The sequence below is a fragment of the Achroia grisella genome, unplaced genomic scaffold (genome assembly GCF_030625045.1).
Source record: "Achroia grisella isolate CSIRO2021 unplaced genomic scaffold, CSIRO_AGI_Agris_v1 utg640, whole genome shotgun sequence".
In the NCBI taxonomy this organism is placed as follows: domain Eukaryota; kingdom Metazoa; phylum Arthropoda; class Insecta; order Lepidoptera; family Pyralidae; genus Achroia; species Achroia grisella.
Window position 1 is genome coordinate 4,958,272 of NW_026712977.1, and position 144,179 is coordinate 5,102,450.

The 144,179-nt window shown below is 31.6% G+C and overlaps 5 protein-coding genes across 8 annotated transcripts; 3 read left to right on the plus strand and 2 right to left on the minus strand.

The window, feature by feature from the left end:
* Window positions 1–3,501: 3,501 nt before the first annotated feature.
* LOC131849336 (tyrosine-protein phosphatase non-receptor type 61F-like) lies at window positions 3,502–28,071 on the minus strand. 2 transcript variants are annotated; one of them, XM_059199379.1, is made up of 9 exons: window positions 27,986–28,071; window positions 26,252–26,413; window positions 18,964–19,226; window positions 17,424–17,649; window positions 16,850–16,999; window positions 15,651–15,801; window positions 13,403–13,550; window positions 11,530–11,646; window positions 3,502–4,033 (listed from the first exon to the last, which is right to left on the minus strand). In XM_059199379.1, the coding sequence occupies exons 1-9, from the start codon at window positions 28,055–28,057 to the stop codon at window positions 3,988–3,990; spliced, it is 1,335 nt and encodes a 444-aa protein (XP_059055362.1). In that variant the 5' UTR covers window positions 28,058–28,071; the 3' UTR covers window positions 3,502–3,987. The 2 variants fall into 2 exon arrangements, with proteins under 2 accessions (XP_059055362.1, XP_059055361.1); XM_059199378.1 differs by lacking the exon at window positions 3,502–4,033 and having other exon boundaries at window positions 11,381–11,646.
* Window positions 28,072–28,244: 173 nt separating this feature from the next.
* On the plus strand, window positions 28,245–51,647 carry LOC131849335 (ubiquitin-protein ligase E3A-like). Of its 3 annotated transcripts, XM_059199375.1 has the most exons (17): window positions 28,245–28,327; window positions 29,774–29,833; window positions 30,700–30,856; window positions 35,132–35,253; window positions 35,454–35,581; window positions 41,448–41,594; window positions 42,201–42,319; window positions 42,857–42,953; window positions 43,219–43,379; window positions 43,852–44,014; window positions 44,392–44,655; window positions 45,695–45,885; window positions 46,725–46,900; window positions 47,533–47,695; window positions 48,087–48,254; window positions 49,911–50,066; window positions 50,649–51,647. In XM_059199375.1, exons 3-17 carry the CDS (start codon window positions 30,731–30,733, stop codon window positions 51,009–51,011), a joined length of 2,544 nt encoding a protein of 847 aa, XP_059055358.1. In that variant the 5' UTR covers window positions 28,245–28,327; window positions 29,774–29,833; window positions 30,700–30,730; the 3' UTR covers window positions 51,012–51,647. The 3 variants fall into 3 exon arrangements, with proteins under 3 accessions (XP_059055358.1, XP_059055360.1, XP_059055359.1); XM_059199377.1 differs by lacking the exons at window positions 28,245–28,327; window positions 29,774–29,833 and adding an exon at window positions 30,016–30,105; XM_059199376.1 differs by lacking the exons at window positions 28,245–28,327; window positions 29,774–29,833 and adding an exon at window positions 30,103–30,182.
* Window positions 51,648–52,838: 1,191 nt separating this feature from the next.
* On the plus strand, window positions 52,839–69,737 carry LOC131849254 (ADP-ribosylation factor GTPase-activating protein 1). Its single transcript, XM_059199287.1, has 9 exons — window positions 52,839–53,025; window positions 53,101–53,268; window positions 61,659–61,772; window positions 62,572–62,726; window positions 63,202–63,328; window positions 63,726–63,848; window positions 65,911–66,041; window positions 67,327–67,492; window positions 68,858–69,737. Exons 1-8 carry the CDS (start codon window positions 52,966–52,968, stop codon window positions 67,487–67,489), a joined length of 1,041 nt encoding a protein of 346 aa, XP_059055270.1. The 5' UTR covers window positions 52,839–52,965; the 3' UTR covers window positions 67,490–67,492; window positions 68,858–69,737.
* A 3,673-nt stretch (window positions 69,738–73,410) lies between these two features.
* Window positions 73,411–77,565, minus strand: LOC131849105 (peroxisomal membrane protein PEX16). The gene has a single exon (XM_059199096.1). It carries the CDS (start codon window positions 77,303–77,305, stop codon window positions 76,316–76,318), a length of 990 nt encoding a protein of 329 aa, XP_059055079.1. The 5' UTR covers window positions 77,306–77,565; the 3' UTR covers window positions 73,411–76,315.
* Window positions 77,566–79,321: 1,756 nt separating this feature from the next.
* LOC131849104 (mitogen-activated protein kinase kinase kinase 12-like) lies at window positions 79,322–101,513 on the plus strand. The gene is made up of 9 exons (XM_059199095.1): window positions 79,322–79,493; window positions 80,990–81,178; window positions 89,823–90,008; window positions 90,157–90,358; window positions 91,270–91,465; window positions 96,509–96,651; window positions 98,097–98,228; window positions 99,171–99,332; window positions 99,920–101,513. Exons 2-9 carry the CDS (start codon window positions 81,025–81,027, stop codon window positions 100,170–100,172), a joined length of 1,428 nt encoding a protein of 475 aa, XP_059055078.1. The 5' UTR covers window positions 79,322–79,493; window positions 80,990–81,024; the 3' UTR covers window positions 100,173–101,513.
* The last annotated feature ends 42,666 nt before the right edge of the window (window positions 101,514–144,179 follow it).

Consider the following 144,179-nt stretch of genomic DNA (forward strand, 5'->3'; position numbering starts at 1 on the left):
TGCTGGTGTACATAATTCTAATTATAATATACATATAATTTAAAAACATATGGTACCAAACAAAAGAAATCTAACGACACAGCCAACACTGGCCCATACTTATTTATAACATACAGATAAAACAGATATTGCTATGCTAGTTATACATTTCCTAAACATTATTTCTATTACTCAATAAAAAAAATAACATACTAAGTTATAAAGCTATATCGGAATTCTAATTTCTTATTACTGATTTTATACATGTGTATGTCGCCATCTATTGAGTTGTAACAAAATTAATCTCGACACCTAGAGTAATTCATATTCACAATAATTATTGTAGTGTAGCAAAAGTTACCAAAATATGAGTGAGTAATTACTCCGATCGGTGCCCTCAGACTAAAATCGCATCCGTCAGGCGGGAGTTGCCCTTCAACCGCTCCATAAGTCATTCGATGGCTATGAAGTGCCATCTGCACTCTGAAGCGGCGCTGCTCTCAAGCTGTGAAGGCCAGCTGCGGTCTTTACAGCTTCAACAGCATTATAGTAGTCCGAAAAAAAAGAGTAATTACTGCAATTATATGACAGGTATTATAAATGAAGTTGATACTTCGATAACGGAAAGAGGACGCCGTTGTCTATACACATGAACAGTGGCATGGACATATAAAATACGCTGAAACTTCCACGTTTGTTTCAGTAATCGCCCTGGCCTGTGTTATTACCATGTAACAACGAGCGTTCACAACTTAGACGAATAAGACAGGTGGAAGGTGTGTTATAAATACCTACTGTTGAATACTTTCATTACCATATTTTCAAATTTTCGTTTAATTTTACCAGCGCATTGCAACACAGGCGATATCAAAATTGTATTATCAATTACAATCAATCTTGGGAGCATCTCACAAACTCATATTCATATGAGTGGAAATGAAATTACAGCATTCTTTAAAGCAAACAAAGAGTTTTTACTAGAAACTCAGACATAGGACCTCCGTAACTTTTGCTTGTAATAACAACTCTCAAAATATACATATGTTACCAAAAACTAATCATAAGCCTTCGTATACTCAACTATTATAGTATTTATTACATAAAAAGGTTTCCCCAATAAAGGTATTGATAGAAAAATATTAGCAATCCAATTAACTAAATTTAAACACTAACGTATATACTAAGACTTACCTCATACACGCTTAGTACACATTTATTTACAAGTAAATAATATCTAATAGGTAAACATGGAATACAAATCGTGTCATATTGCGCCTACAAGGAACTACTACTAGAGGTGTACTTCGGGACCAACCCATTTTGATCTATAACCATTAGGTATTGATTTGCCGTAAAGAGAAATGTTATACTTGTGAAACATACGTCAAGAGATGGCTTATTTTAACACCTTCAATTACCAAATACTTATTAAAACCGTTACTTTCTTTAATTCGGATCAATTTTTAAGTATAAAATTTGGAGGATGATATATATATTAATTAAAAGTAGTAGTGGGAAGGTTTATAACGTCATATAGAACAACATTGTATAAAATGCAATATATATGCAAAATTGGTATATATCACCTAGCGCCATCTATTGACGTATCTCAGAAACACATCTGCTACAAAACCTACAGGTAGCTACTTAATTAGTTATTGAATAACAATAAAGTGAATTCTACCATATTATACCAAAGATTATCAACAGTTGATAATATATACTTAAGAAACGCTACATTTTTCGACATACATATGCCGAGTATAAATACAATGGCAAATGGGGACGATGAGCCGTTTATAACATAAAAGTTAATCCAGATAAGCAAGTAAATAAACCAACATATAAAATTTAAATATACTACATATTAAATAGTAACAATATGACACATTATAATCCATTTAAAATAAGAATAAAAAAAACTATAATCGGTGTTCTTCGTTTTATGACAATCAGAACTAAAGATTAAATAAAAAATACTAGACGGTCAAGAAAAAAAGGATTAGGCTGTAAACATGCAGGTGCCATCAGACCTACATATATTATTCGGATATAATATATAGTTGTATAACTAATTTTTGCTTTCCATTAAGAAAGCAAACAAAACAAATAGTAAATGAAAACACATGACGATAACATTCAGTATTATCATAGAGAATCAAATGGTAATACGGTAAATTAACGGACTTGCCGTAATGATTTAATGTTAATAATAAAGTTCATAAGTGCGAACACGAAAGTACATAATTAAATACGCGGCTCACTAACAATATTCACTAAATACTAGGGGTTGTATGCTGTTTACCAATATCTGCGTCCATGAGTCTAGAATTCATCTGATTTTGTTAATTATAGAGAGAGAGCGCTGTTAAGTACACTCATATTCATGAGACAGCGCGCTGTTTCCTTTTTTCCTCACTCTGTTCATTTCCGTGTTTACGTTTGCTACTGTCATAATACGGCGCAGCTCCAACCGGCCTATCGTTGGACAAAGCGGAATAACTACGGCATATTTTCGTGCAAAATCATTACATTTAAATCTTATTAGGATTCTATATCACGGTGTCGGAGGTTCATACGATGTCTATAAATTCATATCAAAGTCTATACTGTACAAGGAACTTTTAGCATCTTTATATTTATACTACATTTTAGCCTTTTTAAAAATAATAAACAAGTAAATTATTTGCGATATTTATAACCACCTAAACATTACCAACCAACAGTTATGTCCTAAGCATCGGCGAGAATGAAAAGCTGATTGAATATTATTTATGGCTGCCGTTCACAAGCAGTTCATTGTTTCAGAATCGTAAAAAAACAAGTGTAAAGATCATCGAAAAATTTGACACAGCGCCTGCAATAGGACGGAAGCTAGACGTCGGACTATCGAGGGTTGGCGGGGTACGGCGGTAGGGACTACTAGCCAAATTACTATACGCTGACGAAATCCTGTCAGTTGGTCCGAGTGTCGACTGTCACCGTAACGTTTATCTCTGATCAGAATTACACGCAATAAAATGTTATTTATGGGACTTCGTTATCATTTATTTGGATTATACAAATTAGAAAAAAAAATTAATAATAGCCGCCAATGTATATATGTAACCAATTAAATTAAAGCAAAAAATAAATTAATGAAAGTGAATCTAATGGTATTAGCGTTAAAATTTACTTCTTATTTGATTGCGCAGGCATTCATTTTTATCAAGAATTAAACGATCGCCCATTAATTACGTGATGCTTTTAGCATCCTTTTTTAAAAACTCATTTATTCATTGTGTGGTACTAAACTAAACTAAACCACCTCTCCTACCAAAATCAAGTATTTTTGGTAAAACCATAAAACTGATATGTAAGCAAAGTCACTAGCAAATGTATATAAATTACACGTGTACTAAAAACAATACACGTGATATTGCACTAAACTTCCCTTTTTGTGATTTTTACAAACCCTCTTTCCCACCTTAAAAGCCTCGCGTCATTAATGGGCGACCTCTCTAGTACTGACAGTCCCAAAAGATTATCTGCAGTAATATTAGGGCTGGCACGCACTGTGTACAGCATTTCAGTTAATTTCAAATATTTACTTTTAATTTTTTGTACATTTAATTATTAATTGCATACTACAAATAATTACGTACTTATACTTCTAAATATTAGAAAATTTAGAGGCAGTATAGTTTGTCTAAGATTTTATAACTACGTCAGAATTAGGTTCTGTTTGGAAGAAGTTTTTAGTTCACAAAAGTGTTTTACATTTTAGTTTTTACACCATTAAAAGTGGGCATTTATAAAACTTTACCCCTCACAAAGAGAGTAGTACGTTTGTGAAATAATAGTTTATTAAGTGTAACTCCAAACCAGGCAAATGCTACGGGGCATCTACCAAGGAAAACCGCCATGAACCCACGCCGACTGCACGCTCCTCAGAACTAATCACCTCTAACAAAGATATGTCCCATTGTTTCATAATACAATAATTGTTCTAAGTTTTACCTAATCTTCTCAGTCTTCACGTGGTTCGGTAGGAGGGTTTCCCTCCGATTTTAACCTGAAATTAATAAACTGACGTTGAATTTTTTTTATCGCAACCCGATTTATTATCTAATCTAATGTCTGTTAAGACTATAATCGTGTTGTGGTCAACGCGGTTAGCACCTTTTGCTTCTAACGAAGTTATGCAATGTATTACCCTTAGAACGAATGTCTTATAAATATTAAAGATAGAAGTTAATGATTAAAACAAATCGTTGTTCTACGGATGAAAAACAACCAACAACGAAAATATATCGTTTACAAACGAGTTAAAGCCCGTACAAGTGTTTTACCGTCAAACGTTAGAATGAATTTCATAATTTCGATCACAACTCCGATGTTAAGATATTACTATACTATACTCCAGCTACAGTCAACTTACACAAACATCTGTATGAACTATGTACTGAACATCCAATACGCCGTAATGCATACACACTGGTTAACCGAATATAATATACTGAATAAAATATGACGAAAAGCGTCAACTATTGGAGACGATTGTTATATTTTTAATAGTTACTATTTGGTCGCTAGCGGCCATTTTAAAAAGTAGCTTATAATTTCAATTGCTTTTATTTTCTATTTAAAATAATTGATAATACAAAATTCCTTAAAGTTACAGAAAATGAGTAAATATTCATTAATTACTTACGATTTACAAAGGAACGAAATGTAATTGATTTATTACTTTAAAAAAAAGTAATGCTTTCGATTTAATGAAGTAATATATGATATATTTCATGAGAAACCAGGCTAGACAATAATTATTACAATACTGATGTTTCGAACACAGGCAGCGGGACTGCCATTCGCCGATTTAAATCGAGTAAACTGATTCAACCTCTAAGTATATTTTTGACCTAATAATACGGCTACATCGGTAATTTTTGCAGAAATACAATCCATATCATCAGCCACTTGTCTACATTTAAAATGGCTTTAGGTTTTAGCATGTGTAAAATAATTGACATCATTATTAAAAATGTAATACTTCTAAATACAGTTCAAAACGCATAATAAAGTTAATTGATAAATGATTATGAATTCTTTGTTATATAATACATAAAGTATAGGGTACTTAATGTGGGAGTGCTTCTTACATACTCTGTTTTTTTTAAAGTTTACTTAATTCAATTCAATGGATGCATAAGTGGTAATTACGTACTTATCACGAGTTACATACTAAATTTTATCTAAACACAATGAGTTTAAGCTCATAATATAAAATGGTTATGATTAAAATATGATATTGATTGATCTCTGTCGATAAATCGTATTATTACGGTGAGCTAAATAACAATAACTAATTGTAATAAGTACGCCATTTTACAATAATAAACCTCTACAACGAAATGATTCGATTGTAACTAAAGCTAATATTATTGTAAAATAAACGTGACTATAAATTTAAATTTTGAAATCGTAGTTTCTTTTCTATGCAATATTTAACATTTTCGGATGTACGATGCAAATGTAAATATTAAGTGTCATATAATATAAAATATTGCCCCCTGAGGGTACTCAGAGTTGTCTCGTGATTCAAATGCAAGTTTTGGCAATGGCGTTAGAAAGTACAGCGCCACACATGAGACTTTGACAAAACTCAAAAGGTGTTTACGTTATTAATATATTACCAAAACTGCTACATATTATTCAATACTGAACAACTGACTACGTACTCACGTAAATAATTATTTTAACTGAAAGCAGTCGAGTTTAAGAAAAAAATATAATTCTGTTCCACTATATTCCCAAAAAATAAATTATTAATAAAGTTCGCTTTTGGAATTTACCGCGCTTTCTTTCCAGTTTTATTTCTAAGTTCAAAATTAATCATGAAATACCTTATATAGGTCAAATGAAGATGTATGTTTGTGAATAATACGGCTATACATTTGATTACATATACAATATTGTGTATATAGTTTATACATTATAACGGTGGTTACAAATATTAATATATAAAGAAAAAATAAAATACAAAATAGTAAATACTGCGATTTCTTTTTCTAACATTTACTCGGCTACACTACTTTGTGAATGAAACAAATTTTAAAATAAGAGTTGCCGCTAACTATATCACTTTTTCAATTGAATCACTATTGTTTGATAACCAGCATGAAAATTGCGACCTTCTACAATCTCTACTTCATCTGTTGCAATATAGATTTAAAGAAAGTTGTGACTTCCTTAATTTTGTTGTATATTTAGTGACATCTTGCCAATTCTTACTACTTTTAAGGTACCTATAGGACCTATAGGATCAACATATTGATCCAACATTAGTTTAAAATAAATCGTAATTTTAGTGGATACAATTTTTAAAATACTTATAACGACCTTCATACAAGTTATTTATTCGGCACCTCTTGTTGGTTGTTGTTGATTGCAACAGTGTTTTCTTTCTCAATTACACCATTGATATTCACTGACTTATGCCACATGATAATGAGTATAAGAGAAAGTAGTCGAACTCTCATGATGCCCGCAACGATTTTGTATTAATTACATCTATTTCGATGTAATTGACCGTCTAACACTACCTACGGTTGAGTGACTGATAATTGCAGTCAGGTTATGGATTCTAACGGTTGTCACAAGATCTATGAAGAACCTCGAAAAATTGTTTTAAAATACTTGTCAGATATAACTATTTAAATGTATATATTATACTGCAAGACTATCATACTAATGTGTATATTGAATTAACAGTTATTTGATTACCAAGCTGAAATCCAGCTACACTAATACTAACTGATTATAGGAAAAATAATAAATATGTAATGTTTCACACAAAAACAACTACACGACCACGTACTTTGTAATGACAAGAAACAGATAAAACAAGGGACAAGACTAAACACTAACTAGTTGCAAATTGATGTTACTTTCTATAATTTACTTATTTTCAATCGACACCTTTTACATTTTATTCAGAGTGGTAAATAAATGTATACAGCCGTTTCATTTACACAAAAATAAAAATTTTCAATAATTATAATGTGGTTTATGTTGTTTAAGTGAATTCAACATAATTAAACACAATTGTTTATTTTTACATTTTCATTTACTTCAGGTAATTTTAGACTTTGATACTCGTAAACTATTATGGGTTAAAACATGAGTATAGTGTTCAGCCTGGTAACTTGTACCCTGACAAGAGTGTATCACTAGGAATCAGTTTGGTATATATATAAATATATTACGTATATGTTATGACTAACTTTATATTAGGGCCAATAAACTATGTTACGAATAATTATTTAAAAAAGTAAAGCAAATTTTTCATAGACAAATTATTGAACTCTCCCCTCTGCGTTTGTCTGGACTAACTTAACAAATGTATAAATTATGGTAATACACTTAGTTAAGTCTGATCTCTGTTTATAACCATATCACAATACAAGAATTAATTTTAAAAGTCTATGAACATAAACATTTTTGAGAAGGACACAATTGGACAATAGAAGTCGATTCGCCCATAAAGTAAACATGCATATATTGCATATCAATATACATAGATAAATCATATAAAAGTTAGTATCAAAATGTTGTACTCTGAAGTATTGCTCATAATATTATCGCTACATAAAACAACGAACATATCGAAAAACTGTCACATTCATCATACGTCAGCACGAGATCAGGAAGCAACAAAAGTTGGGTTCAATGAGTTAAAAAGTGCTAAGAGTTATATTCTCTTAAATGAAAAATAAACCGTGTGCCTATCACCCAAGTTTGTTTTTACCTCGATCTAACGAGCGGGTATGTATGAAGTCTAGACCTGCTGTGTTAAATAGAGTAGATTTTCTTTCCTCTATTATGCCACAGTTGCGTTTAGGAAGGCTTGCCAATTTGTTTTTTGTTTATCGCAGTTGTTTAGAAAATTACTAAAAAATTATTACTTGTCATAATTTCTAAATTACATGATATTAATCTGTATCTGTGTGTATTACAGATGATTAACAATCTATATAGGGCGATAAATTATATTATAACAAAAAGAGCAAGACAATCCTGAAGAGGTAGGGCGTAGTATTAATTGAATTATTTAAAAAAAAAAGACTAGTAAAATGAAAATTGTTTCTGATACATCTCTATACATAGTATATAATGGTTTTTAATTATTGTATTTAAAATACTAAACGTGACAGAGAGTAATAACATGTTATTTGGTGAATTTTCTTTCACTATTATATAATATCCAACCCACACTCTAATTAACGAAGTTACGTTTTAAAATGCAAAAATAAACTCCATTTCGTTCATAACTGCTTTGGCCTAACAATCAATCGTGTAGATGTGGAAGATTTGCCCACTTATCACGGCCTCTAGCACTATGTGTTACTATATTTTTTGTCTTTTCCATCGCCAATCTATATACCTAATTATCTAATATTTCATATCATCATAAGTTCTATCAGTCAGGTGATCGAGCGGTCGATTCACATACGCCGAAAAAAACTTGCTTAGGTTTAACGTATTACTAAGCTAATTTTCAATGTAAGTGTAGTCTATAAGTGCGTAAATATCGACTCCACAAAGAGAGTCAAGTGTAGAATCACATTTTATTTATTTATAACTGGAATGGCGGGCGACCGAGACTATGAAAAGTGGTTTGTTTCTAGGATCTTCTATAATCGTGAATATCTCTACATACGTAAAATATATTGTGCTTGCTATGGTTCTATGGTGGTATTTGTGGGTGGTATTTCACTAACACACTATTTCTACCAGACTACATTTTGTGAACCAGCATTTTTGCGGCAAAAATAGGTGCATTATATGTACAGTATAAACGGAATTAATATTTAAAAATGTAAGCAAAGACACGGCATTGTCCAAGAGACATCTCAGGGGTGATCAACATTGATATAGAAAGTGTAATTAACATCATAATCTGCTTTTGCTTATCTCATTTATTTGGGGTTGTGTATAGTTTTCTACTACATTCATTCCTGTTCGCAGTCATCTCGTTATTCACTCTATACTTTCATACAGTCCACCCATCTCTTATACGGCCTTCCTCTACCCGTTTAATTATAAACATGATATTCAATTTCTTAACAATGCTCAACTAGGTTTTAAAATATTTAACTATATACTGTCATATTAATAATATTAGTAGGATTATGATTGCTCAATGTAATTATAAAGTGATTAGTTAGAATAATTTGCTTATAGAATCCTATACAGTCTTATTGTTGTAGTATTATTTGCGTAGTACAGTCTTTTCGGTTCTATAGTTTCTATTATATTCATATGATGGACATCCATCACAGTTTGAATGAACAAAATGGATATTCTCAGGTAATTTAATGAAAAAAATTGTTTAAATTGCCTTATTGCCAGTATCAGGAAATATAATATTTCACTGTGTTTATATTTTAGTCTAATCAGATTTTCGCTTTATATAAATCTGTATAAAGTCTCTCCTTGCCAAAATACTAAGTTTAATATATATATGATTATCGGTTTGATTTGATTGCAAGGCGTTTTACCAATACGGGATATTTTTAAGTAGAAGATAAGTAACTAGATTGTTTATACATTTCTTTGAAAATGAATATGTTTATAGAAATAATAGTACATACGTAATAAATAAATATAATAAAAAGGTCATATGATTGTCTATTATTGTAAAAAAAATTCTTCGGTTTCGTTTTTATTCAGTTTGGCCACAATGACATTAACGCTGTTAACTAAATATGGCAGTTCTACAGGAGGTAGTGTTTTTTAAATGTAATTATATGATGTATTTTCATTCATCATTATTACATAGTATAAAACAAAGTCGCTGTCGCTGTCTGTCCGTCCCTATGTATGCTTATTTCTTTAATACTACGCAACGAATTTTTATGCGGTTTTTTTAATAGAGTGATTCTAGAGGAAGGTTTATATATATAACACATGTACACCCGTGCGAAGCCAGGGCGAGTAGCGAGTCATTTATAAATATTTTTAATACTTTTTACCGGACGAGCCGCCATTTATATGCCATTCCAATTATTTTATTATTATAATTAAATTTCCATAAATTGAGAATTCCTTCTTCTTGAAGTCGCTAAAATAATACCTTCATCATAACTGGATGATTTAATTAACAACTCTTTCTCATATGAACAGACTGTGAATTTATTTGTATGTAAATGCAGTCATTGCTATGATTATTAACACAAAAAGATTTTTATACTACAAACATAACCAAAAACCGCTTTGAAATGAACTAGTATAAAACAAAAAAAATCATTTGTTTAAATAATTTGTATAGTGTATTATACACAGAAAATCTATCCAATTGAAACGCAGATTAGTGAATTTATAATACATATTTTGTTTTTTTTCATTTTCTTATTTTTTTTTATGTAAATAGAGTACAATACTGTTAGATTTAAATTATTAGTTATATAGTAGTTACCACCATTTAAATATGTATTTTTAAATAAAGTGTAACTACAATTATAAAACGCATATTATTATCATATTACCTTAGCTATTGGATAATATAACAAAAATTTACCATTATACCTGTTATCATAAGAATTTTTATTATAATGAATTAGAAGGCATGCATATATATATATATATAACTGATCATTATCGTCGATCACACAATCACGATCAAGAACTTGTATTTGATCGTGAACTTCCTCTTCTGAAAATCGAACTAATTACCTTCAATACTTATAGGTACTAGGGAATAAAGTACAATTAATGATGTATATAACTACATACTGATAACGTTCGTCTAATGACCTTTTATAAAAAAAAACTGTTGACTGCATTTATTGGTTAATTGAAATAAGTTTATAATAAATTCCAGATGATTTTGTAGTTATTAGTTAGTTACAACAAAAAATCAGTTTGTAGTATGTATATCAGGTCACAATTGACAAGAAAAAAAAATCAACTAAATTAAAAACCATTCATTCAAATGCCATAATCTTCACATATTGTGTAAAGATATGATTTAACCTTATAGAATTATATCATTATATTTATAGAAATACATCATTATGTTTATAGAAATATACCAGATGTCGTGTAAAGTGACAACATTAATGATAGTGTATCACAAATGTTTCAATATGTAGTGATATATTATTAAATTTTCAATCAAGTATAAAAACGCTAGATCACTATTAAAAATTCGATATAAAAGCTGCCGATAAGTATTTTGTAAGAATCGACAGTGGCTACAGTTGAATCAAATGCAATAATAGTTCCCTCTGTTTATAGCATTATCATCATTTATGGTGACATTGGAGTATATCGATCTTGCAAAAAGAATTGCAACAGTACAAATACAGGTGAAAGAAAACCTTAAAAACGAACTGGATTGCAACCAATGGTGGTCGGTGTTGTTAAAATGATAGGTATAAAAATGTTGGCGTCGCGCGCCGTCGATAGATATAGATACTGTATACTGGCTAGTGTTTAACGTAGGAGTATATAAAAATGCTGGCCAGTAAAACACCAAAAGTGATTGTGAGTGGTTTATAGAGTGACCTCTTGAGCGCGTGCCACTTCTCGGCATCGCGGCCGCGGCGCTTCATCGCCGACACACGTTCAGCTAGCTCGCGGTTACGGCGTTTGCGCAACGATTCTCGGGACTCGCTGTCTCCGCTGTGGATTGAAAACGATAACTATTATAACTACGGTCTAACAAACATTAATAAAATCAAATTACTCTTGTATGTCTATTACACTCTCAATATATGCCAAATCTATCATCGTTTCAGAGCGCTCTCAAGTTCAGAATTGATAAGAAACTCAGTTCTTAGTCTTTTCTAATGAGTTCATACATGATTACATAAATATTATTATTTTTAAATTAAATCAGGGAGAATGTGCAAGCAATTACTTTTTGTCAAAATGATACAGTTTGTAAGAAACATCAATAATAATATTTTACCAATGTAAACTTTGTACAAAGTGGTTTGTGTCTCACCAAAGTTTACCGCCTAGCAGTTTAAGCTGTCTTTCGATTTGAAGGGTAAATGAGTACCATACGGCAATGAAATTACAAAGTACACAGTCATGACACCTTAGTTCGTCAGGAATAGCTACACATGAACCGGTACTAGTAGTCACATGACGGCATGCGTTCATTGATGTTTATATTTGTGTATATACTTCACGGTCGACACCTTCCGGTCACTTACGGAGCCGCATTGATTGCCATTCTATTTATAATACATAGTTAATAATTCATATTATATATTGAGAGAACAAATATAACATTATAAACCATTAGAAATAAAGCAACGAAAAATTTTCCACAAAGTGGAAAATCGAAAATAATTTTTAAAACACACCAGTATTAACCATCAAAATAGAACAAAAATATCTAAATTTATTTTTAGATTTCCACTTTGTTCAGTTCCATGTATGCCTGTCTTTGAGAACATTAATATTGTCATACAAAAATAAGGTCAAGCGTATTATAATTTTACACAAACAAATTATAATTCATTCAATATACTATACAATTTTAATTTTTTTTATCATATATTCTACAAGAACAATAGTAAAGGTTAGACCAAACTGGCAAACATAATATATGAGTAAATAATTAATGTTCACATGTCCATAAATTTATATACATAACCACAGATACCACTTGTTCGGTAGTAACAGTAGGTCAACCAATATGAGTAGGTATTAGTAGAGGTCGTGAGCGCTGTCTTCACAATAGAGGTGTAAAAAATTGTTGGACTGTGATCTTACATTGATGAAGACAGGACTTTACAGATGTATTAGTGATATGAGTGCCCAAAATAAAATTTATAGTTATCAATATTGTATAATAATCAAATATGCACCATAACAGTATCTCCATTGTTAGCTAAACCTACTGTTCCTGTACTGGACCCTTATTATTATATTGTATATACTAAAGAGTAAAGTAATAGTAAAAACAATAATGGGATGTAATTCTCGAAAAAACATACGTCAATTATTGAAGCTAACAAAAGGTAGTTTTGGGAGTTGTATTGTTTTGATTTTTAGAATCAGACCACTCTTTAATAAGAAATAATTAAATCTTGTCTCCTTCATTTTTAACTTAATAAAAATATTTATATATGCATATTCAGTCAGCTTCCATCTCTTTCTATGTGCATATTTTAAAAAATCTGTAAAAGTAATTCTTATTATCTCATTAATCTATGTCTTTAATTTACCCTTTTTATATACTTTTAATATTTAATATATTTTTCGTTTAGGGTCCGCTTTTGTTTCTAACAATATGGTACGAATGAAGGCCAATTATGAAATAAATAAGGATAAAAAAATTTTTTTTTTAATATATGGATAGGCATTGAAATTAAAATTCATATTATATTGAACTGCCTGAAATTCATATTATATTAAATTTTACCTGTCAACAGGTGCTGGGGGCGGTTCATCGTCCTCGTCATCAGCACTGGAAGCTTGAGAGGAGGATGCTGAAGAGGACTCCCGGGCGGGAGGCGTCGGTGGGCATTCATCCGAGCTGGACGACTCCTGAGCAGTGTAGTTCAGGTTACCTGAAAACATTACGGCAAACTCATTATATATACGGCAATATTTATATATTCCTTTCATCTGGTCCATTATTAAATAATGTTTATAAGGGACTGCAATAATTTCTATCTCTCAATAATTTCTGTGCAATAACACAATGAAAAGAAATGGATCGTATTTTACTGTGCACTGTTATTGTAAACGCCCCTCTATATACACAGCGAATATGAATTGGCATCAATTTTATTGACGACAGAAAATCAAAACCGCCTCTCGTCCTTTACAAGTGGTAGTTTATTACTTATCCACATCCTCTACTCACTCAGTCATTGGCTTAGATTGGTTCAATTCCTTTAATACATTCGATTGATTCATTTTATGCAGTGTGGGAAGACATTATGCTTAAAATAGAATCGTAACTACTAGCTGCCCACTCAGTCTTCGCAAGGGTGTACTAGTGAAGGAACTGATGACAAATGTTTCTTTACATTATGACTACGACTTGATATGGATATGACTTTTATATGGACATTTAATATCTCAAATTTTTTACTTATCTCTTATTCATACAAACCTTGCCGTGACAATTATTAACACAAGCATAAAGAATGAGCGAAATGCGCATAGCCGTTCTGAAGTACTGATGATATTCGGCTATTGATTTTTATTTATATAATACATTTTCATGATTCTACATAAGCTACTATAAAATATCTTCTGTAAAATATTGAACATTCCTTCGATTAGATTTTATAAACATATATACTAATGTTATAAATCAGAAGTTTTTTGTTGATTTGGTTGAATAGGCATATCATAGGAATTAATTGTTCGAATTGAAATATTTTTTCACTGTTATAATCATACTTACTACCTTACTTACATGTTGATCTAAAAATTACAATTCCTTGAAGATACAATATCCTATAACATTCTATAACTAATAGAAGAGGAGAGAAAATGAAAAACGCAGACAACTTTGCACGTGTCAGGTTCGTGTTTAATATACATTATTTATTAGGCATGGTCACCTCGTGACCACGGCTAGTACATCCTAGTCGAAACGTCGAGAGAGGTAAATACCTTTATTTGCCATAACATTATTCATAAATACTACATATTAAAAATATACTAAGAATTTATTTCGATTTGATATTTATCACTATTGGCCACAACACGCTGTTACGTAGTAAAACATGACATGCCATTAAGGAATATTTGTCAGCGGCGTTGATGCGCTTTCCCCCCATAACTGTGACCGTCACTATCGTGACATACCGATAATGATCATAATACAACGAAAGAAATTACCGACGGACGTGTCACGTCCATTAGTCGACGGGTATTTCAAATTTGTAGCGGATTTCTACATATGAATAATATCGAAACTAAAATCGTATGGAACACATACAATAATATTCGTTACAAATTATGAATGAATTGAGTGTGGATACACACAAAATACGTTATAAATTAACTTAAAATTAATTTACATTAAACAGATAAGGAACTTCGTAGCTCTCCTCAAAATGTAATTGGAAATCCAGAAGAATACTGTTAAAAGATATAGTTTAGTGATGAGAGACATAAAAAATGACTATTAACAATTCTGAAAGCCACGAGAAAAATCAACGAATTGACGCGTGTTTAACCTCCCATCAAAACCTTTAGTGTCTTTTTTATACACATTGATAAAAAATACCATATCTTCCAAATTGGAACAAATTAGATCAGACATTTAGCTAAATAAATTAATAACCCTGGACAATTAACACAGCGCCATCTAGTACCACGGTAAGTAGAGTTTAGTTATAATTACTAGACAATGGATATAAATACATAGATTAATTATATGTATATTTTATCTACATAATATACGTAGAATACACCTAGGCCGATACAAATATTCATACTCATGAAGACAAATATTTACAGTCTGTGCGAGGAATCGAACCCGCGAACATCGGAAGTAAAGCGGTGGTCTATACCGCAAGCTCAATTACATTAAAAGCGGTTTAATCATCTTGTGAACAACCATTTAACACATGCTTTTTATATGCTGAATGAACATTATAGGGAAAAATATTTTTTAAATTAATTACAACTGACTGAGCAGTACTGACCGAGTGATGTGCTAGTGGGAATGGCTGGCAAAGGTCGCGCTGGTGCTCGGGTGAGGCTCTCAGCCCGGGGCGGCGGTGGTGGGGGAGCTTCTTCCTCGTTTTCTTCTGCTACCGAAGAATATATACTCTCCTCCATCTTTTGTTCTTCTTTCTGTTTATGTTACAAAGTAGTAATGTCATATTTGCAGTATATATTTAGTATAATATAATTGTGTGAGTAATTGGTTATAAATTAGATGGTCCATTGCTTATAATGTACTATTTTAGGCCGATCATCATATGGTGCTCCAAAGACACATTGTGGTAAATTTCATCTTACCACACTAGTGCAATGCCTTGAGATTGCACCATTCCAAAACAATGTATAAAAAATGAATTGTGTATATATACGAAAAATTAAGAAACTACGTATGTATTGTCATTATTAGATAGTATAAAACAAAGTCGCTGTCGTTGTCTGTCCGTCCCTATGTATGCTTAAATCATTAAAACTACACAAGGGAGTTTTTTTTTAGGAAGGAAGGTTTTTTTCAAGGAAGTGTTTTTTTAATAGATAGAGTGATTCAAGAGTAAAGTTTAAGAGGATGGAAGCCGGGGCGAGTAGCCATTATATTATAAAATGAAAATCTGTAGTAATTGATAATACTGCAGATGATAACAGGCAAAACGGGAAAATTTCATATTCTTTTTAACTTAATTTATTTACATAGGAAAATTATCCTATGTAAATAAATTAAGTTAAAAAAGAATAGGAAATTAGCATATTAAAACATTAACAATACAGACAAACAACAATTTAGTACAAATCTGTATGTGTACTAAATTGTTGTTTGTCTGTATTGCATACTACTACTGTTAGTAGTATAGGTTTTGCAGTTACAGATTACGAGAACGAGATAAGAACAATGAATCTGGTGTGCCATTTTGTGTAAATTAAAAGTATTTAAACAATTATATACATTGTAGTATTGATATTAGAGTGTAAATTTTTAATACTTTTAAATAGAGCCATGTGCGTCTAATAGCAATAGGGGCCATTCAAGTATTACGTAAGCAGATTCATTACAAATATTTACCCCCCCATTCCCCTTGTCAGCAAAAGTAAACAAAGCTCTCACCCCCTCCATCCATGTAATCCAAAATAAGCAAAGAAATAGTGCTTACGTAATAATTGAACGGCTCAATATGTGTATACTCACCCAATTAGGATCGAGCCTCTTGGCGCCTTCGATAATAGCCTGATAGGAGAACCGCAGCTGATCAGGTGTTTGGATCAGGCCCATTCTATCTTTACGCATCTCCAACAGTATCTGCTGAATATTGACGCTATCGAGACCCTCCTTTTCAATCTAAACAGATAGAAATGACGTAGTAATTATCATCATTGGCTTGCCTTTATCTCATTATTTGGGGTCGGCACAGTATGTCATTCTCTCCCACTACCACATCTCTCCCACTCTCCCACTACCACAGCATACTACTCTTTAATTCAAATCATAGTTCACACAATTCATCCATATCTTTTTAGAGTGTCCTCTCCCTTTCCATCCATCCACTTTCCTTAAAACACGATCCTCATTCCTCCGTGTAACACGTCATATGTTATTCATATTTTTATTAGACATTCATTGGTTCATTATTATTAATATTTTATATAATTACAGATAAATCTAAGTTTCCTCAAGCATATAGCACTTCGATAACTGCTTTTTACTTTCAAGATAACTATATATATTAAATCAAACCCATATTTTATTTCCAGTTTATACTTACAATCACCAGGCAAGAGTCAACCAAACAGAAAGTTCCAGAACGGCCTATGCCGGCACTGCAGTGGACAACAGCAGGTCCAACATCTTCACTCAGAGCACCCGATGAACGAACTTTGTTGAGAAACTCGAGGAACGCCAGCGGTGATGTGGGCACTCCGAAATCTGGCCACGTAGTGTAGTGGAACTGGATTACTTCCCGGCTCTCTGAACTTTCCATGTCGAAGATTCTAGATAGAATTCACATATTCTAAATTATTACAAAAAATATATTTACATCAGATAATGTACAAAATAACTAATCTAGAAATGGAAACAAAGACTTAGATTTTTGTTTTGGTTGTCATGTTTATGCGCGCTCCTCTGAGACACAACTTTACTGATTTAAGTGCGGTTTAGACAAATGTATTGCGGTAGGCCATACTTAAAAGTTCGTATTTGTTTTATTCCATTCAGTTTACAGATAAAAAAATTATAGGTAAATAACTTATTATTCTGAATAACAGGTGTATGAACTCACGGGCTCAACTGGGTTAGTATTGGATGGAAGGGGATTATTAGTAATGTGGACTAATGACCCCATTGCTGGCAATGTACCAGTTTGACGTCTACGAGCTTCCCCCAGGAAACCATCAGAATACATTCCTGGTGAATTCGTCACGATGAGGCTAACTGACCTGATTTCATGTGGATCTCTACTGGTGACCCGCCAGCGTAAAAAGTTAGCGCAGGCGGGTGCACCATTCCAATATCATACATTAAAAACTAGGTTACTTGCTTTGCACGTATCATGAGCAAAGCAGGTATATAAACTGAATGATGGATATATGATTCTGTTGTAGCTGGATAAACGGCTAATACACCAACCTATTGTGAGTCAGTTCGCCAATTACATGCAATTTCAGAGATCACACTCGGTTGTTGCCCACCCTTTTGTTATGATGCGCTACGCACGTTGTAATAACGTTGAAATATTACTACGTATCAAATCGTCTCGATTTGAATGTAGTCCACAGACAGATTATAAAAAATCAACACTTATTAAGACGGAACTTTTTGTTTTCGTCATAAATACAGCTATAAGCCATATTTTGGAGTTAAACTATAACTGCAACCAAACCCCTTTTCTAAAATACATATATACTACATTAAATAGATCCATTTATAATGTAAATTTCTAAAAATAACTCATATTTTATATTTCATTATTATAATTCTTATTTTTAATAGAACAATTTATTTCAGATTTTGTTTCTTTAGGCAAATTGATATCGTCGTACACTATTTAATGTGTAAATGTATAATGTATTGCCTTCATTAGGTTTTAGTTTCGGTCTGTCATTAAAAACACTATTTTCAGGCCACAAAAAAATATATAATGGATAACTCGAAAATTACTAGTTCGAACTTGATCAAATTGGACACGACAGAAGCGGTTCATGTAGTTATGAGGTTAGGTACTGATAAAAAATACAGATGTATTGAGAAACTGCCCCTTTTATGAAGTCGGCAGTAATGAAGATCATTAACCATTAGTGACTCACTTGAACACCCTCGTGGAGTAGTAATTGCAGTCCTCCTCACTTATTTGTTCCACTGTTAACTTCACATCGTTCAACACCATCTTCTGCTTCTCGCCGACACCATGCGGCCAATACCAGTGGCATTTTATCTCGTTCTTCTCGATGATCTTGTTCAGCATCAATACGGCGCGACTGTTCTGCTCCCATACCATTAACCAGAAGTGGCTCACGGTGAATGCCAAAGGCCCTTGCGTAAGTATATACTTACGATTGGCCTTCTCCATCTAATGAGATATGTAATATTAGTCGGTTGGTATATAAATTACATAGAGTTATTTCACACCTTACTGAGTTCTTTATTATTGTGGATGATAATGAAATGGTGCACCTGCCTGCGTTAACTGTTTACGCTGGCGGGGCACCAGTGAAGTATGGTAAGATGAATATGAGGTCAGGTCAGTTACCCCATCGTGACAAATTCACTAGGAATTTATCACGATGGTTTCCAGGAGGAACAGCGTGAAGGTCGACCTAACATGGTACATTGCTAGCAATGGAGATTACTAGTTCCAATTACTAAGAAGCCCCTTCCCCTCACCTTACTGCATAATCATGCAAATTAATGTAATGTAATGTTGAAAGAAAAGTATCAGTTATATAATAATAATAATATATCGTCATGATTGTTACCTCAGATAGGGTAGTCAGCAGTAGTGTTAATGACGATGTCCTTATGAGGACAGCACTTTAATATTTCGCTGAGTACATTTAATTTTAACTTTGCATATATGAAACTACCACCGTCTTAAAATATAACGTTTTATCTTAATTATACGTACAAATTAAATTAATTAATTTTCTAGCATATAAACTAATAATCTAATAATTCAAAACAACAAGTGACATAACAATTGTTTTGTAATGTAAACACGAAGTTAGAATAGCAACAGCTTCATATTACCGGCAATAATAATTTTAACAATATCTTTATCTGAAAAGTGACATGTATTGCCGTAATTAAAGTACGAATAAGTGTCGCAAGCACATAGTGGCAGCTTTCTAATAGCATACAAAGAATAGAAATTGTATTTCTCAAACGATTTGGCACCTGGGTGAGATCTGAAGTTCACTCCCTATACACCAACTTGGCATCCAACCCAACCACTAACTTTAACTTGTATTGCAATATTGTATGTTGATTACTCGTATAGAAATTTCCAGCAAAAGCATAATTAAAAAAAAATGAAATTTAGACATTTTTACGAATACAGGCATGACCATACTTCATAAAAAAATAGTCTGCATAGTATTGCAGACTACTTTGTATGAAACAATGTATTGTACGGTCATGGTCACAGGTACCCTAAGATAGGTGTCTTACCTATATATGTCGCGAAGCAGATTGATTATAGGCCGTTTTTGGTTTGAAGGATGAATTACGGTAGTGAAATGAGTTGTTTTCATGAGTATGATTGTTTATATAGAATTTGGTGTTTCCTACAACTATTATGTTTATATTTATAGCAAAAGTACATCTATGTATTCGTATGAGCTGCCTAGAACTAGATGGGGCTGCGAACTGTCCTAAGTTATCATATTATGTTATATTCGCGATTATGTTCCCGTATATAGGCGTCGGTTGCCACTTCTAATCAATATATTTGTCATTCTAATTACTAATAAAACTTATTTTTATTAATTTTGTATATCTCAAATAACGCGCGCTTGTGTCATTTCTTCTCCTAAGACTGATACAAACTATACATATGTAGGTAGATGCATTATATCGCGAACAGGATGTAATAATAAACTGTGACTATGTTTGGCAGAACGAATCAGGATAATCAATAGCTAACTGCAAAATTTTGATTACATTGTATTTTATTAAAAATCTCGCGTCTCTTATAAAATACTCGTGTACTGCATATATACACAGCTATTTAAAAATATAACATATAATGTTATCATAACAAAACATTAGAATAATCTTTCTAAATTTATAGAATTGTTTATTGTAAAGGACTTTAACGCACAGCCAAAACAAAAGTAAGTGGAAATAATAGTTTAAACATGAAATTTGGAACATAGATATTTTTTATGACATAAGCATCCGCTAAGGATACATTATTACTTTAACGACTCCTCGCGTGCAAAACCGCCGGCAACAGTTAGTATTAGATAAACGGTTTACTCGCGACAAAAAATTATTAATCTATGTAAAATATTTTTTCATTACATTAAGAAAATCTTCGCTTAAGCATTTGTTTTAACAAGAAATGTGCCGCTGAATCATAATTATCTTCTCATTGTGAAAGTCAATATGGTTTTAATTCAATCTACGCCAATACTAGAAAGTGCTACTTTTTCTATTTCATTAATCGTAAAATGTGTTTTTAATCTGTTAGGTAGATGATACCTACATACATTTCAGAATAATAAACAGCAAATATGAAATATATTTCATTTTATCGTTATTTGATATTAAATTCTCATATACAGACGCTTATAAATAGACAAATCTGCCAATTAAGTTAACGAAGTACTTCAATTTCAATTTCAGGAAAAAGATATAAGAATGTTGTTAAAATTGAGAAATTTCGTATAGCAACGGAGCGTTAACAGTATCACTCATCATATTTATTATTTATGTCGCTAAGGCGATTTATATGATATGAGTCCATAAATTTCCATAGCAAAATAGAACAGATATGTTAAATTAATTGTTTAAAAATACTATATTGTTATAAAACTACAAATCCTTTTTAATTGAATATTTATCGCTTTTTATTTATGCTATTACTGGTTTAAAAACCCAACGTAGACCGCAAAAGTTATAAGTTCAAATTTAGCGCGACATAATTTTTTTATAACTCATCTTCTATGATGGAAACATCGATAATAAAATACCTACCTACATTAATTCCAATATGCCCAATGTTAGTTCCCCAGCTGGGATAACAGTTTTGTATATTATTATTTTAAAATACAGAACTTATTAGGATAACATATATGACTGTGTTAAGTACCTTACTTATTGTAAAAAGAAATATAGTTTCTAAATATTTCTCGTTACTAATAGGAACGTTGTTATGGCTCTTATGTTAGAGATCGTATTCGATATGCATTGTCTTTTATATAGAAACAAATTGTCTTTTATAAAGGACGTATTGCTGCTTCATGTCAGACAGTTAATACCTCAATCAAGAGGGAGCGTGATCAATAAAGAAATTGTTAAAAAAAAATCCCTACCGCTCAGCAACACTGATAATAGCAAAAAAGATCATTAACATTCGATTAGTTTTGTGAAAAAAATACACAATAAATATGCTAACAAGAAATTCAATGTTTATAAAGTCGGTTAAAAGTATTGATAACATAATTTCGCCGACGCGTGTAAAGCTCTCAGACGTGTGTTCCGAGAACTGCCTACGCACTTTTTCGAGCACTAAGCATAAATGGATATTAATGATACTTAGTCCGCTTTTCTCGGAAAGGGAATGATATTTAATTATCTGTAAAACAAACAAAGCAATATCGAATTATATTGTTTGAGCGTCTATTATTTATAGCTATATAAATAATAGGAGCTCAAACAGCCATAGCAATAGCACGGCTATTATTAACAGAGTAAAGAAATAGGAATTCACTTCACTATATAATGATGTCCACCGATTCTCTGCAATTTTGATGGTTTATTACTAATTGCACAGGTATATTATATAATAGTATATGCCGGTAAATAAACTCTTTATTTTAAACTTCAATATGTATGTTTGTAATCAAGTTCAACATCATTACAGTTGAGTTTCTTGTTAGTCATTGAAATAATAAAAATAATTGACATGAAAAATTTACACACCGCCATTTAGTCTCAAGCTAAACAGAGCTTGTGTTATATTTGAGTGCTAGACAATTGATATAATTATTACTTAAATACATTTTCATACGTAATCCAATAGTAACAATCATACTCATGGTACATGTCTCTATTGTGTGAATAATAGCACCTGCGAACACTGGAATGTAAAGCGGTGTGTTAAACCGATATAATAGACTACCAAGACAATCTTCTAAGATCAAAGTATACCGTCAGTTCAAAATATAATGTCACGTTAAAACTAAATTCTAAACTCATTAAATTGAATTATCATAATTGCTTGTATTACTGCTACGTGAATAAAGTTAATTTTATTGATTTATGACATAAAATGTTAAATTAATAAATAAATTTCCAATGATACAATTTATACTATGAGCTTATTCAGCTTCGAGCGACGAAAATAGATGATATTAGCTTCTCGCGCACAAATCAATATTGTGTAGGTACATTATCTAAATGTACTACACAATTTGATTTGATTGTTGTTACCATGCAGAGTTATCAATAATATCTTTGCAATATATATTCATACTTTACATTAAATGCTGGGTTACTATTTTAAATGTAACATTGTGTTAGTGAAGTAATATTTTGTACTTATTTTATTTTTACCACTATCCCAATTCGTTTTAGTCTGTCTGTAGTTAATTTGTCCATTTGGAAAATACTGCCAAGAAACTTAACTGGCACTTGTTTCTTATTTACTCGTACTATATTTAGTATTAGAGTTATAAAAACTTTATTGCTAGAGCATATCGCACAGATGACGTTTTCATAAATAGTATGTCTACAGTAAATTAAAAGTTAAAGATTATGGTAAGAATGAGGATTCAGTCTCTAGGTCTAACTGTAGTGTTTATCTAGCCGGAGTTCTGAGTCCTAAACGAGCTCACTTTGAACTCTACTTGAACTTTGATACAAAAACACGTAAAATTATTTACTTTATTTCATTGACTGTTAAATCGATAGTACTACTGCTATTAGTAGGTATTATTATACTACTATTAGTAGGTATTAGAAAAAGCAGTATTGTTTACATATTTCTATTATGTAGTAATCTCAGTGAAGGATTTAAGGTCGAAATGGGATCACACAGTGAGGCTAACAGTTTACAGAGTCACAAATTTAAAGAGTATAAAATTTTATTTCTAAGGAAATGTTCTGCATTACTAATAATTCCTTCGCACAACCTAAGTGTTTGATTGTCTGTTCACAGCGGATATTGCTGCCCGTCACCCGGTTATTACGTTCCATTACCCGACTCTTACTTGCACTGACAATAGAGGAGGATCCCTTTCATGACGAGTACATACGAAAAGAAAGTTGTTCCTAGGGACGACACACACATGTGTTAGTGAATGAAATTACACGTTTAACTTAGGCATAACGGCTACGACTTCAGAGTGCATCGTCAAGGATTCGAAACTCGGCCATTGTGACTTGGATCGCCGTTTGATCGAGATAAGGGGTCGATCAGAAAGGAAATAAATAAGATTATCCATATATACTATCTACCACGACCTACGTATAGAGAATCTAGTTATAATTATATATCGTTAACTGCGAAAAAGATAATGGTAAGAGTATTAAACCTAAACAACCGCGGTTCCATAGGTACTAAACAAAACGTATTTCGGGGTAGATAGTGAATGTCGACAATAAATTTTAATACAATACACACATATACATATATATAAGTATATTTAATATATAAGTCTTATTACTGTTTGGTGCCAAGTCATAGTAGGTATATCATCGCGATGACACAGGATTGATTTGACGTCATCATCACCACACATACATATATTTGTGTGCATAATATTTGGATATTTCTACTTAGTTATATATGTATGAGTTTATTTTAATTTCTCTAAGTATGTAGTATCCAAAATTGTTTTCGACTGTCGTCTACTACCTACTTTTATAGACAATCAATAATAATAGCCTATTGGTTATTTAGCTTTTATAATTAACTTGCATTTCGATAAATCTACATAATTAATTCAATATTGTAACTGAAAAGTATCTCTTATATTTTACGGCAGCAAAATATACTTTGATTTTACACATTAAATTAATGCTCCCTATATTAAAGTAAGGAGGTATGTTAATCTATACAGATTATAAGCATTATTTTTTAAATAATTGTAATGACTTAAAAGCGATCCACCTAAGAGGAAATAGTAATTTAAGGGTACTTAATTTTATATCAATATCAGGGAAAATAATATGATAGGAAAAGGAAGTAAAAAGTTTTATTTTTATTCATAAACTTTTTAAGGCGCATTTATCTGCGCATTGTTTCCAGTAATTAGTAAACATTTTGATTTCAGCGCAATACGGAGCTAATTAATTCGTATGTACATAATATGCATGGTTTTAGAAATCATCAGTTAATAACAGTAATTATAACATATAAATAGGATAGCCGAATTACTGTTTTATCGTGAGACAAAACAATAATTGACAAATGCATGTCTTTTTGTAGTCCGATAGTATAATAAAGGGCACAATCTTATCCATCGATAATAATATTCTAAATGTAAAAGCGTCTACTAAACGGCTAAACTGTTGATCAATTCTAATGAAATTTGATATGGTATCACAGACATAGTCTATTTTTTTTTAACAAAGTCATTCATAAATAATCTAAAAGAGGAGAAATAAGGGATGTATGGTTTATATTATATGAAAGCATGTCTGGGCTATCTGTTAATTTAATTTTCACAATTAAATTGCTGGAGATCCTAGTGAAATTTGACATATCGCACGCAGTATACGCAATATACGGATAAACTCAATTATCCGGCTTTCAGTATACACAATCAAATTAAAATGTACATCAATAAAATAATATAATTTGTTCAAAGTAAATAAGTAACCTTTGTAAAAATCAGCTATGTAATCTTTGAATCTTACCCATTTCACTCTCAAAGCAAGTTTGCTGTGTAAGGTGCATTAGTTGAAGCATAAGATAAGACAGTGAAATTGTAGGATATAGAGGCACAAAAACAAGTCCTCCTGAATCGCCAGCAATCAATCACGGGCGTCACATGATAACGTGATGTTCGTGGCGCTCTTCATGTATATCATTCATCAGGTGGCTCACTTACTATCAGATATGTAGTTTGCCATTTTTGTTACAAAGAAATGTTTTGTTGTCTTTATAACGACCACTTCTCCTAATCCCAAAAAAATATAACAATCTATCAATAAAATACTTTATATGCGAAAGGTAGATTATCTTTAGTAGATTACATTTATTAATATCTATGAAAGTGCTTTCTTCATAGATGAAATTATCCCACACTCCATTAACAGAGAGCATGCTGATCTTCATAAATAAAATTATTAAGATTCTCAATTATCTGAATGCTTGATTTACAGTTTTTGGTGTACTAAAATATTATTCTTAGAAGTGAAGCTTACCTTAACTAAATTAGCATTGATGTAGTCCCGCTCACAGCGTTTAAGGATGATACGGCTGTGATCATAAGGACTAACATCACGGTAGCGGTTGAGAGGTTTATTCTGCGGCTTCTTGGCTTCGGTACATGTAAATGGATAAGTTTGACATTCCCGGCCAATTTTCTGTAAAGAATAATCTTTTATAAATGGCTATACTAAACAGATATATGTTTAAAAAATATGACTTTCAGTCAAATGATAATTATTTATAATTATAATTTGTCATAAACATCATAAATGGTACCATTATCTTTTTTTTTTAAATAATAATATTGGAAAGGTGTTGCACCCTCTGCCCTACAGTATATGGTGGATACAGTAAATGATGATAGATTGCGCATGAGGATGATCATAAGATAAGATAAACTGACCAGACAGTTAGTCATTGAAACATATTTACCAGGCATTAACCACAATTGTTTCGATATGAATTATATGGAGGTAGACCAGATATTCCTAGAACTAATCCCCATTACTAATAATGCCCTCCACACCTCTTAGCTATCATATCTTTGAAGATTAAAGGGTCCACTAAGGGTTATTGACAAAAGTTTATGAACTGATTTACATTGTAACATAACATACATTTTGCTATGCTAACCGAGAAATAGATATACTTGTAAAACTGAACTAATGACAAACTTGTTTTTACCATTAGTATTTGTCCCTTTCTTCCAAATTAAGTTAGTAAAATAAAAACTATTAAGTTCAATATGTTCTTCTTAATAAGACATTTGGCATTCTTATGAATAAGCAAGTTATAATGTAACAATGCACTACTATGTAAACAAGTTAGCACTTTGTCACAGTCACATTATTGACATACTACAATGTTACTTCAATGGGGTATTCTTGTGACATAGTATTAGTGTTTACATGCTAGTCCAGGAGACTGTAAATCTGTAATTTGAATATCTTGAACATTAAATTGCACAATACAATTTTGAGGTTCATAAGATTATCATTTATAATTGGTATACTATATTATAGTGAACCACTAGAGAAACTTTAAATTCAATGTGTTCAATTAGCTACAAATGATATAGGATATGAAAACAAGTAATAATAAACAAAAATCCATAAACATAAATTAAATAAAGTAAAATAATACACAGAATCATTATGTTATGGTACTTTTATAACATAATATTCAACATAAGATACCTGTACAAATTTTTTGTATACAAGGCAAACCTATTTATAAATTGTTCACTTTATTTATCTTACTACTATATATATCATTATATATAATTTTATATGTGATAGATGATACATTGTTACAACAAATAGTATGTACAGTATATAAAGATATTACTAGGAATTAGCAGTTATTACAGATTTAAACAGTATGTCTGTAAAGTCTGGTAATACTATAACTTATAAAAATTTGCATCACTAGTAAGTAATGCATCATCACAATAAAAGAAAAAATGTTAATAATAATTTTATGCTCTGGGATAATAATTTTATAGATAACAATGTAACATAAAGAACAAGCATGTTTGTTTATGTATAATTGTAAATCTGGCTATCAGATACAAATTTCAATGCATGCAAAATAATACAGAGTAGGTGACGATAAAGTAAATCTAGACTAGTATGATCACTTTCTAGACATACTTTTTCATAACATACAACGGATTACAGTGCGTGGCATGAGATATTGTCTGATAGTCACACCTACGCAAAACCAACCTGATAGATAATAGGCCATGCGTTCTTGTTGGCGATATCCATATATTCCGCTTCTACGCTGTTTGAACTCATTTTGTGGTCATTCAATGCAAAACTATATCATTTCATAATAAAGCGTCTACGCTAACTGTCGGCAGGCAGCCGGATGCCGCTGTAGATTCGGTTGCGCGGTAACCGCTGACTTCGCAAGTTTGTTTGCAATCACGACTGTTGATGCACGAATGACGATCTGAACAGATTTGATTACTTTTAGGCAATAGACGTCCGCTATGCGGCGAGCGAAAACGACATTTGATTCACCAACTTGCATATAAAATCAAGTAATCGGTTCTAATGTACAATGTATGTAGCTACTAGTTGTCTTGTACGTATTTGTATGTATGTGTAGAGTAGAAAAGAAGTGCTTTGCTGTCTATTACAGTGTTGCCGTTATAGGAGACTTTTTTCTACTATTTCTACCAACCACTTTGTTTTATTAATTTGCTTGAAAGGCAATCTGTATGGATTAGTTGATTATTAGAAATTTGATCGCTTATAATTAAAAAATGTAACCTATTTGTATTTTGTAATCAATTTTAATAAAAGTACGCAAAAAATCTACAACGTAACATTGCTATATTTCTATTAATACCTACTTTTTTGCTTATTTATTTATATAAATGAAATTGCCATCCCCAGTAATCATGGATAGTATTTTTTCTATAATGGCAATATTGTTTTTGTTACTTTTTCTTCTTTTGGCTTGAGCTTTTAGTGTTGCCATTAGTCATTACCAAGTTTAGTATTAAAACAAGGAAATAAACACCTCTTTGCTGTGTATAGATAATGAATATCTTTTCTCTTGGCCTTCTTTTGCAGAATGGCAGAAAAATATTTATTTTTCGTTGTATTGATCCCCAAACTTAATGTTACGTAAAATGAGTTGTTATGATATAAGAACATATTACAATTTAACTGTGTTGGTCACAAGTTGCTCCACATGAAAAGAGGATTCAGTATAATAATACCACTCTGACTGAAATTATTTAGTAATATGCCAAGTCACCAGGACTTGGCATATTACTAAATAATCTTGTCTTGCACTGATGTTCTTGTGTCTTGTTTCCTATTAGCATTTTACGATATCCTTGATTAGATACACATGCGCCATCTGCCTTAAGAGTGTAAGGTACAGGGCCAGTAAAAAATCTGCTGTAAATCTATCGTGACATATTCAATAAGAACTAACGATAATTATTTTCAGAGTAGAATTCATGGAGGTAGATTCGACGAAATTTAAAATTAATGTAGTCCAAAGAAATGTGTTTCAGCATCTATAATAAAATCCAATTGCTTAAAGTAATTGTAGGTATCTACTTTATTAATTTCCAACTTAAAAATATGTATGGAAAAAAATAACTGTCTTTTATTATTAATTGCCTAAAAAGTAAATAATATATTTTTAATTGACAATATACAACAGAAAGTATTCAGAAAAGCAATCACGTAATTGTATGGTAGAATATGTAAATAGGAATATTAGAGTCAGTCTTAATTAATGTGTTTTCCTTTAAAATATAACATATATTTTAAAGAAAAATACATTGGTATATTCGTTGCATAAATTTATTTTCTCTGCAAATGCATTTTTACTACCACGCCTTAGTAGGTGCACATCGTTTCACATGCATATCGCATTGCATCTAGCTATCCACCTATGCACTCTCTGCTGAACTTGCTAAACTATAAGTATAAACTACAGTAAGTATAATTACAGAGTTTATCGCTACTGCGCAGTTCATTTTCCAGCGCCATCGAGCAGTAGGCGAGCTGATTTTTATTCCGCACCGGATCAGTTGTGTTGAGCAGGTAAGTTATCTATTTTAAACTGTTTAAATTGCAAAGATAAATTCCACATTTGCGATTTAACATTAATGTAGCTTAATTATATTTAATTACAATATCCTTTAAAGTCTTTTCTCTAAAGGCTCTAAACGCGCAGAATCGAATATCTGACGCCATTTTCGTTTTGGGCTCACACGAAATGGCGTTTTAAATTGATTTCCGTGGTGCAACGAGCTGGTCACGTTGTCGATTTAACCTATTTTTACGTGGTTTCTGAGATCAAGTCATCAGATTGGGTATTTGTTAAATTACAGTGTTCTATGTTTAATTTTTTTTTCATTTATTCGATATAATATATTTGTCTGCATATTCCGTAAGTTAACATATTTTTTAAAATCTTTTTTTATGGACAGTAATCCCTATCCCATATTATTATTAGTATCCCTAATCCCATATTATAGTAAGTTAATTAGGGCCCCGCCCATACTAAAAAAATCATGTCTATACTTTAGACCAGGGATTTCCACAATTTCTTTTGTTAAGTCTAAAAAAATCAGTTAAGACTTTTATTTGCTTTATAATTATAATTTAATAATTAATACGCTTGAACTTAATAAATAAACTTAATTATTATAGCTGATTCATTTAGTCAAGCCATTCTTTGTTGTTAACTCCATCCGGGTACTCTAACTAGGTACTATAGCTACCTAGTTATTGATTACGCACCCCCAGTTAGAAAGTACAAGTCTAGACCATCGCTGTCGGGAGTCTTTGTGTTAACATTTCTGTCGATAAAATAAGAGCGAAACGCTATCGCGCAGGTGTCATCGCATTCAACGCCGCCACTGAGCGGCATCAGTTCGCAAATTTATTACATATCTTAATTGCAGATAAAGAAGATACGTTAAAAACCCAAAAATTATGCAGAGGCAATTCCAAGGAATCGCTAAAACATTAATCGAGAGATATTTCTACCAGCTAACAGATGGGTGTGGAAAGGAAAATTGTTTAAATCAATATTGCAAGTCTAGCGATGCATTCTATCATGTACGTACTTACTTATTCATATTTTAACTTTTACCTTACGTTTTCAGAGAAAAATGGTAAATCGGAATACTTATACCGAACTTATACCATTTGTCCATCAGTTTTAACGTTATGTTTAAGTAAACGATGATATATTTATGATTATCCATACATTTTTGTATTATGTTCCTACCTACGTTAGCACAGTTGGGTGTGTCAACCTACCCGTTTATGTAACTTATCAAGTACCTAATGAAATTAAAACCTGCAAAGGTGTTTCATTGGCACACTTAGTAATTTGATCGTCGTTGAAACTTGAACAGATTACAGACAAGCTTTTTATCAGCAAATATATTTGAGACAGACGTGCTTATGAATAGGTACAAGTTTGTACTTAGAAGAAAAGTGTAGGTATTATAATACAAAGAAAAATAAAACTGTAATGTCTTTTAGCAACTACATTAATTATACTTCGATAATGAATATTCAAATTTTTTTTTAATAATTTAAATTTTTCATGTCTGCAAAATATAAGACCTAAATAGGATACCCTGTCGAAAGCTCACTTTGCCCTTTGCTTGGGGGACGGGGTTTAAAGCGAGCATGGCATAAGGGCTATATCCCGTTTTTATTATTATAATTTTAATGACTGTTAATTTTTGAAGTATATCGTGCTGAAAACAAATAAAGAAACATTATTATATTTTATTGCTAGGTCAAAAAATAACCGAATATTTAATATATACTGTTTTAAATTAGATGCGGTCATTATTAAACAGTATCTATAATTAGTAAAATTCACGGGATTATATCACGTTTTATTTTTATTGAGTGCCCGATATTTCGACAGTGTTTTAACCGCCATGATAACGGGCTTAAACGTGGTATGATCCCGTGATTTTTACAAATTTTGCGTACGAATATTTATTGTCCTAAGTATTTAAGTAACATTTGAATGCAATAAATACAGTTGTTTAGTGTTAAATGTTAATCAGACGATTAAAAAAAACATACTTTATAGTTCTAGTTAAATTAATTCTTTGCTAAAATACATTTATGGAGGTTCATTGTGAAGATAGATCATAGCTTTTTAAATACAGTCGGCTACTGTTTCGCCTTTTTTAGAGAATATACTCTCCAAGAACTCGTTATTTATATCAACATCAAAAGTGCATTATACGTATATAGTTTCCGTTTTATTTTTCATAATAATGCCAAAATACTTGTTTTGAACACGTTTTTCTTGTTTATGCAAAATTTGAACGTTAAAAGGGTAGGTACGGGCAATGATACAAAAGAGTGCATAAAATTTATAAGCGATGTATTTGAAACGGATGTTCGCTTTAGGCATGGCGTCCAGTTTAAACTCCCCTTCCCCTAAGTCTCACTATTGATTGCGTCTGCAGATATAGACACATAGATGACCTTATGTATATGAAAAGCGCATGTACTACTAAACTAGGTACTTATTGCACACTTCCCTTGACTTTACCGTACTAATGTTACAAACGCGATGGTTGGTGAGTATGGATGGATGAATGAATGAATGTTTATTACTCTTTCACGGAAAAACTACTTAACAGATTTTGATAAAACTACAGTAATATTGTTTATATATCAGAATAACATGTAGGCTATCTTTTAAAAATATATTATATAAATTGGGCGTAATATACTCATGAAAGTGAAGTAATTGTTATGCAGTTGCACGGGGCAACTAGTCGACGATATTTTTTTATATTATTCGTTTCGTACTAAGTTGCCACATGTTGTTTTTATAAATCGTCTTAATTATTTATTTTATCAAAATTTAAGTCGCGAATTAATTAGCTAATGATATAAACACCGAAAATAGGTGTAGTTACAACAGTTTTAATATTCACCTTGCATTTTTTTATTTTAAATATCTTTACAATTAAATATGATTGAAGTATCTGTTTGTAATTTAGCTTTACACTAAATGCATATTAAACTATATAGGGTACTTTTGTTTGACCGATTTTGACAGGACTTGGCTACATTTATTTTAGAAACTAACTCATTACTTAACGTATAATGCACGTGTGTCAAACACGTGCATGGTAATAGTTGTTCATGCACGGGATTTTTATTTAATGTTAAACATAGACACCTATATAAGTAATGTCAATGAATTGAACAATTAAATATAAAGAAATTCAGTGGAGTTTCTTACCAGTTCTTCTCAATTAAATTTGTACAACTTCAACTACTAAACTGGACGATAGGGAAAAAATAATAATACAAAAAACTTGACGTTCATATATAACTACATCGTCCTACATAAAATAAAGATTTTTGATTTCATTTGAGTTGATATTTAAACTAAAGAAAGGTAAAAAGTACGCGGATGAATTTGCGAGTAACAGCTAGTATAAATATAATGATTTATAATAGAACTAGCTGTACTCGCGACATCGTCTGCGTAAAACAGTGACCTTGACCAAATAATGAAAAACATATTTGATGACCTAAGCCAAATGAAAAAGTTTCATCGTTTCATCTTCAAAAATGACGACACTTCCATACATAACAGTAACTCAAAAAGCCAATGAAAAAAGTTTAATAGATCTGGCTTCAAAAATGACGATATTACCTAATATCTTTCATCCCCTAATTTATTTTAACCCCTTAAGGGCAATTTTTTACAAACTTTGAATGTCATATTCATTTATATTTAATCAATAGCCTCAAAAATAAGTTTCAAGCGTCTAACTTCAAAAATGACGAATTTACATAAAAATATTCATCCCCTATTTTATTTTACCCTCTTAAGGGTAACATTTTTATAAACTTTGATGACCTATTTATTTATATTTAATCAACAGCTTCAAAAATAAGTTTCAAGCTTCTAGCTTCAAAAATGACGAATATACATAAAAACTTTCATCCCCTATTTATTTATATTTAATCAACAGCCTCAGAAATAAGTGTCAAGCATCTAGCTTCAAAAATGTCGAATTTACATATAAACTTTCATCCCCTATTTTATTTTACCTCCTTAAGGGTAACATTTTTACAAAATTTGATGGCCTATTTATTTATATTCAATCAACAGCCTTAAAAATCCGTTTCTAGCTTCAAAAATGACTAATTTACAAAAAACTTTCATCCCCTATTTTATTTTACCCCCTAAGGGTAAGATTTTTACAAACTTAGTATGTCATATTTATTTATATTTCATAAATAGCCTCGAAAATAAGTGTCAATGTCAGTGTTCTATCTTCAATAATAACGAATTTACATAAAAAAAATATCCCCTAATTTATTTAACCCCCTTAAGGGTAACATTTTTAAAAACTTTGTATGTCATATTTATTTATATTTAATTAGCAGCCTCAAAAATAAGTTTCAAGCTTCTAGCTTCAAAAATGACGATTCTTCCATACAATCTTTCATCCCCAATTTCAACCCCTTACAACACTTTTTTTTTGCATTAAAAAGTAGCCTATGTCCTTTCTCAGGGTCTAGACTATCTGTGTACCAAATTTTATTGAAATCGGTTCAGTAGTTTTGGCGTGAAAGCGAGACAGACAGACAGGCAGGCAGAGTTTCTTTCGTATTTATAATATTAGTAAGGATAATGTCTCAGGATAATTCATACAGCGCTGTACAAGTAAACCTGAGCTTGTGTTATGGATACTAGCTAACTGTTATAAATACATATTTTTTTAAATACATTCATAACCAGAACAAATTTATATATAGTAATTCATGTAACTTTTTTTCGCTAACCCTTTTTCCCCTGAACTGCCTCACAACGTTATCTGTATAGGTACTTAAGGTTAACTACTGAGAATGCCATTACATCATTAAGTACAAATTTTATTGTGCATTAAAGCATAAATCAATAATACATATAAGACACCCAAACCTATACAAATAATCCTACTCGTGAATACAAATATTTGTGTCGTGTAAAATATTGTAAACGCGACCATCGGAAGTAAGACGGTTCGCTGTATACTAAAACGCAAGGCCACAATGTCTACTTAGAGGAGGAAGGAATTATTAGTAACGTTTACTAGCAATTACCACTATCATTACTACCAACGAGCCATGTCAGGTTAACCTCCACGCGATTCTCCCTGTAAACCATCGAGTAAATTGAAGTTTGCCAAGATGGGCTAACCGACCTGACATTTTATCATCTTCCAATAGTGACCCGACAGCGTAAACCGTTAGCGCAGATGGGTACAACATTCTATTATCATCCATAAAAAAGTCTACCTAGGTATATGGATATTACAAGTTTTAAGCTAGTATATCGGTTTTTAGAGCAAACCTTTTTCACCCGATGAAGCTGCAGGCGAAGCTTTAATGCTGTTTTATCGCAGAGCACGTATGTGTAACCTTCCGAGACGTTCCGCTAAAGCCCGCTCATCTCAGTCCGGCACCAGGTATCTGTTCTTAATTTTTTAATTATAACTTATAGTGTAAATTGTAATTAAGTGTCATTTGTAATTGTCATTTCATTGTTAGATAAAACCCATGAAATGGAAAAGGGAAATGACAACAACACCTAACGTGACCTTTTTTTAAATGTATAGTCTGAGAACATAATCATGAATTATGTTTTTCATATAATTTTATATTACAGAAATAAAGCTAAAAAGGGCGCCATTAAAAATGATGATGATAACGAAATGAACGATGACGAGGGTGATATGAAATCTCCTAAGCCTGGGTCTTCTCAGGAGGGAAGTGCCCATGAAGAAGGACAATATGGTAAGAACAAATTTAACTATATTTCTAAAGAATGTAATAATATTGCTGACATTAGTATAAGACAAAAAATACAGGAGTAAAACATCTCAATTGCAAAGAGTCATCAAAATTGGCCACGATGTGTCATTACATGCCATCTAGGGTTCGGTTGCTCAAGTAGTACCACTGATTAAATCGTATCCCATAATGTCTTGTTGGATACATATAAACCGCACCATCTAATTTTGACAACTTGATCAATCGAGCGAGGAAACATAAATATGTGGAAGCGGGCGGAGTTTCTAATGCAGAAATAATTATAAAGTAAGTTTTTTTCATAATTTCAATAATATACTCTAATAATGGTAAGAAAGTGGTCTCCAAATCTTTCTTTGTTAATATCTACTTATAATACATGTTTGAAAATCTTTTAGACAAGTGGTATTTTCAAGATTATGTGAGTGGATTTATTTTTATTTAGAAGACAAGAGAACTTAAATCGTACCTATGCCATTCCAAAGAAATACCAATTAGTTTAATATTTTAGTTATATTTTTATTATTATTATATCAATTTATAAGGGTAATTATACTTTAATATAACTTTGTATGTAATTTTGTAAGTATTTTAATTATTATGTATATAAGTAACATATAATTATTTACAGTTACAGTTGAGGACCTTGTTGGTGCAGCTATTTTACATATTGTTCCTATCTTCCCGGACGCAGACTTTATCCCCGTACTATAAAACTATCTATTATTTTCAATTACTACCTATTTTCCTAAGTACCAGATATTTAAATCTATTTTTCTCCAAACAAACTGGAAAATAATGCCGATATTTATTCTTTTTGTACTGTGTAAAGAGCAATAAAAGGCAGAGAGTTGATACAATATTAAAAATAAGTATTTAACTTTTTATAAAAAAAATACTATTTAATAACGGAATAAAAATGTTTAAACTTAATGTTAGACAGAATTAGTTGTATGCTTTAGTTGTTTATGAGATTTCTGGGTATTAAGTATATTTTTTGTATATGTAGTTTATTATTTTTCATAAAGTATATTTTCTAAGTAAAACTAAGGATATAGTTTAAAGTTTTAATAAGTATAAATTAGGCGACTAGGTCCCTTAGTCGTACCGAAGTTTTTTTTAATAATAATAGATCTTGAAATTCTGTGTATATTTAAAATAGATATTGAATGTATTTTTTAAATATATACAGAATTTTCTATTACTTTTAATTAACGGGTAACCAAATAAAGATAAGATGTAAAAGTAAATGCAGAAAATTTCGTTTTATTTCAATGGTAAATAATTAAACTAGCATTATTTCCTTACTAATTATCATTAATAATAACGCTATTATAAAATGTCTGTATGTATCCATATAATAGAAGTATTTATACTAGTATATTTATTTTAGCTTTTTATTTACTTAGAAGTGCAAACAATTTCATGATTCTCCTGATGGAAAGTCAATCAGCAATCGTCGCCTTGCCGAGATGGGAGAAATACTTGCTTGGCTTTAATAGAATTACATTTTACAAAACCCTATCTCATCTATATTTGGATAATTATGCAAAACACGGCAATGCCTATTTAATTATGAGACTAAAAGGAACTGGGCACATAATGTATAAAATTATTTCTTGCATAATTATACGAAACATTTATTGCCTATTATAATAAAACAATAAGTCATATTTATATTAAACTATTATTGTGTTAAAAATGTAACGTTTTCGTCGTTCATTGCTGCAAGTATTTCTTCTAAAATTAGTTCACAAAAATAGACTGCAGAACATTTGAAATCTGTGAAGATATTGTACCTGTCTACATGTTACGTTTATATCATACGATATGAGAATACTCCCATCATTCAACGGTCGCAAATATTACGGTAAGTCTAGATACTGTCTTGCAATCGCTTTTATGCTTTGAATTAACATAAAAGGGTATAATCTAATTTTTATTTAATTTAATTTTTTAATTCATTTTATACAAGTTGTGGTATGTTCGTTTCCATTTGTCATTCTACATAGCATCATTCACCTTATAGAGAAATGTCAAGTTCTTTACAGTCCGTCCTTGTTCTGTTAGAAGATAATTGCTGAAGCCTATAATCGACTTCAGCAAAGTTGGGGAGCAACTAGCACGACATTATTCTGACGAGATGTTTGGTGGTTGTTATTAGTATCTTGTCAAAGCTGGCGGAACCTACTTCATTCAGTCGCCCTTATTATCTCTATAGGTGATAATCTGATAACATCCTTTAGTAGACCTGATAAAGTACCTTGTACTTTGTGGCGACAGTTACTGTGACATAACTGGATTATCAACGAAGACTAATATGCAAGACACCAAGCTGGGATATATGTTAAAGTAGTGTGTTTCTGACAAGTGTCTCAGAAATACGCGTCTTCTTGCACTTTCATAATTCTCTTTAATTCTATCTTCTTCTCGGCAATTTATTTCAGTCATTTAACTCTACCAAGACAGATAGCTATTTCCGGAAAACTACGGTCGCCTTTCCTAAGAGCACAGTAAGTAGTTACATTGAAAACAAAGTCAGGCTGGCGTCTAAAAAGCATGGAGTACTTAATAGAGCAAAGCAATACTTCACTGAGGACTAGAGACTAGATTTCCCCTTTCTTTGTGTGTTCTAGCAAATTTACCACAGATCGTGCTCTCAGCAATTGATAGACATGATGCCACAGCTACGTTCTACCATTGCACTACAAACTTACTACACGAATTTCAAGAACACACTTGCAGATATTCTAAATGGTCAAGGTGAGGCTTTAGAAGATGGTATAAACTATCTACAGAAGTTTCTCTAGTAAAATACATGTTTTTTCAAGAAGGGTATATTAACATTTTTTAAGGATCTACGAAGCTTGATATTCCTGGTGTTTCAAGCGTTTAAGTTTCGGTAACCGTTTATCATGAGATGGGACGTATGCTTAAACGCGATTTATAAAAAAAAATAACATGATATGTTTTTGAAATTAAAAGCTGATTAGAACTAAGATTTTTATTTCGTCACCAGCAACATGACTTTTACATTTTATATTACTACTAATATTGTCATTGTTTTCAACGCAACGTTACCACAGTACTTTATTTCTCCGTTTTAGTCATTAAAACCGTGGAAAATAACATAATGTATTTGATTTATGGCAAAAACGTTATAATTATTTTAGTCCCTATAAAAAAAAGAAAATTACAAAAAATCGATCACATTAAGTATAAAACTCATTTAAAATACAAATCACAAGTATTATATTTTAGTTTTAAGTTAAGTTTTAGGTTAATAAATGTTAGTTAGGTTAAATAGATTACATTATAAGTTGTAAATAGTATGTAAAAATCTATAAATTCAGTGTAATACTTCACAGAATAAATAACTACATTTAGATTGTAATTAAATATGATTGACTATTAAAAAGCATAATACTAGTCAATCATAATTACTACTCTTATTACCTATGTCCAGACGGCCTCGGTGGCACACCTAATGGTCGCTGGTTCGATTCCTCGTACGGTGCAAACATTCGGTATTCACGAGTATGATTGTTTGTATTGGTCTGGGTGTTTCCTACGTATATTATGTATGTGTTTAAAAAAAATCGAACTATTTAGATATATCAGTTGTCTAGTACCCGTAACACAAGCTCTAGGTACCCTGGGACTGGATGGCGCTGTGTTAATTATCCAGGATTATTTATTTAGTCATTCTTTATTTAAATTTGACGCAGGTAGACTTTGTTTTAAGCGTACCTCTACCTAGGTAGCTTGCAATAAAATCATTATTATTTGTTTCGATTGAAGGGTGAACATAAGATAGTGAAATCAGAGTGTACAGAGTCATGATACCTTAATAGTAGTAGAATATCTGATCGGCACATGACGAAATGATGTCCATGGTTCATGTTAAGAAACGATCATCACCTAGGCCGTCAGCATATTTTCCATCCCTGTTACATAAAAAATGATAGAGGTGAAACTGATTATATTGAAGGTGGCGCTGATGATGACAGTGATGAGGGTTAATAACATCCCCCTCATAATCACTAACAGTCACTATCATCATCCTTTGCTAATTTCACCATGATCAACATCACCTTCGTAATAATAACATTTATTATCAGTTTATTTTTTGTATGTAACTGAAATGAATCAAGCAAGCTAGCGGTCTGTATTTAGTAATATCTAATATGTATAAATATGTCGCGCGTCGCAAAGACGGATTGTTAGACTGGTGGCCATATTTGTTATAAATGTAATACATACTCGTTTGCATGTTAGGTCGCCATCCACGGGGCCCCCGGAAACCATCCTTCTAAATTTGCTACAATGAGTAGTTACAAGTTAGCTGAACTAACTTCATGCTTAACCTGTCATCTGTGGAGGATGATGCTGATTGTTAGTAATGGGGATTCCATTAGTCAGGTTAATATATTTGTCTATCGCCTTTTTGTTTACGAATATTATAGAGCTATTTTCTCCACAAAGTAGTAACCAACGGTTTTGAGCCAGTTCTTTATAGTTTAGTATTCTAGAGAAACAGCAATTTCGAAGTGTGTCTTCTAAGTGGGCGTCCGTAATACTCGAACGTATTTGTTTTTTAAAAAAATCATTAATTACTAATACGTTTAACATTATTGACGGTCCGAGGTACTACTTTTCGCGGTCCGCACTATACTGTACTAGCAACCTTCCCAGTCTTCACGCGGGCCCAATATTTGTTTAACTTTTAAACTGTTTGACATATTAATTTGTTAGTCTTATGTATTCTAATTATGGAGCAATGCGACACCTAAGGAGCCTAGGAAACTCCCTAACAGCTGTAAAAAGTAAACTTTATCTCCATGCAATATCAATTGAGCTATTCGTTTTTGTGAGATTTTATAAACTGCGTTGACATGTCAGTGAGTAAGGTACTTATTTTATTAAAACTAAGATATCTCGGATCTCCTAAAATGTTCGTTGAAATAAAATGATGTAAAGAACAGTTTTGTTCAAAATTAATTACTTCTAATAAATAACGTATATTTATTCGGATAATGATTAACATCAGAAGAAATTTGATCACCACAAAAAAGGTTATAGTGAGTTAACCTTAAAAGGCAGAAATATGTTGTCATGGACCTTTTTTTGGAATTTTTAAAGGAGAACAATCCCGTTATATATATTTATATATATATATATATTATATTCCGTCATACATAACTTTAAAAGTTTAGTAAGTGCACGCAGCGGAAGCACTCAAAATTATTCATTTTTTGCCACATTTTTCATTGCTGTTCCGCTTCTATTGGTCGTAGTGTGCTTTAGCGTAGCTTATTTTAACAATTAAAGATTTTTTAAATTCAGATAAGTAGATTACCCTGAACGAATAAAGATACAAACCTTACCTCTATATATTATTAGTGTAGATATTTTAAAGCCATAAGTATTTTTAATACTACTCAATTAGAAAATCACTCAGGGTCATGTATTTAAAATACAAATTACTAATTACACTTTTAGTAATCGAAATTCTAATACCAAATACGTGTTTGTTTTTCAATTACGTATTTGTAATCCGAGTAATTCAAATACTACCTAGCTCTGATACCTTGGTACCGTGGAATGAGCTCCACGGACATACTTATCGGTAAACACATGGAGTACGTGTTACCCCTCATGCATTACCATTGATAAGGCGTCATGTCTCCATACCATGAAACCATACCATTTCATAGTCATATCTCCTCAAATCGTAACGTAGTTTATTACAAAGCTAGCATTTTGGTGGCAGCAATAGCTCAGACAGAAAACCCACGCAGATTACTATGTACAATTTTTAACTATAAAACATCATGCTTCATGATTTTAGCTCTGGAAGAAAAATGCGATTCTAAGTCTCTTGGGAATATACTGCCTGAGGAGGAATTTTGCAAATTGAGTGTTGAGGCCATTCGATCAATCATACCGGAGACTCTAGCGAATGCTATAAGCGAAATGATCAGAAAGTCTTCTTTGGGTATGTATTTTCAGGAAACAAGCTTGTATTGGTAATGTGAATATTAGGGGTACACAACAATATTAAAATATATGTAATATATAATTAAATATTATATCCTCTTAAACTCCATTAATGTAACGATTTTTTTATCTGAATATGCATTTTTATTACCAAAAATCTAATAAACTCACTTAGCAAATAAATACACACACAATTTCAAATCAGATAAGAAAGACGATGCTACGAATGAGACAGTAGAATTAAACGAGTTAAAAAATGTAATAAATAGAAAATTTTGTCTGAGAATAGCTAAATCATTTATTAATTCGAGTTTACACCTAATATCATGAGATCAATTCTGGCTCACACCAAAAATGTGTTTGTGTGGTAAGTTCCATTAAATGACTCACCTGGTAAGGAAATCCGATATTAAAACCAAAAATGAATCCGAATGTATGGTACAAACATGGTATGTCTCCCTATAACGTAGGGTTGTAATAAAATGTGAAATATCGGCATTACGATATTGGAAATTAACAATGCCTTTGAACACTCATATGGAATAACAGTCGTGATGGTATACGAAATTTTGCTATATATGTACAACAGTTTTTTCCCTTTTAGAAAAAGAAACTGAGATGTCGTGTTTTGACGCTGATCCAGCTAATACCGAAGATGAAGAAGAACCACTGCACATCTTCGATCCACTATCTCATCGTAAAGTCTATGAATACTACAGCAGGGTATGTTTATTAATATAAGAGAACTTTACACTAACTTTTTTTAAGTATTACACGTCAATTTTTAATATGTGTACTACAATATTCGTAGAAAGTTTTATTTATGTTGTAATTACTGCAGTTTATTTAATTATTTCAGATTCAGAGAGTCTAAACATAATAACCTTATATTGTTTTTGTGATTGTAATGTTGCTTTAGGTCTATAATACCAGGACATGTTCTGTATTCGAGTACTATCGAAAGAAAGTTGGTTTGTGTTGGGTTCAAATTCGGTTTACGAGCTACTCAGATAGCTGAACAAATACAAACTTTATAACTATTTATATTTATTATACAACAGGAGCAGGAAGTGATACAGTTTATCACTTAACATCAGGTGTGACTGTGCTCAAATTTCATAATAAAAAAAGAATACAATACAGACACGACACCAACTAACTAAATTTAGAAATAAGCTTGTTTAAGGTTTAACTTTTAATCTAAGGTTTAAAACTATAAATACTGAGTCGCTAGTAAATTGTATTATTGTATTCATACAGGTAAACAACAAGAATAAAAGATACAACTACTTTTACTTCTGTGCGGGCATGGGCCTCGAAGCACTATGCTATGCGGTTGAAAATATCTCTGTAAAAGGTGATATATTTTTCCTTTTAAATAGTATAAATATCAACTTATGAACCTTTCAAACATATGAAGGTATGTTAACAAGCTGTTTACATAAGGTATATCAAGAGCAGTGTCCCGATGCAAAAGTAACCTTCTAACATTTTTTTAAAGAATCACTTTCAATCTTTATTGAAACAGAACCTTATTAGGTAAATCAATTGTAATATGTAAGTGATCGCAGAGTTGAGAAATACTTGGCTTATAGAAATTTAATAATTTTTGGTCTTTATAGCAAAGGCAAGTCTGGTGCGTATGTGGGCGCAGGAGAAGAAGTATATACCACAAATATTAGCGGCATTACAAGAAGTAATATCTCTGAGGTCCAGGGAAGAGAAATATCGTGACACTATTGAAAACGATGACTTCCTTATTGCAGCAATGGAATTTGTGAGGGTAAGGTTGCTTCCAAAAATACTTTTACAGGTAGTACTTATGAAACATTTTATCATTTAAGAGGTCCTCTCTCTGTCCACGCTATAATAACATAACGTTGTTATAGTAAATATAAAGGTATTTTATTCGTTATTATCGTTATTCTAACAATTCATTACGATTCGTTATCTAGCATGTACATTCAATAAAATTTATATGCTATCTTCGATCCAGTTATGTGTAATTCTAAAACAAACTTGTTTAAAGAAAATCCGACTAGTGTAAAAAGTTGGTATTAGTTGCCTTGTCCTATGTATAAAATTTCATAGCGATTAATTAGTTATTATAGAAACATTTCACAGTATTTTTATTTGAGAGTCTAAGAACTTCAAAATTTATTTATTCTATAGGCATGGTAAATTATTTTAATTTAAACCTTCTTCATAAGTAGCACGTAAGTCCAGTCCATATCTATAATTAAATATATTTACAGATTTTGTACTTTGCGAGTATACTAGCTGGTGATGTAGGAATTCCGAAACCAAAAGAAGCTGCCGTGACATTGACCAATTCTGTGTCACCAAGTAATTATATTGACTATGTATTAATAATGAAGATTGAGGCTTCGGAGGAGCAGGACAAAGTCAATGATTTGGGTAACTTCTTTTATTACACAACTCACTTAAAATAAGTGTAGGAGTACGAGTCTGGCAACATCCACGATTAGCATATCCATTTCGCTTGTTCTTGTTTTCGAGAAAAGTCGGTCCCTGTCTGTAATAAAAAAAGTCGCTGATGTGTTGCAATTCTGAGTAACTTATCAACTGATAAGACCAAAAAGCAGTGGTACATATGTTTCATAACATGATTTAAATAGATTTTTGTAAATTTCATTTTGACGACACTGCTCGTACTATGCTATAGGTAGAAAGCTGGTATTACGTATAATTAATTATAAAGAAAGCGGCTAGTAATACAATATGATAATTATTTTTATTAGATATTATTATTGTATTAAGTATTTTTCTCACAGCTGTTGAATTAGGCATAGATGTGCTGGACATTGATGAGCCCTACATAGCTTTTGAGGAATTCTACAACGCGGATTTGAATAGATTAATTAGGGATAAACAAGATTCTGATTCGGATGATGATGAGGATGAGGACGAGGATGATGATGAGGATAATCAGGATGATGAAGATGATGACGGAGAGGAGGAGGATGACGATGAAAATCAGAATAATGAAGACGAAGTAGATGGTTTTAATGAGAATAATAGATTTAAAGTGACTTCTGGTAAGGAACTAAATTCTTATTACTTTTATATGGTTTCCATTAATATTTATTATATTTTATTTATATATATAAAATATCTTTATTTCAGTAGGTCTATTACAGATACTTGTGATAAGTGAAGTCTACCGTCAGTTCAGAGTGAAATAAAAGATCGTAAGGAGAACTGACAAGAAATTTAGCTCTTATTATTTTCAAATGAGCTTGTACATGATTACAAAAATACAGATTTATATTTAAATTAAATAAAGGAGAATACAGTGACCTAGCGGTCATTTTTCTCTCTTTATTTTTTTTTGACAAAACTCAAATAGTATATGCCACCCGCATATGATACTACATTTTTGTCAAAAAGAAATAATTTAATCAGCAGCCGTAACCCGAATAAACCAGTCCTCACAAGCACAACCCGTTCACGAGTATGACGGATGAGCCAGCTGATGGCTTATACTCAACTATATTAGAGGGAACACAATGACCAAGCCCGTCACGCCGCCGCAAGTTTGAACTGTATAGCGAGCATGGATTGTTTTAATTTACTCTACCAAGTCATTTACAGTATTTGGAGAATAGCAATAGCATTGTATCAGTCACAGTAATTATCCATTACAGTATTTAATTTATTAAAAATGTCATGATAGATTTAAACATATGTATATAACTAAGTTAATATAAATTGCATACCTCAAAACAAAATTATAATTAGGTCTACGCATCGTAATGATTCATGTAATAGTTTATTCCATAATAAACTTTGGCGTTGTTTAAGTGCATATTTATGTGTCTTAAATATCCCTTTACATAAATGCTATTATTTATTATAAAAACGTTCTCATCACAAATATGTATCTTTAAATATTACATGGTCGCTTACGTTATTTTACTTCTTGGTACCTATAAAGTTTAAGATTTATTTCCAAATTGGACTCACATTTGGAAATACATTCTAGTGCCCTACCAGATTAAGACATTTCTTTACAAAGTGTCTGTTTTGTTAAAATGTAATATAAGTTTACTTAATAAATAAATGGCCTGTAAACAGATAAGAATTCCCCGTTCCTTAAATACCCATTTATGCTGACACCGGCTACCAAGTCGTTGAGGGTGAAAGCCGAGCCCAATTTCCGTATGAACACGGAGGAGATTGCGGCTAAGATCCGCGGGCAGAAGCCGAAATTTTATTTGAAGCTGAAGGTGCGCAGTGAGCATATCGTCGAAGACGCTATTAAGCAGGTCAGTGTTTCTATACTTGTTTAATATTTATTCTTATTACATTATTATTGATGCACCTTTAGATACAGATTTCTTGCAAACAGAAGAGGAAATATTGTCTGATATGAGATATATACTGTGTTTCATATTTCCGAGGACTTAGGCGGTGTAGCTATTTGAAACAATATTTCTCCTCATGATCGTAGCTTCGAACCCTTTATATAACTAACTATATAGTAAAAACTAACTATTCGTATTGATATTGATCGTCTAGTCAGCATTTTAAAATCTATTTGTCAATCTGTCTGTGTGTTAACTCATTAGAAATTAATGAACGTTTTGCTTTATTTGACTATAAAACGAATTTATTTAGGTTTTGATCTGTTATCTGTATATATATATATGTATAATCCACACATCGATGTATCGTATCTTTGATATATTAGATATTAAATTTGTGGCATTAAAACCATAAAATTTTACATCAATCAATTATAATATGCAAAGATTCATTCAAAATTTAGAATAGAAGCTGAATAAAAGCTCATTGGCGTGTCCATGCGAAAACTGAAGCTAACATATTGATAAATATTGCCATTATCAAATAACAGATGAGAGAATATCTCTTAGGACTTATTACCTACTATTAGTAACAATTATACATATATTATATATAACAATATGAATTACGTATTTTATTCAAATTAAGTATTTTGTAACAAAAAATGAGAAACTATTTTGTATTATGCATAAATATAATATTGTACAATAAGAAAACAAAAAGTATTAGTATTTTCTATTTAAATATGTTTTATGAACTATTTCGTACATTTCTGAGTATACCTATTGGAATTTTGTAGCTCGAGAAAGTGATAGAAAACCGTCCCTTTGATCTGAAGAAAAAGTTAGCAGTGTTCATTGACGGTGAGGGAAGTAGCAGGAGCAAAATTCAGGAATTCTTTCAAACTATTATCGACCACATATTCAATCCTGCAAATGGAAACTTTATTCACTTCTCGGACACAAATACTGTGTGGTAAGTGTTTATATTAAATTGATAAGTAAATATTTGACTCGACTTAGACAGTTGAGTCAAATATTTACAAATAAATTATAAAGGCCTTTCTTTATTAGGCCGTCGAGTATGTATTATAAGTCTACGGATTGTAGAATTTTATTAATATTGGAAGTATTTAAAATGTGGTTTTGAAGAAGGACGGAAAGAATAGTAATAAAATAAGAAATGACTGCAAAGCTAAAGAAACGAAACGGATAATAATTAACATTGAAAATAGATGGTGGATGCAATTGATACGACACGATGAACTAATGACATCGAATATAGAAGGACCAAGACAGTTACATCAAGCAGATCAAGAGTAAAGTTTGAGCCGTGCCGTATCAACAATTAAAGAGATTGATTGATAATTGTGGAAAATGGTAAAAGCTTCACAGACATGAGGACAGCTTTTAAATTATTAATGAATATTTGTTTTAATTTAAATATAATAAATTTATCTTATAAGGTTACATTGATTTATATATCGACTATTTTTTATTATAATTATTAGATCTTTTGAGGACTAAGTTTGAGGTCTAAGTTATGACGCCTTAAGAATTGTAATATGCTATAAATACATCAATTGAAACATTGTTATACTATTTCAGGTTTAACTCAAACTCCCAGATGGCTGAATACAGACTGATTGGCATCTTGATGGGTCTGGCTATGTACAATAAGGTACTTGTTTCGATAAACTTTCCGGATGTCTTTTTTAAAAAGCTAATGGGCAGGAAGGGACAGTACAAAGATTTAGAAGATTGGAATCCAGTAAGTATATTGCAAAACTCAATTCTACGTATTTAATCGTTTGAGATGATACGATAGATCATAAATACTTTAATAAATTGTATATAACTTATATGTAGGTAGGTATATGTAAATTTATGCAATGTTTTGTTCATTGTTCATATCCTTTCAATGTTAGTGCAATAAAGTGCTCTAAATAAATTAAAACTGCTTTCTAATGGTTTCTAATCATAAAAACGACAAATCCCCTTCTGGATTCCTCTTTAGGCAGAACTTTCTACTGAAAGTTCATTATCTCCGAAGTTATATTAGGGATAGAGGTTCAACGTTGAGGTAACAATTGCCGATACAAGCTTTGTATTACACTGAAATGTGTGTTTGTGCGAGAAAATATACATTACTGTTGTTTTAGACCTTGTACCGCGGCCTCCAAAATATGTTGGAGTACACTGGCGATGATTTGCAAAATGTGTACTTCCAAACCTTCCGCATATGCTATCAAGATGCCCAACGTAATAATATATTATATGATCTGAAAGAAAATGGTGACAGCATTTTTGTGACACAAGCAAACAAAAAGGTACGTAAATTGTTCACGTACCTTGACTGACCACACTCGACACTTATTGAAACAAAACGTTATATCTACGATATAAGAAAATATTGGTTTAATTCAGCTAAAATGCTAATACGATAAAGATACATTGAATGTTTGAAACGTTACAATCATATGTCAACTAAAGACCAAATAAGCACTAATAAAGACTTTTGTAACTTAAAAGTTGACACTCAAACAGTTGATGAGAAGCAATTACACATTACTACAACTACCCAATTGCAGTAATTTATAATTGGCTACTTGACAATTTTCTGAAATATATTCTATAATTTTTGTAGATTTATTTAAAACCCCCTACAATTATCTAATTTTCAAAATAAGCTTTATTTCATAGAGAAAAATAATTTTGTTTCTCTTGGTTTGAAATTCGCGCTAAAACACTATGTCACGTGACATTTCCGAGTTATAACGTCATATTTCAATAAACGAAACAAGGCTAATACGGCGCTCTAACTATTATGAGTGGTATGTATACAGATATTATTGGAATTGTGAAAGTGGTAAGCTACAAAACGTATGCCGTGCTTATGTGTCGAAGTACGACAATTAAATATCGCAACAAATTGTTGCAATATCCCAACAAATTGCAAAAGCAATGGTTACAATTGACACGCTGAGACTCACAGCTTACGTCTGATATGTCTGCGATATTCCTATGTGAATTTTTAATACTTACATCAAAGTAAGTATTAAAAAATCAATATGTTTGATTTTCCAAAAATAAATGAAACCGAACCTAACTTCTTAAACTATAGAATAAACAAACCTATTTTCTACCTAATGACACTTTGTTTTTCTTTATAACTACCTAATGATATGGAAAATTACATCCAATATAGTATAATTGGTTCTATTGGTAAAATAAACATTAAACAATAAACTCGGCAGAACAAAAATCATAAACGAATCTATTCTGGGAAGATTTGCATTATCCGTTTTAATATAGCCTAACTCCATTCCGTGAAACTTTAGACAACTCAAATTGAAATATTTGAGTGAATTTTCTCAACGAACTATAAAACAAATGACATGAGATTACTTAACGTTTTGTTTATTGAATTAAGACGTCATACGATGATCAATCATGGCCGCTCCATGTCAACCACAGATAAAAAAACTCAGATATATTTTCCAAAAATAAAATATTAATAAGGTTTTTTAATGTAAAAAACATATTGTATGATTACGGTTTACTAAAAACTAGTTTTCATATTTTATTTCTACAACTGTCAAATAGCCAATTGCCAGCGATTGTACACTATGATACTACCCCATACACGCAATACAAGAAATCCTAAATTGCTAATCATCATCCATGCAATCAAGGAATGGCTAAATATTTTACATAACTTCTCTTGCATCTATTATTACATTTATATCCCAGTAATGTAACATCAGTGAGTAACTGAATAACTTAATATGTACCTATATAGTTGTTGTACTCTAATTACTAAACCTATACAACATCCCAATAAATAAATCCTCTAAAACTATTAAAGAATAGTTCCCAGAAAATACTTACAATATTTTTACAGTGAATAAAAATCAGAGCAGCATAGGAAAACAGACGATACGCTTGTACATATATAAAATACACACTGTGTTATTTATTTGTAGGAGTTTGTGGACTTGTATGCCGACTTTCTGTTGAACGTGTCAGTCCAGAAACAATTCCAAGCCCTCCACGGCGGATTTGTTGTGGCAACGCATAAAAGTTCGTTGTGGAAAATGTTCAGACCTAAGGAACTGGAGATTTTTATGTGTGGATTCAAGGTCTGTATTACTCATAGTATAAAATGGTATTTCAGTATAGCAAAATAACTGTATTGGTGTTTGGGATATCCATTATAACTTACTACCTACGCTAGTCAGGCTTTCTAATTACAGGTTTTTTATGTGCTCACTAAAATGTCCAGTCATGTGACAGCCGTGGTAAGTCATGTCCTTGGGTGGTAATCCTTTTGAAAATTATTCTTACTATTTAAGTAATAATACCTACTAGCTGTTTTACAACTGTGGTTGCTATTTTGTAGTTAAATACAGACAGACAATTTTATCTTCACATTCAATCGTAAAATGGTGATAGACTAAATTTCGAGATATTTTGAATAATGAATACGGGTAAAATATAGACTATTGGAAATCACTGCTCTTAGAACAACGTAATGTATGAACATTACGTTGTTCTAAGAGAACTGATACTATATGAATAGTAGTTCGAGAAAAGAATATATTTTGAACGTTTAATTATATCGGTAGCTACGAATATAATGGGGTTCTATCAAAAAGTTATAAACAAAATTTATTTGAAATACTTTTATGTGCTCTAAGTAAATGTAACTCGTGTACTTGCAGTTGATCGACTTTACCGTACTGCAGAGGGGTACTTCATACGATGGCGGGTATTCGGCCGACTCGCCATTGATCAGAGACTTCTGGAGCTTGGCCCACGATATGGATTATGACCTGAAGAGAAAGCTTCTGCATTTCATGACCGGCTATTACCGTATTCCCTGCCATGAGTTCAGCAATTTCAACTTGACCATATTGCAGACCGGGGACGACCTCACTCGTCTGCCCACCTCCTTTGTTTGCTTCAACCTGCTGTTGCTTCCAAAGTATGAGACTGTGGAGATACTCAGGGAGATGGTAATAAATGCTATTACCTCTTGCCCACCTGGCATGAAGTTGCCACGTGAACGTCCATCAGATAATTAAAAAACTGATGCACATGCATTCTTATTCAATCATATTACATATTTAATCGCACTTTTCTTGATATAGTACACAGGAATGTATGTTTGGATGGATGAATTAATGTCTAGATGGATGTTTGTTCATCTTTCACGCATTATTACTGAATGAATTTTTATTAAACTTTACAACAAAATAGATCTGTATAACATTGACCATTATTTGAAAGATTTAAAATTATTATATTAGAAATATGCGTAAAATGTTAAATTCTTCAATCTAAGATCTGTTTTTATCCTTTAGTAATTTGGACTAATAGGTATTGTAATGAGAAAGTTATGAAAATGAGAACAAAGGAGTTAAAACAGGAGATGCAAAATAACATGGTTGTGTTCTGCCGCGCGCAATATGAACAACAAGATTCATTAATTCATTACAGTTCATTCTTACATTCTTATAGATATACGTACGCAGACGAGCTGAGGCCGCTGCTTAGTGGTAGTTACTTATTCGATATTATCTGATTCATGATATTATATGAAATCATGATTATTGACTAGATGTTGTGAGTTTAAGGATAACTTTGTCCTAATCCATTTACCTAATTACTGGGTATTTTCTTCATATTAGATTTAGGCAACTCTGTATTCGAATTAATAAACATACTCATTATTCATTTGTTTTATTTAGAAATGGTGTTCTTCGATTCCTTGTTAAATTCAAACAAACCTGGCCAATTAAATCCTATAGTTACAATTAGTCTCAAGATGAAACTATTTAATTACAATAGTTTTATCGAAAAAATAACTCCATATCATATTTTATATCTATTAATTAATTTGCCTGCAACAATATATTACATATACCTACCATTAAAGTATACACGGATGATATCGTCTTTAAAAGTTAAAATGTAGATTTTATTTGTAAGGCTAGGCTAAAACCCAAAAAGAATTGCTTTAGTTCTTGATTGTGAATGCCTTAAAATTGATTTACTATAATCAGAGGGAAATACAACCATAATGGTCAGATACCCTGTGTTCTTAAGATTGTGTTCCATTTTTAGGGTTCTGAATAAAAATGGTAAAACGGAACCTTACATTTAGATGATTTAAACCACTCACGGCACCAGGGATAGGTATGTTAGAGTTGAATAAAGCACAATGATTCCCAATGAGAGTATGTGCAATGCTATTGTACTCATAAATTTTGTACTGAATGAGTGTTTACTAGTATCTACATATTCTTGTGTAAACTACACAAACAATAAACACATTATTATAATCAGTCAAACTCAACTCAACTGATTTTCAAGGGAAACCCTGTACAATACACCCATACCTCATGTAGTTGGAATAACAAACGAATGTCACATATATATGAAGTGCTACGCACATCAGCACATGATTATGTGATGTCACTGATACCACACATACGTTGCCATTCCGGAGGACTAAAATATCATGCCCTTTATCCTTTTACCATTGTTTTAATGTCAACAGAAATATAGTGGACAAATATTTTGTTTCAATATGACATTGTTGTAAACCATATATTGAATATGGTTTACAACAATTTTTAGTAAGACTGAAATTAAACCAAATCTAAGCCGGAACAAAAGGAAATAAAAATTTGTCTAAGAAAAAAATCTTTTATAGTTTTGTAGTTGGCAACATTTGCTTAAAGTAGTTTGATAATGGCTCAAAAGGATGTATATCCAGAGCCGTAAAGCAGAATAAATAAAAAAAGTCGGTCAATAAATTTAGAATGTCATTGTCACTGTCAGTTTTTAATTGTCAAGTTATGTCCCGTTTGTAATTGTGACGTTTCAAAATTCAGTCATCCATCATCATTCGCATTCGTCGTTTCCGATATATAATATTATTTCATTCTCTTTGGATAGGCCCTCATATTCGGGAGTGTAGTCCTTTAGGAATTCATTAATTCTTAAATTTTTTCGCGTTTGCCAGTATCAGGAATGGCTTCGCCGCGGACTCGCCGTAAGCTGAACTCGATCAGAACTATAGATGATAATCATGTAAGTAATATTACGATTCTGTTAAGCTCCGTATGGATATGGAATATTGTTTAAGAATGGTCAATTTCCTGGCAGAAATGTTTCGAGTGCGGTACGTTGAATCCTCAATGGGTGTCCGTTACCTACGGCGTATGGATTTGCCTTGAATGTTCTGGCGTTCACCGCAGCCTTGGTGTACACTTGTCATTCGTACGATCAGTTACCATGGACAAATGGAAAGACATAGAGCTGGAGAAGATGATGGTGAGTCCCCATTTTGTTCTCACATATATTTAATATACATAGCTAGATCAGTCACCATCATATAATAAATGTTTGTTTAGCTCTGTTGTAATACAGTATTGGTACATTTTACTTTCGCAACTTCAGTCCGTATGGGATATGATCGTTACTTCGTAGTTTTACAAAATCAATGTCTATACATGTAGTCTCAATAAATGTACATTGAACCAGAGACACACATTTGCACATTTCTTAGAATAAAGAAATTCAGATTGTCTGACAACCATCCACCATAGTGACCTAGAAACCATCACTGCCCAGATAATTTCCAGATTACAGAATATTTATACTATATATATAACAATAATATTTCTTTATTGGAAGTCAAAAATAATGTTTGACAATGGAGGGTAGTGTAACAATAACAGTCATATTAGTAATGTCATGGCTGACAACACACATCTCCTTAAGACAGAGTATATTAAAGTATCTAAAGTAATATACACACTTACGCGAACAAAAATGTTTAAATATTGTGTATATTTAAACATTTTTGTTTTTCACAAACTCTTAAGCCAGTATTCACTAATTAGGTTTCCTATAAAATATTTTTTATTATACAATTTAATGGAAAAGAAATTTTATTTCTTGTAAGTACAACAAAAACCAATTTTTACATCAAATCTATTTTAAAGTGTTTCCCTTAAATTCATATGCTAATTTTTATGTATAAGAGTATGCTGCTATTTCGCAGGCTCAAGTTATATATATGTACATAGAGTGTGTGACCAAACTTGTGTCTGAAATTGAAACTTCACTCTATCCAGTTAGTTTAGGGCAAAAGAATCTCGTTCAATTCAACTGCTAGAACATATAACTGCACATACTTATTTTTGAGTGTTTTACTTTCTCTTTTTTTTCAAGACATTATTCTTGATACCAATCGAAATCTCGAGGTACTTGGAATAGATATATCTTTCACAGAAAGACAGACATTCAGTGCACATACATTGCTCATATAAAATGAGCAATGTATGTCGAAATATGCCACAGATTAAACAATTTGTTGCATAATGTGGTTCCACAGTCTCTTCTCTTCCTGTGTTGCTACCATGAAATGGTATCAGTAGTTGTTGGAACAATTAAAATAAACCATAAAGGTATATGATATTCATATTTGAACCTGTTCAAGATGCTAGCGCAACCCCAAACCCCAATTTCTACCGCAAATCATAGACAGTGTCAGATTGATATCAGCTTCTGAATGTCTTCATGATATAAATCGCTAGAAGTTAAAATACCATACTGATCATCCTAAATGGCTGTATTCCGGAAACTTTTACCATGCACATTGTAGAATCGCCTTACACAAATGGTATTTCTAATCCAATATGATGTGGAAACTTAATGATGATGATGATGGTGATGGATGAATGATGTAACAGAGAAACAAGTGTTGAGACTGATGTGTGTAACCAGGAATGATAGACCAGTATGAATGTTGCACCATGAATAGAAAACATTATCAGATTTTTTTAGAAGGAGCATGTAACGTCTATACATGCTTCAGTGAGTGAGAAGTACGTTTTAAATAAAGTATTTAATATGTATGTAAATGATTACATTCATTTACATACATATCCTTTATACATCATTAAATAGTAAGAGGAAAAGTGGAAAAAATTGATAATAATGTGCATAAAAAGAGAGTAAGACAGATAGATAGAGATCAGTGGTAAAAGATGCCACTGCGCCAACCCCAAGTAAATGGATAAAGACAAGTCGAGTATTAGTATCCTTAAAATTGCGAAATTTTTATATTTTGGATATCCTAACAGTATGGCATGTGATTATATCAGGGAGTCAACCACACTGACAGTTCGTTTTTGTAGAGTTCATTTGGATACAATTTTATATGTGTGCATCGAATAATCTTCCAGATAGGTCTGAAGTTCAAATATTTTATGCAATCTTATTTTAATAGATTTTTAGAAAGATTTATTAATATTTTTATTACCCAATACCATGACTTGTTACAACTATTACTTTTTATGTCCAAATATGTTTGGAATAAAATGGTTACAAATTATTAAGTACAGCTTATCAAAATACATTTCTGAAATCCAAACCCAAATAGGTTAAGCCATTTTAAAGATTAGCAAAAACAATTAAGGAATTAATCCTTACTAATATTATAAATGTGGAAGTAACTTTCGCTTGTTTGTCTCGCTTTCACGCCAAAACTACTGAACCGATTTAAATGAAATTTGGTTTTTAGATTGTCAAACCCTGAGAAAGGACACTATATTTTTTAATGCGAAAAAAGGGATGAAAAGTTGTATGGAAGTATCGTCATTTTTTAATGTAGAGGCTTGACAGTTAATTTTTAGGCTGTTGATTAAATATAAATAAAGAAAAAAAGGTTTGAAACGGCAGATGAAAGGTTGCATGGAACTATCGTAAGTTTTAAAGCTAGAAGCTTGTAAATTATTTTTAGGCTATTGATTAACTATAAATAAATGCAACGTTCAAAGTTTGTAACTATTTTACCCTTAAAACCCTTTTTATTAGCCCCCAGCCCTTTATTTAGACATAATATTTTATTTGCTGCTGTTCACTATATCGAATAGTACTTCGTCGTCTGCTTGCGTGCAAGTAAATAGCTCCTCTATAGTGATTATGGTCCATAGTTTCCCTGCTGTTTTAACTATTTAATCTTCCCATCTTCTATTTAGTCGTACTCTTTTCCTTTGTCCTTGTCTTGGGTACCGAGTAGTTGTGACCTTGCTCCATTTATCCTTTCTACGTAATGTGTATCCAACCCAGCGCCATTTCAGCTGTCTAGTTTTGACATTTATATCCTGTGTTTTAGTTCTATTTCTATTGATTTGGTGGTTTATCCCTTTCCTCTTTCCTGTTGTACTTCTTTCCATGGTACTTTGACAAGTTCTTAATTCGGTTTCTTCTTCTTTTGTAAGTGCCCATATTTCGCATCCATTTATTTTGTTATATTTCTTTTTAATTTCTCATTATTTCTTTGAAGGATCAATAGTATTATATTTCCATGCCTTTTCAGTTCTTATATCTATTTCTTCAATCATTGTAAAATAAAATAGCCGATGAAAGTTTGTATGGAATTTCGTAATTTTTTTAGCTAGAACAAGACATATTATTAGAGCATAGCCTATTTATTACTCATTAAACGATTACTTATACGACAAACGTGCATGGCAATAGTTGTTCATGCACGGGATTTTCATTTAGTGTTAGACATAAGCACCTTATAAATACATAATTTGTATAAACTGTTATAAAAAATATACTTTTGAGTTTGCCAGTTATTCTAAATTGAATTTGTATACTAAACTGGACGGAAGGGAAAAAATAATAAGATAAAATCCTTGACGTTCATAAGCGGCTAAAATGCATCCTAGATGAATAAATTATTTTTGATTTGGTTTGTAACTGCGCAAGACGTTTTATGTTACTCAAATAATTCTTAGTTAATATTCATGTTTGTATTCAATTAATAAAATCATATCAGGTGCCATATTTAATACAGTCTTATCATGTTCAAAATATCGAAATAATGGCGTCCAAAATAAATGGATATCGATACGAACTTTATTTTATTATGACTAGTTTTGGATAAAAACATCTGCTAAGTTTGTTTACTAAACATGAAACAGGAATCTCGCCTGACCTGAAAGTGATATTTATCTAATTTTAGTTGAGACCTAGCTATTACTCCCGGGCACGTAAATCGATATACCTAGGTCGTGCCCTATTTAAATTTCCCAGTGACCCCGTTTGCGTTACTTGCATAGCAACTATTGAAACTAAGTTATGAAATTCTCTTATGTTAACCCTCTATTGATTGTATGCACTACTAATTGACAGTAGGCTCATATTAGATTAAAATAGGCTTAATTTTCAAACAAATCCCAAATTAAGTTCACATCAGAAAGTTCGTGTATCTGCAAACTGTTTTCTATTTTCGAATTCATTTAATTAATTTGTGCGCACATCGGCCGCATTAGTATTCGCCATAAAGAGAATAGAATAGAAGTGTCTATTAACTTAACTTTTTTGTTTATGGACCGCTTGGAATGAAACATAGACTAAATGTTACGGGATTTCATTTCTGACATTGACGTGCAGACAAACAGATTCTTAAAACTTTTTTTATCTTTGTAACGTAAGTATTGTATTTTTACAAATGGAGGTTGAATGTACCTACAGCTTATTTACGATTTTGTTATATATATGATTAACTGTGATCGCAACTTTATACGCGTGGGATTCATAATAATAGCTTTTATCTTTTTTGTTTGTGATTCGATTAGGAAAATCATATTATGTGTATATAATGTAAAATATGTTAAGCTTATATAATTTACTTATTAGATCTTATTATTTCAAACATAATTATGAAAGTGATCAATTTAGGGGTATTTGGGGATTATGAGACTATCACTTACGAAATAATGAAAAGCAATTTAGTCACGTAATAAAGCTTAAGACATTTTAAGTTATAGTAATCACCTCTTTAGATACATGCTAAATATATATTTCTTGTATATTATATGAGTATGACATAAAGGGATTTCTATAAAAATAACTATATTTATACATTTCTGCAGAGCGTTCTGCTTTAACTTACGTTTCCGACAGTAGGAAATATGTTTAGCAGTGCAATACAATACTGCAATGGCTATATACTGACATGACACGTTCTAGTAAAATTTTAACTTTAATCGCTTTATGTTTTAAATTTAAATTAATAAGTAACGATTTTATTAACTATTCTTGTTTATAAAACACAATAAAATTAAATTTTTACAAGCTTTCATTTAACTTGCAAGTATTTTCCAATGAAATTCTGCAACTCAGTTTTGAAGCAGATTATCAACTGTTCTAGTTAAAATTTTCTAAAAACCTAGTTCGGCAATGAGGTTTGAGAGAAGTTATGTGACGTCATTCTAAATCTAAAACCGAAGGACATCCAGGATCGTGGAGAAGTTATTTTTAACGCACTCCTATAATATCAAAAGAAAGGGTTTCGATAATTCGAAAAACAAGGCTATTAATAGAAAATAGCGGTTTTTTTTTTCAAATAAAGAGGTATACTAAGTTCGTTATTATTTCCCACTATATGGTTATTAAATGAAAGAACTTGAATTTTTCTTTCTTCTTATCAATACAAGTATGAGTTAAAAATATCGGTGATCATGTACTCCGTTGCTCCAATTCGTCTGAAGCATTTTTGAATCCACATTTATTATGATATTAATATCAAATTGTACGAGTATATAGCGTCAGTTGGTTAACAACGTACGTTGCAAAATCATAGGTGCCTTTATTGAAGAGCTAGACTGTTCGGAATCGACCGGTAAAGTGACCTTGCAACAGAGATGCGTGCGATGCGCAGAATGAATTGTAGAGACTGCAATGCCAGTTCATCGATAACAAAAAGGTGAAAAATAATAGTAGAAGTTTAAATTCGCTAATAATAATAAAACAATTTCCTAACATGCTTTTGCTATCAGCTTTTAACGTCATTACACAATTACACAATTTTTATGATAAAAACCTTTCCCTAGACTTTACTTTTGGGTTGATAAATAAATAAGTAAATTAAATAACTTGATCAGAATGATTGTTATTTAAAAAAGTGATAATTATTACTGGTTATTTTTAATACCAGCGAGTGTCTAGGGAATAATATTATTTAATTGAAAAATTTAATTCAATTACTGTAATTTACTGTGCATGTAAATTCAACTACGTAGAATTAATACTTTTAGTAGTCAGTCAATTATTTATTTCTATTATAAAATAAACTGAGTCCGCAACTAAGTAAAGCTTACAATACATTTAATTCAGTTAAGCTATTTTATAATGTAGTTATAAAGGCAAAACATGTACAACACTTGGACATCACGATATCATGTGAGCCCGTGATACCACTCTTGCCATTCTTAAGGAATATGGGGAATCTTATCCTTTCTCTTCCTTTCTTGTAATTTCTCTACCTTCTCTCATCTTTCAAATATAACTTACTAAGCTAACTGCTTGGCGGCTGAAATAGCGATATAACCGTTTGGATTTAAACAACACTAGGTTAAATATTTGAACTTTAGGCATAGGTCTGGAAGATTATTGCCAGATAATAAATATTATTCACACATAAAAAAAGATAGACCACGTTTGCAAACTATTAACCACGACTACGTCTGCTGTTTTTAAGATATAGGATACTTCGTCTTCGTGAAACAAACATACTTCGTACATTTCTTCCTATAAATTTTAATTAACATCTATTTAGCTGGTTTAATTAATAATAATAAATAATCCATTAGAGTGGAAATGTAATAAACAGACTGATAGTCAAACAGACAAACCTTCTAGTTTATAACGTTATTATGTATTTAGTAACAATTTAATGTAATATAACATAGGGAAATAGTAATTTTGTTTATAATAAAACGTCGATGGAAATAATATACCTACTGGCAAATACATGAAAATAAAATCAAATTAAATATGTTATTATTAAAATTTATGCAGGACTCTTTCTGCCACTTAATCCTATAAATTTTTATCACTATCTCTACATTTTAGTTATGCTAGCTGCTATACTTGAAAAGTACTGGCAAGAAACACTGCTAGTAATATTTCTAAATTTCTCTTTTTAAATTGTTTCAATTTAAAAAATATATCATAACGATCAAATAGCGTAAATATGTAATATATAATTTAATTATCGAAAATCCCATGTCTGAACAACTTACCGAGTCAAGGTTGTCTCCCAAGTAATAATTTATAAATTTAAAAAAATATATCATAACGATCAAATAGCGTAAATATGTAATATATATTTTAATTATCGAAAATCCCATGTCTGAACAACTTAGCGAGTCAAGGTTGTCTCCCAAGTAATAATTTATAGAATAATAGGCTTTACTCAGTATTCCTTATTACATCCTACTTAATCAAATTAAATGAAATTTATTGTATCAAAAAAACAACTTTACATCAGACTTCACAGTAAGAATTAAAGGAACATTATTATTATATTTCTTAGTGTAGTATTAAATTTTTTTTGTTGTACCTACAGTATGTTTTCGATGATGTTACTTGAGTCACATTAATCACAACATTACATAAAGTCACTAGTGTCCTGCTTTGGTCATTAATGGTCGGTATGAAGGATATTCAGTTACATTCTCTAGGTGAAAAATTAGTTTAAACTATTGATTTTGGAATAATAACTATCTACTTATTAAAAGGTTATTATATCTTTATTGGTAGTTTGGGCTATTATGCTCGCCCTGAAAGTTCGCTACCTAGACAAGTGAGGGACAATAATTGAAGGATATTCTTAGGAGCAATGGTTTTTATCTCCTTAGGATATAGAAATAAGAAATATCTTCTTGGAAAGTATACTTTCCAAGAAGATATTTCGTTTATGCATGAGAGGGCTACAACCACATAGAATGTGTAGCCAAGTATAATGCATAGTTAAATAATTTCGTTTGTTAAATTTTGGTGCTTCTCAGCAATGTAAATCCTGTGTTACAAGTCATATTTTCTGTTGTAGTAATAAGGAAAAAGACTAGGTAAAACGGAGAAAATATATTAATATAGACTACTGACAATTAGGAATAGAAGTATCAAAACAAGAATCTAAAAAGGAACTATAAATTTCAAAATACAAATTTAGATATAAAAACACATTTCTTATTAGCCAGTTACAATATTTTCACATCTCATTAAGAATATTACTATTAACAAATGATTAATAGACACAGAATGCGACATTAATACTTGTAATATTTAGTTATAGACGCGTCTGTTTGTCCCTACAACTAAGACAATTAAGTGCCAAACGATTGTATCGATGCCCAATCGATTACTAAAACACAAACACTTCTGATATAACGAGACAGCAACATTCAGGTCTTATTTGACTATTTGACGGGAGGAGATAATAGATATCACTCCTATAATAGACGTAATTGAACTTCAGTTCTATAAACGGCGAATTGGACGATGAGAATAGAACTCTGTCGCTCGATGTGTTACAAATATGCACAGCTTGATATTGACCCGAACAATTTTATAACAATATGTAGTTCTTGGTTAAATTTAAATTTCGTCAATATACTATCAATCAAATTTTAATTTTATAATTACTCTGTTGACATATAAAAAATTGCATGAAAATCCTTTTCAATGTTTTTAAGATTATCGCCAATATACAGACACACAACAAGGGAGTGTGTTTTATAATACGTAATAATATTTTTAGGTTAAAAATTTTAAATTTGGATTCTATATACCTACTAATATAGGTATGACCAAATAAATAGTTATTTTTCTAAATCATAAATTTCATAAACTTCCAGGTGGGAGGAAACGCCAAGGCACGGGAGTTTTTCGAGAGTCAACCGGACTACAAAGCTGGTATGACTATACCACAGAAGTATAATACTAAAGCTGCTTCTATGTACAAACAAAGGGTCAGTACTATATAAGAGAATAATAAATAAGGTTACATGTTAGGGGGGAGAGTCGACGTAGTATTGCTTTGTATAATAAGAACTTGAAGGAGTCACAAAATTCGTGTAAAAAATCATGAAAGCTCTCGCTGTCCGAAAGGATCTTAAAGGTCTTAAATCCCTTTCCAATCTCGCTGAAGGGGTCTCAGATTTTGTGTAATCACATTTCAATTTTAGAAATACACGAACCAGTGACGCAATTTTATTATTAAAATGTTATCAACTCTGACATGGGGGAGGGATAAAAATCACTTTAATTAGTATGACGTAATTTATGGATCGGGGCTACCGCCTGCATACATCCACCAGTGGAGGATGATAGAACGAATATAAAGTCAGTTCAGTTAGCCCTCGTGGCTAATTGACCAAGAATCAACTACGTTTGTCTTCAGGTGGAAACAGGTAGGTCGACCATGAGTATATTCCTAGTATAGCAATGGAAACAAGTTTCGATTGTCATTACAATTTAAAAATTACGAGTATACCTATATACTTCTATAATATGAATATACATAAAATGTTTATAAACATTTGAATCAACATCGTAGTTGTTGAGGAAAATGAAATTTGGAAAATGATTTATTTATCCAAATGAAATATATTGTATAGGATAACATATAAATTCTAGAACGAAATAACATTTCATTTAATAACTGATCAATATGCGAAAACAGTGAGTATACAGTATGTAGCGCAAAGAAAATGTATCTTATTTTAGGTTATTAAACTGATAATAACACAATACGCCATTTTGTTTTAGATTATTGCCCTCTCCGAGGGCCGTGCTTGGAGCCCCTCGGACTATAAACCTGAGACGGTGGAGAAGCCAGCGGAGTGGACTCAGTCCAGGGACTTCTATTCGTCTGGTGATAACGCATTTCACACCAGCGGATCTGACAACAACATAAGCTACCAGTGCGTTTATATACTTTCATTTCACATACATTTGTAAAATCGCTATTGCTTCACCTTTTTTTTACGCCCAATGAGGTTTTATTCTATTTTGTGCACGTTGTATTCACAAAATGACAATAAAATTATGATTTTCATATGAAATCAGTTCTAAAAACTCACTCACTTAAGTTCTCAGGATTGTCAAGATATCGAGGTATATCACGGATACCAGGATAGTTTGTGATATGGGGTGTTTATGTCTCTAGGCAACATCTACTGTTTTCCATCAGTTGGACTTTATACTAGTTCGTACACACAGAATACACAGTCGAATAAGAACCATTAATTTAAGAAATGAGTTTGGTTTATTATTTTAATCCTTAAGGTATCTTCATATTCTCGAGTAATATGTATTCTTAGTAACTCTTCTTAGAAAATCAATGAAATACCGGTGAGAAATAGACAAATAATATTGTGTTTGAATTCTTATTAACAGTAGCGAATATGGAAGCGGGAGATACACCGGATTCGGCAACACGCCGAAACAGTCACAGTCGACGCCTATGTCTCCCATACATAGCGGCAATGAAATGGTTGATAACACACTGGCATCGTTGGCTTCGGTTAGTAGAAAATTTTTAAACTATTAGCGGACTCGAAACACGTCATCGTGCCCCGAGGAGTGAACCAATTGTGTTTTCAAACGGTAGAGAAAAAATTATAATGTAAAAAATTTTACGTTCGTAAGCGGCTAAAATGTCCTATGATTTTGAATTTGAATTTGAAACCAATTAAAAACCTAAAAACTACAATAAAATCCGCAAATATGGCCCTGGTTTTTAAGTTTGGTTAAGTGTATTGTCATTGTTCATTTTGTCAACGTCGTAGTTAAAAAAAAAAGAATTTACTGTATCTCAATTCTTCCTTTACAAAATATTTTAACATTCTGTTCTTCAAAATAATTTTGAGAACTTCAATTAGTTTGTGTCAGTTCGTAAATATAATTGTGATATGTTACAGGGGTGGTCAATGTTAACATCGTCTGTAACTAAGGCTGCTCGCACTGCGACCGAGAGCGCGGTCCGTTATGGTGGCATTGCGACCCAGAAGGTCTCTGAAATGGCATCTACTGTGACTGAGAAGGTAAAAAATAATAACAATAAAAATGTCTCAATTATTAATCCGATACATTTTCTAGATATAAGTTTTTAAAGGTACTAATGGAGTGAAAACAGCTCATTAACTGTGGCGTAACCATCTCTACAATGGTGTGTGTGGTGGATTTTATACAAAAATTATTAAGCAAAATTCAATGAAAATCTTACCATTAAAGTTCCAGTACTAGATGAATGGGTATGTGTGTAAAGTCTCATTTAAGCACTCTTAGCATACCACTTCTAATAGTTACGACTTCGATTCCATGCACGTAGCAAAATTTTGTAGTCATGAGTATGTTTGTTTATATTGGTTTGGTTGTAAATTATGTATGTATTTACAAAAAAATGCATTTAAGTATTTTTATTAGTTCTCTAGTACCCATATCTCCTTAGCTTAGGACTAGATGGCCATTTGTGGATTGTCCAGGGTTATTATTATTTTATGTCTTTTATATATAAATGATAAAAATGTATCAGCTAGATGTCTCTATATCAAAGATTTAATAGAAAACCTCAGAAACGACTTAACCGATTCGGGTGCGATTTTCACTGATATATTGTGTATGTTTTATTCCAATTGGTTTACAAATTAAAAAGTAGAACCGCGGGGTCGGCCTATAAGAAATAAAGATCTTTCTTGGAGCATGTTTATTCTTGTTTTATATAAATTGGTCTTTAAATTCAAATTTCAAATTAAATTCAATATTCAAAATATTATCTATTAAAAAATTTTTAAAATCTTTGAAACCTTATATCAGGGTAATAAGTTAATTTTAATTTTGTTATATCGTTTATTTCTTTTGTTAGTATTATTTTTAATTTGTATTGTAATTCTTGAAAGTGTGAGTTTTGTTGTTAATGATATCCGTAACACAACTGTGGACCCAACTGAAAATCAGAGCTGGGCAAAATACATGCTTGAATTAAAATACAAATTACAAAATACCTGTGTTTTTAAAATTCAACAAAACAAAATACTTTTAAGTATATAAATTACGAATTAAATTATTTTTAGTACATTTATTAAAAATACGAATTATTCATTCAGATTTTAGGCAGTATTGGCGTAAACTTAATCTGAATGATGAATAAAAAGCCTAATCAAAGATAATTATCAAAATCATAAATCAGAATAATTAGTTTGAATAGCTTCTTAGTTCCAATTTGATAGAGATAAATTATGTATATGCGTGACGTAGCATCATTTTGTATGTTATAAAAGTCGCACCGGCATATTTGTTAAAATGTAATTTAAAGCCTAATAGTAAAGGAATTGAATTCTAATTACAAATACCTCGGCGTCAGTTATTCAAAATTCAAATTACTAGTTACCATTTATAGATAGTAATTGAAATACTAAATACGAATTTGTATTTGAATTACGTAAAATTCAAATACTGCCCAGCCCTGATAATAATAACATTAATAATAAAACTCTATATTGCGCACTGAAGAAAAAATAAGAAAAAAACAATACTTTGCATAGATGTGCTTAACAAAATACGGCCTTATCGCTTAAAGCAATCTCTTACAGACAACCTGGGAGATAGAAGTATTAAACAGTCAAAAGGTAGGTGGCGCACTATAGTTACAGAAATAATATTCCATTACAAAATACATACACGTACAACTACTAAAGGTATACATAAATAATAAAATATAAAATTTATATAAAACATACATAAGTAAATAAAATACATAAAAATCAAATATTATATATTGTTTAAAATACACATGGATTAGGTACTACAGAACAAACAAATTCCAAAAAGATATTTAATCTGAAAAGATGTTATACTAATATTGTCGTAAATAGAATCAGATTGAGCAGATCTAACAGAAAGTAGCAAGAAACTTATAGGTTAAACAGTAAACAATTAAGAAAATATATAAAAAGATTGACCCGGGGTTATTGGAGAAAGACGGTCTTGTACTTGCGAATCATTATGAAACACGAAACACTTAGTATACATTTACTGTTGTTGTAAATCGGTGTTTATTTTCTTTTATTGTATTGTTTTGTATATGTTTATTTGACTGCGTCACAGGTAAATAATCGCGGTGGTTGGAGCTCGCTCGGAGGGACGACTGACCTTCGTCGTGCAAGCAACTCCGGGCACTACCAGTCGCAGAGTTACGGGGCTATGAGGAGTTCCACCTCGGAACCGTATTCTCAATGGTCAGTATACAGAATACAGGGTATAATAATCAGGACCATCTAAAGAGACGATGATTCCATCTGGGAATCACACTACCAGCGACATCTGTTCATAGTCTTCGACCGATTGCAAGATGGATACAAAAAAAATATATACTTAGGAAACTTAATTTCCCAGGAGGTGCTCTATACTATACGTAAATTATAACTGATCACTGTCTGTACATGAAAGATATATGTGAAAAACTATTATAAGGGATAGAAATTATAAAAAGATAGATCCCAAAACCATATTGTTAGAATTTTAGTATGTTTGTCAGTGCGTTTTGGCGAGCTTGGATCAAAAAAGTACAAATACTATGAAAAAAACAAGTTACTATAAAAAACTTAAGAGAAAATCTAACATATATAAACTAGTTTCCTACGTATTTAATTTTCTCAGATATTTGAACATCTACTTTTTAACATAAGGAATTTTTGCTAGAAATATATTATAACAATATAAACTTGACATTCTTAAGCGGCTAAAATGCCTACATGAATAAATGATATTTATTTGTAAAATTCAGACAAAGTCCAGTTTTGGAATTTTTCCACTTACAATTTACGTTTAGTCAGGGTCACAGATTCCCCGTTTCCGTAATATGTTTCATTACAACTTCCCTATCCAATATTAAAGAATTTTCAAAACAGGCCAATTGTGTATATTATACCGAACATCTAAACCCATTAACTTTACGTCTTTATAATATTAGATTAAATGTACATATACTATTACTCGTTACTTCATCTGATCTTTAGGGATAAAATGTTCATCTCATCGTCACCAATAATTATTTCCTAGCCTTTTTATCGTCATTTGGGGTCGGCGCAGTATGTCCTCTCCTTTCACTGATCCCTATCAGCAGTCCATATCTGAGCTTACTTTCCTTTTATACATATCGTCTTTCACACAATCCATTCATCCCTTCCAATGTAACTACGTTGATGTTAAATACTTTCTTTAAGACATGGTCCTCGTTCCAGAGAAAATTTTCATCTTCAAGGCAAATTAAGATCCGTATTAAGTCATAGAAAGGTAATATTTATTTGTGTTGGTGTTTTATAATATGTATGTAATTATTAAAAAAAATGTATTTGCGTATTTATTGCAAAATATTGTCGGTCTAATAGTTTCTGGGCCTACATTTCAGAGCGTACAAGACAACAATCAAATAACGTTAGTATATATGACTTGCATTCGTATCAGTCTAACTGCTCACAGACAACTAAATTCGAATATACATATGTATTAAAATTAAAACAGGAATGAGCAAACCCAGCCATGGAAGGAGTCTGTGACAACCCGGAACAATCTTGATGCACGCGACCTGTCTCAGGTGGGCGTATCCAGCCCTCCTCCTGACATTAAAAACATCACTATTAAGAAAAAGAGTGATGACGACTCATGGGACTGGCTCAACAATTAAATAGTGAGTTGAAAACATATTTATTTGATTATAGCGACCTCGGTGATTGGCACACCTTACTGCCGAAGATAGTAGGTTCGATTCCTTGCATGACGCAAAAACATTTTTATACATGACTTTTGTATTGGTCTGGGTGTTTTCTATGTATATTATGTATGTATTTCATAATATAATATATTAACGAATTACTTATACAATTGTATCGTTTGTTAGTACCTATAACACATGAGCTGCTTGGCTTGCAAGTAGTGGTGCTGTGTGAATTGTCCAGTCTTATTATTATTATTTAGATCAAACCCGTGTCACAAGTATCGGAATATTCGAAGTTTCTACCTTGTAGTCCCGAAAAGTAACTAGAAACAAGTCCGGGCACAAATATGATGAATCCATGGAATTCTAAGCTATATTCCATTTCTTTTCATGTACATCATGAAAAGAAACTAACTAAAACCAGATACTTGCCTAATTGGTGTAGCTTCTGGAAGTTCTTTGACAGATGTTAATCAGGTGCCTGCAGGTCAATATAAGTCAGAACTTATAAAATGTTGTTTAATGATAAAGATTTATAAATACAACTGGTTTTAATTAATACAAGAGCATGTACTAATTAGTACCCGATAGAGTTAAATAAATTTAACATAATATACAAATAATTTTTAATCAAAACTCGAAAGACTCTTCAATAGTAGCTCTTTATTATTGTACCGCAGAGAATATGTAGCTAACTCGGTAGGTGCTCTTTTTTTAAAGATTTAAAATTTTATTTAATTCTGCATGTTTGTTTTTATGTGAAGACAAACCTAAAGTATATAATACTGGCTCCTTCACACAATACTAATAGAGAAAAGAAGTTTCAATTCTCTCTTACAATATATTTTTAAAACTAGATTTTTTTGCAAATTCTTTTACTTTTTCGTTAGATCATTCCAATTTTTTTACACAAATCTTGTCTATTATTTGTAAATACAAAAAAAAACGTAATTGAAGGTGAGAGAGAGTGAAGGTGAGAGTCTATCCAAAATATAATTCAACATTCTTATTTTTATCTAGGGTAGATTTGAACTTACGACCGTTGGGGTCTCAGATAAATTAGACTTAAAATTATATTTAATTAGCAGAATTAATCATATCTATGTAAGTTCGGCGATAATGCAATATTGTAAATAATGAGCCATGGAGTGACATGCTGACAAATTACAAGTAATTCGAGCGGGTGCATAAAAAATCTGATGGAATTTGGACTCATCGGCATTATCAATTGTTGCAGTTTTGATAAATGTAACATTTGACAGTTTGACACTCCCCTATCAGGATTGATTTAATGAGTGTTTTTAATAGTTATTAATGCAACTAATTTTAACATTACAGATTCTTGCAACTTGGAGTTCACACAACCCTTCTATGCTACAGTGCAATTCTATAAATTAAGCGATATTGTTAGCACGGGAAGTTTCGACCCTCCAAATTGTATCATTATTTTTAATGTATCTATGAATCTGAAATTTATTCTTAATGTACAGTATAGGAAAAATGTATAAGACGCGGGATATTCTTCAGATGTTCTGTATGCTTTCATAATACATACATAAAGTCATTGAAGGTGGAAATAGTCCAAAGGAGCGAATACTAATCTTTCTTCTAATTAAAAACTTGGTGTCATTTTACGAAATATTGTTGTCAACATTGTTCTAATAGATTGATGTATTAATGTTCAATTATAAATGTTACGCGATTCTGAATTCGCATCAAAGTATTTGTTTTCTTAGTGCTTATTAAGTTATTAGGAGAATAGGTGTTTCAAAAATCATAATTGGATAATTGTAGTATAATATATGTGTATGTATGTATGTATATAATTAACTGATAGACATGACCACTTTCGCAAATTTACTTCTTGAAATTTAAGTTTAAATCTATCTTAGCCTACTTTTAAATTTCTCTAGTATTCTTACAATTCTCTGTTTTCTTTTATGTACAAGGTCAGACCGATAATGTATTCTTTGTTTGTTGTATACTGCATATGTTTTGAGCGAAATAAAATGTTTCATTGTAGTTATACCAACCATTTTCTAGTACTACATATAAATACGAGATGCTGTTTCAAACTGAAAATTATTTAAAATATACATAACAAAAAATCATTTAAAAAAAACACAATTTAATGATTTTAATATTTCCTACTGTCCAATAATTAGTAACAGTTTCATTCACGACTTATGCTCCTGGACGTGTCTAAATACAGAAAAGAAGTACAAATACGTAATAATACAATGACGTTTAAATGTCGATACAGCTGATCTATTCAATATACATTATTATAATAGTAAGTATATGAAAAACTATTTTCATAATAACCATTTATGGCTCAGACATAGCTACAAAATATTATATTAAAATGTACAATGAAATCTATTTTGCATAACAACAAGCATTTCGAAATGGGAGGTGTTTGAACCGCCGCTTTATTTTGCCTTTAGGAATTTGTGGTGAAAATATTATTATTTTTCATAATAGTATTTTAAAAGCAGTTATATATGCGTATATACAGAATTTTGTTATGTGTCCTCTCACTTATAAAAAGCATACTATTAAAGAACCATGAAGTATATTTTGCCACTTTAGTGTTACAGTTTACAACAATCCCTCCAAAGTTTGAATGATATTAGTGCGGTAAACCAGTTTATATTACAAAAAATATTTTGCTTTTAATTTTGTCCCATCCAAAATTAAAATACATATTTGAAATATATTTATACATAATATCTATTACTTTAGGACAAGTACAATTGCATGTATTTGTCGATGTATATGCATTTATGATATCTATATTTATTTGTTTTATCCATCATATTAATCTTAACCATTGGTCTCGTAGCATAGAGTTATTCCGCAATTAATTTTTAAATAGGTTTATATCCTGTTTATAAGTGAGAGGGTAACTACGTATGTTTAATATTGTATAATACAATTATGATCACGTAGTATGTATTTCTGAATACTGCCGTCAAATGTACGGAATTTAACGAAGCGCATTAAGCGTTTTATAGGTATTACTTTTGTTCAAATATAATACTAGTATATTTATAAATACATAATACGCTGGCAACTATTTATTTGCCATTAAATAATGTGTATTGCATTTAAAATATATAAACATATTTTTTTAAATATAATTAGCAAAAATATAGATAGACGTCATTATGAAATTATATTATTATCTTAAGCTAGGTATTAAATCTTTAGTTATAAATGTATAATATTTAGCACACGGCATAATATTCTCTTTGCATAATATGATTTTATTTAGTTATATCTTGTGAATGGTACATATGTGGCACTACCGTATATCCAGATGCATTGATTGACTGTTCTCCTCATTTGACCACGTAGCTATATTTAAAGATTCTCAATCAATTTGTTTCGCATTGTACTATGCGAAACATTATGTATACACTAAAACCCGTAACTTTACCATCTGAGGCCCGTGGAAAATAAAACTAAGGCGCCCTAAAAATATTGATTATATTTGTTATATTTTTAAAGGTACTTGTGTACTACATTTATTTCTGAACCATTTGCACCCTTTAAGTAAACATTGTATGTCATTCGTGCATCTGGTGGAAGTCGCCTTATACGTATTTCATATACTAGGCAGCCATGTGTTGATTTTTACTATATTTAATGTATGCTTATGATAGGTTTTTTATTTATTAATAATTATCATTCGAAAGACATGTATAATATTAGTTAGTTTTTAAATTTGGTGCTGACGTACGGCCGTTATAGCTTGCATATAAGCCATTTATATTATGATGTAATTATAAATGTATAATATAACTTTTATTTATATATAGTACATTAGTAATCTGACTTCTGACTTGTTGGGGGCTTGTCGTTTGACAGATACTAAAGGCGTTACAGTACATTCTGTGATGTTTATGGTTCATGTTTACAGGCGACCGTTACCAGTTATGGACCGTCAACTCGCATGACATTCCAAGTTATATAAAAACACCAAGATTTTGTCTATGGTATTTGTAAAAATTAAATCACATTTGAAGAAAATTGTCATATCAATTTATTAAGCTAGTGATGCACTTTGGTTATAGATAGATTTTGATGATTATTGCAATAGTTTATACTTTACTTTAGTTTATATTCTACTTGTTGGTATATTTTAGTTAAAATTAGCATAATAAGAATAAAATAAATAAATATTGGATACATCACAATAAATTGTAATCTGCACAACCACAGTATCTCATTACTCGGTTAATAGTTCTAGAATATTTAGATAGATTAACATATTTTACGTTACTTTAAATTTACGTCCTTAGGTTATGTTTTTATATATTTAATACGATTAAGTTTCATGAAATAGACATTTTGGGGTCCTAAATACACGGTGGAACTAAAAATGACTTTGTTACATTGAAAATGCATCAGTAGCTTCACAAATTGATCTTTTATCACACACACGGTAGCATAGTCCTGTATGCTAGAGTGTTGAATAAACTATATTTGCTTTTGTACATTGGAGTATTCTTTTGTATATTCGTAATATCTGTATTGTTTTAATGGAGAAATTATACTTCTAGAATATTCGTTATCGGACAAAAAATCAGTTCTACAAAATTGTTTTTTTCTAATAATATTCATATATTCAAATATATATGTCGTATATTCTACGTTTTGATCATTTGTAAGTATTTAGTATATGTATTTAATTTTTTGATACATGTTATAAGTGGCATAATTATTTAATTTGACTCATTTATTTTTACTAAACAACGATATGTATATTAAATAGACATGGACTGTATAAACTTGATTATGTATCACTTAATTGTCGTACTCATAAAGTATTCTTTAAGATATGCTACAAGAATCTTCTAATAATGAGTAATTGACTTTGTATTGTATGCTTATGTTCTCAATTCCCGATATATGGCATCATAACAATTACAATAACGTTCCTTAATAATTTTTTTTAGGATGAGAATGTTATGCTAACGGTTTACGCAGGCGGGACACCAGTGAAGGATGATTAAATGAGCATAAAGTCAGGTTAGTTAGTCCATCTTTGCAAATGGGAATTTACCACGATGGCTTCCAGGGGGTACCGAGTAGAGGTCGACCTGACGTGATATATTGCTAGCAATGGGGTTATTAGTCTGGGGCTATTACTAACCATCCTCTTCCCCCAATAGTTATGTTTTAAAACACAGTTTTTTACGGATATACCTATCAAATACCTGGAATTCAATGTTACAATGGCAGTAGATAATGCGTACAAATGTAGGCTTGCTTCTCGCCTAACATAATATGAAGTTATACAGGAGACACCTAAAACTCATGCATTGTTTAAATCTTAGTTAGGCCACACTAAAAATCTCACTTCAGACTATAGGGCATGAATACACCACATAAAGATATTGCAACATAGCCGTACGCATTGTCATGATGTATCATTAATAATCACATCAAACGCACAGGTGGTTGCATCTTTATATTATAAGCAAAGTGTAGTAGTTCATACACAAGTCTATATAAAAATATATTTAATATTCACAGATCACAAGTAACTCGTATTTTATATAGTACATTCTGTTTTAATTGAGAATTCCAAAATCAAAACATTAAACTAGCGATTGACCTAGAAGTTTTAATATAAAGGAGTATGTAGGTATCGGTATCAGTATTTTGTGTTTACTATTTTTTAGATCAACCCTATGTACCGACTATACGAAATTACTCGCATTGTAATTTGTTACTTTTCACGTCAGTTGTCGTCTTTATTTAAACAAATAATCAACCGCTTGTGATCAATATGTTATAAAGTCTTATCTTGTAATTTTAAAGTTATCAAATTCTTGTAAACAACTAACGAATCATATACTTCGCGTCAACTAAGTAACTAATTATATTGAAAAGAAAGATTAATTCTAAGGTCATGTTTAAAAGTAGAATAGTGTTGTTGAGATAGATAATATTGAACGCTTTGTGCGATAACGATAATAAAATGCTATTTTATTGAAGTTAAACATGACTTTATGTATACAAAGCAATTATACTATTAGTTGCTTTTGAGGTGAAGTACATATTGAGATATCGTTAGTTGTCATAATTATTTTGACGGCAACGCCACTACTTGAAGTTGACTGTACCAAATGTGATTTGAAATATATGTATTCAAGCTATTTTTTATTATTTTTTTTACTGAATAACTATTTTTGACGTAAATGTATTGATAGTAAAACAAGATTAAAAAATTACTTCGTAGCGTTATTTTGAAAAAAAGAAATTACTGACGTTTTAAGTAGATATAGATGTTATACCTAATTGAGATGAGACAAATACTTTGTCTAAGATAACCTAATTACGTTATATATTTGAAACTGTTTCTTATGCCATGTTGAAATTCCTATCAGTTAATAATAACTATGACGGTGTTTAAATGTGTCATTGTTTATAATTAAGGTCAATAAAATAGTCAATATAATAAATCTGTTTTTATTTTTCAGTGTACAACATATTATTTTGTAGTAAACAACATATCAAAAAGACTATTTGTATATTAAAAAAGGATGTAATGTCACTATATTAACAAATTAAGCACATTTCATTATAGTTCGATCAGTATTTATTTGAATTTTATTAAAATAACACATTTTAGATGCTCGAAATGATTAGTGATTTCACAAACAGCAGACTACCCATCCTGGTTAAGATTTGAATAGAACTAAGGTGGGGCAGTGTGCCCTATCCGCTGCAAGGATTAGTCAAAAACAGTTTTCTTTTGTCGAACGGATGACATGCAATAAAATTCTCTACCATCAAATTACTAATGTGCTACTAAAAGAAATTTGGTTCAAATTTAACAATGACAGTGACCCAGGACTGTTTTTTTTGGATATCTGCATATATAAAGTATATAGCTAGTATAGTAATATCTGAATATAAAATAAACCAGTGTAAAGGAATTAGAAATTTAAATTACAATCAATTGAAACATAATTTGAATATTTTAACACAATGAACAGGCTGTATGGTCTTCAAATATTCGTATTAGCATTATTATTACCAATCAAATATCGTAATTGTATCGTGACTCGTATATCATTTACAATCACAATCTCACTACCACCACCATACCACTACCAAAAACAATGCACAATTCTACTGGTCTATTCCATAATTTCACCAGTTATATTACATGTAAAGATTTATGTAATGCCATATTATAACAAATTAAAAAAATACAAAATTTAATTACATATGCCCTAATATTTGTACACTCTTATACAATCTATTATAACATGTATAAAAATATTAAGGCCATGTACATTATACAATCATACAAAAAATATGTTTCGTCATTCTCAAGGCATGGGTCCATTAAAATAAGAGGACACACACACCTCACACACACACACAATGTACTGTAGTACACTGTATTAAAAAAAAAATCCTATTTCACAGAAAATATCATCAATGTTTATAATATCACCAAATGAAAATTTTGTTGATGTTTAATATTCAACCAACAGACTGAGGTTATTAAGAATTTATGATCTGTGAAATAAGTCTTCTATATTCATTCATACAGTTGGCACAAAAACAATGTACAGTCGAGATAAGATTCCTTGAAAGGAATTAATCAGTGAATTAGTTGATAGCTTCTTGACATACATATTAATAAATTCTATTAACTAGCTAAGCTAGTTAATATGTTTATATTTTTGTTATTTTTCACACATTTCCTGTCGGGTCCCAATTATATCCATATTTTAATATTAAACTTTCCCACATTTCTCAACATTGCATGCCCATAACAACATAATATCTATTTTGTGAAGGTAACCATAAAATTACTTATGTGAAAATAAACAATGCTTCTGTAAAATATTACCAATACTGCAAACAGCTAATAAATGATGAAATATCAATATAATAATAAGTGGAATGTATAAAAGATATAAAAGTATATACTTTTTACTAATTATATAGGTTAGCAATTATATGAGGTTACTGACAATATATAATCTGCAACTATTTCATTATTTTCTTAAGAAACAGACAGATGCTTTGTCGTAACTATAATAGCATGTGTAGATATAATAAATAATTATAATTATTATATACACCATATTAAACCATAACAACAAAAGTAGTAAATATCAGGATAAGTCATAACAGTATGTAAAAGGCTATATATTAAACAGATTTTGTCGATTAAATATGTAAAGTTCTATTAAACTTGCAAATTAGCTGTGACAACTGCAATATTATCCATTTCTCCTGATGACATTATTATCACAACCGTGTCAAATTTAAATATCAACTATCTAGCACTTATTTATTAGAATAAATTAAAAATAACTGCTCATTCTTATCACCATTTTTGTAAATTTCTCTTGTACTATATCTAATTCTTTGCTTAACTACCCATACCTTGTCAATATTTTTTCTACTGTGGACTAAAGGTTACAGTTCTCAACACGATTTATTATGGTATTCGAAAAGGTTTTTACTAATCCCACTTAGATTAAATATAACAATTAATATCAATTGAACAATTTCTCGATATCTCCACCTTATAGACAATAACATTGTAGAGACAATATATGCTTCTTTCAAACAAATATCAAAGATGAAACATTGTAATAAACAGCTAGTTTAATAAAATAGTTACTAATAATGTTATTGTATATAGGCCCAATGATTAAATAGGAAAACATTCTTAAAACTACCACCCCCATCTCCCCACACAAATATTTAAGAGCAATTAAGTTGTGTACACATAATTAACATTTCTACTAAAGTTTATGAGGCCCACATGTAGAAATATATATCTTGCCAATGGCTCAGATACTGAATAATTGGTGAACATATGAATGACATAAATGGTAACTTCTCTGTTACTGATTTCAGAACATTTTCTATGACATTCTTAGAATAACCATTATACATTGGACTCCTTAGCAAGTATAGTACTAGGCCCAGCTTTCTACGACTAATCTCTAGCCTTTGTTCATATGATAACTCTTTCATATGTCTATTGTAAAGCCTCATACTAGCTATATCAATACACAGTGCCACTAACCATTGTTTCCATGCTCTAGTACCAAATAACCTCATTGTGGCGAGATGTACCAGGGGCTTTAATATATGTAATGATTCAGCATACAATAAATCTTTGCCTTCAATATTCAATGTTGTAGAGTCATCTTTAACTTTAATGGGTTGCCAATCTCTGAAAGCCACTGGTGGTGCCCCATCAACCCTGCGTATCACTCTACCCGATCTACGTAGAGTGAAAAATGCATTGGAATTCTCATCTGTATCTTTACCATCAGTATACTGTTTTCTCTGTAAAGAGGGTATCGGAGGATGCTGTATAGGGAGCTCTTTATATCTGAAAAGGAGTATGAGTGCAGAGGAACATTTGAATAACTGCAGTAAAGTAGCTACTGTCCATTTTCCTCGTGTGGCACAGCGGTCCTTAGCAACCAACTCAACAAATACCTCTGTGTAGTGAATTATAGTGAGCCACACTTTCAGCTGCTCTCGGAAGCCGTAATACTGCACTTCGTTGCCATACGCTTCCCTGATTAGTTTGTCATTGTATAACGATAGCAATTTAGATAGAGAATACACTAGTTCTGACACTATGGGTGACTTGTTAATCTTTCCAGCGACGAAATAAGACGACCAGGTAGCCACCGTTTCTACGTCTGTTACCACGCTGGGATTACTTATAACCCATTTTTTATACATTAAAAACAATTCCTTTAGCGATGTGCTTTTGCCCATTTTTGATATTGTTCCAGTTCCAGTCACAGATTAATATGGATAACGTCTGTTGATTTTTTTTACTGTAAACGAATGTGATATTTCAATAATGATATTTAGAAAAATATGTTTATATAATTAATTGTATTACGCCGGTAACTGTATAGACTTACATGTACAAATTTGCGGTTTAATAGAACAAAATCCAATAATTACTATATATCTGACAAATTCATTACTGTATTATCTTGGAACAAATTAAAGAAAGAGAATAAAAAATGTATATGTCTGGAAATATAGACAAATATAAGTAATCTTCACTCAAGTCTACTCTATGAGTGGAAAATTAATGTACAATTGTGTACACTGTGGTAAAACTGTCGTACAGTACGTTTACATTATCGTAGCCGAGAAAGGCTACAGTGATATAAAATATTGTTGCTAGTTAAATTACAATAATGTCCCGTATTTTGTTTATAATCTTATCTATATTTAAATCATGTCTTTTTTAATAAATAGCACTTCATCGTTATAATATTAAAAATGGGAAAGTTTGTGAGGATGTTTGTTATTCATTCACGCAAAAAATACTGAACGGATTTTGATTGAAACTTTACAGTATTATATGTAACTAATACATCAGAATAACACAGGCTATAATTTTCATGCGGGTGTTTATTACCTAGTTTGAACGCTCTAAGTGAAAAAAATATACTTCAGTGTAATAAAATTTAATAAGAAAAACAGAGTAATTAAAGTGTAATAATCAACACTTATTTCAGTAATGCTAAATCTGTCTAAAGTTTCATTTGTTTTATGAATTATAATTCATTAAAAATATACTGGTAGACTGAAAAATCATAACCAAAATTGACAAATCAAGTAACATTATTTATTAATAACTTGCAAAAATAGTCATTACTATAGACCATATGATAATGTAATAATAAGTAAGTAAATAGAATATATAGTATTATAATTACTATATATATATATACTATAACACCAGTAACAGTATATATATTATAACACCCTATACTTTTAAGATGTTTTTAATTATATTTCACAAACTACGTCTGATATTATCATAAAGCTATGAAAATATATGTCCGTTCGCCTACTATTACAACACAACGCAAAACTTCATTTGATACATTATAAATGTGCGATTTGTCTTTTGTAATGAGTGGTGTCCGATAAACGGCGGACGATTATAGAAAGAAAATATTGTGACAAAGAGAGGGTAGCTGGTGATTTAATCATGTGATTCATACTCTATATTAGTCATGTTAGGGAGCTCCGTAACCGTAACGGATCGAATATCCGATATAAAAAAAAATTCGTAACCGCAAATAAAAGTTTTGGGTAATATCGGATAGGAACAAAAACTAATTGAGACACGTTATGTAACCATTTTATTAGCTATATGTATTTTCCTTTTGAAATTCCTTAAAAAAATAATATCCGTAACTAAAATTATTCGAAATTAACGGATAATCCGAAATAATTTCATATCCCCATCCGTATCCATATCCAGTATAATAATTATTCCTATATCCGAAACCTATCCATATCCGAAACTTCATATCCATAACATCCCTGCTCTATATCTATAGACTAATACTGGTATTTATTATATGATGATTAGTACCCGTGGTTTAGTGCTTTTGGAATTTTATAAAGATTTATCCAATGAAATCATGAGGTCCAACGATATAATAAATTGTGTACGTTTTTAATTTAGATCAACTAGAGATTTGGTAATAAAAATAACACATAATACAAAATAAAACACGAACCTCATTGTTGAACTATTTTTCAGTTTTTTTGTTGTTATCAATTTCATAAAATTGGTAACATTCCTGGATACCACCCTACGATAATGTAAACGCGTAATACTTTGAATGAGTCACAGATCACAGAGACTTTGTTTATGATTTCTATGACAGATGTCAGACAGGTAGGAAAATGTCAAACTTCTACATGTATGTGGCTACAATTTATTAGCAATCCCCGCCACGCCATTGCTCACACATACGCAGTGTCGTCTATTTAGTTAGTCGTTCGTACCATTCCTCCGCAGAACGTTATATACCTTTCTGCAGTGCATTTTGAATTTACATATCTTTGACCTTGATTATTAAAAAAAGTGTTAAAGTATAATAGTAAATATAGTATGAGGTGAATGACTACAGCGAACTGCTAAAAGGTAAGACAGAAATTATAATAAGATTAAGATATTTAATTGAACAAGCGTTGTATTAATTAGAAACGTTTGTTATTATTATTGATCTCCAAACACTACAAAAATAAATAGTAATTTTATAGTTACTTTAAATAATATAAAAACAGTAAAGTTTTGTGTGTATTAACAGAATATATACTTATATATTATTCGGTTTCGAAGGTTATCGGAGTAATGAATCTATTGGAAGCAGTAATTTAGCATCGAAATAAAGTACCAAAACAAAAGCTGTACTCTATTAAATTTTAACGTGCCCACGTTTTTAGATATTTTAAAGTTTATTTTCAGTACATCATACGGCGGAATTTCCGGTAAAATACGTAAAGTATCTGAACTTATTGTCAGCGTTTCAACGTGGTTTGTTCCACCTATTTCTATATTCGTATTAATAATATTATTAGACGCAGAAATTTCGCTGCGTTAATTTTATTAAATAATATTTGATACCTAGTTTTATATATATCTATTAAATAAAATAAAAAAATACACAATAAATAAAAAGAAATTGAATACAATAATATACTGTTCTTTCTTATTTTTATATTAAAAAAAATCAAGAATTTGTTTTACTCATTATTTAATTAATAATTTGGTGAAAAATGTTTCAACCTATTTAACTGGTTTAACAGTACTATTTTAGTAGTTGTATGTTAATAAGTAATATTTTTTTTTATTTTAATTAAATAATAGTTTAATGTCTTATTAGGTTCGTCAGATTCAAAACTGCCTTAAAGATATATTTATATAAATATTTTTTTAAGGTAGTTTTATATTTATACTTAACCCTTATTTACCCGTGAAGCCTTCTGTATTATCCGTCTGTGACAATTTTATAATACATTCTGGCATCTGCCATTCTAACTAAAAATCTTCCATATTTTGCCATTACTTCTTATGGTTCATATAATATCTGTATTATATGACTTTTTTGTAATAGATTACTTATTTGTAGTAATGAGAAATCTCTGGAAGCTTTTCTAAGCAAATTTCCCCTTTATTGCACTACATTACAGTACTGTATAATCAAATTGATCCAATAAGTAATGATTAATTTGTTACTTTACTACTTTAAAAATAATTGTTTAAAATAGAAAAACAAATCATTCAAAATTTTATATATAATATTATATATTATTTGTGTAAATATGCTGTCGATAAAATGAAATGAAATTAATTTAATTTAATTCACTTACATATTTAATTGTATTAGGCAGAGATATAGATATACAGTCATATATCATATTGTATTAGTTAGAATGGGCAACTAAAAAAAATGAAAGCCGAAAGCAGTCAAGAAATCGTCAAATTGAATTGAAAACAACTTTACCCTCTCTGTCAGTCTGGTTGATATGGCGGAGTTACAAGGGCATGGTCACGGGCATAGCTGTTATTATCATAATAGGCGGGTATCAGGCGACCTTTCTATCTTTCCACGTAAAAACCTATTATCTTATCGTCAGGTGTGCTGGTAGACAGAACAACTCGAAAATCAAAAATGGCGGATATGCAGAACGACTATCAAATGGCGAGCATCGTGGAAACGGATGAGGTTGTGCAACCCTCAGATTGGTTCTGCGGCGCTAGGATCAGTCATATTTATTTGCTTATAGCTTCAAAGTTCTGGAAGAAACCGAAGCCAGCTCCACCCAGTAAGTCACATTTATTTATACAAAAGTATTTTCAGTTCATCGAGTCAAGAGAAGGCGCCGCTGAATCATTTTACGTGATAGAAGAAGCGTCTATAAATTATTATTTTGACTTTTTTTTATTCATTTATATGTAACGCAAATATAATAAAAAATACAAAAATCACCAGTACTTAAACACTTGTTATACATCTCCTCTCATTCAAGACAAACACTCGGATCGATCCGACTAAGTAGTATTCTTCAGGCGGGAGATAGCCTTCAGCCGCTCCATAAGTCCTTACTTTGGTTTGGAATGCCATCTGCACTCGCCCCCTATCGACCGGTGAAGCTAAAGGTCAGCTGCAGCCAACAGTATTAAAGTAGTCTGAAAAAAAGAAAAGCGTTCAAAATAACGACTTAGAAACAAAACAGCATTATAATTTCGAGAAATATGAGTAGTTAAGTGAAACAACCAATTTAATCTATTGAGAAATGGTATAAGTTTTGATAAATCGAAAATAACCGTATCGATGGCAAAAAAAAATTTACAAAATAATAGTATTCGGATTCCCATTTTATATTAAATTCTGGATCTCTTTTGCAAAACACCTCAATTGTATTAATGACAGACAGACGAACGGAGAAATTGCAGGCGCTGCTATTATGACAAACTTTTTTAATTAATAAAAAGAATAAATCACCCTAGACAATTAACACAGCACCATCTAGACCCACGATAAGCCGAGCTTGATCTATGGGTACTAAACAACTGATATTCATACTTAGATACAAATATTCATGACTACAAAATTAAATGTTTGCACCATATAAGGAATCGAATCCGCGAACATCCGAATTAAAGCGGCGTGCTAAACTGCTAGAGCACCGAGGCCGTCAGCCCAGGAGAAACCCAAGTCTATTATAAATTAACACGTATATATTATACCTTCATCCCTTAGTCGTGTTTACCTATTATTTTGCCTTAATTGCATATTTTGTATACAAAGGCTATGCTATGCTAGCTAGCTACCTATGTTTACCTCCCACAGGCTCCCACCATTTCTCCCGATTGCATATCCCGGCAGCTGCGCTCGTGTTGCCCTTGACCTGACATCCGGGTCAGTGTCAGTATCAGTCTGAGGCTGCATTGATTAGTTGATTACTTGTCCGGGCACGTCGGTAAAGGTCACCGACGGATTGCATACCTACAATTTGTATCATACCTGTTTATTATATTGTTTTACGATATTAGCCTACTGTTATTAATAATTCAATGTCAAGAATACATTGTTAATATCAATATAACTACAATCTACAAATACCTACAATAAACGTACCTACTCATTAGGAATATTTTCAGATTGGATTTATATCAGACATATCGACCGTGCCCCGGCCAAAGAGATTAACATAAGCCTCTCAAAGGGTAGTTTTTAAGCGAATAAACTAGACGATCCTTACCGTTTAAATCTATTTTAGATTATTGACTTATTATTTTTAATGGGCTTTAACTTATTATATTTATTAAGCCTACGGCAGCGGATTTTTCTTTTATACTACGTAGTTGGCAAACAAGCGTACAATCCATCTGATGGTAAACGCTTACACCTACGTCTACGGACCTACGGACCTACGGACGTCTGAAACACTAGGGGTATCACGTGCGCGTAGCTGACTCTTAAGAAACCATAATATGTCCTTCTTGAAAACACCATGTTATAGTCTGTCGAGATTATTGCGTACTGAGGCTGAGGCTACATTTAAATCTTCGGAATTAACGTGAGTGGTAGTACCGATATTATGTTTCATTTTGTTATATCTCGCCACGGTACTATTGATGACGTTTATCACTTTCCATCATACACCGATGACCGTCACCTTGTTTGTTGTTCCAGTCGTAATAAAAAGTACATGACTACAAATAAAAGTACAGTAACGCTCGTAAAAAATCATATTCACATAAAAAACTATCATTATTTACTATCATTATAAAATATCTTTTTACCAAATATGCCAAATATAAAAATTTATAGGTAGTAGTTAAAACAGCAAATTTACTTAACATTTTTTTTATATCATACGTCCGCATTGGATGTGAATATAATTATAAAATGTAAATTAATTTTCCGAATTTCAAGCTTCAATTTGACGTGAAATATTCTTAAAAAGATATGTAACAAGAGCGTTGATGATTACGTAACTACTGTTAATTAATACCAACAGAAAAATTATTTATTTATTTTGAATATTGAATGTCGGAACATGAAAGTAAACCTTTGAGGAAAATAATAATTAAAATTCATGTACAATACGTCGTTAATAATTGTAACATATAACATAGTCGTATGGCCTCGGTAGTCTTGCGGTTTACTACATGATAATCGCGGATTCGATTCCTCGCACGGCGTAAACATTTGTATTCATGAGTATGATTGTTTGTTTCTATCTAGGTATTTTATATATATGAGGACCAGAACAATATGTACCTGTACATATTGTTCTGTACATATAAACTGTACAGGTCGCAGTGTAACAGATCTTAGCACCTAACAATAGCTCTAACTCCCCCAATATATAAAAAAATATATTTTCTATGTTAAAAAAATGTATTAAGTATTTCTGCCAGTTATCTAGGTACCCATAACACAATCTCTGGTGGACCGTATGAATTGTCGCGGTGTATGAATATTTAACGGATATTATGATTATTTATTTTAGTTAGCTCCCTTTGATGGGATGATAGACTTGTCCCTATGGGTGAAACTCACAAAACACTGACAATGTTAAAAGAAATGATGTTGATGAAGATTTCTTAAACGAAACACAAAAATTTCTACGTCTATTATTATTATTAATGTATAATGCAGGCGTATCGAGGACTTCCTTTATATCGTCGGTGAACTTCTATAAATTCCATATTACAAATGTAAAAGGGTGAAGGTGTGGGAGTGCGTCCGTCGGAGAGGATTATATAGGGGGTGGGTAGGGAGTTCAGGGGCGCGTCCTAGAGCAGAGCTCCATGGAAACGGGCGCCGGGTGGTTTGCGATGCACGGGTAGCAGGGTAACGCAGCGCCTGGGAGAGTTCAAGGTTGCACCCGCTGCAAGCTCCCCCAGTATTAAATGAAATTGATTTTACAGCGGGTTCATATGTACCCAGACCACCCACCTACACGTGTCGACCGGTAGATGCGACGCAATACATCAATGTGAATGCATGCATTACATAACATCGTAATAGAGGAATTGATGTTTGGCATTCTGTTCCGGCGATCTTTGATTTAAAATTATGAACTAGCTTAGAGGGCGCGGGAGCAATCTTGGAGGACAAGTAATGAAACAATTAATTGTCTAGGGAGAAACACGATTGAATTATAAATATATTTACTATCCATTTATTACTTTATTCGCCAACATTTTTTATATTTTATATTAAAAGGCTTTTATTGAATTTCGGTTAAAGAATAAGTCCATTCAGCGTAATAAACAATTGTTAGATTTATTTATTTATTAACGACAAGAGACAATGTAATTTTACGGTGTTTGAAATAAAGGTTTGAAGAAAAACAGAACGGATTTTTTTAAGCTTGTATCTATCACTGGAAATTGGAAATGGTATTCATAGCCACGGTGATGTTTTTTTTGTCATATTGGGACGTATATATGGAATAAAAATACAGAGAACAATATATTAACGTACCTTATTTGTATTGTTCTTCCATGTTATTTTTATTAAAATGTTGGGATCCTCGTATACGTTTTTTGAGTAATTGGAATAGCAAACAATGGCACCTGATGGTAAGTGGTAACCGTTGCCTATAGGTATATACGAGAATATCACCATAAACATCACTTGATCATATGACGTCCGAGATACCACTCATGCGTTGCCATGACAGAAAATTAAGATGTAGTGATCTTACCGTTTAAATTACTGCCTAATCTCAACCCTTTAACCAAAACACAGCTTAGAAAGCAAGCTGCTTGGCAATAGAAATATGCGAGACTAAGATAAGCAATATCTACAGTACTTTTAATCGTAATTACATGATCTTTATGCCAATTTTTTACAAAGATTTATATAATTAGAATAAGAATTTCCAGCAAGTCTACCTCGATCAAAACTTTTATTTATAATTAATGTTTATTATATTAACAAAAAAAACGGAAGTATTTTGCTCTGCCTGGGGACAAAGAAGTCTCGTAAAAGGGACTACGTCGTTCAAAGCTCAATTCACGGTCATATTAGCTATAGGGTGGATGCAAGTGCAAGTGCACTCGTAGTGGGTGGCTCTACGTAGCTGGGGTGGCCCGGGCTGTTGCTGCGCAGGCGGAGTTCAAGGTCACCTCGGTGCACGTTCCCGGGCTTATATCATTATATTAACGAAGCTGGGCTGTTGCTAAATAGAATTTATTTCACAATAGGATTTAAATTTATTTCACTTATATAATATTACGTAATATTATATACATACAGGATGTTGGCATAATATCATAAACTACAATATCTTTTAATCTGCCTTAGACTATTTAGATTTAAATCGAACATGGAAGCGGATAACATCCTAATTCATAACTGCACATAAGATTTAATAAAGGGTCATTTTTATGCATATATTAGCAATATACCTATGTAAATTACAAGAAAGATTAATAATAATAATAAAAATAACAATAAAGAAAAAGATATCTCAGGACAATTCACGCCATCTAGTCCCAACCTAAGCAGAGCTTGTGTTATAGGTACTAGACAACTGATATAAATACATGGATACATTTTTGTAAATAAATACATATTATACATAGAAAACACCCAGACCGATACAAACAATCATACTCATGATTACAAATGTTTGTACCGTGCGAGGAATCGAACTCACGACCATCGGATAGTAAAGCGGTGTGCTAAACCACTAGACCACCGAGGCTGGCTAAACAATATAACTAAATCAATATTAATTTTTCAAATAAAAGAGTGGGTTTTAAGTTGCATTTTTGATGCAATCGGACATTATTTGACCCCAATTTTAATTATGTATGATCAGCATTCATTAATTTCAAAACTCGTATTACTTATTGTTAATTTTATTGCGAAATATCTCAATAAAAGTAGCGTGGTGTGAAATTGGATCCTCGACATTTGAATATTGGGCGTTTTATAATTAATGCATACATTGAATTATTTTTTTGCAAGTTTAAATTCGAGATTTTAATGAAGTAAATCCTTATACTTCCCGTATGTCATGCAATTTATATTTAGTGGAATTAACAAACGTGATATACAATGGTGAAGAGTACTTTAGTTGTCCAATTACATTTACGAAGAATAAATAATAGCTGTTATTTTTAGTCGACGCCTACATACTACTTCTAGCTACAGCTTTTGTTCTGAAAGTTCCATTCGCTCATAGCATGCCTAAGTTTAAGAGTTTAATCTCGATATCGATTTTTTTATAATCCATGTTTGCTTGGATTGTATTGTTCTTTCGAAATGTAATGAAGACTAAACACAATAAATGTATAACAATGTTAGTTTGGTTTTTACATTGAAACCACCCATTCTGGTCACAATTGCCCACATTTGTGAGACTCCCTCTAGTGTGAACTCACATATTTTGGACTTTTACTGGATATTAGGTATTTTTTAGGCTTTTCAATAATAGTTTAGATTTGTAAGTCCAATTGATGGCTTCGGTGGTCTAGTGGTTCAGAACAACGCTTTATTACCGATGGTCGCGGGTTCGTTTCGTCGCACGACACAAACATTTGTATTCATGAGTATGATTGTTTGCATCGGTTTGGATGTTTTCTATGTATATTATATCAGTTATCTAGTACTCATAACACGAGCTCTGCTTACCGTGTGACTAGATGGCGTTGTGTTAATTGTCCGGGGTTATTTATTTAATTCTTAGATATATACGATTTGAAATGTCATGTCACAAACCCTGTCAAACATTGTAATAGTGTCTCAACTTTCCATTAATGATCCCTAGAGATTAATTCAAGAGTACAATAAATGAGATACGACACAATGCTAAGACAATGTATCGGGTCTAGTTTCCAGAGTAGACCGGGTGCTTGATGGTAAGCAATTAGCAATGAGTTCTAGTGCTGCGTTGGACCATTTCCTCAATTGTCACGGGTCTTTGTTTTTTTTTTTATTGATCATAATGGTATGGGGCACCCACCTGAGCTAACGGTTTACGCTGGCGGAGTACCCGTGGAGGATGATAAAATTACTATGAGGTCAGGTCAGTTAGCCATCAACAACTTACCACGATGGATTTCAGGGGGAACCGCGTGGAGGTCAATATGACATAGTACATTGCTAGCAATGGAATAATTAGTCCACATTACTCACTCCCCTTTACCCCACGGATCTTTGTTGGACCTAGTGTTATAAAAGTAGATTTTATTATTTACTTTATTAAGTAGCTAGTTACCTACGTAAATTCTCATAACACTATCTTCATGTCAAATTTTATTAAGATCTATTTCAGCCGTGTAGTAGTAAAAGCGAGACACTTTCTTACTTTATTTTTATGTTTATAAAGGGATGCTACAAAATAATATATTGCACTCTTGCCATGCCGAGACACTTCTCTAGTGCAGTATAAGAACAATTCACATTAACGGGAACTTCTTCATAGCTACTGTAAGATAAATTAAAGTTAAACATAGTAAGTCCAATAGAATATCCAGAGATTGTAGAAACTACTTTAAGTAAGATTAAATTTGAACATGGCAAGTTAAATGAAAGACTTGCCAGTGATTGTTATAATTAAATTAATCTAATTAAATCTAGGCTAGCTAGGATCACTGTTGTCGCGTTGATTAATTAGTATATCCATACTAATATTATAAATGCGAAATTGTTAATTATCAGGACTGAATTAGTGATCATATTAATGAAATTTAATGTAAAGTACATAAGTAAAGATAGATCTATCACGAAGATGATATTGAGTATCTTTTATCTCATAAAATCGAATGGAGTCGCTGGTAACAGTTAGTATAGGATATTTTGGTTAGTACTTTTGACATTTGTTATGTACCGTAAGCTGGGGTTTTCCCGCGGCATTTCCGTATTACACGTAGATTAGTTATCGATCCGACAGCAAGAACTGAATAATACGATGTTGACTTTATACATAGTATTTGAATACAAGCGTATTCAAATGATTAGTGTAGACAAATGTAACATGGTGTAGGACGTATCTGTGTATCAAAGGGTAGGCAGAATATTAAATTTTCCGAGTCAAAAATGGCGATAATTTTATTTATACGATGCAGATGTTTAGGAAAGTAGGGGAGGTGGGGTGAGGAATTGTAAACTAACAACTTCGTGGTGGCAACATTTGAAGTGCTCACATTTCGCTGGATATATTTGAATCTAACGTGGGGGCGAGCTTGCCGTTTTCGCCATTTATTTTAGTATAACAAACCAAGTTACTCCGGAAGTTTCCGTTACCGGAGAGTCGGCAGGAAGTATTAATGGACACACATTTTTAGCATGGCCTGAATTTTAAGCACAGATGTGCAAAATAGTTTACGAAATGTATTGAAATAGAAAATGCAATATTTATGCATTCCAAATGCTATATACAAAATAGGTTTATATGCTTTATATATAATAATACTAATTACAAAGTACTTATTTAAAAAAAAAATATATAACTTTATAGTTCTTGACTTCGTCTATTTTTAGTATTGTTTTTTATTAAACCAAGTCAATTTTTTTATATTAATTAAGATTTAGTTCCAAAAGATTAGTTTAGAATGTAAGAAAATTGGTGTAAATTAATTTACATAGAAATTTCTGTAATGTCATCCTGTTTAAATATCGACAATCTTTATTTGAAATTTCATTAAGAACATTTCAGCCGTTAATGTCAAAAGGTAATAAACAGGCATACATACAGATACACTTTCGCATTTATAATAATAATAATAATAATAATAATCTCAGGACAATTCACACAGCGCCATCTAGACCCAAGTTAAGTTAGCTAAAACTTGTATTATGGGTACTAGATAACTGATACATATACATAGATTTTTTTTGTAAATACATACATATTATACATAGAAAACACCCAGACCGATACAAACAATCATACTCGTATCAAAAGATAAACACAAAAAGGCAAAAATAGTCGCGTAAGAGTAATCGCGACTTTTTACTTTATTTTACTTTTCTGAGTTAATACATCTATACATATAAATAAAATTGGAGTGTCTGTTTGTTATATTGTGATAACCATTTTTTACTATATGCATATAAATACGGTACCATACACCAAAATAACATTTTTTATCATTTTTGTCTGTCTGATTGTTCCGGCTCATCTCTGCAATGGCTGGACCGATTTTGAAGGGACCGTTTTTGGCAGGTAGTTAGTAATAAGGGGTAACTTAGGCTACTTTTATTTTAGAAAAATAAAGTTAATTTTCACGAGGACGAAGTCGCGAGTACAGCTAGGCTCAAATAAAAGGGTTCGTTTAGCCGTCGCTGGCAGGTTCAAAGGTAGCAGGCAGACAGACACTCTTTTTTCATATGGAATTTTGAATTACGAATATGTTTGTATGGATTTCTTACTTCAACTGAAGTAAATTTGTTCTCAAAATGTAACAAGATCTATCGTTAATTTCAAATATTAATAGTTGTTACAGAAGACGTGTGGGAGATTTCGTATGAAAACCTCGTTCTCCGTGAGTACATAGGCGCGGGGGCATATGGTAATGTGTACTCCGCCTGGTACAATGGGGAGATTGTGGCGTTCAAGATGGTCAACGACAAGAAGGAGCTTGATATGAAGTATCTGCGGGAAATAAAGCATAATAATATTGGTAAGTTTAAGTTGATTTCTCATAGGCTATATAATAATTACGCATATACATATATATAGTATATAAATAGGTTAAACCCGGAAGGGGTTTATGAGAATGAGATACATATTTACGGCTTCAAATTGAATATATTATGTGTTAATTGTAGTGCGTTTCCGTGGTGTGTGCACGGAGCCTACAAGGCACGGCATCGTGATGGAGTTCTGCCAGTATGGCTCTCTATTCAGCTACATACATGGCGGCTCCCGCATCGTCACCACCAAAGTGGTCAAGTGGGCTATCGAGATCGCCTCCGCTATGCAATACTTGCATAAGCAAAAGATCATCCACCGTGACCTCAAGAGTCCCAAGTAAGTGCAATTTAATTAATCTGTGTATATTATGTTTATTTCTGCTGATAGTAATGCCTCTGGAGTGGTTAATGTAATTTTCTTAGGTAATCTGAACAACATGAGTTAAATGCAAACGTGCATGGCAATAGTTGTTCATGCACGGGATTTTAATTTAACGAACACACATGACATAGACACCTAATTAAGTAAAAGTTGTTAAAATAAATAAAGAAATTCAGTCGAGTTACATGCCAGTTCTTCTCAATTGTAGAAACTTCTCAATTCTATAGACTTAACTGGATCGTAGAGAATATAATGATACTTAATTGACTTTCATAAGCGCCTAAAATGTCCTACATGAATAATAGATTTTTTAATTTCAATTTTAACTGCCAATATAATCGCATTAAAACTTAGTTGTAATTTAAACATGAATTCTAAAGCAATCTAGCTTTTTACAAGTACTCCTCGCTTTTTCTTTTATTGATTTATTTAAGTATTTGTAATAGACCTACATTCCATTTATAGCTCCAAGTATCGGTAAGCCAACCCAACAATTTTTCCAATACATAATTGGCACTCGATTCTCTATTAAAGATTTTAAAAGGACGGCAATGTATAAAGTGATAGTTGCAGTTGCAGGGTATCATTTAATAAAACTAGAGCAAGGCTGTTCCTTGTAGCCGCCTTTGCCCTAAATACAGCAATGGACAACGTACAATGAAATTATTATGTTACTATTATTTAACAGAGGTAGATTTTCTAAAGCATCGACTGCATTGTGTTCAACACCTGGACTCTTCCATTCTCTTAATTCAACCCTATTCGCAGTCATCTCATTATTTAATACCGTCTTGCACACAGTCCATCCATCTTTTTTCGGTCTGTTTTATACGATAAATAGTCTTATAAAATATTCCGATTTGTAGCGTCCTCATAGCGGATGAGTTAGTGGCCAAGGTGACGGACTTCGGACTGTCCCGTATGTGGAACGACTCCAGTGTGGTAATGACTTACACGGGAACCATCAGCTGGATGGCTCCTGAGCTCATACTCAGGAAACGGGCTTCGGACCGCATCGATGTGTGGTCCTACGGCGTCGTGCTGTGGGAGCTGCTGACTCAGGTTAGTAATATGCAACTATCTAGACTTATCTAGGTATAATTAATAAATAATTCATCTTGAGGAATTTGGCGGTAGAAGGGTGAGAATTTAGGGTTGTATGTATTTTTAATGCCATTTCATAAAAATAAAATATATTTTTTTGACAAAATATAAAGAAGTTCTTTGTGGGCCGTGCCACCTTTATCACTTAGGTGTATAAAAAATACATAACAACCTATTTTCTCACCTACCGAATGTACATATAAAATTCATCAAAATCGGACAAGCAGTTTCGGAGAAGTATGCAACTAAGACTGACATGAGAATGGTATATTTTAGGGATAGTATTATAAAAAATATATCTGGTTGCTGTCTGTACATAAAAATAGAAAAAAATATATTGAGAGACTAACAATATAAAGAAACAAAAACAATGTTTATATCTCTGTGTATTTGTGCGCGATAATCTCAGAAACGGCTGATACTGATTTCATTGCGGTTTTTATTAATGTGTTGTGATAAGATTCACATTACTTATTTAGTTTTTATTTTATTTCTGTCGGTTTACATACTTAAAAGTTACATTATATATATATATATATATATATATATATATATATATATATATATATATATATATATATATATATATATATATATATAAATACAGGACATATATATACATATCATTAGTACAAAGTCGCAGGGTCAGCTAGTTTAACATGTTAACTTAACAACTAAATTGACTGATAAAAAGCAATTCCGAACATTGGAAATACAATAACTAAATAATGATATTTTTAGGTACACTACAAAAAATCTATTTTGTAGACTTCGATACATCGTTTATGATTATTAGTACCAATCAATTTAAAATTATGATTGCCTCTGCATTTATTGTACTGTGCTTGTTTGCTGATAAAAATTGTTATGACTATGTTTGATATGTATCTAGAAATAAATAACAGTCTATTTTATTGATCTTTTTCCCCGCACAAAATTGTTTTTTTAGGTCGGACAATAAAATAAATTATATTAAATACTAATTAAACCAATTTAAGTAACCTTTATTTATTCTATTATTTAAAAAATAGCTAGTTTTATATTTTAACCCTGTCTGTTTTTGTTTATGGAATGAATCGACTGTGAATAATATGCCTAGCATCCATTAGCATTTTTTTACTATTCGAAAAACAGAACAACAGGATTCTGTGATTGAATCAAAATAGCATAACAGAAATTTTTTATGCAATTGTTTTATACTGCATTGTTTGGAAAATACATAAATTATAAAGTATGGTACTTACTACCGGACTTAGTGTAGATACTAATTTGTCAGTATTTTTTATGGCGAAATAGTTATTTAATAAATAGTAACAATAATTTGCAGAGAAACTGAATAAAATTTGTTTCCATTTATTAGGATTAACTAACAATATTACAACATTATTACAAAAATGCGACTAGTATTAGTATTTTTAAATTTATTGTATGACGTTTTCACACAGTTTGTTACGAAAAAATAATATAAACATGCAAATTTGTTTTGAGAGGTGGTGCTGGTAATATATTTCTTTTTATTCTACATTAAAAATTACACTAGAATTTCATATGTATAATAAAGGAAGGCGTAAGACATATTAGGTATGTTTGATATGTACTTAGCAACAGTCTTTTTTTAAAACTATTATGACTTGCACAAGGGCAAATGTTGTCGAATCAACTATTTCATATATTTGACTCGGTTATTTGAACTCAATCGATTGCAACAAAAGTCTGCACGTGCATATTTTAAAATGCCCTGATTCTGAATCGATCGCGCCATTTATGGCTCACGTTGCAATTAAAGAAAATGTCGAGCGTCGCTGTTTGTAGGTATGGCATCTGATAATTTATTATTTACGATATTTATCTAGCTCGCGTGCATTTCTATTATAGAACCGAAGGTTTTACACAATGTATCATATGATAGATATCTAGCTGTGCGTATATATCCTACAATTACTAGTCTATAAATTTTTATTGTAATGGGTTAAATTTTAGTACACCCAAACGTTTTTTAGTATGAATGATTAACATATAGATAGGAGTATTGTTTAGTTTAATTACTGCATTTGCTATTATATAATACCTACAGTACAGACTTCGCCTGCTTTTTTTTAGATATAGCCTATGTCGGTCCTCGTGAAAGAACCTATCTTCATGTCAAATTATATTAATATGTGTATAGCTATTTAGTACACAATTTTGCATTTATAATAACTATATGGTAATAATTTGTATTGGGCAAATCACATTGCCTTGCGTCCTAACCTAAGCAGAGCTTGTACTACTGGACTTTTTCTATAAATACTTACAAAATATATATATATATATAAAAGAAAACACCAAGTGCAATATAAACAATACGAGAAACATACAAATATTTGTAGCCCGCAAGGAATCGAACCTGTGACCATTGGAAGTAAGCCAGTGTGCTAATCTGTTAAACCACCAAGGCAGTAAAGTATAAATATGCTAATGGATGGCTGACCCCATTATTTCTTTTGTTTTGTCTTGTTTTACTGCGTTATTGATTATGTATTTATAATTTTTATATTATTGAAACGACCGTGAATAATATCAAACTGCGAAGAAGAATAGTTCAAGAAATGTAAGTAATGGCGACAGCGTTGCAATAAATGGGAATTATTTGAACGAAACATTTTTGAGATCTTGTATGCTACGTTATTTATATGATCTTGTATGTACTTGTTACGACAAATGTATGTATATATATATATGGAATTTGGAAAGTAAAGAGATGACAGAAAAAGGTGTGTGTTGGTGAATATTAGTAGATGTTATAATAGAATGAATATTATAATAAAACTGTTAGTTTATTTCTTTAGAAATGATACAGTCAAAGCTGAGCGCCTTAGAATACATCTTTTGTATAAATAAAAATATGTCTGTATGTTTGTCCTCTAAACATTGATCAGATTGTGACTTGTGATTTCTGACCAAATTCTACATAAATAAAATAGAAAATATTTTTGGTATGTCACCTTTTGCTGGCGTGAGTTACTTTGAACAAAGAAATAATTAAAAAGCAATTTCAACATTATGCAACTAAGCACTATTTTGGCATTGCAACGGCGTCGACTATAGCTACATCTTTTTAATATGTGATGCAATGTTAATGAATGGATGTCAACGTTTAATTATATAAAGCTTGCGTTGTTTCATTACTTTTAAATTTTACATATATCAAATTTGCATGTCCTTTATCCACTTCTATGACTTTTCTTTAACATTATGCAATTAAGCACTTTATTATTTTCTGTAGCATTCGCAAGCAATTCGTGTCGACTCCTTTGTCCTTTTTTTCTATAAAATAGATGCAATGTTAATGATATAGTGTCAATTGTTTTGTATCAAGCTTGCGTTCTTTCATTACTCTTAAATTTTACATACATCAAGATTGCACGTCCTTTATCTATTTATATGACTTCTTTAACAATATGCAAATAAGCACTCTATTATTGTTTGTAGCATTACAATTCCTGTCGATTACAGCTACTTTTTTTTTCTATAAAATAGATGCAATGTTAATGAATATATGTCAACACTTAATTATAGCAGCTTGCGTTGTTTCATTACTTTTAAATTTTATATATATCAAGTTTGCATGTTCTTTATATATTTGTATAACCCCTTCAACATTATGCAACTAAGCACTCTTATTTTTTGTAGGATTACCAAGCGTATGGACTACAGCTATTTTTTTTTTCTACAAAATAGATGCAATGTTAATGATATAGTGGCAATTGTTAATTAAATCAGGCTCGCGTTGTTTCATTACTGTTAAATTTTACATACATCAAGATTGCATGTCCTTTATCTATTTATATGACTTCTTAACACTATGCAATTAAGCAGTATTATTTTTTGTAGCATTACAATGCGTATCGACTCCAGCTGCTTATTAAATGGATGCAATGTTAATGAATTGACGTCAACACTTAATTATATTAAGCTTGCGTTGCTACATTACTGTTAAATTTTACAATCAATACATATATGCATGTTCTCTATATATATACATGACATCCTTAACATTGCGCAATTAAGCACTCTATTATTTTATATAGATGCAATGTTAATGACATAACGTCAACTGTTAAGTATACTAGCTGGCGTTGTTTCATTATTTTAAAATTTTAAATAATATATCAGTTATGAATGCATGTCCTTTATCTATTTATATGACTTCTTTAACATTATGCTATTAAGCACTCTATTATTTTTTGTAGCATTACAATTGATGTCGACTACAGCTACATCTTTTTAATAAAATCGATGCAATGTTAATGAATTGATATCTACTGTTAATTCTATCAGGCTTGCGTTGTTACATTACTTTAAATTTTTACGTATATCAAGGTTGCATGTCCTGTATCTATGTATTTATGACTTTTTTTAAATTATGCAATTAAGCACTCTATTCTTTTTCGTAGCATTATAATCCGTGTGGACTTCAGCTACTTTTTTTTATAAAATGCATGTAATGTTAAAGATTTGATGTCAAAATTTAATTATACGTATTAGCTTGCGTTGTTTCTTTATTTTTTAATATTACATACATCCATTTTGAATCTATATTCTTTATCTATTTATATGACATCTTTAACATTATGTAATTAAGCACTTTAATATTTTTTGTAGCATTGCAACGACTGTCGACTACAGCTACTTTTTTTTATAAAATCGTTGCAATGTTAATGAATTGATGTCAACTGTTAATTATATTAAGCTTGCGTTGTTTCAATACTTTTAAATTATACAAGTGTGAATTCATGTTCTTTATCTACTTGTATGACTTTTATTTCGTTTAAGTCTGATAATATGATTTTAGTAACATTTCTTGACTATTAGAGCTGCTAATCTTGTTTTATTTTATAATCTGTATCAGTTTATGTGTACTATGCGTACAGGGCGTATGAGCAATTTGTACACATAAACAATTTCTTCTTCTTCTTCTCTCTTCTTCTTCAATTCAAATCTACGTTGATACGTTTACAGAAGGTGCCATATGACGGCTTGTCGACGTGTGCGGTGACATTTGGTGTGGGTAGCGAAAAATTGTCACTCGCGCTGCCGTCCACGTTCCCTGAACAACTCCGGCTGCTTATCACTCATTGCTGGTACAGGAACCCGCGCGACAGGTACGTTTTATTATTATACATTTTTTTTATATATGATTATGGAGTGGTAATACACTCCTACGCTAACGGTATACGCTGGCGGGGCAACATGAGCATGAATGAAGCTGGATGAGCATGAATTTCAGGACAGTTAACCTTCGATATAAATTCGCCAGGAATTAATCACGATGGTTTCCAGCTGGACCGTGTGGAGGTCGACCTAACATGGTAGCAATGCAGTTACTATTCCCCGTTACTGACAATCCCTTCCTCCACTTTATATTCATTTATCTATTAAGTAGTGTCCATGACTTCGTCCTAGTCTTGATTTCGTTTAACATTATTAGATACTGTCGATATTAAACCAATATATTAAATAGGTAAAGTTTATGAGGTCGTGAGCTTGTATTATGGATGTACTGAATCGATTTTGTAAACCATATTAGTGTTCGATAATGTTCGAAAAATTGACATTTATGAAGGTAGGTTTATAGCTCATAGCATGATGTTATAAGCTATATAACATTATGCAACAAGCTCCAGGAGCGGAACTGCAATGAAAAATGTAACAATAGAGGAATTGTGACGCAAACGAAGTTGCGCTGGTCAGCTAGTGTTTGATGAACAAAAGAGAAAAATAAATAAATAATCTATATAAAACAGTCTATTATTTTATTAATAAACTAATTAACAATAATATATAATTTATTAAAATTGAGTATCATGTTTTCTTTAATGTTCTATTTTGTTTTTAACCTTTATTGTTATTAAATGTCATTTACTCCAGCTGTTTCTGACATGAAACCTTAACATACAAGCAGTTAAACAGAAAAACAGACAGTGTTCGTCACATATCGGCGACATTTGAGGATTTTAGTATATCTCAAGATACAGATAATAAATATATACATACAGTTATAAAGGTGACCCACCCTGTATGCTTACCCACTTTACGCAAAGGGTTTACGACTTTACGCGCCCGGAGGGAATATAACTAATTACAGGATAAGAGGCATGACATCAGAGTTCTCTGGTATGGCAAGGAGTAGGTAGTGTAATTGATGTTACATGCTTATGTGATTTCCATATTGCTATTCGTGTATATAGGCGAGGATTACCACTTATCAATAGGTCGACCAATAACTCGGTTTCGAATTTAATTTGCATAAAAAAATAGTTAAATGTTGTTTTCTATTTAAATTACATAAAAAAATATTACTGTATTTTTACCGCAAATTGACTTATGTGAGTTACGTATGTAAAGCAGCGCGGTGGCATTTCGTAATAATTGTAATTCATGAATAGTAGGTACAAAATTGAATATTTGGTATTAAAGAATTCGTACAAATAAAAATTTGATAACCGTGCCAAAAATGTTTATTTATTACCCATATATGTATTTATTATACCTTTTTGTGGTCGAAATGTGCCTTTGATTACTGTAATAATATTAATGTGATGGACAGACCGACGTTCGACAATATAGTAGAGACGCTGCCGATCGCATTGCGCGAATTGGGCGAAACGCCCGACGATCGGTTCAGCATGCTGCAGAACAGCTGGATGGAAGAAGTGGAGGAGCATAAGAGAAACGGCTGGTACGTATTTAAATACATTATACCGAAGTTATTTATGTAGTTATAAACACACAAATATAGTATACATATTTATATGTATGTATATTCAATTATAGAAGCCAAAAGAATGTCAGCGCTGCAGATTTATTTGCAGCATTTCTATTTGCCTCTTCATATTTCCGACACATAAAGCCTCTCTCCCATTTTTATTTAATTTGTACAATTTATTTTATAAAGAGTTTATCTATATTTCTACTAGATGAAGTACTTTGTATGAAGTACTCTGCGTAGGTAGATCTCCCATCTATTACAAGAGGCAAGCATTGCTTTGTGTTTCGGTTAAAGGGCGAGTTAAGGCAGTGAAATTATATAGTAGAATATAGTAGGCAAGACTTTGTGCCCCGGAATAGCAACGCATGAACGTGTGAATCCACGGGCGTCACATGTATGTAGGTATTTTTAGCTGGAAATATTCTGGTGAAAAGGACGTGGTGATGTTCATATATAGATGACTTACTGTTATGTAGCTGTGACAGTGTTTTTATTCTATAATAGTTATGTAATGACAATTTTCATTCTTTACGTATAACATATAAACTCATAACATACTGATTAGTTTTATTAAGTTGCCAGATTAACGCAGGCACTAGAGGTCATTTGATGAATCGAGAATTCGTAGTACAATCACTAAGCACTTCCCAGTGATTGTACTACGAATTCTGTTTTTGGGGGAGATGGTTTTCCAGCCATATTGATTTTAAAATTAATCTTGAATAGCTGAACAATATTAAAAAAGGGCTGATAACATTATTTTAAAAATACTTCTGAATAAACCTTCTTAAATTACGGTTTACGGTTTTGTGGTGTATCAAAAGAGTGAAGATATGGCGGCCAAATTATAGATTTAACAAAAAAAAATGTTGTGGATCGGATTTATAACGTGCATCTAATTTGTCACTTCAGGTTAGCTATAAATCAACCTCGTTATGAACTGCCGAAACCACCAAAAAGCTTTAAAAGGCAGAAAATGATAAACAGGATTTTAGAGCGAGATGCTCAGAAAATATACATGGAGAGCTGCGCAGTTCGACTGCTTCTTGAGCAGCGAGAGGAGGATATAGCTAAGTAAGTGATAAAAATTTTTTCTAATCGGTATTTATGAAATCTTTAGTCTGAATCTACTAAGTCTATAAAACTACAATTTGGAGCATAACTTTATTTTAAGCATTTATAAATTCTTATGGTTATGATAAATGCGATAAGTAAGTCGTTCATATAGATAAACTCCTGAGTCCTAATTTTTACTGATGAAGTGGATTAAATATATATAAATGAAGTTCATTTATAACTCTCTTACTATGTTGGTCAATTTTATTATTATATTTTCACTTATATGTTAAACAGACTAAGGATATTCGATTTATCAATTTGGTATTCGGCTTCTAGGTTTTCACTCTCTAGAATCCTAGTCATTTTTAAAGATATTTCACAATAATATTTTCCTTTTTTAAGAATACAATATGACATAGTTTATAAGAGCACGATACAATATATCCACGCAAGAGAAAGATATTCGAAAAAACCTGTACCAAGGCTTGTCATCGCGGTAATAGTTTACAAAATCCATTCATATCAATAAATACGGAAATAGTTTAAGGTGTGGTATCACCGCTTTTGTCATGCGGAAGAAAATACGTTATATTTTTTTACAGACGCGAAGAAGCTTTCAACAGGCTAATCCCGAGGAGTGCGCTGAACAACCGTCGTAGGAGTTTCTCATCGTCGTCGTCAGAGTGCGTTCCCAGGCACACGTACGTGAAGATCCGCGACGACACGAACAGGGCGGCCACTGTCACCGAGCTGGCCTCCACCGCGGTTATGGATGACGTCAACGGGAACATGAGTACTGGCGTCTGCCAGGCCATTGTCAACGACAAATGCGCCGAGCAGGCTGTTGCAGTCTAATTATATTCTAATGGTGTCATTATTAACGCAAACTTATTTACTGTATTGTAAACTTCAAATCTGTCTTAGCAATTGGAGTGGTTTTATCTCTTTTTAATTTGGATCAAAACAAGTAGAAATAGTCGAAATAGAAAATTTTATGAATATGGTTCATGTGGATGTTGTTATTACGGTAAATATACTTTAAATAATATATAGACTAATTAAATTACATTTGTGCTAAAGTTTTAAAATAAAAACCTCTACTACGAAATATTAGAATGTCGAAAAGAATTTGTTGTAATAGCCACGTTTTACATACTTAGCCTTTATAGTTGAAAAATGTAGATGGCGCTATTCCTCAAAATAAATCCGTATTACAGTACACAGCAAAATCGAAACACCTGAAGTTTCAATTTAGCGTCATCTTTTCGTAGTGAAACAAAATATTTGTGACCAAGTGTTATAGGCTTGGGCAAAATAGAGGGGCTTGTAGTTTGAGAGAATTTTATTATATACTTCATAGCGCCATCTGAATGTCATCGGTATTTACTGCACAAAATTATCTTTCACCTTAACTGTCCGTTTACTGTAGTAAATTATATGTATTTTCTGATTTATGTATAAGTAGCGAACCGTTACTTATATACCTTTATATGCTAAGGGTATATAAGTAATATATTGAATTTGCCATCAAGAGGCTTTTAAACTATTAACAGACATGTAGAATTCCAATGAGCCATTTTTAAAGCCACTTACACCCAGCGTTGAGTGCGGTTTCCGCATCAGCGTTTTCATTAACTGTAAGCTATTTGGTATTTTGGCATTTTCTATAGTCTGCTAATTTCATTTATACATTGTAAGAATATAATTTAGATAAATACTTTTTATTACATTATATATTTAAGGGATCATTTTGTTATTATACCTAAGATTATATATTTTTAGCCATACTTTGTTAACGACAAATAATCGTTTAAGTTTTTCACGACTTTTCTATAAAGTTTACCAAAAATTTAGGGCGTATATAAAACACTGTTCACCTATGTGATAGATTAAATGCTAACACGTGACAACCAGTGCTGTTCAGTACCGCAACATGTGATCTACAGTCATCAATCAATCATTCGGAAAGAAATTTTTCTAAATATGTTGATCAAACAACATTTTTTACAATGAGCCCAGTTAGAAGCAATTGTTATACAACATATATTCTGTTTATGAGACATACAGTTTACATTTCATTTTAATACGAAATGAGATTTTATGCTATCCAATAACAACTACATATACTAAATCGAGGCTACTCAGACCAAACCAAAGAGTTTTTGTACTAAATACAAGTTGGTGCTGAAACTGATACACTAACAAAATTCAATTCTAACTTGTAAATTTTCTACAAATAGCACGTCGATGTGTTTAGATTATATAGATATGATATTCTTATACAGATATTATATTCTTATACATTTAGATAAGATTTTCGAATGTATGAGATTAGACTTTTAAGATATCTCTTTATTTAATTTTTTTGCAATTTTTCTGTCGATTATCATTCTTATTAATTGCATTTAAAACTTAAACAGAAACAAAATCAATCATACTAATAATAAATAAATCAGTCTGAGGGGTTAAAATGCTCGCTGTATATGATTTTTATTATAATATGATTACTTTCATATAACTTGGCTGGGTATATGAAATTAATTGTATTGTGGTTCATATGAGGTGACATTATTCATTTCTCTGATTACACCTGAATCATTGTACTATCTAATTATACACTGACACTTTCTTTTATTTAATTTGTATTTTTTTTTAACTAATGCGGTCTGCCATCCCTATTCCCCATATTCTATTACTGTTCTATCATATATATTTTACACTTATTATTTTTCTGACATAATCAAAATTCTCTACCAGAATAATCTAAATACATATGGAATTGTGTTTTTAGATTTTATTTCTCGTGAAGTCTACCTCTAAACACCAATCTGGTGTTGATATCTATTCTTTTCTCTCTTTTTATTACAATATCTATTTACAAACACCCTTTTTGAAGAGATAATAAATAATTACCTTTTCTCAATGTATGAATTCTTGAAAATTTAATTAATATATCATCTCATTAAATTGCTGTCGACTTGTCAATTAACATATTTCTATATTACGTTAGTTTTTAAGTAATTTTTTTCATAATACGACTACAACCTACCAAAAGTAAAATTTATGTTTTAGTAAAAATAATGGCAGTTTTTAAGTATTTCGTTTTTATTGTTGACAATTTTACGAGTTAATAACACAAAAGTATTGTGTATATTAATCATTAGACAAATATACCATACCTGTTTTTCACGTAATAATTACTAATGTGTTCTAATACACATGATTGAGACCTTCAAAAAGAAATTTATAAACACGTTCAATAATATTGATGAGAAATAAAAATATATAAAGTATATTATATTTAGTAACAATGTTGTATGAATTCAAAAGACTTTATCACCAAATTTTACATGAAAAATAAGTTATTTCGCAGTCTATATTTTATATTATAGTGATATATAATTTTTATATCAATTATATTTAGTCTCTCTATTCTTATTAACTGTATTTAGACTGATTTAAAGACTGCTTTAAATAGTCAGGGCCCTACCCGACTATCCTCTCAAAAATGATTTTTTTTATGAATCCCAACCTCTATTGGTACTCTATTATATACACAAGTTTAAATAATTACCTATCGTCTTTGTACTTGTTAATTTTACTCACGTAATAACGCGTTAACCTCAAGACGAATTATGTATTTTTTATACATATACAAAACATATTTCAAATATAATTTAGACAAATCAAGAGCTTATTGTACGACTGACTTACGAATTGTTATTCCTTACGATGCGCAGAAATATTACGTTAGTAAACACTAACAAGTGTTAATGTGACCAAATCAAATGTATAATAGTGTTTGTGCACAGTAATTAATTTCATTGAAAATTTATAAACTAATTTTGATACAAAATATGTGAAAAGACTTTATACCTTGTCAAAATAACATTTTTTGGAATAAGTTTACATTTATCTGTAATGTTACTGTGACATAGTAGTCAAATTCTTACACTTTGGCTCCACGCTTTAAAACTACTGTAAAACCTCTGGAAGATTACAAGAGTTCATCTTTATGAGTACAGTGTAATAGAACATAGTACATAGCCAAATGAAATGTGCACAAACCAACGTATATTACAATTATATGAAAAACTGATTTTAAATATTGTACGACTATTTTGCATTTATAAATCTAGACAATTATAGAATATTAGGTAATTCAAGGAAGAGCTTTATATACAAAATTTTACGCTGAATGTACTTTATACTGAGTTACATATTTTAGTAATAGCACAAGGGCCTGGTATGTTCTCAGAACAACTCTGTGACTATTATTTAGTTATTTGTGCATTTAATATGGTTATTCGTTGAATACAATTATTATTATACTCCCCACGTTGTAGATTAGTGTGAGTGACACTTCAAATTACATTTGGTTAGTTTTGTAATCAATCTATTAAAATCGTAATTGATATTTTCTCACAATTTCTTTAAATCTTGTTTTCAATTGTCTGTCTTGTTGGAACTTGTGTATTGGTTGGCCTTTTTCTATTTTAATACATATAATATTAATTGTCACCCGCACATACTATAACATGAGGATTATAATGTTATTTATTTAACTTTCCTTGCTCATGAAGTATAATTTTAAAAGCATTTATTATTATAGAATATTTTAGTCACTTATGCATTTATTAATAGTTTTTATTTAAACCTACAGTCCAGTTCAGTTGATGATTTTAGTTGAGAACTGGTAAGGTACTCATCTGTTGCTCTCTTTATAGTTAATATTTTAAAATAATTTACTTATATGTCTGTCTGAATATTACGAAATAATATATGGTTGTATATTAATAAGTCGATCTCAAATATACTCACGGTTGTTCTATAGCCAGCTACTGATAGTCCACCAAACCGGACGCTCACGACGCCAGATTAAAACTTTAGAGAATGGTTTGATTTTTATATTTTTTTATTTTATTATATACTTTTTGTTAGATTAGTTAAGATACTATAACTGGGTGTAAGTTATTAATATAACGGGGAGAGGAGCAAACCCTCGCAATACTTCTAGTAAGACAAACAATTAGGATTATCCATATTGGTACCAGTTCTATAATTTAATTGTTATTTTTATTGGGAACGAATCTAAGCCTATAAAATAAGCATGAGTAATAAAAACTAAATAATTTTACTTTTATTAATATACTTTTAATTAGTCCATAAGTTATTGTTGATTACCTATTTTAGTATGTTACATACACTTCTCATTATGTGGGAACAGATTTGAAATTACCAAATTGTTTCGTTTCTCAGACGTCACGTGATATGCACTTAGAATGTGACGTCTTTCTTCTATCGTCATTCTCATCTTTTACGAATTAGCATTAGATTATAATGGTTGTCTTTTTGGCAAAATATATTTTTAAATATAGGGTTTAATAAAATATTCTCATAATTTAAATTGTATTGAACAATGTTATAACAATTTGCATGTTAGTTTGTAGCTTCAGTGATTAAGAAATGTTTTTCTGTCCGCTGGAATTGAATTATCTCTTGTGAGTTTAGATAACTAAACACTCCGTGGCACGACGTACATTAACTTTTAAATGTAGTAGTTAGCATGTTTACATTTTGATGATATGTTACCATTCGATGTATAACTGATAGATTCATGTCTGGTTCCTGTTTTACATTTTTGAGATTATTTATGGAGCGTATCTGTATGGACAGCCAGTTATACAGACAAAAGTGTCGTCTCAAAAATGTAATTCAATGAATAATAATTCTGTGTTGTTAAGACGATGTAATACAATATATTTTAGACAACAAGAAATAAAATTTCGTCATTAAATGTCAATTGGTGTTTCATTTAAAAACCTGTTTATTTAATTATACCCCTTTTTCTTTTCCGTTTAATATTTACATAGGGCAGTATAGTTAAAAAATTGAAGTTTGCCATAATTAAATTTAACATATGAATTTATGCGCAAATATACATTTTAATGAATTATATTTTCGAATTGATGAACGATAATTCATTAGACTAATATGGACTAGGTATGCATTATGAAACATTACAGGCAGGAAATTAATAATAAATAAAAATAATGGTGCAATTTACATAGGAGACTAGCTGTGCTTGCGGTTTCACCCACATGAATTTTTTTGCCTATGTATTATTTCGATGTGTAAGCTATATTACAGTAAATATACATCAGAATCTGTTCAGTAGTTTCTACCATTTTTACTCACAAATTCCGCATTTATATTATATTAAGACTGTAATATATGGCCAGTTCGATGATCAAAGACCACTACAGCATACGAGCTGCCAAGGATAGGCAGTAGCCATGAACGCAAAATGCTTTCATGACCACTTTATCCATGACATCATATTGCTTGAACAAATAGACTAACCATAGAGACATAAGGAAAGCTATCGTTTCTCTGTAGTAGACTACTTTTTCTTTACATTACACTTTTGCTAATTTTACTTTAGCTTTAGGATGGAATGCAGTCTGCAAGGACACAGAATAAGGACATGACCGATTTGATCTTTCTCGGGTGGCGTTTCGTTTCAACCGCATCTTGCAATCGGCTGAATATTGCGTCGACGACATACACGACATTAGCAAAATATTCGCTACGTACAAAATTCGCCGCGAGCACGCATCACATTTTTCCGTATTATTTATAGAAAGACCGCGCTCAGTTGTGGGCGCGCGCACACGGCCAGGCGCGCGCGGCCCGTGAGCACTGGACTGGAGCCCCATGGAGCCCCCGGCCTTTCCCAGGGGCCAGCAGACCGTGAGGGCGGCCCCAGGCGGGGACGCCGCCCTTACATTCCCGCAGCCCGCAGGCACACCGCCCTTCCGCTATCAATGGTACGTTCTATTATTTTTTTCCGGAGCGCTTCATAACACGTTATCCAGCTGTTTGCTCGATTTCACGTATTTTTTTAGTAGTCTATAAATGTCCGATAATGGTTTTATGTTTGATCCTATAGTGTTCAGCGTATGATGTTCGGAATGGAATCTTGATGCATTAGTATTAGGAGGCGATTTCGAGTGCGCTTGGGCTGTGTCGTGGCGTCGTCGGCCGGCTTGTGTTGTTTATTTTTCAATAGACGATATATAAATACAGAACCAGGAAGACGTTTGGACATGCGCGGGACGCCTGATTCGATAGTTGTACAATCATTGTAAGTTGGATGAAACCGTAATGAAAAACAAATTGGGCACAAAAGGCTGTATTTTCGCAAGTTGTCTTTCACTTGTAGCTTTGCAGTGAATTATGTTGGATATTCAAAAATATAAGTCTGTAAAGACAGGTAATGAGAGATACTCCTGGAATTTAGTACGAAATATTGAAATGATATTTCTGTGCCATCGTTTTGGAAATAACAGTTGGTACATTAAATTATTCCTAGTTTTGTGTCCGGGAAATTCCCTTTCTGTTAAATACCAGTATCAGTTTCATTAAATTCTTACTTATAATAAAAAATCTTATTTTTATTAGCTATTGTTAGTTTGCATTGTTTTAGTGTTAGTTATAAATATATAGTTGATGTTTTGTACAGCTTTCAGTTAAATATAACGTGCATGTAAAATCTTTGGTACCTACAGCTGAAACGCAATTGGACTTCGCGACAAACGTCGACATGAATGAGTCAGACCCAGTAATAGTACAATTATTCTTATTTTTTCTTTAATCTTGTATAATACAAAGCTTAGCAAAGAATACATAAGCCTATTATGACATCTTAATTTGAGGAGAAACGAAAATGAATACACTATGTAGGTAATTTTTCAGTTATATGAATGGCAAACAACATGATGGGTGAGTGGCAGCCGTCGCCTATATCATGCGTTGCCATACTGGAGGTCAGAGACGCCACGTATCTGTATTCTATAATTTCACTGACACATGATTTACAGTCTCGGTGGTATAACGTTTAGCATAACGGCTTGCTTCCCATGATCGTAGGTTCGATTACTAGCACTGTACAAACTTCTCTATTCATGACTATGCCTGTATTGTTTTGAGTGTTTCCTATGTATGTTCTCGTACCCATAATACAAGGTCTGCTCAGCTTGGGGCAAAGATGGTGCAGTGTTATTTTACTTGGGTTTATATATGGGATATACTTGTTGTAAACCTCGGTTTTATTTGGGTAAATTCATACAGATACACATATTTATGCCCTTGGCTATCATTTTACTGTTTAAATTAGCTACCAACTACTTTTTAACTATGGTTTCATATAATTGCCGGCGCAAAAGTTAATGTAAGTCCATTTCAATCCCGGATACTCATAAGTCCTAGGAATTATTGTGCTTAATTCCTGAATTCGCCACGATGGGCTAACTGACTTAACTTCACCCTAATCTTCTCTTCTAGTATATTGTTTTTAAAATTAATAATATCCAATAGAGTATACCATTATGCATTACGTCTCAAATTTATTTAAAGTATCGGGGATTCTTGGTTCGATATAGTAAACATTATTGATATGTACAATTCATCAATCGTTCTTTCATAAAATATTTCATTTAGTTTAGTAGCTAAGCCCGCGAATTTGTTCTCGCGATATTCGCAACAACAATAGTTTATATACTTTTTGTTTGTACACCGATTTGTATAAAACAGACAGAATAGTTAGTGAAGCTTAAAACAATATAACATTAAAAACCGCCAACAAATCGGAGAAGCCGTTAATGTAATTAGTGTGAACCGTTAATATAGTACACATGAACAGACTAAATTTCTAATAATTATTGTATTAGTTTCTTTTGCTTAGATTATCATAATTTTTCTCATAACAATAGTTACTTATACTAGTTTTATACAATAAACATATATATATAGGTATCTATGTATATATATATACTATTTGTACATTACATTGTTGCAGTTTATATCCCTATTTCATATTTTGAAGCCGAGAATATCTGCGATTCACAGATTGAAGTTACTTACGAATGTTTGCAGTTAATCTGGCACTCAATATATTCTAATTTCAACTCACTCCATTTATGTCCTTCTTCTTATTCGATACGCTCTTAATAGAACGGTCGTGATCATTATGTAGTGGAGTTAGAGGTAGATGTCATCCGTTTTACGCCTTTCTCCCTGCTGGCTGCCATTCTGGTACACTCGTGCAGTGGATGTACAGTAATATTATTGTTATTGTTATGTACCGTAAATGTAAATTAGACTAAACAAAAAAACCGATAACTGTGTCAGTTAATTCAAACATTGAAGAAAATATGTAATTAAGAGGACTATTACAATATGATGTTGTTCAACTTTGGGTTTAAGCACATGGATTTACGCATGTATGTGTAATTTACGCACACAGACGCAATTAAACGTGTAGCGCTATTGGTGTGGATTTAGTATGAACCATTTTGATCCTTGGAATATTTTAATTAATAATGTGCTACCTTGCTAGTGCATGATATTGAAGTATAAAATGATGCGAAACTGCGCAATAATGATCTGATTTTCTATATTCGAATTTTCTCTGATTTAAACCAAATTGCGTGATCACTTTTACATGAGCCGCACTTTGGTGGTCTACCTGATATAAAATAGCTTATAGGCGATTTTTTTATGATTACGCGTCACTATCAGAATAATTCACTTAAGTAATCGTAACATAATCAGACATACATACACAACACTCATGCATGTAGGTACGATAGGTAGTTAGTGTTTCTTTTTAAACAAAGACGATAATATAGAGGGAGTTCCACCTGTATATTATTGTCTTCCCCTGGAACAAGAGCAAACTAGTTGGCGTGGGTGCTAGTGAGATAGTAAGTCCAATATTGCGAATTCTTATTCTATAGAGGACTGCGTGGAGGCTTTATTTTTGACTTCATTACTGACGTTACTACATCCCCAATAGTCATAGGTTACTCAGGACCACTACGATATTCTCTGACGTCTGCAATCAGTAACCGACAATTAAACAAGATTGTAAAAAAATACCTAAAGATTTTTAGTCTTCCTGGCCTCTAACCTATATTTGTGCAAAAAAATAAGGCCAAATAAACGAACACACTTTTGCATTTTAGTTAGGACGCCGCGTCGGCCCGGGGTGTTGTGAGTGTTTTATTATTGTGCCAAGGTCCATCTCAGTTCGTCCAGTAATTTTATACATACATTCTCTTCAATTTTATTAGATGGAGTCTTGGGTTTGATGTGTGAAAATATTTATTATGTAACGATTTATTATTATTACTTTATTTCATTGCAAACATAACCATGGCGGAGCGGAAAGATGTCAATTATAAACAGTATAGTTATATTTACATGTTTATACTTTTTATACGTAAAAACTGAAAAAAAGAACAAGCTCAGTTGGTAATCAGATGGTAAGCGGTCAGTTTCTCTATATATCACATCACGTGATTTTTATTTATTTATTTCAGGCTTCTAGGCTCATATTAACATACATATAGATTAAACTTTCGTAGACTAACATACATATTAAATAATATTATAAAATTAAGATATCGTAATTGTCTATGTGGTCACGTCAATGACGACGGCAATCTGCCACGGTAGCGCCGATACACCACACCCTTCGGCCAGTAGTCTTCCTTCATAAAGGTGGGCAGCATGTTGGTGGGGACCCGGGCCACAAACGCCTTGAAACTCGCGTTGTGGCTCGACTCCAGCTGCGTCACCCTCTATGTCAGGTTACTTTTGATCCGTATATATTCGACAATGTCCTGCTCCTTATCATAGGATATAGGATAGGATACCCTGATACCACTCATGTGTAGCCATTTCGGAGGACTAAGATATCATGCCTCTCATCCTGGACGATGATTTTAATATAATCGCAATCAATATTTATTTTCAGGAAATTTAATACAAATTGAAGTTATTTACGTTCTCGAGCAAAATGCACCTTGTTTCTCACTCTCTCATCATAGTTACAAAGTTCCGTAAAAGTTTAAGTTATATTAATAGTTGTTTCTATTACTATTTCATTTGAAGTTATGACTACTCAAACACGTATTTACGTAGTAACTGGCGCGTGATCAAAATACTACTTCTATTATATTAAGTACTTTAAGTGGATATTTCCGGTTGTTCTAGAATCTTCAATTTTGATGATAGTTAATAGATATCCAATTTCAAGATTCTAGAACAATCTTATTTTTTATTAAGAGACTAAGACGATCTCTTTCTAAAAAGTCGTCTCCGTAGGTACCTCTTGTGCGTCTATTTCTAACTTTAGGATGCATACGGTACCACCAAAGGTACCGCTTTTACTAAATTGCAAGAATAATAATGCATCACATGACGACTGATCACACATAGATCAACAAATTTTCCTATCCAGATTACATTACATAGAAAAACGAAAGGTAAATATTCAAGAATTTCATTTGTATTTACGTCGTGACTCTACCTCTCTACTCTACGTTTTATTCTGTTATATCAAATAGTGCTATGCTTCATATCTACTGATACAGAGGCATTGGTAGTAGCTACAGTAGTCCTATCATGAAAGGGAGCTGTTGAGTTTATTCTGTCTACAACTACAAACCACAATTGAACTGTAGGCAATTAGTACAGTTTCTATGACGCCAATAACAACGTATTTTTTATTTATTATATTACATTTCATTAAAATCCTAAATGTCTGCAGTCGGACGGAACGTCATCCATAGTTGACCAGAGCTCAGTAAAGCTAATACGATCTCCCTACTCTCACTATATGGTTTCCGTTATAAATCGTGGCCTCTTCTAATCTCAAGAGTGTTTCCTCTAATATTGTATTTGGCCAAATCATAATTTTTAAAGTATTTAAAAAAAATATTGAGACTTTAGGCTATTTTTTTTTGTGGATGATAATGGCGCACCCGCCTGCGCTAACGGTTTACGCTTGCGGGGCACCAGTGGAGGATGATAAAATGAGCATGAGGTCAGGTCAGTCAGCCCGCCGTGACAAATTCACCAGGAATTTAACACGATGGTTTCCAGGGGGAACCGCGTGGAGGTCGACCTGACATGGTACATTACTAGCAATGGGGTTATTATTATTTAGGCTATTATCAGGTGCCATGTAGGTCTACTACCTACATAAAACTAGTATTTTTGCCCTTTTCAAAGTACGCTACCTAGACTCGTCAGGGACAAGAATTGAATGATATTCTTAGGAGCGATGGTTTTTATCTCCTCAGGATAGTCTGTATACTTTTTAAACGAGATATTTGTAATAGTATTGAAAGTCCTACTAACTTTCATCTGCTAATTCTAAATTTTGCATTAACAGTTAATTCTTTCATTGATTGTTCTCTTCGTATCTAATAATATAAAACTACTTAAGATCGTGCCAGTAGACATTTACCTTTTACTAACCAAAAATAAATATGATATCAAGACCGTTCAGACTCAATATTAACTACAGCGCCATCTGTTGTTAGTCCTTTCAACGATCTATTGAACTGTATAGCACAGGCAAGAGAATATTACATACTCATACTTTATAGGATATTGTGCGCCATCTGTACTTCCAAAATATATTAATAAACATTCATATTTATTAGTGGATTCACTGTAATAATCGCTATTTCGAAATATTATTATGATTTATGAATAAAATTTATAATTTTGGATTTATGTACTTACTTTTGTGTTTCACACATTTAAACCAAGGTATATTTTATAAAAAGTCGTCTAGATACCTCAGTATCACCTATTTCAGTCACCAAGGAAATTGAGCTCTGTTTCATTTGCACAATGAAATTAAACAGTACAATTACAGAGGATAAAAACATGACATAAGTCTTTCAGAATGGCAACGCACGTGTGCTATCAAGCCACATGATAAGGTAACATAAAATTTATGTATGTACGTGTAGGAAGGTTGTCGTTTACCGTCAGGTTGTTTGGCCTATCATTTATGAAAAAAGATGAGAAGAGTTAGGAACAGCAATACATAAGTTGAAAAGCCTTAAATGAAATATTATAGTTAAATTACAGTATATGTATACTATACAGTATTATTATATTTATATATATACAATTACATTTAATTTAACGGCATATATGTTATTAATAATGTACATTGTGTCAAATTAATACAATTTAAAAAATAAAATACATGCAGGATAGTTAACTAACTCCGTTTTGAGTCATTAGAGATCAAGTCAGAGCGACGAGTGCCCAAATATTATATGTGCACATACTGTTCACTTCTAAGTATGACATGATACATAAAGATGGTTCAAATATCTTCTCTTTGTCTCCATGACAACATTTCCTTAGTAGCATTGCATTTGCATTACAAAATATAAAAAAAAATTAAAGGTATTCAAATACGTAACTAAACTAGCGGACCTGTCTGAAACATCCAATTTGAATTTAGAACCATTCAGGAAGCCATTAATTTATGCTTAAAAAATTTCAACGAAATCGTTTCAGGTTACTACTAAAACGAAAAACACAAGTACAGAAGAATTTTATATATTCAGATATTCTGAATCGAAATTAATGTAAAAAAATATAATATAATTCGTACTGCGTGTTTTTCCTTTATAAAATCGAATTGCAGTTGCTGTTGCGCTCGGCTTTGTCGACGCGAATTGCTACTCCTACTCCCGGTGATAATCACTTGTTTCCGCAGAAATATCGGAGAGGTCTGGAAAAAGAAATTTATTTAAAAGTTCAAGATTTTAGTGCTTCATTTTTTAGAACCAGAACCGTTAGTTATGTTTGTTATTAAGTTCCTAATAACAAATTATATATACATATAACTTAATTATACAACAAAGAACCTAAAAATTATAATATAATATATGTATGTTATTTATTACGAGACATATAGAGATATATCTCTTTTCATATTACCATTACTTTCTGACAACGTAGTTTTCTATTGGTAAAAATTCATTTTAATGATTATACCAAAAAGTTGTGTGTAAGTACCTCACTTTGACATATTTCAGCCGTCTTTGTAGGCTATACATATTTCGGTTAAGGGGATTAGCTGTATATTTGTATAAACCCGTTAAATTACTTAGTGCTCCAGAGTGGTTAGTCATGAATAGATAATATCGCGATAACGTAATGTTATATTTTTTAAATAAAATTTTCTTTTGTTACGTAGTTGAGCAATAAGAAAATATTTCCTGAAATATAATATATAGGTGCGTGAGAGTACCTATTGTATAAAATTATGTATAGCCGTGTTCTATATTACAAAAATATGTGTTTTTCTTCTTTTAAGTGTCATACATCATTTTCTTCTTATTAAGCATTATATGAATGTCTTGAACTTACAACATGCCACCTACATGTACTGTATTTATGAATTGTTTTTTTTTTTCAAAATAAAAAAAATGGATTATACCTAATTAATATAGTGGATAAAGTTTATACAATACGTTTATGAGGTCATAGGTTAATTTTTCAGTATGCTCTGCGCAACGACAATGACCTATATATTTTTAATTCTTGAAAATCTTTCAAGTAATATAATGAATTAGGCACATTTGTATAATCTGTTTTAATATTGAACGTATACCTAGAACTCATAAGATAAATAAATACTTCGCAAGTAGAATATAAACAGATCGAGTGAGTACATACATTAGACTTCAGTTTTCAATTCTTCAATCACTGGGTGTCCTAAATTTCTCCCTTGTCAAATGGAAACTGTGATCGTAAACAACCCGCGGCGCTGGCGTCGCGCTATACTAAAATACCCGTGCCCTCGCGCAGTCCGCGCTCCGCCCTCGCGTACTCTATATCGAAACGAAATGCGCTCTCGACATGGGCAGCAACTGTTGTAAGGGTGACGCAGCCGGCAGGCCCATCAGGTCCAGGTCTTCTATCTACAGCAGGTATTTGTGGCTGCCTATCCTGATGCTTCAAGAGTACCACGGTGTGCCGTGGGTGCTGAGACAGCCACCTCCTTGGCCGTACGTAGTGGAGTGGAACCAGTGCAGTGATGCTTGGTGTCATCACAATAGATTAGTTATATAATTGTGTCTGCCATGTTCTTTACGAGGTGAACCCGGATCGATGTTACTGATTGCAGCTGTGAGCGAAAATATATTGTTATTTTAAATTTTATGTCGATTCTAGACAGTTAGTTGTATTTGCACGCAACTATGTGGGGCGTAATACACTATCGTAAATATAATGATATGATATCCTAACTATATTTTATAAGAGACAAACGAAAGTAGTGTTCTCACTATTTTATTCTTATACGAAATATTGTAAAACTAATATTAAAATTACTTTTACTAATATTGAAGTGCAACAGTAGCTATCGTGGATTGATCCTCTGTATTTGATGTCATATTGTGCCGCTATTAGATATAGTTGTTTTGCGAGACTACCGTTGATTTTTATACCGACAATGGGGTTTTGCATTGTGTCCTTGATCATTTGCGACATTAATTCAGATAATCATTCATTGTGTTCACCTGTGTAGTCTGTCTTCTTCACGTGCGTTATAGGTATTGAACAAGTTATCATGAAGAAATCAAAATTTGTCTGAACAATTTTATAAAATTATCGAAAATGTCCGATAATCGGTTATTAACAATTGAAATTATGTATATCATGTTTCGAATCAATACCAGCATCGGTCACAACATTTTCCATTGTTTTCCTAGTCTATAAACTTGATCCAGCGCGCAATAAGTATTATGTATGTGGAAAATATTCTTAGTCTGAGAGCAATATAAATAAACACATCAGTATAACTCATAGTTTTTTTATATCACTGCCTCTAAACTTTACCTTGGAGTTTTTCATAAATGTAGGTCGACGTATAACATTTTTTTCACTTATAATTTTCATTGACAAGTTTCATGTTCGGATTGTTGTGTGGTTACGACACATATCTAGTAGTCTAACGCAGGTCTACATTGATTTACAACACTCACTTTATTAATAATATTGATTCCTCCATTAAAAATATGGAGTTTTTCAAATCGATTGTATTTTTATATTTTCTACCAACTTAAAAAAAGATGGAGGGTCTTTTTGAAACGTAGGTAGGTAACCCGCATTTCAAAAGTTCAGAGAAGTATTATAAAGTCTGCATTTGCTTTCGTAATATTGAACCCAAGTTAATAAGCTATACATATAGCTATAAATTTTCAACTGTACATTTTAAGTTGTTCACAAATTTATTTTTCTCTTTTCATGATTTAGAATCCATAAGCTCTACAAAACATATCGAGTAATTAATTATTATTAACTACTTATGCTCGCGACTTCGTCCTCGTGTGATAGTAACCTTGGAGCATAAAATATTTAATAATCAACCCAAAAAAGTCAAAAATAAAACTTTCATCGTTCTAGCTTCAACGAACGAATTTACGTGCAAACTTTCATCACCAAATTTGTTTTACCCCCTCAAGAGTAATTCTTTTACAATTTTTTTTGTCATAAATATTTATATTTAATCAACAGCCTAAAATATAAGTTTCAAGCTTCTAGCTTTAACAATGATAATACATCCATACACATCATTATTATAATTATTACACATATAGTATTAATTCTCAGGGTTTAGACTATTTGTTCACCAAATTTCATTTAAATAAGTTCAGTAGTCTTGGCGTGAGAGTGACAGAGAGACAGACAGAGTTACGTCGTTTTTATAACATCATACATATATAATATATAATTTCACCTACACAGGTATTTTGGCTTATAAAACTAGAAATTGTTGTAAATATAAGACTAGTCAAGGATAATGTACAAAAAATATTCCGTAAAAAATCCGTAATTAAGAAACGATTCAGCTAGAAGCTTATTTAATTTTACCTAACTATGTCCCGGGATTCTACCCGCGTCAATTAGGATAAAAGTTTCCAATGTTAATCTTGAACATGGTCTATCCGTGACCAAATTGCATTCAAATCCGGCATCTGACAGTCATTTGAGTTATAAACATCCAAACATCTAAACATGTTTACAAACTTTCACAATTATAACATTTGTGTGTTAGAACATTAATAGAACTGCAAGAATAGTTGGAAGGAACTTCCTAATGTAGTATTCATGTACATTTAGATGACGTCAATAACGATGCATCTGTTTCCATTTTAATATTAATTGTACAAGGTAACTTACATCTAGATGATTCAATTCTTTAAAGTAACTACTGTATCAAAAAAATCAAAGTAGGTAGTTTCTTTTTAATCTAGTAAGTATATTCGTGATATGTGCTAAACATGTCTCAATTTGGAACAATATACCTATATATGCCTACATATTATGTCTCATTAAAATGAAGTGCCTACTTTATTTTAATGAGACATAAATAGACATATTGCTTATAATTACTGAAAATAGCTAATCATTCATAAAATATTTAACGTAGTTATTAATGTTAGAACATTTATTGATTATTACTAACCCTAAGTAGGTCAAAGGAATATATGATAAATTAAAAAAATATTTCATTAAAATGTCGTCACATTTAGACAGGAGTAAATACAATTTAATTGTTTTTAAATGGCTATTCATATTTCAGTATATTCATATATGGACAAAAATATACAAACATTTTATTTTATTTTAGTAAATATTTACTTTTTATCAATAAGTAAAAGTAGCGATTGATGGTAATGATTAGGTTCATTCATAAAATAAATAGTTCAAGGTCACTAAAATATTGTAATAAGATTGAGGTTATTTATTTAATAAAACATTACGATTCTCACTAGTTATAAGCAGTAAAGTTACATCTTTTTACACAAATGTATAGACATATGAATAAATAGCACACTGGGTTATAGCTATATATATTCTCAAATAATTGAAATCTCTCAGAGCTTTGCATCCAAGAATATCTGAAGAGCAATAAATCATACAAGTTCCGATATGTATGGCTTCACTTACTTAGTAGTTATTTTATACTCTGATTATAAAGAAGTCAAATATTTGATGGGAATAGGTATTTTTGTAATGTTATAGTTTTGAAATCAATGCTAAACAATTAATCTGAATGAATATAATAAAGAGGCAAGATTTATTTTTTAATCTAATTAATAAAATTTTTCAAAAATAATAAACTCGTGTATCAACAAGTTGGGTGGGCTATATTTCAAGGAATAACTATCGTAGGATGAAACTAGTAAAAAACATAGTAGGGCTGGTAATAGGTAGGTAGGTCTAATAGCCTTATGTATTGTACTGCTATGACTTCATAATTATAGTCACATAGATCCTAAATGCTTAATATAGTAAGTACAATATTAAGCATTTTGGAACGCTTAAAAACGTAGTGCTACAATAACCTCCAGATTGTTAACCTCCAGGTCTGAATCTCAATAGATATCCGCTAATCGTACTTGTTTAGACGGTAGGAAATGAAACCGCACCAACCGCATACAACAGTAGCCGCAAAAACCACGCCTGTCTTTGTACAATCCTAACATGCCTCATATCTATCATGTGAAAGTGAGTTTATTTAAAATAAGACTTAAAAAAATTATAGAAAGAATATAATTAATTATGAATAATATTATTTGTCTCAAGTAATAAACTATTGTAATTTCTCTTTATAATAAAATTTATAAGTAATAGAGACAAAACGGTTTATAACTCAGAGGGAGCAGTGAGTCCACCCTCTATACTATGTTGTTATGCCTTCATTAGTAAAATAATACAAAACAAAATCAACGACGACGATAGTCTTTAAGTTCAAAATTGTCCTCTACTAAGAAAGTAAACATATAAATCAGACAAAGCGGCACGTAAAAACTAGATACCGTTACTCGAGCTGCAATAAAATATCTGTTTGAGCTGATATTACGAATTATTATTCATTTATAAAACATATTTCTTTATAAAGTGTCGTAATACTGCAATGTACACATTTAGCAATATAAATGCATATTGACCTTTATAAAGTTATTAAATGTGAACGTAGTAAAAAAAAATTCCCATCAATAAATGTAAAGGACAACCCAATAATGGCACAATATTAATTTGTTATGAATAAATAGGCAAGATTATACTTAAATAATACAGAAGGTATAAAGTACTGTCTTACGCGTCTATCTAGATAAATATACTTAAATATTTCATCAATTTCACATCTATTTAGTTCCACTGTTACAATTTTCAGGTCCCATCCGAATGATGGCTTCCGTTTCTTTAATCGCACCTTTCAACATTAGGAATTGTTGTCAACTAAAAAGTCGCCGATATAGACTTCAGTTTTATTTTCATATCATAAAAATTAATGGACTATAAATATAACTTCCGTCCGTTGGTTGTAGATTTTTCTTATAATAAGATGGTGAAATTTAAAGCAGTAAAACTAAATCGAAGATCTTTGGTGCATTAACGCAAAGTCACTAACTTTAGTTATTGTGGTATTCATATCTATAAAAACACTGAGGTTTCCTGACAAGTCTTTACGAATTTCATTCATATTATGACTCTAATTAGCCGAATTGATATTAGTTACTTTTAATGTAAGATGTACCTACTTGCTAACCTCTTATAGCATCCTGGGAAACATATATGTATGTGTAATAAATTAATAAGATGCGTAATATATATTAATTAATTGAAATTACCACCTATTATTTCATTTTAAACAATAATTTAGAATATTATACGCGTTTTTTTTATACTTCCAATTAAATAAGTAGATTAAAAAATAATTTATATGACATTTTAATCACATAGATATACAACTCAAGTATTTTATACTTTTGCTCTATCGTCCAATTCTATTCTGGACGACAGGGAAAAAATCTTAGCGCATATATTTATTTGAGAACAACTGGGAAGAATATAATTAAATTTACCTACTTTTCGAAAGCACACATTAACACTTCATTTTTCTTTAGGATTAAATTAATTTTCACATTTTATAAAATTATTTTATTCTGTAAAAATAGGTTTTGTTCTGAAAAAATATTTTAAGTAATGTTTAATGTTAAATAAAGAATCTTCTATGTTTTATATCCATTTCAATAAAAGATCTGTATTGACTTTTTCAAAACGATACTCAGATTACTCTCTTTCCTATTGTGTATATATACAATATGTTTTATTTTGAGTACAGTACGTGCATAGAACCAAATTTAAACCATCAGCATTTATCGTTTCGCCAGTATAAATACACATCACAGGAAGTTTTCAATCGAATAGGAAGAGTTCACATTTTTTTATTGAACCATGTTAATAGCGCAAGCCCTATAATAGTGCAACGATCTATTTTCGGAACTACATAGAAAGCTGCGTTAAAGTCCGAAAATGGGTTAACACCACCGTCTATCACGGAAATGCCACCAATGTGCCGCGTAGAGCAGACTTTGAACCATTTTTTATTTATTAAAAAGCAATTATAAGCATTTTTAATTACTTTCTATTAAATTAAATCGTATTATAAAGTAGGCACAAATTAAAAATTTGCTTTAAAATACAACATTTGAGTTATACATAGTTATGTTGGGTTTAATAGCGATTGGTTAACACAGAAAACACAGGAAACGAACTCTTTCATTTCCAATATTGAAAAGAAAGTTTGACTGTTAAGCTTATATTTCATATGTTATATGTCACCAGTGTCCTCACTACCTATTAACTAATACCTTATGATCTATTTATTATTATAGCTTTATTTTTTCTTGTATACAAAAAAAAATACAAATTTATTCTAACTTTTATTTTTTTCTTTCTTTTATGCAATACTGTAATAGATTCAGTATTGTATAAAAGAAGCAATTCTTTTATGCAATATTTTAAAAACAAGGACCGCTTTTAGTGATGTCTCCTCCAATAGTTTCCAAGAGTATCTGTCTCTTGCTCTGTATGTACTCCATGCTTTGCTCGCTATTGCTCTGCCTTTACTGATGTTTGCAATATCGTCGCTCCATTGTTTACTTGGTCTGCTTGATTTACGTTTTCCTTCGGGGAACTAATTTTGAATTATTATTATTTTGGAAAAGCTGTCTCTGATTCACTGTATATTTATTGATGCATTAACAGCTCAATACTGAACAGTGATATCATCACACTACTATATGAAGGGGATAGTAGGCAATTATTAACTACTACATTGGTCCGGCTGCTTATAGGCCTACATTAAAAGCATAAGTATCATTTTAAGATAGTCTTCTTATTTTAGTCTATGGCGCGTTATAAATTACAATTATTTTGGTAGAAATCTAAAGTCGCATTTAAACAGACGATCAATGTGAAAAAAAATATTATCTAGGTACATAATATAATATTGGTAATTTGATATGATTGTGAAAATCTACGTACGCTTATTGTGAGTACGGACGTATGACATGACCTTAGTACTCTGGAATGGCAACGCTTGAGGCGACCACTGGAGTATCATGACGTCCGTGGAACTCGTACGTGATTGCTTTGATGTTCTTCATGATAGATAACGGTTTTTGTTAAAAATATCGAAAGCAGAGAATAGACAGCAGTTTGAATTTATATCAAATTACACACACACAAAATTACAATTGTAACAAAACGTCTAAATCAGTTCAGCAAATATTCAAAATAAAATGCAAAAGTCAAGTTCAGTACACGGATTCAAATGAGAAGAATATTATCAACACCCCTTTAATTTAAAATGTAAAAGGAATTATTATATTACAAACAAATAATTATATTACTACTTTAATTAAGAATACATTGGAGATGAAAGGGTAACACCCGTGATCTCCCATAACTTTTTTATGCTGATAATATTGTCTACAATTTTTTTTTAATTATGTACTTTGACATCATTTTAAAATATAATCTGTTTTCTGCTTAATATTTTTCTACCACTTTTCCATCAAGTAGGCCAGAAAAGAAGTTCAATAGAACAAATTATTTAGCCTGTGACATAAAATAAAATTAATCATTATTATTAAAGAGATGATATTGGTAGTGATGTTCACGTCTATAGTACGGATAATCGAGGTTTCAAAAATATCGATGTTGAAACATCGGCATCGCTATATTATTATAGATGTATAAAAAATATTGTTCTTATAAAATATAGACTTTCACTTCTACCTATCTGATATAACATCATTTGGCATATTAAATTACCTGCGCACCAACAAAATTTTCGGTTATTTTTTGTCGATGTTATTTGTGATTTAAATAATCAGTCATCAATGTATCGTATATATTTTAGAACTAAACATACGCAATAGAAAGTGTAATGATCGCTTTCTATAAAGCGGAAAATCAGCTTTACTCTTTCTGGTCTTACAAATTGGTGACTGTACAGTATTGTTATTAGACTGTTGTATGTAGTAATAATGAATTGTAGCATGCATGTGCGACTGAGCTCTTAAGGTGTATTGCGCCATCGCATAGGCTGGAGACCAGCCAAACTGCAACCGATTAAATAAGATCGATTCACAAGTACTGTTTTCTAAGACTTGAATCCTCTATCTGACCGTACTACGCAAATGTAACTGTAGACAAACTGAAGGCCTACCTGATGGTAAGCGTATTCGCTGCACTACGAACATAAAGTACCAGAACATCTCATTTTATTTTACTAGAGTATTATTAATTGGAACAGCAAATAAGCTGTCGTCTCGTCAAGTTATAACCGCTGTCTATGTCCTTTTACACTACCATGACCACTATATTATGATATCACCACAATTCCAGAGTACTGAGATCTCATGTATCTGTATTTTGTATTATTTTATCCGAAATATATCTTGACCTGTAAGCTGTTTGGCGACTGAAATTGATGAGATAGAAGTAGCACAATATATATATACTATAATGTACGATACAAGTACTTGTTCGTAGCTCTACTCACAAACAGACAGATTTAAACAGTTGCCCTATATCTCGATATGATACGGATTGCGCCATATTTTTTCTACTTGCTATGATGTCACGAGAGCTATTTATTGATAGCAAACCCTCTTCCGCGCCAAAAAGATACTAAGATACCTATTAGTAAATCTTACTTGTTTAAACCTTTTCATCTAGTAGTGCTTTATACGTTTGTTTGTCTGTCTCGTTATTAGGTCATAGTAAAATGGTGTTTGAATAAAATTAATTCAAATTTAAATCATCCGAAACTGTGTTCATTGTAATTATAGCACAAATAAAAGCAAAAATACTGATAAAAAAAAATCATTTTCTATTTAGTTTAATACTAAATAGAATAAATTAAATAAGAAGATAAAATTAAATATTTATAGTCATACATTCCTAGTAATATAAAATATTTTAATATTATTTTTAACTCAAATATAAAGCATAGTGGATTTTGCTCAAATTGAAACAGTTTTAGTAGGTAGGTAGGTACGACACTTATCACGCATGGCGCCAAGTTTCACGTCACTTTACACTTTTTAATCATTTTCTATTTACAAATGCAACGTCTAAAAATAATTTGTGTACCTATCTATGAAATGTTAATAAACTTTGAAAAATTACTGAATTTAAAGATTCAATATTCATTACATTTTAACGGTACTTATTTTTGAAACCGTATATTTTATTTATGAGACAATTGTATGTGAGTAAATATTACGATTAGTATTATTTATGATTATTAAATTCTCAAAAACTTAACTCTAAAAATATTATTTAATATTTTTTTATTGGCTAGTTAAGCCTCGTAGCCATCAAGGATGCTGATGTCTTTGTCATTGAGCTTATAATTATTATATATGATATTATTACGATGTATTAGTATTGTCCTTACTAATATTATAAATGCTAAAGTAACATAGTCTGTCGTGGTTTCACGGCAAAACTACTGAACCGATTTAAATGAAATATGATATACAAGCTTTTCTTTAAAATTTGAAGGAAGCTTTAAGTTTATAAAAGTTTGTATAGAAATTCGGAAATTGAAGCTAGAACAATGATTATTAAAGTATTTATACGTATAAGTCTTATTTGTAAAATAAATAGCCTAAATAATTAAAATTGCTATCCAAAGTCATATTCCAGGCAGACGAAGTCGCGGACACAGCTAGTTTTTATATAATTTAAGATAGTAGAAACATTTTCGGTTAGCTGCCGCCGCACCATACTATAGTATCGGGATGTAATTTTTGAATAACAAGGAAATTGCAAGTTTATATTAAAAAAAATATTGTGTGGACAAAGATTAGCATAATATTATGTTGTTGTAAATTATTTCAAACATGACAAACTGTTTTAGTTAATGAACGCAGTGCTCTTCTTTCGAACAATTTTAACAATTTTAATGATACTGAAATATTTCTTTTTTACTAATACTCAAGCATTAGATGTCACTTGACATTATTTAAATGATCGTAGACTTGAATGCATCGGTTACATTCAAGTCTACGATCATCGAAATAATGTCCGAACAATTTCTTAATCACAACTCTAAAGAGAGATTACCTATCAGAGCTATTTTATGATTTATTAAGTTGCTGCACAGTATTATTTAGTGTACTAAACTATTGTAACTCATTAATTATTTATTTTCAATCGTAACAATTGTCGAAGATGATCAAACAAGAATAATTGGGCTAAAGTGTTGGCCGCGGCATTGATGCGGCTATTTTTGGCGGCAAAATTCGGGGGCCGGCGGCTCGTCGCGAAAGTGTTGCAACTGGGACGCAAGGTCACGGATTCCCGAGTTTGCGAAGGCCACCGCATGTCCTTGTAACTGTCTACAGAGACGTAGAAAAATATTATAATAGATCTTGGCTGATTTTTTTTATTGTACTACGATGGTGGCAATCAAGCACGGCCCGTCTGATGGTAAATGGTTACCGTAGCCTATGAACGCCTGAAATACCAGGGGTATCACGTGCGCGTTGCCGACCCTTAAGAAACCTTAATATACCCTTCTTGAAAAACCCCATGCTGTAGTCTCGTGGGAAAACCTCAGCAGGAAGTTCATTCCACAATCTAAGTGTACGCGGGTGGAAACTCCTCTGAAACCGCACTGTTCGGGACCACTTAGGTTCCAGCGTGTGGGGATGAATTCCCTGGCGAGCGGTGCGGTGGTAATAGTCCACCTTTTACCACCGGCAATCGGCATCATGTCGAACAATTCCTCAGAACACAGTCCGTTGTATAATCGGTAGAACACATAAAGCAAAGCGAAGCTCGCCTCAACCTAGTCTGTTGTACCAATAAAAACTCAGGTCGATTATATAGATTTTCACAACAGTTAAAATAAAAATGTGATATCCGTTTAAAGTTTTCTACGTATTATCCACTTTCATACTTTGATTGTACTATTTTAATCTAGTTACTACAAATTGCATTATTAACAGATCTGTTTTTTTTATAAAATTTGTTAAATTTTAAACAATTATAACAGATTTGTTTCAGAGTACTATCTACAAGGCTGACATATGGCATAAATCTAGGATGAATAAAGTGACTACTGTAACTTTATTCGTGCTAGATTTATGTTCTGTTCTCGTAAGTTGCGTAAATTTCTTTCACTATCAATGACTACCAAATCTTTATTTAGGCTGTGTTTTAATATATTATTATAGTTGACAAATATTACACCATTTTTGTTGACTATTATAAAACACTTAATTGTTCTATAATCATAGAACATTTGTAATATTTCTGTGTCCTAAATCCCGCGTTTCATACTTTAGCTACATCGGACGTCTATACCACTCTAAATACGTGTGATGTAAGACGAAAGTGATCAATGGAATCAGTTGGCATACGACTACTACATACTCTTGTCACAAACATTTGCTGTATTAACTGACCGTAAGCCATGGCTTCACCTGTATGAATGTAGTATTGATGATGATAAAAGTAATGAGGTATTTTTTTGTATTTGTTTCTCAAAGATCGAATCGAATTCGAATCTGATTAGTTGATTAAGCGTAACTTTAATCGTCATGTTTGCAATATTCGATTAATGATCTAGGTTTCGTTTCGTATTACAATTAGTGTTAGTACAGAAATGTAATATGTGCATATTACATATAAATATTTTTAATTAGTATTGTATTACGAAACAAAAATATAGAATGCATACACATACATATCTGTATTAATTAAGTTGGTAATGATTAATATAAATATAAAGATTACATTAATGTACTACCTATCCCAGTTAAACAAAAACGTCGTATATATCTACATATATATAATGAAAACAAGCAAAGCAGCCCATTTAATTGAAGACTATAATATCATATTAAGATTAATATAAATCATCACCTACAGATATTTTTGAGTTCCGGATTTCACAAATCCTAAGAGAAATAAACGACTTTGCTATGAATGTTCCTATTTAAGGACAAGAAGCGGACGAATGGAACTTTGTGAATGTTTCACGTAAAAATTACTGAAGAGATTCGAATGAAATTTCATATACAGATAGATCATATTACTGATTAACACGTAGGATACTGTTTAAGCAAATTCATACAGGCAATGGCCATGATATACAGCTGGTAGTCATTAATTTATTTTTTGTCAGATAATATTAGCAGTACAGAAAGTTGGAACGGGACGAAAGCTAGTTACTTAATTCTCATTGTACCCATCAGTTTGTATTGTTCGTAGGGAGATGCCGACCTCACTGTAATATTATCCAGTTCACAGACCATTGTCTCGTTTGCATGCTTGCTTGCGTTTCAACGCGCTTGTTACCTCACTGTAGACATTTATTTTCATATTCATACCTGGTGTTTAGCAATAACAGTAACTGGAACATGTTTGTAATATGTTAATATATTTTACAAACATGTTAATTATGAATAAACTAAATTGTAAATTTTGTAAATAATTTAGTAAATTAAATAATAATTTAGGTACACTTTTACTATGATAACTGATGTACTATTTTTATTGTTAGCACAAATATGAATATATTTAAGTAGATATATATCCATACCAGTCTGCTCAGTGCATTTGTAGGTATTAGAGTCTATTTTTTTTACAATTAAAGGGCTGAACAGATATTAATTAAATTAGAGGTGGAGATAGATGGTAGGTATGACGAGGATAGTCATAGGCAATTATTATTTAACTGAAAAAGCACAGTAACAGTGAGTGCTATCATATAAAGTACACAAAATATTTTTTGAATTGGAATTATGTTAACACTTTATGTATGTACCATTATATAAAGACAAAAATTGATTCGATATAAGTACATCGAGAATTATACTTGTATCTGGTTAGCCTCGCAGTTAGCAAATTGCACTGGCGGGCATCAGTAATATGTAGTGTAAGTATATGGATAAAAACAAATCATTTGCCGGCCTCAGTTATCTAGCGCTTTAGCACACCGCTTTCCTTCCGCCGGTCGCGGGTTCGATTACTCGCACGAAGCAAACCTTTGTATTAATGACTACGATTGTTTGCATCGTTCTGAGTATTTTCTATGTGTATTATGTATGTATATACAAACAAAAATTAAAAGTATTTATTTCAGTTGTCTAGTACATATAACACATGGTCTGCTTACCGTGGGACTAGATGGCGTGGGATTATCCAGGGTTATTTATTTATTTAATAATCGTAGTTTAGTTGCTGGGATAAAGGTTGATGAAGGATGGAGATTTCTAGGGGCAGTGGCTTATTTAGAATTATACTCCTATTACTACTTTCTATATGTTTCCGAATTTGATAATAAAAATGTAATTTAAATTTGGAAGTAACAGAAAAGTTAGTTGACATCACAGAAGATCTAAGAGCTGGCAGCTACCTCGGACAAAGAATTAGTCTAGCCATTCAAAGGGGGAGCGCTGCCAGTATCTTCAGAACCTTGTCTAAAGAGACTCCTTTTATATTTTAGTTATTATATTATATTTCTTAAGGTTTTTAATTTTAGGTTCTTAGTTGTACAATTAAGTTATGTAAAAATACATTTGATAATGAAATGAAAATTAAATGTTTGATGTTCTCTCTATTTCTTTTTTCTACTTTGTTACTAATATTTAAATTCTATATCAGAAGCCAAATATAAAACAAATGTGAATTGATTAGTAATCGATTTACCTTGATCTAATATTAACTGCTTCGTACGTTATGGTACCATTGTTGAAATAAGTATTTACTTTTATGAGAATTACTACCTGACTTAACTGAGTTGTTAACTGAAGAATTATTATTATTACTTCTGGTTCGAAGATGACTAACTAATGTATATTATTGTGATTATACAACCGCGGAAGAATTATTGATTCATCGTAAAGAAGAAAGAAGGTAGTCCATATTGAGTTATACAACAGGTGCATAACCGTCAGTATAAAGTCACTTTAACTAATACGATTAGGCAAGGAAAATGTGGATGGAAGTTTACCTTACATATCCTTACTACTTATTACTTGTAGTACATGCTGTGTTCAGGTTTTAAAGGAGTAAGCAGTTAGAGATAATCAAATCATTTACTTGCTTACTTATAGGTATATACAATATTAAATATAATGTCCAGTGTTATAAGCCTGCGCACAGCCGCAAATTTTTGTACATTATTATGTTTGTGTCATTCTAATTAACAATATACATAGAACAATAGTTTATAAAATCTACAAATAAATTTCCTGCTAAACAGCAGTTCTTGGCTAAAAATTGACTGTTTAAAAGTATTCATATTATGTTTATTGGAATAAAGAATATTTCTTGTATATTTCCTACAGGAGCCGCGCGGGGGCGTCTCTGGACGAGCGGTTCACTGCTTCAGAGGACACGGGTGGTGTCCGGCTGACTGTTTCTGCTGCCCGGACAGGCGACAGTGGGGTCTACACGCTGCAAGTGAGTATACAATTTTATTTCATCTAGGTAGTATTTGCACAATATCATTTGCGTGGGCACTTTGTTGCATTCATTGATGCTGCTAAGCAGCTTGCTTTATTTTGCTTTTAAGGGTGCGATATGACAGTGAAATTACGGGGTACATACATCTGAGTTCAAAAAAATAGCATTGGGTAGGAGGCGCTACAGGCGTCACCTTAACGTGTATTATATAATAGTTTGTCCACTTTATTCCACATAGTGTTACTTAATATTTAATCTGTGGGTAACGGAGGAGAGGAGAGGAGTTACTTGTAATGGAAACTGGTGTTCTTTGCTAGTAGTAGTAGTATAATATGTCAGATCGACCTCACGTGACCCCTGTGTAGAAACTGTTGTGGTGAGCTTGTCACGATGGACCGACTGGCCCGAATTCATCCTCATTGTATCGTCCACTAGTGCTCCAAAAACTGTTAACATGAGCAGCTGCAGCATTCATTAATTAAATATCTTTTTTTGTGTTGCAGGCGAGCAATGCAGCTGGGAGCGACACGACCCGCGTTCGACTCGAGGTGTCTTCAGATGAGGCGCCGACTGGCGATGATCCGCCGACCTTCCTACGGCGCCTTCAGGACCTCACCGTAAAGGTTGGCACCAGGACTAGATTCCTGGTCGAGATTATTAGCTCTACAGAATGCAAGGTAAGATTACCTAAAATAAGTTATTTATTGTATTCATCTCTATCACACATTATCTAATAGACATCCTCAATATAATAATTAATACAACAAGTTATTATTTTACATGAATAATCATATAAATACATTTCATATTATATATGTATAGAGAGAAAAAGAGCGAGCGAAATTTGTTACAGGGAAAGTAAACTTCGATTTGAGATGTAATTATTAGAAAGGTACATTATTACAGACTGATATCTATAGGCTATATGTCGTGTAATTATATAAAAAGCTCACGAAGTTATGAGAATCACGGTCAAGTTACATCCACTTTTTTAAACAGTTGTATTTATTTTAATATAACGTTTATATACACAAAATCTTAAAAACGTTTTGTGTATATCAACTTTTGTGTGATGCGTAAATCTTGGTTTATATTAATCATATAAAGTTTCGGAAGCGATTAGAGTTATATACCTCAGAATTAATAATATACATTAAAAATTATTTTAGTTTCGTATAGGTAGTAACTTTTCTACTATTATTTTAATTCATTCTTTCCATGGTAAGCGGTTTCTTTCTTCGACTTCTTAATTGACTCATATTATCTAACATACGCGAAGTATCTTTTGAACACTCTAAATATAGAAATAAGGCAATAAAATGTCGTTGAACTATCATCGCATACCTAATTTCCTGTCAAAATCCTCCCTTTAGAAGATTACAACGAACATTCTAGAATAAAAACTAACCAAAACTCAATTTACTACTAAAAATAGCAGTAAATCATTATGGAGTTGCCATGTTTTTAATCTATATAGAGTGTTTTTTTTCCTTAATTCTTTCACATTCTTGTTCCCGTCGAAAGTGGAATAGACCTTGAGAATCGCCGGAATGCTTACGTCCAAAGCCCAATGACATAATTCTTCTATTTTAATCTTGAACATCCGCTGTAGTATTTATAATGTGTTTTTGAATGTACACACACATATACACGTGTGTGTATTGACACGCCGCGCCGCGCGCGTGTACGTAAACAATAATGGCGCCTGTATTTATAACTGTCTTTGTGATGTGAACCGGTCAGACTTTATTTAAATACCTGGTTTATTATTGAGTTCAACTTATGTAATACTTCGTGATTTGTGTAATCAGTTATATGCATACCAATTTTATATAATATATACTGCATGTATATCATTCGCGAGATTACTCTTAATAGATGGTGATGCATGTACCCACCCTTTAATAATTTTTTAACGTGGAGAAAATCCCACAGGGAGACTTGTCTCAGGGGTTGGACAGATGGGTACGGCGAGACTCCTCGACTAAAACCTACGATGATGGATTGATAGGGGACCTAACAATACTGTAGTAACATTCTAGGAGGTTGTTCGACCTCGCACCTCATGCATGTACCCACCTGCGCTAACGGTATACGCTGGCGGCGCAACAGTATGGAATGATGAAGGAAGTTACCGACCTTACTTCATGAGGTACATGAAGTAAGGTTGGTTCATCCTTCATGACAAATGTACCTGATGAGTTTGTCAGGGTAGACTATCTCACCTGACTTCTATTACTGGTGTCCCGCCAGCGTACACCGATGGCGCATTAAGGTCGACCATTCTATCATAATCGTTTAAAAAAAGTAAAATAGGTAAAACTGCTAGTTTACACATTTAAGTGAAAGATCAAAATTATTGTTTTAATTCATTTTATTTATAAGTAAAATTACAACTTACGCTCAATATTTGCAGACACTATGAATTCAAATTCAAGTACTTACTACATACTTCATAGACTACAAAGAAATATAAATATTCGGCAATACGTCCTGATTTATACTTACACATACAAAATATTGAGTTAAAACATTAATGTTTAAAAGTATAGACGTGGAAGAAACTGATATCGATATAAACTTACGTCCTTACGTCCATCGTATGGTCTTCGTCTGTACCTACATGTGTTTGTTCACTAACTTTTTTAAACTCACATCTATACCGATTTGGATAAAATTTTGTATGTGCATTTCAGGAGGGAATGAGATTATGAGTTTGTCAAGTTTACTACATATATAGGATAGAAATTTTATCTTTAATCAATTCATAAATTCAATTAATGTTAAGGTAACATGGTATCGCAACGAACGTCGCCTGATGGAAGCCGAGCGGGTGGCTTTGGTCAGGGATGGGAACTTGTGGTGTGCAGACTTGGCTTCAGTCAGTGTCGACGACGCTGGCCGGTGGACTTGCACTGCGGAGAACGAGGGCGGGAGGGCCAGTTGCTCCGCTCATTTGAATGTTCTTGGTAAGATTTGATATACCTCTCATTAGATTTACACCAGTTTCTATCTTTAAGTAGCTACTCTATCTTAACTTCTTAAATTTAAAGGGATATGGCTTTATCTAAATACATTTTCGGCCTCCGTAGTCGGCCGGTGATCTAGCGGTGTAGCACCCCCTTACTTCCAATGGTCGCAGGTTCGATTCCTCCTTCGGCACAAACATTTGTATTCATGCGTAAGATTGTTTGTATCGTATCTGTTCCAGTAATATGTATATAGCTACCAAAAAAAAAAAATTTTATCCATTCTGTAGTGGTCATTATTCAAGCTTTAGCTAGCTTAACTTGGGTATAGATGGCGCTGTGTGAATTGTCCTGAGATTATTTATTATTATTATTATTATTATTTATATCAGTCTTCAGCTGTCACGTGACCTGTCAGCTTACTTCATTCTAATGATATCTCCATTTTAGTATAGACAAAAATGTTTATCTATTTAGTCATATCTCATCAAACCGAAACAAACAAACTAGAGCATAATCATTAAATACAAAGTCTAGCTTGGTGCTTAATAAATGATATTTTTTCGATTTTACAGTTCCCAAAGCATACAAACGACCTGAATTTGTAGAAGAACTTCGGGCTTTGCTCACAGAACAGGGGACTGTGTCCTTAGAGTGCAAAGTTGTAGGAGTTCCTACACCAGTGCTGCGTTGGTTTAAGGTATGATGACTTGGATCCTACTTCCTCAAGCCAAAAATTACATCCAAATAATCATAAGATTTTTCTTTGAAGTTGAGTTTTTATATGTACGCGCATATTTCTAAACGACTTTAATAATAAGAAGTGTTGCCATTCGAATGTATTTACTTGTTTACTTTTTTATGTGAATGTTAAGTGAAATACAATGCAATTTTATAAATACTACTACTGTTGTCATAGTAGTTGCAAAATGGTAACTACTATTAATAATAATTAATATATATTTCTGGGCGATATATGTAGTAATAAAGAAATGACATGCAGAAATAAGGTAAAAATTCTGAAATTAACTATGATGTAAATTCTTAATTACAGGATAGTCGCGAAATCAAGGCTGGGGATGTGTTTGCACTGACAGCTAACGCCGAAGACCCTACATCTCTTGGTACCTATACGTGCGAGGCAGTGAATTGCATGGGTAGAGCGTACTCCTCTTCGAAGGTGCATGTCGTCGGTCGTGCCAGCAGAGAGGGATCAGTTCTACCTGGACCCGGGTTTGTATTATTATTATAGAGACATTACTTCCGCAGGAAACACCCTAAGTTGAATTGTTTATTTTCTAACATACTATCGAAATAAGATCTTAAAAAACATAGTCTATTTGTGTGTTTAATGCACTCAAAATAACTTCAGCCATGTAATATATTTGTAGTCTTTCTTTATGGTTTTTTAATTAAAAAAACAAAAACTTAATTACCTTTTACAGAAAATGTTTAGCCATTATCAACCGACCAAAAAAGAAAATTACCAACTAAGTTTTTCTTATACCACAGATAACTGGTAAATAATCCGTGAAAATTCTTTTAATGTTGCTCTTACATAAATTTTATAAAAACTTGTTTACTAGTTTGACTTTTAGTTTTTATAGCCTAACCGTGATTGTTAACAATTCTAGACAGTTAGTTATTACGATATATTTATAATTTGAATAGCTGATATAATAATCCATTATATTGACCCATAAATTAGAACACATTTTACTAAACAAATCACTTAACGGCATAAATATTTCAATTTGTAGGTATTATTTGTTACTTTTATTTATAACAATAACAAAAATTATTCAGAAGTATAACTCCCGAGCCACCACCCATATTCACGAAAGAGCTGGAAGACCAGTTCGTGAAGATCAACGAACACCTGAGTCTTAGTTGCCAAATCGTCGTGCCTCCATGGCCAAGGGCTGTCGTCTGGTACAACAAAGAGGGGAAGGTTGAACCAAATGACAGGTCAGTCCAAGTCGTACATAAATATGAGTAGTTTAAAAAACTCTTATTGTTATTACTGTTTTCGTTCAATTTTGTCTGTAGAGATGTATTAAATATGAAGAACCTTATAGTATTTTAAAAATTATTACATAACCGATACTTTTATTAGTTACTCGAATATGAACTATGAGGTTCTATGTTATATTCTTATTTATTGATAAGTGTTATGGGGTTTAAACAAATGATAAAAATGCATTTTTTTTATATATATGTAAATATATACGTAATCTATAAGCAGCTCTTTCATTTTTTTTTAATTATTTGTTTAAGTTTTCAGATTATATAAAAACTATTTCAAAAACAAAATATATCCTTTCAGATACCACGTGGTAGAAGATGGAGTAGGGGGTTATCTCTTAGAGGTGCTGACAGCGGAATGGAATGACGAGGGCGAGTGGAAGTGCGTCGCAACCAGTCAGGGTGGCAGGGTCGGGATATCCACGTGCTACGTAGCTATGGATGGTCAGTCTTTTTTGTAGATTAATAAATTATGAACTCATGTGCGGAAGAGGACAGCATTAGAATAAAGTTAGGTGCATTATTTTCGTGATAAATTAATTTCGCCTCAATTGTAATGTTTTTAGGTACCGTGTTGAGGTTAACTCAGGATATACCTCAGTACTAAGAATCATACCTATAAATTTACAATATACATATAAAAATAGTGCGCGCTGTAGTAAATATAATATCCCATCAAAAACATAAATGTGAAATGATAGCCGAGTTCAATATTGTGATATATGCCTTGATTGTTGACTTCTACGACAAAAGAGGTGAGATCTAAATTGATGCCAAGTTCAACGGCCTGTCCTGAAATGTATTTATAACAATATAAAAATCATTTCTTCTTATAACTTAGGATAATATATTGTAGGCTAAGGTCTGATTTAACGTCAACAATCAAGTCTAAAGTCAAGAATCAGGCATTTGACAGGATTATGTGAAAGAGTTTTTGAGTTATGAGGGGGTCAAAATGTACTACAAATGGTTCGTGTAAAACTACACACGGTACTGCTCGCCAGTTCTCTTACTTGAACTCGGCTTTGATACGCTCCCGCGTATCTAGATATGTGACAAATTTCGTACAAGCATTTCGTATGTCGAATAAGAAATGTATCTAAAAGATTTATTTATATTATTTGTTTATTATTAATTTATTATCATTTAATAAATATAATTAACAATTTAATCAATATTTTTCGATGCTTTTTACATCATCCTTCGCAATGGTCGTATTCCTCGTAACTCTTCGTTTCTAAAATCAAATGCATTTCCGATATGTCATTGTGAAATGTTACCAGAATAACATTTGCATCTATTTATTTTCGCAGTACCCAAAAACTACAGAAAGCCCCGTTTTATGGAAAACCTGCAAGCGGTACTTACTGAAGAAGGACTCGTTTCGTTTGAGTGCAAAGTAGTTGGATTCCCTACGCCAGTGCTTAACTGGTTCAAGGATGGTCAAGAGCTGAAACCTGGAGATGTATACCAACTAACAGGCACGAACTCCCTGGGGTCCTACTGCTGTATTGCTAGGAACTGCATGGGTCAAGCTAGCAGTTCAGCTGAGTTGACAGTTGAAGATATACAAAATCAATTAAACGAGGAAGAGAAGCTACAACTTTTTTCGAAAAATCAGGCCCCTAAATTTATTCAAGGCTTGAAAAGCCTTGAAGCAAGAATTGATGAACCATTTCGTTTCACTATTAAAGGCAAGTTTTAATCATTGTGATATAATAGAACTATCAGTTATATACCTTAGTAGTAATACTTATATTCTACAAAAATAGATTTTCGTTATAATTTATAATTTCTAATTGCCTTTCAGTTGCTATTCCCCCTGAACCGTCACTATTCTGGTACCGTGACGAACAACCAGTCGATGAGTCCACTCGATGTCATCTTAACAAAGAGGAAAAGGGAATATTCTATCTGGATATACAAAACCTTGAGTTCATAGACCAAGCTGAATGGAAGTGTGTTGCTAAGAATGATTTTGGTCATAGTGTTACTTCTTGTTTCCTTAAATTGATTATACCTCGGCATTACAAAAAGCCACGATTTTTGGAGAATTTACAAGCTATTCTTTCCGACGAAGGAGCTGTAAATTTAGAATGTAAAGTTATCGGTGTCCCACAACCAATTCTTAAATGGTACAAAGATGGAGAAGAGTTAAAACCAGGAGATATCCACAGAATAATTTCAGGACAAGATGGAACATGTTGCCTTGGGACATACACTTGTGAAGCGCAGAATTGTATGGGAATAGCTGCTAGTTCAGCTTCGTTACTAGGTTTTGATGATTCTATGAAGGCTAAAAGTAAGAAAAAGGCAGAAGAGCAAGCTCTGCAAAGAAATCTCTCCCTAAGTACAATTCATGAGGAACGAACATCGCAAATGTATGATACGCCCGTAGGCGATATCACACTAGATGATAAAGGTGAAATTTCCTTTTCTTTTGATGGGAAAGAAGTTTCTGTTTCCTTGTATGAAACTCCTGACTTAACAGAAGAAGAAGCTTTGCAAATAGTTGAAATGTATGCGGATCAATTATCTGAAAATGTAACGGAACATAATGTAGTTGAACTGCCTCCTTTACGATTTGTTAAAGAAACATCTACCTCTGGTAATCTGCTAATGGAAGCGATTATTATCGATGTTTCACCGGAATATTTTGCTTCTCCGGAAGAAGATTTACGAACCGAGGCTGATATAGAAGATATTTCAATTGCAGACGAAAATGCTGCACCGCAACTTTCTCTCGATCAAGATGTTGGCGGCGAAGATTATTTAGAAAAAACAATGGCATTGTTATCAGAAGAAAAATCTGATGTACCAAAGAAAATACCTAGAAAGAAATCTGACTCGCCAAAAAGTGGTGATGATTATTTTAGTTTATCACGTGATCACTCGTTATCTGAAGATAAAAAAGATGATGATACCCAAGTTTTATCTGAAAGTGACTTACAAAGCTTTGCAAGTGCTAGAAGTTCTGGAAAACCTAAATCAAAATCATCTAAACCATCTGCCGAAGAAGGTCAAGTATCTTCTGACATGATAAAAACTGTATTACATACAGAAGTAAACACGTCCCATGAGCAAAATGAACCCCTTGTGAAACAAAAACGTGAACGTCGTAGTAGTCGAAGTTCCAGAAAATCCAGTTCCGGCAGTGAAAAATCACTTAGTAAACTTAAAGAAGATCTTACTCTGGCACAATCTCAAGTTGAACAACCTCCTTCACAATCGTTCACAGCTGAAAGGAAATTAAAAACAAAAATGATAAATATGAGCGCGTCACTTTCTAAAATACTAAATAACGTGCAGATTATTGAACGAGATATCATCTTAAAATCTGAACTTATGTCATCTGCTGCAACAGCTTCTCGTAGTCTAGAAATAATAAGTAGTTTAATAACACCATTATCAGAAATACATAGCATAGCTGACGCCGCTGCTGAAACAGAAAATGAATCAAAAGAAGTAACTAGTTCTTTGTTCAACAACCTTCCTCAGTCTTTAAAAAGACTTCAGCAATCACTCATTATAATAGAAAAATGTATAGATGTAGAAAGTGATAGTAAAACGCTTGTTAAAAAAACCTGCGTTGCATTTATGGAAAAATGTGGTGAAGAATTACGTAATCTATTATCGGATATTATTTCTATCACAAATAAGAAATACCTACTGACCGAAAAGAAAATACTGACTGACATTGAATCTACCGCCAACGAAATATCAAATCTTGTTAAGTTTTCAACTGAAACAATAAAAGCCAAAAATCTTATAAGTGAAGCATGTGATATAAACATGGATGAAAATTCACTTGAAATTAAACATATAAAAGATACCCAAAAAGCAGTCTTCGAATTAAAAAATCCTTTAAATTCATTACTATGTATCGTCGAAAAAGCTGATAGTGAGCAATCAGTTAATGTTTCTAAATTAAAAGATAGTGAAGTTATATTAATCAACATGTCAGCTTCTATTCAAGATCTACAAACTGCCTTAGAACAAATAGAGTCCTTATCAGTGAAAGAGTCATCTACCTTACTGCACAAGTATAATACAGAAATCATAGAAACAGTTATGCAACCTGTTTTAAAATTAAGAAATTCTTTTGAACAATTATGTACAGAAACTAAAAATGAAGAAGACCAAAATGTTATAAAAAAGGCATTAAAAGAAATAAAGCAAAATTTAAATGACTTATTCTTACAAATAAAACAGATTGAATCTAATGTGGGTCAGTTTGATATTCTACAAAGTGATAATAAATTAGAATGTCTTCAAAAAATGGCCCAAATACTAATCGCTTTAGAAAATAATTTACCGAGATTAGAAACGGTGCCGGAAATTAAAACACATATGGCAATATTTCATAAAAATTTAACCAAAGTTTTGGAGAATGTTATTGAGAGTAATGATGCAAAAAGATATTTCACACTAACTGAAATTTGTGATGCTGTTAATAGAGTTAATAATTCGATAAGTAATATAGACACAAATAGTATACTTTCTCTTGCTAGCCTAAGTAATACATTAAAAATAATTCAAGATCAATTTATAAGAAATATATTTGAATCTGAATTAAATTGTATGATCCTCAGTAACATTACGGACACTATCATTGGGATACAAGAGGCTATAAATCACGCTGAAGAAATTAGTTTACAGTTAGATCAAGAACAAGTCCAGGATATATCAGCGATAATATATGAAACAAATAAAGCCAATACTATCATGGAACAAATTGAACATGTGATTGCAGCAATAAGTATTACGAAATCGATTGAATTTACAAAAAGTTTGCAATCTGCAATTATACCAGCCTTATATAAAATATCGCCTATTTTAGAAGATCTCAAACGAAATGTCGCGTGCATGAAAACTGCTCAGATACACGAAGAAGAGCATTTATCAGATCTTACGGATGTTTCATTTGGTAAAACTATTGCCACTCCCCTTTGTGAATTAAATCAAAATATAACTTTTCTTAATCATGTAATTATGGAAAATATTGAGAGTTTAAAAGAAAATAGTGAAATTGCAACTGCAATAGCAACACCACTTCATGAGCTACATTCAACATTGCAAATCCTACAGCAAGATGTAATTTCACAATATGATACGGATTTATCTTCCTATGATGTGAGTCTTAACATGGTAAGTGCAGTTCAAAATCTTCAAAGTTGCATAATAATGGTTCAGGAATGTACTGGTATAGAGGTAATTGATGAAATGTCAACTTTGGAAGATATTTCCGGAATAAAAACCACAGCTGATACTATTCCATTGGATCATTTAATATTGCCAGCTGCTGAAGAATCAACAGTTCAGCAATCAGTTCTACCATTATCTGAAGAATTAACACCTGCTGTTACTGCGCAAGTTTTACAGACATTGAATGAACATATCACAATACTTCAAAACCCGGAAATAATAGATGCACTGGACACTCTTTCAGAAGTTAGTGATTATTCTAGTCTTAAATCTCTTGCTTTAGAGTTAGCTGAATTGCACGCTGGTATTGAACAGATTCTACATCCTATTTTCATTGAGAATACAAATGACATAGTTAATTTAACGGATACCACAAAATTAACAGTAATAGCAGAGCCTATGCAGGTTCTGCAGCAATGTTTATCCGTATTAAATATAAGTAACATTCCAATTTATGAACATATATTAGAGTTGCCGACGGAAAAAATCCATACAGTGTTTAAAAATATAGCCGATTTTAAAGAACATTTAGCGAAGTGTATGCACGTTATATTCCCGGCAATGGAGACGGCTGATAAGACAATTGAAATCTCTAATAAAGTAGAATCATTAAGAAATGTATGTGAACATCTCAAAGAAGTAATTGTAACTACAAAATCGACTTCAACTTTAGTAGCCATGAATCAGGAAGTGATTGTTTTAGAACATCTTATTAATAAACTTCTGGATGCTACTGATGCAGCTAAAGGTATTAAAATAGATCAAGTAAAGGGAATTACAGAAGAATTATTTAATAAAATACTTACAGTTGAAGAGGAATTAATCCAATTCACACCTCAATCGGCAGAGAAATTAGCACAAGAAGCAAAATTAATACAAACTATCAATGAAATTGAAAGCAATATTGCTGTATTAGAGCAGTATGATTTTGTTGACTTATCTCGTACATCTGATATTACTTCCTGTACTTCACCTCAATTGGCAGTAGAATTAGAAACAGAACCTCTATATAGAATAGATGATATAATGCAAGATTTTGTAAATATTATACAAGATTCAATTCAAGAAACAACTGTGGAAGACTTTATAACTTTAGAAAGTTTCTTTAAGACATGTAAAGACAAATTTATTGTATTAAGACGTTTAATAGCTAAACAATTAACTCACAAAAAAATAATAAGATTAATTCAAGAATTTAAATCTCTACAAAGTACAATTGACGAACTCAAACTGAAACGACCAATGATTAAATTGTCAAACGAAGTAAATGATCACTTAACAGATTTTTTATTGCATGCTGATGAAACTATCAAATGTGTTAAAAATTCTTTAATTAAGATTATATCATCACAATCTGAATGGCTATTTAAAAGCCCTATCACTAAGTTACAAACAGCAAATAAAGTACTTAAACAAGCATTGAGTACAAATCAAAAAACTTATACTGATGAAATTACAACAAAAATTCTACGTATTATTGAAATAATGCAACCTACTATTCAAAACGCAGAAACAGATATTATTCAGGAATTGCAAACAAATATCGTATCGACGATACCTAATGAAAATGAAGTAGGAAAAATATTTAGCGAAATATTAACTTTAGTAGAAAATTCTGTTATAAACGAATCATTAGACAAAGAAAGAAAGGAAATATTAGAAAATATATCATATTGTATTCAAAAACATACATCGTATGAGTATGCAACTGGAACAAGTAAAATTTTAATAATTATCAAGTGTCTTTCTGAATGTGTTGAAATTTTACAAGTTAAGGATATTGAAACGAGATTATTGGAAAGTAAAACAGTTGAACAGATACAGAAAGAAAGTAATTTAAAATTAATCGTAAATGACATGATAGAACCTCTTCAAGCACTTCACAATCAATTGGTAAATATCCAAGAACAAATATTGTCTGGTGCTGATGAAGAGTCATTATCACTTGACTTAACTTCCACCGAATCTCTGGTATATACTGTGAGTGACATTCATAAAGAAATTGTAAAACAAATTGAAAATGTTGAATCGCCCGTAGTTGATAGTGAAGATATATCAGTTATTATGGAAGCTGATAAAGAGCTTCTTATGATTCAAGACAGCATAAAGTCTATAGAAAATATTCAGGGACCTCTGATAATGGAAAAATTATCTAAACCAATAAATAAAATAGAGAATTCACTACATGATATACTTTCATCGAAAAATAGTAGTACCAGCAAACAGAATGTAGTGTCTAAAGGTAAGAAAACAATATTTATAATAATTCTCGGTAGGCCATATCGAATATTAATGATACCTTCTTTAAATGGAAGTTATAAAATAATAAAAACTAAGAGCTTAAATACCGTGAATCTTGATAATCTGTAGCACTGATATCCATACGCCAATACATTGTACTAGATATTACGACAAATAATAAAGATAATAAAACTATTTAATGTGCTCAGTAAGGATATGTAAGTACAAAATAACACTGCATAGCTGTGCTCAGTAAAAGGCAATCTTAGTGACTACCAAAACTTATTCAGCGGGTTAACTTTTGGCTGTGTAACAAACATAATTTTTTTACTTCAAATAATATGTTTTTAGAATTTCAGAATGCCAAATTACGTATAAATAAAATAAAAATAATGGAAAATTATTCCTACAGAAATATTTAAATTTCTTAAATAATTATAATTAAGTACATTACGGTCTCTTCATTACTAGACAATAATAATAGACATAAAACTAATAATAAAAGGTATATTAAAAGTGTTCTAATTGTATACAATAGTTTGTAAAAAATTTCGTCATCATTACAAAGTATTCTAGAATTTATGTCACTTATTAGTCTTTAAATATTTTCAGATACGATACCCGATTTATTGCATCATATTGACCAATATATAGAAGTTATAGAAATTGTTGAAGAAATATCTGCAATTATAAAAATAGAGGAATTGAAAGAATCAGTATCTATTGCACTTGAACTACGTGAAAATATTGCAGGCATGAAACATACAACTGAAGAAGAACTTAATAAGGATGCGCAACTTAAATTAGAGGCAACTAGAGCTAACCTTATAAGTCAACTGCAAAGAGCTCTTTTGGCAGTACAAGTACATGTTTTTGATAGCGAACTAGAATTAACACCAGAAATAGATAGGAATGTATTACAGCGGTTAGCAAAGGTTACTGCTCAGCTACAAAGTGATTTAACAGCCGTCACTGGAGTTCAAGTAGCTGTTCAAGCACCTTATGAGCTGTTAAATGAATCTGCAACACATATTAAACATTCCGAATCAGATATACAATCTGCTCAAACTGTACCTCCAGAAATATCAAATGTTGCTGAGATTTCGAAGCCTGTAATACAAGAACAAGTAGACATTTTAAAAGATCAATCTAAACCTTCAGTTAAAATTAATGTAGTTAACGAAGGCACGGAAAAAGAAGCAGTAGTGTCAAAAGAACTCTTTATTGTAGAAGAATCTGAAATATTGAAAAAAGACATTAAAGAAGAAAAACCAGACATATTAAATATAGAACAAGTCACGGCATTGGAAAGACCGATGGAAACTGCTATTGAAGAAGTTTCAAATACTGCAAATTTAGAAACATCAGCTCACGTCACTGAAGTTATATCAGAGTCTGTAGACTCCGTAACTGACACAGAAAAACCATTCAGTGTAGAAGAAAATATACCTCTGAGACATGAATTACAGGCAGTTTTGGTTGATGAGCTTCCAGACGAAAATATAGAAATTAAAAAATCTGGTACAGCTATGGAAATACATGCGGAACATTCTAAAGCGATAAGCTTCATTGGTAATTTATTTATATTACTAGACTATAGTATTATTAAATATATTATAACAATAAATTTTAAACCTATTTACATTTCTCTCCAAAGAAACCTAGATTTGCGGGTATTCTATTTTTCATCTAAATATATATATAACTCAAAGGTGACTGACATAGTGATCCATCAACGCACAGCCCAAACCACTGGACGGATCGGGCTGAAATTTGGCATGCAAGTAGATGTTATGACGTAGGCATCTGCTAAGAAAGGATTTTGATTAATTCTATCCCCAAGGGGATAAAATAGGGGATGAAAGTTTGTAGGAAACTTTGTCAATTTTAAACCGATCGGGCTGAGACTTTATATGCATAAAGCTACTCCTAAGGGGATAAATTAACGCGAGCGAAGCCGCAGACAAAAGCTATTAGAGTATAATTCTTTAAAGTTAACCTTAGTTCATTGGTCACATAGGTGTAACGAGGTATTATGCTTATATTTTAATCAATTGAAACAATTTCCTAGTAAGACTTTCCATAATAGAAGGTGAAATTATAAGCTTTTCGTTATTTTAATGTGCATACTACTATTCGAGTTTAAAAGTAAATTATTTTATTTTTTATCAACATTTGAGCCTGTAGTCGATTTTGTTGAGGAATTTATGTTGCGTATGTGGAGATGCCTTATTATTTTGTATATTTATTTTACTTTATTTTATTGAAATTTATTTTATTAATTACATATACTATTATTAAACAAGCTGAAATATATTTAACATATTTTTTCAGATGAACTGAAATTGCATATTGAGCAATTTACATCTACAGATATCATAGAAAAAGCAAATCAGCTAGCTGGAGTAATAAATATGAAAGAATTTGAACAAACAATTCTAATAGCTAAGGAACTAAAACGAAATATTGCAGAATTTAACGATAATATTGAAGCTAATAGTGAGACTTCGCCCGCAGATAATAAAGCGCAACAAATAGACCAAGCTAAACAATTACTTACTACACTTGCAGTTATCCAACATCGAGGGCTTGAAGCATTAAATCAGTTGCCTCCTATGATTAACGCCAATTATCTGTCTAGTATAATTGAAATAGTAGAAATTCTTAAAAAAGATCTTCTTACTATGATAAATAGAATAGATCCAAAATGGTCAATTAATGTAATTGATAAAGTAATAAAGTCTACAGAAGACTCGCAACTAAAAAAAGATGATCTCACAGAAACTGCTTTACAAACCCAACTTCAAGCTACTCTAGCTACAAATAAAAATATTACGCAACAAAGTGTAGATTTTATTCCTGAATTAATTAATATTACAGAGGAAATATGTATAGTACCCTCTGAAGAACCAATAACCGCAGTCGTACAAGTCGTACAAGGTTTTGAAAATGAACATGCTGATACATCGATTTTAGAACAGATTATTACTAGTGAAATAGTGCCACAATCTTCTGTGGAAGATATAAAAGCTTCAAGTAATATTACTGGTACTACTGATGGTATAGCGGCTGAAAGCACACAAACTACTAACGTCGCGTCTTTAGCAAATACGACCGATGAATTGCAAGCCTCAATGATAAAGGAACAAGAAGAAAATCAAATAGATGCGGAACTTACTAAATCAGAAGTTAGCAATCAATATTCACAAAATATGGTTCCTCAAACTCCTGATGAACAAATTCAGACAAGATCAAGCAACACTGCTACAGGTAAGGATATTTTTATACTTATATTATCCACAAAGAATTAGATTTAATTTTATAACCCTAATAATCAATTACTACATAACTATTATTAATATATATAAACACATTGTTATTTTAGTGTAAATGTCGTTATATTACATTGAAATATCACATCACTTCCGTTATTCAATAATATTACACTATATATATTGTATGTTTACAAGACACGTCATTATTGATATTACATTGTCAATAAAACTCACATGTTATATATTTTCAGAAGCACTATTACACTACATTCAGATTTACATATCAGAAGACATACTGAATTTACTAAATGAGCTATGTGGTATTGGTAATTTAAATGAACTTAAGCAGTCGGTCAATATAGCAAAAGATTTATATTTAAATATGTGCCAAGCATCAATATTTTTAGAAAATGAAGAAAAAGTGATACCGTTGGACATAATTAATGCTCAAGTTACTTTAGCACAAAAGT

Excerpts from the sequence above, each read along its gene's own strand:
- LOC131849336 (XM_059199378.1), bottom strand. The coding sequence starts at position 28,057 with ATGAGTTCAAACAGCGTAGAAGCGGAATATATGGATATCGCCAACAAG. Across the intron at positions 17,000-17,423 it reads TTGACTCTTGCCTGGTGATT|ATTGAAAAGGAGGGTCTCGA; the intron begins GTAAGTATAAAC and ends CTATCTGTTTAG. Across the intron at positions 15,802-16,849 it reads AGAGGCTCGATCCTAATTGG|AAAGAAGAACAAAAGATGGA; the intron begins GTGAGTATACAC and ends TAACATAAACAG.
- LOC131849335 (XM_059199375.1), top strand. The coding sequence starts at position 30,731 with ATGCAGAGGCAATTCCAAGGAATCGCTAAAACATTAATCGAGAGATAT. Across the intron at positions 35,254-35,453 it reads TCATCTCAGTCCGGCACCAG|AAATAAAGCTAAAAAGGGCG; the intron begins GTATCTGTTCTT and ends TTTATATTACAG. Across the intron at positions 45,886-46,724 it reads TCGAAGACGCTATTAAGCAG|CTCGAGAAAGTGATAGAAAA; the intron begins GTCAGTGTTTCT and ends GGAATTTTGTAG.
- LOC131849254 (XM_059199287.1), top strand. The coding sequence starts at position 52,966 with ATGGCTTCGCCGCGGACTCGCCGTAAGCTGAACTCGATCAGAACTATA. Across the intron at positions 53,026-53,100 it reads GAACTATAGATGATAATCAT|AAATGTTTCGAGTGCGGTAC; the intron begins GTAAGTAATATT and ends ATTTCCTGGCAG. Across the intron at positions 63,849-65,910 it reads CATCTACTGTGACTGAGAAG|GTAAATAATCGCGGTGGTTG; the intron begins GTAAAAAATAAT and ends ACTGCGTCACAG.
- LOC131849105 (XM_059199096.1), bottom strand. The coding sequence starts at position 77,305 with ATGGGCAAAAGCACATCGCTAAAGGAATTGTTTTTAATGTATAAAAAA.
- LOC131849104 (XM_059199095.1), top strand. The coding sequence starts at position 81,025 with ATGGCGGATATGCAGAACGACTATCAAATGGCGAGCATCGTGGAAACG. Across the intron at positions 90,359-91,269 it reads CGTGACCTCAAGAGTCCCAA|CGTCCTCATAGCGGATGAGT; the intron begins GTAAGTGCAATT and ends TCCGATTTGTAG. Across the intron at positions 96,652-98,096 it reads TACAGGAACCCGCGCGACAG|ACCGACGTTCGACAATATAG; the intron begins GTACGTTTTATT and ends TGTGATGGACAG.